Source organism: Oncorhynchus kisutch, linkage group LG17 (assembly GCF_002021735.2).
Source record: "Oncorhynchus kisutch isolate 150728-3 linkage group LG17, Okis_V2, whole genome shotgun sequence".
NCBI classification, from domain to species: Eukaryota; Metazoa; Chordata; class Actinopteri; order Salmoniformes; family Salmonidae; genus Oncorhynchus; species Oncorhynchus kisutch.
Window position 1 is genome coordinate 13,904,617 of NC_034190.2, and position 121,896 is coordinate 14,026,512.

The 121,896-nt window shown below is 43.6% G+C and overlaps 6 protein-coding genes and 1 long non-coding RNA gene across 18 annotated transcripts; 1 reads left to right on the forward strand and 6 right to left on the reverse strand.

Moving 5' to 3' along the window:
* Positions 1-4,057: 4,057 nt before the first annotated feature.
* Positions 4,058-5,648, reverse strand: LOC116354517 (uncharacterized). The gene is made up of 4 exons (XR_004203853.1): positions 5,259-5,648; positions 4,850-4,978; positions 4,521-4,624; positions 4,058-4,374 (listed from the first exon to the last, which is right to left on the reverse strand). It is a non-coding gene; the product is annotated as an uncharacterized LOC116354517 (long non-coding RNA).
* Positions 5,649-7,372: 1,724 nt separating this feature from the next.
* LOC109907199 (peroxisome biogenesis factor 1) lies at positions 7,373-12,012 on the reverse strand. The gene is given in 7 exon segments (XM_031794965.1): positions 7,373-7,504; positions 7,718-7,856; positions 11,078-11,170; positions 11,172-11,182; positions 11,272-11,355; positions 11,457-11,603; positions 11,802-12,012. Coding segments are annotated over 7 exon segments (696 nt in total). The 5' UTR covers positions 11,892-12,012.
* Positions 12,013-12,063: 51 nt separating this feature from the next.
* On the forward strand, positions 12,064-14,579 carry LOC109907198 (RNA-binding protein 48-like). Its single transcript, XM_020505023.2, has 5 exons — positions 12,064-12,255; positions 12,481-12,564; positions 12,888-13,027; positions 13,163-13,238; positions 14,099-14,579. The coding sequence occupies exons 1-5, from the start codon at positions 12,188-12,190 to the stop codon at positions 14,100-14,102; spliced, it is 372 nt and encodes a 123-aa protein (XP_020360612.1). The 5' UTR covers positions 12,064-12,187; the 3' UTR covers positions 14,103-14,579.
* Positions 14,457-16,484, reverse strand: LOC109907196 (EF-hand calcium-binding domain-containing protein 1). The gene is made up of 6 exons (XM_020505019.2): positions 16,299-16,484; positions 15,542-15,697; positions 15,302-15,406; positions 15,037-15,188; positions 14,733-14,837; positions 14,457-14,626 (listed from the first exon to the last, which is right to left on the reverse strand). The coding sequence occupies exons 1-6, from the start codon at positions 16,372-16,374 to the stop codon at positions 14,576-14,578; spliced, it is 645 nt and encodes a 214-aa protein (XP_020360608.1). The 5' UTR covers positions 16,375-16,484; the 3' UTR covers positions 14,457-14,575.
* An 83-nt stretch (positions 16,485-16,567) lies between these two features.
* Positions 16,568-18,989, reverse strand: LOC109907197 (progranulin). Of its 3 annotated transcripts, none has more exons than XM_020505022.2 (4): positions 18,526-18,989; positions 18,008-18,148; positions 17,340-17,483; positions 16,568-17,092 (listed from the first exon to the last, which is right to left on the reverse strand). In XM_020505022.2, the coding sequence occupies exons 2-4, from the start codon at positions 18,146-18,148 to the stop codon at positions 16,964-16,966; spliced, it is 414 nt and encodes a 137-aa protein (XP_020360611.1). In that variant the 5' UTR covers positions 18,526-18,989; the 3' UTR covers positions 16,568-16,963. The 3 variants fall into 3 exon arrangements, with proteins under 3 accessions (XP_020360611.1, XP_020360609.1, XP_020360610.1); XM_020505020.2 differs by having other exon boundaries at positions 17,340-17,486; positions 18,526-18,981; XM_020505021.2 differs by lacking the exon at positions 18,526-18,989 and adding an exon at positions 18,300-18,429 and having other exon boundaries at positions 17,340-17,486.
* A 4,639-nt stretch (positions 18,990-23,628) lies between these two features.
* Positions 23,629-32,796, reverse strand: LOC109908446 (protein FAM133-like). 9 transcript variants are annotated; one of them, XM_031795145.1, is made up of 9 exons: positions 31,368-32,406; positions 31,197-31,294; positions 28,677-28,755; positions 28,504-28,575; positions 28,319-28,408; positions 28,144-28,212; positions 27,811-27,894; positions 26,388-26,447; positions 24,381-24,426 (listed from the first exon to the last, which is right to left on the reverse strand). In XM_031795145.1, the coding sequence occupies exons 1-8, from the start codon at positions 31,410-31,412 to the stop codon at positions 26,394-26,396; spliced, it is 591 nt and encodes a 196-aa protein (XP_031651005.1). In that variant the 5' UTR covers positions 31,413-32,406; the 3' UTR covers positions 24,381-24,426; positions 26,388-26,393. The 9 variants fall into 9 exon arrangements, 5 of the variants coding, with proteins under 5 accessions (XP_031651006.1, XP_031651005.1, XP_031651004.1 ...); XR_004203850.1 differs by lacking the exon at positions 31,368-32,406 and adding an exon at positions 32,434-32,792 and having other exon boundaries at positions 23,629-24,426; positions 28,144-28,408; XM_031795146.1 differs by lacking the exon at positions 26,388-26,447 and having other exon boundaries at positions 24,376-24,426; positions 31,368-32,410.
* Positions 32,797-37,675: 4,879 nt separating this feature from the next.
* On the reverse strand, positions 37,676-121,135 carry LOC109907201 (cyclin-dependent kinase 6). 2 transcript variants are annotated; one of them, XM_031795149.1, is made up of 8 exons: positions 120,540-121,135; positions 119,364-119,702; positions 112,659-112,794; positions 103,437-103,604; positions 67,827-67,936; positions 40,476-40,526; positions 40,260-40,395; positions 37,676-39,934 (listed from the first exon to the last, which is right to left on the reverse strand). In XM_031795149.1, the coding sequence occupies exons 2-8, from the start codon at positions 119,585-119,587 to the stop codon at positions 39,785-39,787; spliced, it is 975 nt and encodes a 324-aa protein (XP_031651009.1). In that variant the 5' UTR covers positions 119,588-119,702; positions 120,540-121,135; the 3' UTR covers positions 37,676-39,784. The 2 variants fall into 2 exon arrangements, with proteins under 2 accessions (XP_031651009.1, XP_020360618.2); XM_020505029.2 differs by having other exon boundaries at positions 120,479-121,135.
* Positions 121,136-121,896: the final 761 nt, after the last annotated feature.

A 121,896-nucleotide genomic window follows, 5' to 3' on the forward strand; every position in this document is an offset into this window, starting at 1 on the left:
CATACTTTTCCCAACCTACACTGTGAATGATTAAATGATGTATTCAATATAGACAAGAAAAATACAATCATCTGTGTGTTATTAGTTTAAGCACACTATGTTTGTCTATTGCTGTGACTTAGATGAAGATCAGATCAAATTTGATGACCAATTTATGCATAAATCCAGGTAATTCCAAAGGGGTCACAGTTTTTCTTGCCACTGTAAATATTTAACGGAGCTCCAGCATAACTGCATTTTACTAGGGGAAAATCAACCATGCTTGAGTGTCCTCGTAACATCTTTCCTCTGATTGTGAGCAAACCAACAAATCGTCAACATACTGAACAAAAGTACTCGTAGCACGCGCTCCAGCAGGTGTATCTTACTGATCATCCCTAAAGCCAACACCTCATTTGGCCGCCTTTCTTTCCAGTTTTCTGCTGCCTGTGACTGGAACGAATTGCAAAAATCGTTGAAGTTGGAGACTTTTATCTCCCTCACCAACTTTAAACATCTGCTATCTGAGCAGCTAACCGATCGCTGCAGCTGTACATAGTCCATTGGTAAATAGCCCACCCAATTTACCTACCTCATCCCCATACTGTTTTTATTTATTTAATTTTCTGCTCTTTTGCACACCAGTATCTCTACCTGCACATGACCATCTGATAATTTATCACTCCAGTGTTAATCTGCTAAAATTGTAATTATTCGCCTACCTCCTCATGCCTTTTGCACACTATTTTTTTTCTACTGTGTTATTGACTTGATTATTTTTTACTCCATGTGTAACTCTGTGTTGCTGTCTGTTCACACTGCTATACTTTATATCTTGGCCAGGTCGCAGTTGTAAATGAGAACTTGTTCTCAACTAGCCTACCTGGTTAAATAAAGGTGAAATAAAATAAAAACTCCCTCGCGGGAGCAACAAAACACTCTAATTCGGACAGTGCCTCTTTCAACTAATGCACTATTAATGGGAATAATATCCTTTTCAGCTTCTTTGCTAACAGGGTACTGAGCTTGGTAAGATCTGTGGGGGCTTTTTGGAACGACCACAACTGGTGCTGCTCCTTTCATACGTCTAATGTCGGTCTTTGATTTAGCGCACAGTTCTTCAGGTATATCCTTCAGCCAATCGATGTGTGATTTATCTTGTAATACCAAAGGCGTGGTTTAAAACAGGAATTGGTTATTTTCTTGGTGTTGTCATCGCAGTAGCCCATTATAGGGAATAGAAAGTTGCTGTTGAAGCTGACCACTTTCCTTCTCCTTCCCAGGCCACCCAATCAGTTGCTTCCATCACTTCCTTCATCAAAATACCCACATATTTCCCTTGTGTTCCAGGATCTTTTGATAAGCTACAATGAGGAACAGGACTAGGGACTTCATACAAACTCATCTTACTATCCATCAACAACACTCCAGCTGCTACGAAGTCTTCTCCTCTGTATATCCCATTCATGGTTCTCAACATTCTCTTTTGACCATCTCTGTTGGTATTCAGGGTCCTCTTCACATGAGGGAACAGCAGCAGTACAATGTAGGAAATCAGACACTTCCCATTTACCATGCAATAGGGAAGAGAGGGATTGCTCTCTCAGCTGTCTCTCAACATGTTGATCATTCAGGTGCCAAGCATAGTAACAGTTCATCAGGCACGGGAAGATTCCATTTTCTCTCGATCCCAATGACAATCCTTCAATACAGGCATGAGATAAATTCATTTTAAAACATCAAATCTCTTCCTAATAAATGTACTAAATGTACTGGGCAGGTGGAGTAAAGGAATCGGTGTCTTCAATTACCCTCTCGCCACTCCATGTCCAGGGGAAAAGTCAAACATTCAGAGGGAATTCCAGACGCTCCAACTTTCTGCATTGTTTTCTTTGAGAGGTAGGCAAACAGAGCAAACATTTTTAACACTGAGACTCCGGCCCGTGTCCACCAAATATTTAATTTTATGTTTATTAACTAAAATATCAATAAGGGCGTTTTGGGTTGACAAGGTGGTCAAATTTAGCATTTGACAGGTTTCTGGTTCTTCATCACTTTCTTCTTTTTTCCGCCTCATCCTATGGTTTGTAGCCCTGATGGCGGCCTCCTCTTCCAAATGGGTTGTTCACCTGCACGCCCACAATTTGGGACTGCCACTCTCCTTGGCCTTCTCCTGCTCCAGGCCCTACCTTCCCCCAGTTGTAGCAGCTCCAGTCTCGCCCTCTGTAAGCTCCAGCAGGAGCCCCTCAGACTCTACCTCTGCCTCTTTGACTTCCACGGTTGCCACCATTTTCTCTGTCCTTTTCCTCCTCCAGAGTAATACATCAGCTGTGCCTTCGTCAGTGTCTTTCCGTCCTTTGTTTATTTTTCTTCAACGGTCTTTCCGCATTGGTGATATGGCTTTACGTCAGACAGTGGTTTTGTTTCCCATGAAATACAAGTTGTAGTTACAGCTGTTTTCAGATCTTGTCTCAGGCCTGTCACCACAGCATGGCACAATACGCTGCTGTATGAGTCTTGGTCTGGCATCAGACCTGAGTGTTGGAGGAAGACTGTCTCCATTATTTCCATGTAGTCATTACATTTTTCATCCATTGCCTGTTTGGTGGAATGGATTTTCCGCCAGTCTGTGCGTTTTGGGAAAGCAGCCTTTATAGCTGTAAAATCTGCATCCAGCTGGTCACCACGATCAGCAACTGGTACATTGTAGTCCCACGTGTTTATAGTCCTTCCATTTAAATCTCAAGCAGCGGCAGAGTATTTCTTCAATTTCTCTGGTGGTGGGGTTGTACATGGATATGATTGCTTTTACCTCTTCCTCAAACCTCACAGCATCCTTTGCTGGTTCAATGACATCGTCCACTATTGCATTTTATTTTGTAAACATCCCACGGTTTCTCCATTTCCAACATCCAGCCTCCATTGGGGTTGGGGTAGCGTATTATTGGAAACATTTTCTTTCTATCCTTCTGCTGGTCTTCTCTGCTTTGTCCTTCATTGCGGTCCTTGCAGCTTCATCTTGGCTACTTCATTCCTCCTGCTTGCACTCATTACTTTGCTTCTTGTTTTTCTACTTTTTTATTTTCTCTTACATTTCTCCAGTTCTTTTCTGAGCTCTTCTAGCTCCTCTTCTTCACTCTCCCTCTCCTCTGTCCCTCTCTGCTCATTCACTCTGGTCCTTGTTTTCACTGGTGGCTTTCTGCCTTCAGTTCCGCTCGGAGAAAGACCAGCCAGGCTTCTTCCTCTTTCTTCTCCGGTTCCACTTGCTTTACCATCAGTCCTTTTACAGCTTGATCCTTCGCATTTTCTGCTTCTCTCTCCCACTTCCTGAAAATCGTCCCACATCAATTTAACTTTATTTTGTTTTCTTTCAAGTTGGCCTCTCACAGACTCCAGTCTTTCTGTGCTCAGTTTCGCATCAACCGGGAAATGTCCATATGTCCATCTTGTCCAGTCTTCTGTTTTGTTCAGTAACCACCTACCAATTTTTTTGCCATTACGCTACACGGCCCTTTTGGTTCCAAGCACGGATCCTCCATCCTGCTCTTACCATTTCCATTTCCCATACGTAAACCCTATGTTGAACTCTTTCGGGGGAAAAACCTCCAGCTTAACAACAGACAAAACTGTGACGCCAATCAGGCCCTCAAGAACTGGAATTGCCCACCCCTGCTCTATCGTCTCCATAGTATCTATAGTCCCAATAGCATCCATAGTCCCAATAGCATCCATAGTCCCAATAGCATCCATAGTCCCTATAGTTATAGCATCTATGATCCCTAAAGCATCTACAGTCCCTCAGCATACATAGTATCAATAGTTTATATAGTCATAACTGCTATGGTCTCTATAGACTCTATTGTCTTGCCACTTCCCATACATATAGAATAGCTCCTTGTCCACCTTCTGCTATTCCTAGTGGTTCCCCGACCACTTCTCATAAATGCCTAAAATAACATAATATGCTATTATCAGTGGTTCTCAGACCACGTAGACACTTCTCATATAAAAATTCCTACAGACAATTGTCAATGATGCAAAGATTGTGGTGGAAATTCAACACCAGGGACACCTGAAGTCAAACTTAAATGAATCACAAGCTTTATTATCAGCAAGCTGGAGAGGTTACATCAGAAGCTCCGCTGGGGCAGTCCCAGCAGTTGTCTTATATACGGCTATACAGAGAAGTTATATTTGCATGATTTAGCATAATTAATTCATCATTACCGGTGGCTCGCACATGTGACTGACCAATACCTCACAAGGCCTTCTCTCTCCAAGTTGAGACCTTGAAACTGACATACCTTGGTTGTTCCCATAGCAACATTCTGGGCGTACTGCCAAGTTGCTTATCAGTAATAGTGAGGATTCCTCCATACACGATCAGTCAGTCACCTGCATGAACCCATCTAATTGGTTATTTGAAAAGTATCATTGATTTGACACACAAACATAACATTTGCCTCACACAGTTATCAACATTGAATGTGTTGATTTGAATATATTAAGTCTGATGAGATAGCAAAGCTTGTCACTAGTACCTGTATGTTTGTATCACTAAGAGCTAATAGAAACAACTGATCAGGCTCTTCACTCTCCGGCTCAGGTTCTGACTTCAACACAGTCAGAGCAAACTCCACCTTCCCTGAAGGGAGAAGATCATGACTGTATTACAAAGACTGTATTACATTTACACTGCACACCATACTCTTTAGGTGAGATTGAATGTCCTGCTGCCAACTGTCACAGAGTGACTTCATGTGTGTGTCCCAAATGTCACTCTATTCTCTTTATAGTGCACTACTTTTGAACAGACCCTATAGGACAATAAAGGGAACAACGTGCCATTTGGGACACACACTATGTGTACCTTCAATTGCAGGTACTGTAGGAGGATTGTGTTGGAGCGGCCCATCAGACAGGCTAGTGGTTCGTGGCTCTGGGTGTGCAGCCAACCCAGTAAGGCAGTCTGAATCTCCACCTCACTCTCTGCCGCAGGCTAGGAGGACACCAGGGCAGGGGTCAAACAGCAACATGGCATTCAATACAACCAGCTGCCAAAGAGCTATACATTTACACCACGTGTCAAATTCATTCCACGTAGGGCCAAGTGTCTGAGGGTTTTCACTCCTCCCTTGTACTTGGACCTCCATGGAGTTTGATACCCCTGAGTTACACCATTCTATTTACCTCATGAAATGGAAAGTACAAGGTTAGGATAAATCAGAACAATACATTCAATAGAATTACATATGATGTCAAATGTAAATGTTACTCACCTGTGGTTGTAAAGGCTGCAGGTAGATACTGGTGGCTACTCTAGGAGTTGATTTGATTGGCTTGATTCTCACTGATGAGTGTGGGTCGAAGGGATAGTGGGATCCGAGACATACAATTATGCTTGAATACATATAGCTTCAATATAAATCAGTTTACAATATGAATCAATTTACAAACCTGTAAACTATGTCCTAAGAGCTAATAGAAACTATGATTGGGTAGTATGATTTTGCTCAATAATGTTCTGTGCTGCTACCATGTTGTGCTACTGCCATGCATTGTCATGCATTGCTACCATGCTATGTTGTCATGTGTTGCTGCCATGCTGTTGTCTTAGGTCTCTCTTTATGTAGTGTTGTCTCTCTTTATGTAGTGTTATGTTGTCTCTCTTTATGTAGTGTTATGTTGTCTCTCTTTATGTAGTGTTGTCTCTCTCTTGTTGTGATGTGTGTTTTGTCCTATATTATATATTATTAATTCCCAGCCCCCGTCCCCGCTGGAGGCCTTCTGCCTTCTGCTAGGCCCGTCATTGTAAATAACAATTTGTTCTTAACTGACTTGCCTAGTTAAATAAAAGGTTAAATAACATTTAAAAAATGACAACATTGAGAATAGTTTATTTGATTAGACCTACATTGTGCCCAACTTTTAGACCATGGCTAATGTACATGTAATCACCCAGACCCTTGCACTGTGGAGCTCTTCCTCTCTTCCTCTTTCAGTTCCTCTGTATGGTGACACACCACCTTGACTACAGTCGTGGACAAAAGTTTTGAGAATGACACAAATATGAATATTCACAAAGTTTGCTGCTTCAGTGTCTTTAGATATTATTGTCAAGATGTTACTATTGAATACTGAAGTATAATTACAAGCATTTCATAAGTGTCAAAGGCTTTTATTGACAATTACATGAAGTTGATGCAAAGAGTCAATATTTGCAGTGTTGACCCTTCTTTTTCAAGACCTCTGCAATCCGCCCTGGCATGCTGTCGATTAACTTCTGGGCCACATCCTGACTGATGGCAGCCCATTCTTGCATAATCAATGCATGGAGTTCGTCAGAATTTGTGGGTTGTTGTTTGTCCACCCGCCTCTTGAAGATTTTTCTGGCCATGGACCCAAAATATTGATGTTTTGTTCCTCGAGCCACTTAGTTATCGCTTTTGCCTTATGGCAAGGTGCTCCATCATGCTGGAAAAGGCATTGTTCATCACCAAACTGTTCCTGGATGGTTGGGAGAAGTTGCTCTCGGAGGATGTGTTAGTACCATTCTTTATTCATGGCTGTGTTCTTAGGCAAAATTGTGATTGAACCCACTCCCTTAGCTGGGATGCAACCCCACACATGAATGGTCTCAGGATGCTTTACTGTTGGCATGACAGAGGACTGATGGTAGCGCTCACCTCGTCTTCTCCGGACAAGCTTTTTCCGGATGCCCCAAACAATCGGAAAGGGGATTCAGAGAAAACAACTTTACCCCCTTCCTCAGCAGTCCAATCCTTTTGTACCTTTTGCAGAATATCAGTCTGTCCCTGATGTTTTTCCTGGAGAGAAGTGGCTTCTTTGCTGCCCTTCTTGACACCAGGCCATCCTCCAAAAGTCTTCGCCTCACTGTGCGTGCAGATGCACTCACACCTGCCTGCTGCCATTCCTGAGCAAGCTCTGTACTGGTGGTGCCCCGATCCCGCAGCTGAATCAACTTTAGGAGACAGTCCTGGCGCTGGCTGGACTTTCTTGGGAGCCCTGAAGCCTTCTTCACAACAATTGAACCGCTCTCCTTGAAGTTTTTGATTATCTGATAAATGGTCAATTTAGGTGCAATCTTACTGGCAGCCATATCCTTGCTTGTGAAGCCCTTTTTGCGCAAAGCAATGATGACAGCACAAGTTGCCTTGCAGGTAACCATGGTTTACAGAGGCAGAACAATGATTCCAAGCACCACCCTCCTTTTGAAGCTTCCAGTCTGTTATTCAAACTCAATCAGCATGACAGTGATCTCCAGAATCACTCTTAAAATTCATCTGATCACTCTTCATAACATTCTGGAGTATATGCCAATTGCCATCATACAAACTGAGGCAGCAAACTTTGAAAATGAATGTGTCATTCTCTAAACTTTTGGCCACGACTGTACAGCGGCTTCCTCTTCCCTGTCCCCTGCATCATCACCAGGCTGGGGAGCACCACCAGCACCTCCACTTTTATTCTTCTCCATGGCCAACTTGGCCCGCTCTCTCACCTTCTTGGGAGAGAGCACCTTGGACAGTAGGCCATACGTCACAGCTGGCTGGCCACCATTGATATTACACTCCCATCTGCTGGCTGCAGGTCAGAATGAGGTCAACCCCAAGGCTGGCACTCAGAGAGCCAGAAGACACGGGTGGTGCTCGGCATACTCTGAAGACTGAGTCAGTGAGGAGGGAAGAGATGTTGGAGATGGGGGAGACTCTCTCACTGGGTCATAGTTCCATGTTAGCATGTACCTGACCATGTTCTTTAGGATTGCTATCCCGCCCTGGGGGCACTGGAGGCCAGCAGCGTTGGGACATTGTTGTACAGGAAGTCCAGTCTTCTGAATGCTCTCCAGAGAGGACCTGGAAGAGGGTGAGAGGTCAAAGTTCAGCTGCCTGTGGATTGGCTGGCTCTGATTGAGTAAGGATGTTCTAAAAGGAGCGCCGAAGCGGTCCACAGTTCCAGCACGGATTTTAGGAGAGACATGCAGCTCTGTGAACTAGAGGTCGACCGATTAATCGGAATGGCCGATTAATTAGGGACGATTTCAAGTTATCATAACAATCGGAAATCGGTATTTTTGGGCGCCGATAAAAAAATATATATATATATTTTTTTACAACTTTATTTAACTAGGCAAGTCAGTTAAGAACACTTATTTTTCTTATTTTCAATGACGGCCTAGGAACGGTGGGTTAACTGCCTCGTTCAGGGGCAGAAAGACAGATTTTCACCTTGTCAGCTCAGGGGATCCAATCTTGCAACCTTACAGTTAACTAGTCCAATGCAATAACGACCTGCCTCTCTCTCGTCGAAAGGTTCAAATCCCCGAGCTGACAAGGTACAAATCTGTCGTTCTGCCCCTGAACATGCAGTTAACCCACTGTTCCTTGCCAGTAATTGAAAATAAGAACTTGTTCTTAACTGACTTGCCTAGTTAAATAAAAGGTCAAACAAATTTCAAAACATGGTTGATGATATTACTAGATATTATCTGGTGTGTCCTGTGTTGCATATAATCTGACTGAGCCTAGAAGTACAGAGGTGCAAAAAAGTAGTTAGTCAGCCACCAATTTTGCAAGTTCTCCCACTTAAAAAGATGAGAGAGGCCTGTAATTTTCATCATAGGTACACTTCAACTATGACAGACAAAATTAGAAAAAAAATCCAGAAAATCACATTGTAGGATTTTTTATGAATTTATTTGGCAAATTATGGTGGAAAATAAGTATTTGGTCAATAACAAAAGTTTCTCAATACTTTGTTATATACCCTTTGTTGGCAATGATAGAGGTCAAACGTTTTCTGTAAGTCTTCACAAGGTTCACACACTGTTGCTGGTATTTTGGCCCATTCCTCCAATACAGATCTCCTCTAGAGCAGTGATGTTTTGGGGCTGTTGCTGGGCAACACGGACTTTCAACTCCCTCCAAAGATTTTCTATGGGGTTGAGATCTGGAAACTGGCTAGGCCACCCCAGGACCTTGAAATGCTTCTTACGAAGCCACTCCTTCGTTGCCCGTACGGTGTGTTTGGGATCATTGTCATGCTGAAAGACCCAGCCACGTTTCATCTTCAATGCCCTTGCTGATGGAAGGAGGTTTTCACTCAAAATCTCATGATACAATGGCCCCATTCATTCTTTCCTTTACACGGATCAGTCGTCCTGGTCACTTTGCATTAAAACAGCCCCAAAGCATGATGTTTCCACCCCCAAGCTTCACAGTAGGTATGGTGTTCTTTGGATGCAACTCAGCATTCTTTGTCCTCCAAACACAACGAGTTGAGTTTTTACCCAAAAGTTCTATTTTGGTTTCATCTGACCATATGACATTCTCCCAATCTTCTTCTTGATCATCCAAATGCTCTCTAACAAACTTCAGACGGGCCTGGACATGTACTGGCTTAAGCAGGATTTGAGTCCCTGGCGGCGTAGTGTGTTACTGATGGTAGGCTTTGTTACTTTGGGTCCCAGCTCTCTGCAGGTCATTCACTAGGTCCCCCCGTGTGGTTCTGGGATTTTTGCACACTGTCCTTGTGATCATTTTGACCCCACAGTGTGAGATCTTGTGTAGAGCCCCAGATCAAGGGAGATTATCAGTGGTCTTGTATGTCTTCCATTTCCTAATAATTGCTCCCACAGTTGATTTCTTCAAACCAAGCTGCTTACCTATTGCAGATTCAGTCTTCCCAGCCTGATGCAGGTCTACAATCTTGTTTCTGGTGTCTTTTGACAGCTCTTTGGTCTTGGCCATAGTGGAGTTTGGAGTGTGACTGTTTGAGGTTGTGGACAGGTGTCTTTTATACTGATAACAAGTTCAAACAGGTGCCATTAATACAGGTAACGAGTGGAGGACAGAGGAGCCTCTTAAAGAAGAAGTTACAGGTCTGTGAGAGCCAGAATTCTTGCTTGTTTGTAGGTGACCAAATACTTATTTTTCCACCATAATTTTCAAATAAATTCATAAAAAACTCCTACAATGTGATTTTCTGGATTTTTTTTCTCTCATTTTGTCTGTCATAGTGGGAGAACATGCACAATTGGTGGCTGACTAAATACTTTTTTGCCCCACTGTATCTAAGTATCGGACTGAGCGGTGGTAGGCAGAAGCAGGCGCGTAAACATTCATTCAAACAGCACTTTCATGCGGTTTGCCAGCAGCTCTTCGTTGTGCGTCAAGCATTGTGCTGTTTATGACATCAAACCTATCAACTCCCGAGATGAGGCTGGTGTAACCGAAGTGAAATGGCTGGCTAGTTAGCGCGCGCTAATAGCGTTTCAAACTTCACTCGCTCTGAGCCTTGGAGTGGTTGTTTCCCTTGCTCTGCATTGGTAACGCTGCTTCGATGTGGTGGCTGTTGTCGTTGTGTTGCTGGTTCGAGGCCAGGGAGGAGCGAGGAGAGGGACGGAAGCTATACTGTTACACTGGCAATACTAAAGTGCCTATAAGAACATCCAATACTCAAAGGTTAATGAAATACAAATGGTATAGAGGGAAATAGTCCTATAATAACTACAACCTAAAACTTCTTACCTGGGAAAGACTCATGTTCAAAATGAACCACTGTTCTCATGTTCTAAGCAAGGAACTGAAACGTTAGCTTTCTTACATAGCACATATTGCACTTTTACATTCTTCTCCAACACATTGTTTTTGCATTATTTAAACAGAATTGAACATGTTTCATTATCTACTTGAGGCTAAATTGATTTTATTGATGTTTTATATTAAGTTAAATAAGTGTTAATTCAGTATTGTTGTAATTGTCATTATTACAAATACATTTGAAAAAGTATTATTATTATTATTATTATGTATTTATCTATTTTTAAAATCGGCCGATTAATCGGTATCGGCTTTTTTGGTTCTCCAATAAATCGGCATCGGCGTTGAAAAATCATAATCGGTCGACCTCGACTGTGGACGGCTCTGATTGACCGTACGGTACAGTTGGGGAGACTGAAGCTGCAGAAGAAGAAGAGTATGGAGGATAGTATTACATCAACTCTTTCTTTGTATGAGCTGTTGCGTTCATAGCTGGTAGATGTTGAAAAAATTACAAAGCGAAAATCAGTGCTGACCTGATTCGGATGTAGATGAGTGTTTTCTGGTCCACCCACACAGGAAACACTGCATCAGGAAACACCACTCTATTCTGCTCCAGGAGCTGCTGCACTGTGGAGCTCCTGAGGACATGACAGGGTTGATTTAGTCTCTTCAACAATGTATCAACAATGTCAATGACACAAAGACCACTCTAAACACAGGTACTCACCAGGATCTCCAAGTCGTCAGAGGTGAGTGGGTCCACAAACACCTGCTGTACAGACAGGACCTGCTGGCATGGCCGCAAGAAGCCCTGAAACCATACAACACGAGTTAGTAAGTGGAAGAGGTTGTAAAGGTATGAGTTTGGGGAATGGGCAACAAGAGAATTAGTGAAGAGTGGGACATCATTACCTGCTCTCCATCTTTGAGTCCAAGCTTCTCTCCCAGTTGCCTGCTCAACTCTACTTTATGGTCCTCCTCGTTGGCAGTGCCTCTGCTTCTGGTCCAGCTGAGGAACACATGGGTATCATGACCCCAGGACAGCTCCAGAGCCAGGTTCTGTATAACACAGAAGATAATTACATGAACAAACTGGGAAACATGGCATTCCACAAAAAAACTATCAGACTAACTAGAAGACATGGCATGAAATGGTCACAAGTGCAAGTTAGCTACCGGTAGTATAATTATAACTTGAAACAAACAAAAAGAAAACAACACTAGCAAGCTACATACAGTAGCCAGCTTGTAGCTTACCTGGTGAAGCGAGAGCTGTGTTACCAAGAAAGCGGTTGAAGAAAGCAGCTTTCGTGTTGTTAAAAACCAATGTGACAGATTAGATGCCATTATTTCCCAACATAACTAAATATGTTGGCAATATGATCTAAACGCAAATGAAGTAGCTAGATAATTAGCTAGATTACTTGTACGTGATTTTACGGGTCGCATTCGGTTATGCATTCTGTGCAGGCAAAAGTAGCTGATCCGATTTTTTTTCTCACAGAGACGCTCACATCAATTACCTCAGATCCGATTATTTTTGTCTGGGAAACTACTTCAGGTTTGGGTTTTGTTGTCATCAGCAAACATGGCGGCGCCCATCAACAGCTGAAGTTGGAGCACTCCAGAGGTTTATAAACACCATGAGCAACACAATATGTGCCCCTCGCGAACAAATTATAGAAAATGAAGGAGACCTAAAGAAGTTAAGGTAAGAATATCGTTTCCTTCAGCGAAATTCTGTATCCATGCTCAATACTTGGCTAGCAAGTTAGTTCGGTCGCCACTTTGCAATTTCTTGTTTTGTATTTCTTTATCTTACCCTCATGCTATATTGCATCTACACCATCAACTTGGAGTCTCGTTACCTGACAGTGTAAGAAGCCCCAGCCATTGGGGTGATGACAGAACTAATCCAGCTCGCTGCGCTGTACAGGTTTGTGGAGAAGGGCTGGATGAATACCTTGCAGAGGAATTCAGAGGTCTACCTTATCAAGTTCCAGAAACTCACCAGTGCAAGGTCAGGACAGGTTCCATCCAGATGGAGTGATACATATGATGAGTGATACATAACTAGGGCTGAGAGTTTTCTCAGTGACCATGTAACCTGAATGTTGTGTTCAGTAACGTGGGATTCTAGCTCAGTTGAGTTTTGAATGCTGTTGCTTTAAGAATGTGCATTTGTAACACTGACCAGGAAAAAAAACTCTAGGCCCTAGTTTATAGTAACTAACTATTAGGCCCTTGGTATTACTAGGCTCTATTAGTTCTACAGTACTGTCATATCTGCAAACAGAGTGTCTGAGTTATACCAGTTATACTTTGATGTCATTCTGTTTCAAGGCAGCCAAAAGGCACATGGATGAGAAGAGTTTCTTTGGAGGTTTACTACATGTGCTATGCCCCAGAGTATGAGACAGTGGAGAACACCAGATTAAAGCTGCAAGACGGGAGATATGTGAATAGGACGGCTCAAAATAAAGGTACAGATGATGTGTTAGTAGACTATTATCAGAACTATATCTGTCATTCACAACATAAGCATTACTATTATGATGCAGTTAGTTGACACATACTGTATGATTCTCAATTTGTCTTGTTTGGTTGTGGAACAAAAGAACAGGACCAGGGGGATGAAGAGGAAAAAGCCCATGTGTTCCGATACATTTGCTACCACAGCCAGGACTTCTTACGGTGATGATCAGAGATCCAGTGATACCGGCAATCAGGAAGAGACTTTGATCCTTGAGCCAATTGTAAGCTGGGGATGATTAGGTGACCATGGTTGTACAAGAGCCAGATTGGGAATTTAGCCAGGACACCGGGGTTAACACCCCTACTCTTACGATAAGTGCCATGGGATCTTTTTTTTTGTGACCACAGAGTCAGGACACCCGTTCAACATCCCCCTACACAGAGCAATGTCCCCAATCATTGCCCTGGGGCATTGGGATATTTTTTTAGACAAGCGGAAAGGGTGCCTCCTACTAGCCCTCCAATACCACTTCCAGCAGCGTCTGGTCACTAGGACCAACCTTGCTTAGCTTCAGATGTGCCCCATTTTATGATCGGTCTTATAGTTATCAGGCAAACCAATGCAGGACTATTCCAACAGAGGACAAAATGGGGTCATTGCATAATTTCATAATAAACTGCAGCAGGCACCCAATATAAGTGGCACTCCCTCCTCTTCTGGGGGAAGCAGAGGGATGGTGAAAAGACTGAGTATGAATCCACCCCCTGCACTACCCTCCAGATTCATACCAAATACCACACATTTGGAGAACAGAAAATGGTAGAAATGAGTAAAGACTTTTTGCCATTGTGGACAAAAATGAAACCCTCATTGGACCAAACTACCAGAGTAGCCTAAGATGGATATGGTGGATGAGTCATTGAACACAACAGCCAACCTAGTCTGAAATACATTGAAAAAGGTATATTTGTGGTCATTTGCTTCCCAAAATTGGTCACTCACAGTCACAACTTCATACAGTATTACAATTCAAGTGTGAGTGATACTGCAGTAAATTCATTTCTTTCCTTGTTTTCAGGTAGCATCAGTTCCTGAAGTCAAGCCAACAGAGAAGAAGACAAAGCCAGGAAAGCCTCAGAAGATAATCTAACAGGGAAAAGGAAAGGGGGTTGTAGTCAGTTGTCCAACTGAATGTATTCAACTGAAATGTGTCTTCCTCATTTAACCCAACCCCTCTGAATCAGAGAGGTGTGGAGGGCTGCCTTAATCGACATCCACGTCTTCACCGCCTGGGGAACAGTGGGTTAACTGCCTTGCTCAGGGGCAGAACGACAGAACAGACTCCATGTTCTGAAACGGACAGCATCACACAGAAGATAATGCATACATTTGCATACAAGTTCCTAGACTTTACACCAATTAGACAGTACTTCATCTTTTCTCGACATGTTTTATTTGTATATTTCCCATCAGAGTATAAGAAGTGTTTTTATATGTATTTTATTTTTTTATATATATTTGCCGTTTCATGAAAATGAATAAAGTAGTGTTGTCCTTAATGCTCAAGTGTATCCTGGAATGCATGCTGCTCAAATGCCAATATGCTCTGTAACACAACATTTAAAAAAACATGTCAGACAAAGGGTAAATATTGTCCAATCAAGACAGACAAGTCATTACACTGTTTTTACAATCTTAACTTCAATGGTCACCTTGGCATCGGGAAGGCAGGTTCCAAAAGCTTCAAGCAATAGATTCTCATCTCTCACTGCCTTTTCAAAGTCTGCATAGGACAGTCTGCTGTCGTGGTCATGGTCCTGATGGAAACAACTCATTGGTCTTTTATGTTCATACACTATATTTAATCTGATGCATGAATTAGTCAATTGTGACTGAGTTAAACCGGTATTGTTAACACAGGGTACAATGAAGATAGCCTGGAAAATCAAACCATGGGTAGTGCAGCATTCAGTCTGGTTTAACCAGCAACAGTGAAGATACCATTTTTGTAATTACCATCTTCTTGAGTGTGATCTCCACCAGGTCTTTGATGCCCTCGTCTGGGTCCTCCTCTGTGGGCTGTCTGATCAGGCTGTTCTTCAGCATGTGGAACATCTCTTCCCGGGAAATGTACCCATCTCCATTCAAGTCATACACATCGAAGCAGTCTGAAAGGGTCAAAAGTGGGACTGTGTTAGTATGGATAGTTAATAAAGTAGATAATGGTCAAATAGCCTACATGGGGTGTAAGCCTTAATAATACAATTGAAATCTTTCTTACACTTAATTTTTTCATCCAATGTTCCACGGAGAAAGATTGATAGTCCCTCGATCCACTCTTTCACACTGACGTAGCTGTCGTTGTCTTTGTCGAACGCACGAAATACTAGAATATAAATGCAACACAAGAGTTGAGATTCTTAGCTATACCCCACCACAGTATGTCATCAGTATCATCATCTTTTTGGTTTATTCCGTTTTCATGTGACATGCAGAAATGTAACAAAAGAGACAAGCCTACCTCTATCCATAATCATATCATCAGTCATTCCAAAGGTGTTGTGTAGAATATTCCTGAATTTTCCTCTGTCCAGGCCATTCCCTACCCTCCTGTCACTCTGATCCCCCAGGAGACCATTGAACAGTCGGATCAGACACTCTGCTTCTGTTTTGTTAACTGCAGACAAAAATAGTGTTTGTACTCCTTCCATATGCACAATTCCATTTGCATAGATAGACTGGTGTAGGATTGGATTAACTTGCTAAACACACAGCAAAGAATAGAACACAGAACAAACTTTGACATGGCCAGTAACCGAAAGGAAACCCCAGCTGACAAGGTAAAAATCTGTTGTTCTGCCCCTGAACAAAGCAGTTAACCCACTGTTCCTAGGCCGTCATTGTAAATAAGAATGTGTTCTTAACTGACTTGCCTTATTAAATAAAGGTTATATAAATCAAATAAAAATGATCCCAACAAGACAAGGTTATAGCACCTCCCATTCTCCATTTAAAAAAGCAGTGTTGCCACGTTAAATGTATGGGGCAGCACAGTTTTGGTTGGAGGAGCTATAACTTGTTTTAGTTTTCAAGCTTTGTTAATCGTTAACGTTGGCTACTGTATCTAGATAACTGCAGAGTTAGGAACTAGTTAGTTAATAAGCATGTATTGTTAGAAGTTCAGCTAACGTTAGCTAGCCATGCTAACGTTAGCTAGCTAACTAGTCAGGACATAAACTTTGACTCTTTCTGCCACAACTATCCAAACAGACACTTACAGTGTTTGACTTGTTTAGAAAGAGTTTCCGCGAGATTCTGAATCAATTTTCTATTCATAGCAGACATTTCAGCCATTGTTGATAGGATGCAGGATTGCTGACGGGTTAGCTAGCAGTGGCCACATGAAAACACAACTACTTGATGTTGACACCCTGTTACCATAGTAACTCCATTCCACGTGCTCAGATAGCGAGGAACAGTAATTATACAATATATAGCCGGTAGAGATTAATACAATGAATGATACATAGATTACTGAACAAAGAAAAACAGTTTTTGTAATGTAATTTATTTGGAAGTGTATTGATCTGTCTTTAATGCAATGAATGAGTGGGTGGCATGATTCAACATTCTTTCAACATGTAATGTTATATACCATTGTTGAACACTCGTTTCTGATTGTCTTGAAGGGCATTCTAGAGCGTGCATTATTTCCCTATAAAGCATGGTATATCTGCAGGGTAGAATTCAATGGCTATAGTTCATTTTGACATGTTTTATGTTTGAGTTGCTTTTGAAAGCAAAATTAGAATTGAAAACATTGTTGAATTCGATGTTCATAATGGCAAGCTAGGACTGATGGTTTGGTTAGCTAAACTAGCAAATCTGTTTGTTCAATCCAATACCAGTACAGTGACAACATTATAATTAAAAACACATCTCGTCAGTCCTGCTTAGCATCATTCCTCAGACCTGAAGGAATCTGAGAGTAACCTTTCCTGCACTTGAATGAGGTTGGGTCACAGGTGTATCCATATTCACAGCAATGCTGGCCATCCGCACAGCATGTGCCCTAAAAAAAAGAAATAGGTCTCAGAACATGATAGTAACATAAAATCTGCATTATATTGCACATGATCTTAATGTCATTAAAACATGTCACACTGCACTGTATATGCATTACAGATTATATTTTCATTACGTTAATAAACATGCAACGTTGATACTACTACTTTATCAAATGATAGCTCAGTGGTATTTAAGAACAGTTTTATAAAATCCCCTTTAAACCCTGTCTCCATCAGTTTCAGTATATTTACCAGTGGGAATGGGCAGCAGTCCCATTTGCCAGTCAGTCCCTTGCAGCAGCTGGTTCCAGAAGGGCAGTAGAATTTTGTGTCACAGCGAATGACTCCAGCCTGTGGGGTGCTGTCTGAGGCCTGAACAAGTGCTGTCCACGGAACCTGCTAAAATAACAGAAAACCACACCATCAATGTCATACTCTTAGGTTAAAATGTAATAGCGTACCAGTGTTCAGGAAATATTTCTCTATTCATAATTTTTTATGGCCATAAGGTGGGCATCAAGAAGGCCTTTGACTTTTACAGAAACGTCTCCAAACTGGAAAACAAGGTCCACGATCAGGTACCAAAATATGCATCACAGGCAACCAATGCGTGTGCCCTTTGATGCATATTGTGGTAACCTCATATGCGCCGAATACCTGTTGTGGGATCTTTGCTCGCACGCAGCTCTCTAAACACAAGGTCTTTTAACTGAAACATTGGTTGTGTCATCCAACGGTGAAGGAAACAACAGTACAATTATGCTGGTTTCTTTTTCCTGTCTTTACAACCGTTGTGCTGCTGAGAATCCCATTTACTAGGGATGTCAAATTGCCTGGTTTCAACTGCTCCGGTTGTTGGCATGACAAACAGATCTGGGACCAGGCTACAAATTGCCCTCGTGTGAACCCTGGTTACTCACATGGGTAACTGGACAGCAGGCGTATCCTTCTTTAGTCAAACAGCAAGTTGATTGATCAGAGCAGACCTTCCCATCAGGGCAGGTGATGTAGCAAGAGGCAGTCCCTGCCACCACTAACACCAATGCAGCTATGTTCCACATCTAAAGGATTGAGAATAAACAAAGAATTTAGAGGCTTTTTGGAGTAGATTGAGTTCTAAATGTATTTTATGAAGATTTTTTTAATAGTACATAATCTAAGATGTTTACTTGATCATCACAAGCTAGGGGAATTTCCAACAATATATCTTACCGTATATGATTGAAAGGAAACTGAGACACAGTCACAGCACTAATATGAGTGTCTTAGTTCACTTTCAGTTTCACATGCATCTAAATTCAGAAGATTTCAACTTTGACTAAAATTTGAAAAATTTAATGAATTTGTTGTTTACTAATTCTCCTTAGTTTGTGACGGAGTGATTTCTAATTTCATTGTTTAATATTAAATTATTTCTCCTTTTTAAAATCTCACTTACCCTGTCGTTAGTCTCAGCTCAGGGATTTAAACACTTCCTGTCATGGGGTTTCACACAGCACAATGGGGTGACAGACTCCTTAACAGAAATGCTGCTCTGTACACATTAGGTTTGATACTCCCACTTTTAATAATGAGGAAGTAACTTTCCTTATGAACAGAAACTTATGTCAATGACGAATCCAGAAGTAGTTTGCCAATAGCACCAGCTGGCTTTATAGACCCTTTGTTAATCATTATGTGAGTCTGCATGTACATCAATGCAATGATCACAGTGCCTTACAGCTCAAACTTCATAAAGGACTTAAATATTCCTTCCCCTTTAGTCTTTGATACCAATCTTTCCCATGACACACTCTTCACTCCTCACTGACCCCTCCCCACAGTGATCGTACATACATTTCCCAACCAGAAGCCATGGATTACAGGCAACATCTGCACCGAGCTAAAGGCTAGAGCTGCCGCTTTCAAGGACCGGGACACTAATCCGGATGCTTATAAGATATTCCGCTATGCCATCAGATGAACCATCAAACAGGCAAAGTGTCAATACAGGACTAAAATGCAATCCTACTACACCGGCTCTGACGCTCGTCGGATGTGGCAGGGTTTGAAAAATATTAAGTACTACAAAGGGAAACCCAGTTTACATACACCTTAGCCAAATACATTTCACAATTCCTGACATTTAATCAGAGTAAAAATTCCCTGTCTTAGGTCAATTGGGATCACCACTTTATTTTAAGAATGTGAAATGTCAGAATAATAGTAGAGAGAATGATTTATTTCAGTGTTTATTTCTTTCATCACATTCCCAGTGGGTCAGAAGTTTACATACACTCAATTAGTATTTGGTAGCACTGCCTTTAAACTTGTTATGGCTACAATCCCGCTAACGGGATCGATATGACAACTACCAGTGAAAATAGAGGGCGCCAAATTCAAACCACAGAAATCTGTTTTATTTAATTTTAAAGGTAATCTTGTTAATCCCACCAAAGTGTCCGATTGCAAATATGCTTTTCAGCAAAAGCACTACAAACGATTGTGTTAGGTCTCCACCAAACCACAATAAGCACAGACATTTTCCAGCGAAATATAGCATTCACAAAAAGCAGAAATTGAGATAAAATGAATCACTAACCTTGAATTATCTTCATCAGATGACACTCATAGGACTTCATGTGACACAATACATGCATATTTATATTAAAAAAATCTGAGTTTACATTGGCCTATTAGATTCACTAGTTCCAAAAACATCAAGTGATTTTGCATAGCCACATAGTTTCAACAGAAATACTCATCATAAATGTAGATGATAATACAAGTTATACACATGGAATTATAGATATACCTCTCCTTAATGCAACCGCTGTGTCAGATTTCAAAAAAGGTTTACAGAAAAAGCAACCCATGCAATTATCTGAGACGGAGCTCAGAACATTAGCCAAATTACCCGCCATATTGGAGTCAACAGAAACCAGAAAATACATGATAAATGTTTCCTTACCTTTGATGAACTTCATCAGAATGCAGTCATAGGAATCCCAGGTCCACAATAAATGCTTGATTTGTTCGAAAATGTCCGTTATTTATGTCCAATTAGCTACTTTGGTTAGCGCGTTTGGTAAACAATTCCAAAGTCACAAAGCGCGTCCACTGTAACGTGACGAAATGTCCAAAAAGTTCCGTAACAGTCAGTAGAAACATGTCAAACGATGTACTGAATCAATCTTTAGAATGTTGTTTACATATATCTTGAATAACATTCCAACCGGAGAATTAGAATGACTTCAGATGACCGGTGGAACGCAGGTCCTTCCCCTGTGAACGCGCATAGTGGAAGCATGGTCAACTCGTGGCAGTGGTGACTATTTCCTGTCTCATTCGACCCCCCTTCACATTGGAGTCATCAGACAAACTTCTATTGACTGTTGACATCTAGTGGAAGGCGTAGGAAGTGAAAACACATCCATATCTCACTGTTATTTCAATGAGCGCTTGGTTGAAAATCTGCCACTCCCAGAAAAAATCCAAACAGGAAGTGGAATTTCTCAGATTTTTGCCTGCAATATGAGTTATGTTATACTCACAGACATAATTCAAACAGTTTTAGAAACTTCAGAGTGTTTTCCATCCAATACTAATAAAAATATTCATATATTAGCAACTGAGGCTGAGGAGCTGGCCGTTTACAATGGGCACCTTTTCATCCAAGCTACTCAATACTGCCCCTGCAGCCATAAAAAGTTAACTTGGGTCAAATGTTTTGACTAGCTTTCCACAAGCTTCCCACAATAAGTTGGGTGAATTTTGGCCCATTCCTCCTGACAGAGCTGGTGTAACTGAGTCAGGTTTGTAGGCCTCCTTGCTCACACACGCTTTTTCAGTTCTGCCTGCAAATTTTCTTCCGGATTTAGGTCAGGGCTTTGTGATGACCACTCCAATACATTGACTTTGTTGTCCTTAAGCCATTTTGCCACAACTTTGGAAGTATGCTTGGGGTCATTGTCCATTTGGAAGACCCATTTGCAACCAAGCTTTAACTTCCTGACTGATGTCTTGAGATGTTGCTTCAATATATCCACATACTTTTCCTCCCTCATGAAGCCATCTATTTTGTGAAGTGCACCAGTCCCTCCTGCAGCAAAGCACCCCCACAACATGATGCTGCCACCCCAGTGCTTCACGGTTGGGATGGTGATCTTCGGCTTGCAATCCTCCCCCTTTTTCATCCAAACATAACAATGGTCATTATGGCCAAACAGTTATATTTTCGTTTCATCAGACCAGAGGACATTTTGGAGCAGTGGCTTCTTCCTTGCTGAGCGGCCTTTCAGGTTATGTCGATATAGGACTCGTTTTACTGTGGATATAGATACTTTTGTACCTGTTTTCACCAGCATCTTCACAAGGGCCTTTGCTGTTGTTCTGGGATTGATTTGCACTTTTCGCTCTAAAGTACATTTATCTCTAGGAGACAGAGCGTGTCTCCTTCCTGAGCGATATGACAGCTGCGTGGTCCCATGGTGTTTACAGTGCTATGATAAAGTATTTGCCCCCTTCCTGATTTCTTATTGTTTTGCACATTTGTCACACTTAAATGGTTCAGATCAAACCATTTTGAATATTACACAAAGATAACCCAAGTAAACACAAAATGCAGTTAAGTGATCATTTTATTTATTAAGGGAAAAAAGCTATCCGAACCTTTATGGCCCTATGTGAAAAAGTAATTGCCCCCTACACCTAATAACTGGTTGTGCCACCCTCAGCAGCAACAACTGCTATGAAGCATTTGCGATAACTGGCTACTGGCACATCGCTATGGAGGAATTTTGGCCCACTTTTCTTTGCAGAATTGTTTTAATTCAGCCCCATTAGAGGGTGTAAGCTTGTTTGACTTATGTAAAAAAAAACACTGCATGGCCTCAAAGTGCTAATTTAATATCATGGATGGTCAGTCCTTGCATCCAAAGCGCCGTCTATGAATTTGAGAGTGGTGTCACGTGTTCGTCATAAGGAGTAGACCAAGATGCAGCGTGGTATGTTTCCATTCTTTCTTTTGGAAATGAAAACTTCAAAGGCCAAAACAACACCTGAAACGTGCCGCTAGACTAATGCTCACAGTCAACAATACATAGACAAGATCCCACAAAGCACAATGGGAAAATGGCTACCTAAATATGATCCCCAATCAGAGACAACAATAAACAGCTGCCTCTGATTGGGAACCATATCAGGCCAACATAGTTATACAATTCCCCTAGTTAACACACCCTAAATCACATCCCGACAAGTGGGTACATTTCTCCAGGCCCATCCCTCAGCCTTTCACCAAAATATAGGCAGGCGGACATTATTGTTTCAAATGCAGATTAGCCCTTCAATGCCCACCCCCCTGAGATTTAATTACCTCCATTCCGCAACTGTTACAGTGCCTTCAGAATTCAGAATGGCTTAAAATGTGGTTATTTCTCACCCATGTACACACACGATACCCCATAATGACAAAGCGAAAACATGTTTATAGATTTTTGGGGAAATTTATTGAAAATGAAATACAGAAATATCTCAATTACATAAGTATTCACACCCCTGAGTCAATACACGCCAGAATCACCTTTGGCAGCTGTGAGTCTTTAAGACACGTGTCAAACTCATTCCACAGAGGGCCGAGTTTCTGCAGGTTTTCGCTCCACCCATGTACTTGATTGAATTAAGGTCACTAATTAGTAAGGAACTCCCCCTCACCTGGTGGTCTAGGTCTGAATTGAATGGAAAAACAAAAAACCTGCAGACGCTAATCGGCTCTCTGTGGAATGTGTTTGACACCCCTGCTCTAAGAGCTTTGCACACCTGGATTGTACAATATTTGCACATTCTTTCTAAGTTTCAAGCTCTGTCACTATGTTGTTGATCATTGCTAGACAGCCATTTTCAAGTCTTGCCATAGATTTTCAAGCCGATTTAAGTCAAAACTGTAACTAGGCCACTCAGGAACATTCAATGTCATCTTGGTAAGCTTCTCCAATGTATATTTGGCCTTGTGTTTTAGGTTATTGTCCTGCTGAATGGTGAATTTGTCTCCCAGTGTCTGTTGCAAAGCAGACAACCAGGTTTTCCCCTAGGATTTTGCCTGTGCTTAGCTCTATTCCATTCATTTTTTATCAACAACAAAAAACCTCCCTGGTCCTTGCTGGTGACAAGCATACCCATAACATGATGCATGCTTGAAAATATGTGGTATTCAGTGTTGAATTTTCCCCAAACATAACACTTTGTATTTAGGACACAAAGTTCCTTTCTTTGCAGGTTTACTTTAGTGCCTTAATGCAAACAGGGATATTTGTATTCTGTACAGGCTTCCTTCTTTTCACTCTATCATTTAGGTTAGTATTGTGGAGTAACTACAATGTTGTTGATCTATCCTCCTATCACAGACAATAAACTCTGTAACTGTTTTAAAGTCACCATTTTCTTCCTCTCCAGCAACGGAGTTAGGAAGGACGCCTGTATCGTTGTAGTGACAGGGTGTATTGATACACCATCCAAAGTGTAATTAATAACTTCATGCTCAAAATGGGTATTCAATGTCTGCTTTTTTTTTATCCATCTACCAATAGGTGCCCTTCTTTGCGAGGCTTTGGAAACCCTCCCCGGTCGTTGTGGTTGAATCGGTGTTTGAAATTCACTGCCCGACTAAGGGACCTTACAGATAATTGTATGTGTGGGGTAGAGATGAGGTAGTCATTCAAAAATCATGTTAAACACTACTATTGCACAGAGTCCATGCAACTCTTGAACTTATTTAGGCTTGCCATTACAAAGGGGTTGAATACTTGACACTTTGACTTTATGGGGTAATAATGTAGGTCAGTGACACAAAATCTCAATGAAATCATTTTAAATTCAGGAATACCACAAAATACAGGAAAAGTCAAGGAGTGTGAATACTTTCTGAAGGAACTGTATATTTTATGACCCAAATGTTGCATTGGCATACTTTACCAGTCAAAAGTTTGGACACACCTACTCATTCCAGGGTTTTTCTTTATTTTTACTATTTTCCACATCAAAACTAAGAAATAACACATATGGAATCATGTAGTAACCAAAAACGTGTTAAACAAATCAAAATAGATTTTATATTCTTCAAAGTAGCCACCCTTTGCCTTGATGACCGCTTTGCCCACTCTTGGCATTCTTTGAGTTCCCACATATGCTGAGCACTTGTTGGCTGCTTTTGCTTCACTCTGCGGTCCATCTCATCCAAACCATCTCAATTGGGTTGAGGTTGGATGGTTGTGGAGGCCAGGTCATCTGATGCAGAACTCCATCACTCTCCTTCTTGGTCATATAGCCTTTACACAGCCTGGAGGTGTGTTGGGTCATTGTCCTGTTGAAAAACAAATGACAGTCCTACTAAGCGCCAACCAGATGGGATGGTGTAATGCTGCAGAATGCTGTGGTAGCCATGCTGGTTAAGTGTCCCTTGAATTCTAAATCAATCACAGTGTCACCAGTAAAGCACCCCCACACCTGCGATCCGTTCACCTACTCTGTCTCACAAATACACAGCTGTTGGAATAAAAAATAAAACATTTCGACAAACCAAAGGACAGATGTCCATTGCTCATGTTTCTTGGCCCAATCAAGCCTCTTATTATTGATGTCCTTTAGTGTTGGTTTCTTTGCAGCAATTCCACCATGAAGACCTGATTCACGCAGTCTCCTCTGAACAGTTGATGTTGGAGATGTGTCTGTTACTTGAACTCTGAAGCATTTATTTGGGCTGCAATTTCTGAGGCTATTGGCTGACCTTCATGTTTTAAAGTAATGATGGTCTGTCGTTCCTCTGATTTTTTTAGCTGTACTTGGCATAACATGGACTTGGTCTTTCACAGTGGCGTAAAGTACTTAAGTAAAAAATACTTTAAAGTACTACTTAAGTAGGTTTTGGTGCATCTGTACTTTACTACTTATATTTTGCTAACTTTTACTGTAAAACATTCCTAAAGAAGTGTTATTTTTACATTTTGACAGGGAAATGGTCCAATTCACACACTTATCAGAACATCCCTGGTCATCCCTACTGCCTCTGATCTGGCGGACTAACTAAACACAATACTTCATTTGTAAATTATATCTGAGTGTGCCACCACTACTTTGTCACAACACAATTGATTGGCTCAAACACATTAAAAGGAGGAAATAAATTCCAAATTAATTTAACAAGGCACATCTGTTAATTGAAATTCATTCCAGGTGACTACCTCGAAGCTGGTTGAGAGAATGCCAAGAGTGTGCAAAGCTGTCAAGACAAAGGGTGGCTACTTTGAAGAATCTCAAAAATATATATATTTTTGGTTACATGATTCCATATGTGGTACTTCCTAGTTTTGATGTCTTCACTATTATTCTACAATGTGGAAAAAAGACCCTGGAATGAGTAGGTGTGTCTAGACCTTTGACTGGTACTGTACATTAAGTCATACATTGAGACTTTTCCTTATTAAAATTGTACAGTTTTTCGTGATGCGTCCTGGATGATAAGTATAAATGTGAATCATTCATCCACTAAAAATAATATTATCATGGATAAAACATTAACACTTAAATAATGAAACCAGATTAATTTATAGATATCATTCATAGTTGTATAACATTTAACAGATTGTCCCTTGTGATTATGACCATTTGACTTGTATTTTTATAATCCCAATTTATATGAGGATGGCAAGAGAAGTGACCATCATATCAGATGACACACATCATGGCACCAGCATAAAAGTCCCAAAATTACCTCATTGTGTAGCTAGCGATGCAGTTTTAGAAAGATGTGATTGTCAAGTAAAAATTATACAGCAGGGTGTACAAAATGAAAGTACATTTTCATAGGCACATTTTTCAGTTCGGCCTCACTTGACAACTTGTGGTTTCCTTATTGCCGTTTATTTACATTGAATAAAAAACATTATGTTTTCACAGATGGTTTGATTCTAGTTCACCCGTCCTTATGTTGCTTTCAAGACAACTGTGAACTCGGAAAATAAACGAGGCCAAATCATGACGTCTGATTTTTAGGTCGGAAAGTCTGTTCTAGAAAGATGTCAGAGTTTCCGACTTGGAATTCCGAGTTGGATGACCGTTCAAACCAATTTTCCCCCAGTCAGAGCTTGTTTTATTCCCCCAGGTTCCCAGTTGTTTTGAAAGCGGTATTAGTTTAATACTCTCAAGCCAGCAGTTCCCATAGTGCACCAACTACCCCAGTCATGGGAGGCAGCCCAGGTGGGATTTGTTGGTAGTTGGAAGGCAGGAGCTCTCTACTAGTGGAAAGAGCCACATCTCTAGTCTAACCTCGCATCAGAAGAGGTTTTTTCTCTTCTGCTTCTTTTTCCTCCTCTTCTTTGATTTGTCCTGTTAAAATTTACAACAGTTAGACAGGGAAGTGTTAGGCTTCCATTCTGTTCTTATATACGATCTGTGCAGAAAAATATATTTATCAGGCAGTATTGCATTACATGTCAAAATGTAATACATTATTACAAATGTTTTACTTTTTATCCCATTTTTCATGATTAGGATCTTGCTTCATTGCTGCAACTCCCCAACCGGCTCAGGAGAGGCAAAGGTCAAGTCATGCATCCTCCAAAACATGACCCGCCAAACCGCTCGCTTAACCCGGAAGCCAGCTGCAACAAAGTGTTGGAGGAAACACTATTCGAATGACAACCGAAGTCCGCTTGCAGGTGCCTTGGCCCGCCACAAGGGGTCACCAGAGGACGATGAGACAAGTCCACTAGGAGGAGATGCACTGCAGTACTTAATGCAGCTGGTGGCCACACCAGATACTGACTGTTACTTTAGATTTTTACCCCCCCTTTGTTCAGGGACACATGATTCCATTTCTGTTAGTCACATGTCTATGGAACTTGTTTAGTTTATGTCTCAGTTGTTGAATCTTGTTATGTTCATACAAATATTTACATGTTAAGTATGCTGAAAATGGGCCTTCTGGGTGGCGCAGTGGTCTAGGGTAGCTGTGCCACCAGAGATTCTGGGTTCGAGTCCAGGCTCTGTCGCAGCCCGCCGCGACCGGGAGGCCCATGGGGCGGCGCACAATTGGCCCAGCGTTGGCCGGGTTAGGGAGGGTTTGGCCGGCAGGGATATCCTTGTCTCATCGCGCAATAGCGACTCCTGTTGCGGGGCGGGCGCAGTGCACGCTGACCAGGTCACCAGGCGTAGTGTTTCCTCCGGCTGGCTTCCGGGCATTGTGTCAAGAGGCAGTGCGGCTGGGTTGGGTTGTGTTTCAGAGGACACATGGCTCTCGACCGTCACCTCTCCCGAGTCCATAGGGGAGATGCAGCGATGAGATGAGACAAGACTAACTACCAATTGGATACCAGGAAATTGGGGAGAACAAAGGAGTATTTTTTGAGGAAAGTAGACCTTTCTTGCATAGAACAACATTTAGATTTAGTGAAGAACTCATGTAAAAAATAAAATAAAAAAAAGAGTTAAAGATTGCAAATGAATGAACTGAAATCAAACCATGGCTGAACAAACACAGAAACACAATGATGGTGAGGGCTAAGATAAAGATGGAACGTTGAGAAGTGAATGTTGAATAGTGCACACCAACCAAAACATAAGGTCTAGACCAGAAGTATCCAGATGGATTTGATTCAAATACATTTAAGAGTGCAGAAATGTCTGAAACTAAAATGACTTATTTCATTACGTAAGGAAGGAGGTGCAATATTCTCCATATCAAACTAACCTTGCCGTCAGGCTCCAATTCTACAGTAGAGTCATCCGATGCTTTCTTAGAGGACCGCTTTTTCCTTTTGGTGCTCTTTTCATTCTGACCACACAGACATCAGATAAAAACAATTAGTTACAGTAGGACAATACTGTTTCTCAATATTCATGTACCAACCAAATCAAAATAGTTCCAGGACATTTAACTCACAGTACTTCACACAGCTCTTTGTGCACGCCATAGAAATATCATTACGTCTAATTAATTATATTTCTATGGTGCCCATAGGGTGACATAGGGTAAACGGTAGGACAAGCTGACAGACTTGTCACCAACATCTATGGCACATACCTCGTCTTCAGAGTCTGAGGAAGAGCTGCTAGAGGAATCAGAACTTGATGAGGATGAAGGAGAGGAATGCTTGACCAAACACAATGAAAGCAGAGCTCATTAGATTTGAAGACAGTAGCTGACACAAAAATATATTAGTGGAAAGCTTCCATTTTCAAAGGGCAGATAAAACTACCGCAGTATGTCTACCACCAGTCTTCAACAAAACATTGAAGACAGCTTTCTTCACCCGGTTGGATTTCTTTCCTTTCTCGCTCTTCTTTTTCTAAACACAAAACAAAGATTTGGTGTGAGGGGTAGATACAGTAAAACAAAATGGTTGTATTCAAATGTTAAACATGGATGGAACTGGAAGCTTACCTCTTTCTCCTTGTATTTGTCAACGCCACCTAGTAACTTCTCTCTGTTCTTCGCCAGCTCCTTCTTCCAATTCTATAAGAAGCAAATAGCGATGTTTTATGTAAGCTAAATATAAAAACACTGAATTTGTACAGTATAATAAGTCAAATAAAGAAGACACATTTGAACAATACCGAGTTCATTTGGTCCTCAAAGTCCGCCAGGGCTCTGGAGCCTTTCTTCTTCCTGTCTATGATCTCCTTCACCTCTTCCCTGATGACAGAAGAAAAACCATCACTCAACAATGGATCACAACTGATGGCCTTCCGCTGAAGGCCCATTCTGCTAACTGCGGCCTGCTAGCTACCTAGAGCTACTTGGAACCCTACTAATCCACGACTGGTCTATCGACGTCGACGCACGAAAAGGGAAAAACAGACTTACCGCCATCGCTAGCTTGCCTGCCCCGGTCTGCTAACTGCTAGCTTGCTTGCCCCGGTCTGCTAACTGCTAGCTTGCTTGCCCCGGTCTGCTAACTGCTAGCTTGCTTGCCCCGGTCTGCTAACTGCTAGCTTGCTTGCCCCGGTCTGCTAACTGCTAGCTTGCTTGCCCCGGTCTGCTAACTGCTAGCTTGCCTGCCCCGGTCTGCTAACTGCTAGCTTGCTTGCCCCGGTCTGCTAACTGTCTGAATCGCCATATCCCCAGCCAGCCCAACCACTCAATTGACCCATATGTTCACTTGGCTACGTATGCCTCTCTAATATCAATATGCCTCATCCATTACGGTCTTATTTCACTGTAGAGCCTCTAGCCCTGCTCAATATGCCTTAACCAACCATGTTGTTCCACCTCCTACATATGCGATGACATCACCTTGTTTAAACGTCTCTAGAGACTATATCTCTCTCATCATTACTCAATGCCTAGGTTTACCTCCAATGTACTCACATCCTACCTTACCTTTGTCTGTACACTATGCCTTGAATCTATACTATCGTTCCCAGAAACCTGCTCCTTTTACTCTGTTCCGAACGTGCTAGACGGCGAGTTCGTATAGCCTTTAGCCGTACCCTTATCCTACTTCTCCTCTGGTGACGTAGAGGTTAATTCAGGTCCTGCAGTGCCTAGCTCCACTCCTACTCCCCAGGTGCTCTCATTTGTTGACTTCTGTAACCATAAAAGCCTTGGTTTCATGCACGTCAACATTAGAAGCCTAGTCCCGAAGTTTGTTTTACTCACTGCTTTAGCACACTCTGCCAACCCGGATTTCTTAGCCATGTCTGAATCCTGGCTTAGGAAGACCACACCAAAAACCCTGAAATCGCCATTCCTAACGATAACATTTTCCACCAAGATAAAACTGCCAAGGGAGGCGGTGTTGCAATCTACTGCAAAGATAGTCTGCAGAGTTCTGTCTTACTATTCAGGTCTGTACCCAAAGAATTCGAGCTTCTACTTTAAAAATTCACCTTTCCAGAAACAAGTCTCTCACTGTTGCCGACCACTATAGACCCCAAATCCGTAAACACGGGCACCCTCAGATATGATCCTAACTAACTCAACCCTCCAAATACACCTCTGCTGTTTTCAATCAAGATCTCAGCCTCATTGCCTGCATCCGTAATGGGTCTGCGACCAAACCGCATCACTGTCAAACGCTCCCTAAAACACTTCTGCGAGCAGGCCTTTCTAATAGACCTGGCCGGGGTATCCTGGAATGACATTGACCTCATCCGGTCAGTAGAGGATGCCTGGTTAATCATTAAAAGTGCCTTCCTCACCATCTTAAATAAGCATGCCCCATTCAACAAATGTAGAACTTGGAATAGATATAGTCCTTGGTTCGCTCCAGACCTGTCTGCCCTTGACCAGCACAAAAACATCCTGTGGCGTTCTGCATTAGCATCGAATAGCCCCCGTGATATGCAACTTTTCAAGTAAGTTAGGAACAAATATACACAGGCAGTTAGGAAAGCTACGGCTAGCTTTTTCAAACAGAAATTTGCATCCTGTAGTACAAACTCAAGAGTTCTGGGACACTAAAGTCCATGGAGAATAAGAGCACCTCCTCCCAGCTGCCCACTGCTCTGAGGCTAGGAAACATTGTTACCACTGATAAATCCACTATAATTGAGAATTTCAATGAACATTTCTCTATGGCTGGCCATGCTTTCCACTTGGCTACCCCTTCCCCGGTCAACTGCCCGGCACCCTCCATAGCAACCCGCCAAAGCCCCCACCATTTCTCCTTCACCCAAATCTAGATAGCTGATGTTCTGAAAGAGCTGTTTGTTTGTTTATTCCATGTGTAACTCTGTGTTGTTGTATGTGTCGAACTGCTATGCTGTATCTTGGCCAGGTCGCAGTTGCAAATGAGAACTTGTTCTCAACTAGCCTACCTGGTTAAATAGAGGTGAAATAAAATGTAAAAAATAAAAAAATGGTGACGTAGGCCTAGGCCCAAACATTCACAAGGGCATGGCCACAATTTCTTGTGATTTGCAGGGAGCATTTCACACCGTGTAGCCTAGTATTACAAGAAAGCATTGCTTTATCACCCCGATTTACACACATAGAAGGTAATAGGGATCCACCATATACCCGTGGACACTCTTCAGCAATATTAATGACGGATGTTCAACTCACCAGTTGTATAACCTGGAGAGCTTTTCAGGCACAACGCCCAAGTCCTTACGTGTCATCTTAATGCTTACCATGTTGGCCGTGGTCTGCTCAGGTAATCCTGGATAGAGGGTCCTGCATTGGGTGCGGGTCCATTGGCACGAGATGCAGCTATTGGGTTCACATAAGACTAAAAACACAGAGGGAGGCAGTCAGACCAGACATCTCAACATTGACATCTGGCTACCATCCCAAAAACACACCTTGCCAAACAAACAGCACATCGACATTCTGTGTGTTCCTGGCATAGACAATAACACTAGCTAGACAGGAATTGGTTCGTAAATTAACTGTGGAGTGCCAGAGTGCGTTCAGCGTGCACACTGGACGCTCTGGCGGAGGAGCAGTGTTGATCTGAGCTCAACCGCAGTCAAGCACCCAAGCGAACTGGCAAAAGTTGGCTAGCTACTTCCAGACAAATTAAATAACACCTTACTGAAAATGTTACTCGCCCTAGCAGAGCTGGTTAGTGCCTTTATGTTATCATGAGGGTTAGTGACAAATGTATGGCAACAATTTTGTTCAGTTTCTATTGCCGACGTTTACTTACACCGGTCATAACAAAGTTAATGGTGTTTGTAAATACTTCAATTATTCCGCGGCCTCTGGCACTCAAACTAAAAGTGCTGTGAAAGTCGAAGTAGATTTACGAACGTACCATCACTTGTATTATCTTGGTACGATCAGTAACTTTTATTAGGGTCAAACAAGTCCAAGGCGGTCAATGACAACTCTACGGCCTTCCCGTAAAAATATGTTTACAAATTCATACAGTAAATTAGTAGCAGATCGTGAATTGATGAACTCGAGCTGACTACTGTAAAATTAGTTTATTCGTCCGCGTTCTTTGGATTATGTTAACAGACAGGATGTGTTAGCTATCTACCTATATTATTATAAACATAAACTGATATTTCGACCTAAATAGATAGGTTTAATTATCTTCTGGCACGGATATCGGTCCTTCTTGTTAGTTACCTGCTAACTTGTTATTCTGTATCTGCCAGGTTAGTTTGCCTAGCTAGTTAGCTATATTCGTTCGATAAACATATTGTAGTTATTTTAACATACGCTTTGTGCATCTTTGATATGGTTTAATTGAAATTCAATTTGCCTGCACACTTAGCTACAATAACTAGCTTAGATGGCCTAGCTAACATTTTTCAGTGCCCGCTTTTAGCTATAGCCAACACGTTTGTTTTCATGCATACCATTAATCGTAAAAAGCTTAAGATCCACACAACTTGGATTATTTAACACATTGCTCACCACTCTTGTCCCTCTTCCCCATTTCGGTAGATTTAGCCTACGACCGCGCTAATATCAATCAATCCACTAAAAAAAGTTAGATGATTTTAAAGAGGTTACGTAGCTGGTTTCCACACTAGGTAACACAACCACAAAGTCAGATGCCACAGAGTCAAAATTGTCTACAACATTTTTGCTTTTTGGTCTTAATTTAAGGCTAGGGTAAGGTATATGGTTAGTATTGTGGTTGGGTTTTAAATCCGATTTTAACCAAATAAATAGCAGAAATGGGCGGAGTTGAGCCATAATTATGACTTTGTAGCTGTTTTAACTAGTGACGACCGGTCTCTGACGACGGACACAGACATGCAGTACAATCACAGATAGAACAACGAGACAGATATTTTAGCGGATGTACAGACGTGAAGCGTCTGCTTGGTGTTTCCATGGTAGTGAGAGGAAGCCGACTGGCAGGCAGTGGGAGAAAATGGAACGAGATTGAGTTTGGCCGACGTTCTGCAATTTTCTCATCGATGAAACATTTGATCTCAATACAGTTTTCTGTTCCCTAAACTAGAATATGTCATGAAAAGAGTGGACTAAGTTTAGTAGACTTTACTCTTTGCAAAAGTTTTTAAAAATCGCGATGTTTAGGAGTGCAAATGCGAATTGAGTTATTTACACACCCGCACTTCATTAATAAGTAAGCGGCCCCTAAATGGAAATATGCAGATGATGCTTCGACGCGCCAATAGGATCTTGCTAGTTCGTGCTTGGCTCTGCCCACCTCCTTGCTTGTTCTGCCCACTAGACTAATTTTGTTCCCATCGGGTCGGCTGTCGTCTATCTTGGTTTAGTAAAACATCCTTGATACAATCAAAGACCACAGTACATTATTTCGTACAGTTGCGCTAAAGAAATTACTGCCTCATAGCGGTAAATAAATAAATACAAACACCATCATAAAAAACACAGGTAGAAATGTACCTTTATAAAATAACAGGAATTGTGTTGTTAAGATTATACACAATAATGCCAGTGGAAACACATTTAACACACAAAACATTTATTTTACCAAAATAAAAATGTCAGGCAGTTGTGAATACAATAGCAGAAACTTTAAGTTGCTACATCCACTATGATAACTTACTGATGCGTCATAATATTTTTTAACGAAGTTTTGCGAGAATTACTACATAGCAGCAAAATCAGCTTAGGGAAAAGCTAAACTATATACTTTTTTTAATAGAAATATCCCCCATCCCTCCAAGAGAGAATAGTGCCAAACTATGTTACCTAAAATGTGGTTCTTGGCAACACTATCATAATCGCAAAAACGGGCAATGAGAAAATTAGGATTCATGCTTATGCATCAACAACCTGCTTCAGACCAGCTTTGAATCACAATATATGAAATGCATTTTATTTTAAAAGTGGTACTGTACAAATGTAAGGGCAGACTACACAATGGACATAGACTAGACATGATGTTATGTAGCAAGACCAATAATTCGCTAGAAAAGTAATAATATGGCGAATGCTGATTCCCCCAAAACCAGTAGCTGTTTCACCTGAAAAACACATATCATCGTTGTATTGTACACCAAATATAATTTCAACAGAGAACACCACTAATAATAGAGAAACACAAGATAAGTAACCTGCACAAACAGCACCTCATCAACAATTAGCTATAATTGAAAAAACACTAATGCCTAAATCCTTTAAATCAAGATAAGGGTTTCATTGGATTCATTGAGCATGTCCTTTTACAACAACCAATAAAACACCCGTAGCTGAAGTACAGAAGACACCACAATAAGAACTGGGTAGGCTTATCCTATGCTTACTGCAGATAGGGTGATCTGCATTTACTGGGGATATCAGCTTGCTATCAGTGCTTGGTCTCGCTGGATTCATCCCAAATGGTAACATATATATACAGTAGTGCCCTACTTTTGACCACAGCTCTATGGGCCCAAGTCAAAAGAAGAACACTAGGGAATAGTGAGCCATCTGGGTCTCAGACTCGGACTAAGGACCCTACTCAGGCAGCACGTAGAGGAACTACTCTGAAGTTAGGAACTCAGAATCACACCTGAACTGACAGGAAGCACACTTATAATAACACTTCTTAAACGTGATATATTGTGTCTATTTAAAAATAAGACCATCTGGTGGTAATTAAATAAGCAGTAGTGAGAGAAGTAAATTTAAATGTTTATGAATAATAAAATGTGTTACGTTATACTATATCATGCGTTGTTGTTTTGATATGCAGTATAGAAGAGATTAGTTTACAATGTTAAATGTATGACAGCAGTGATAGTGACACTGACAGCAGTGCGTCTTCATCCTCAGGAGGCTAAATAAATTTGGTTTGGCCCCTAAGTCCCTCACAAACTTCTACAGATGCACCATCGAGAGCATTCTGTCGGGCTGTATCTCTGCCTGGTACGGCAACTGAGAGTGGTGTGGTCAGCCCAATGCATCACCGGGGTCACATTGCCTGCCCTCCAGGACATCCACAGCACCTGGTGTCAAAGGAAGGCCAAGAATATAATCAAAAACCCCAGCCACCGAGCCACGGCCTGTTCACCCTTCTACCATCTAGAAGGCGTAGACAGTACAGGTGCATCAAAGCTAGGACAGAGAGACTGAAACACAGCTTCTATCTCCAGGCCATCAGACTGTTAAACAGTCACCACTAGCTGGCCTCCACCCCCCAGTACCCTGTCCTGAACCTTGGTCACGGTTTCTAGCCGGCTACCACCCACTACTTTACCCTGCACCTTAGAGACTGCTGCCCTATATACATACAGTCGGAAGTTTACATTCACTTAGGTTGGAGTCATTAAAACTCATTTTTCAACCACTCCACAAATTTCTTGTGAACAAACTATAGTTTTGACAAGTCGGTTAGGACATCTACTTTGTGCATGACACAAGTAATTTTTCCAACAATTGTTTACAGATTGTTTCACTTATAATTCACTGTATCACAATTTTAGTGGGTCAGAAGTTCACATACACTAAGTTGACCGTGCCTTTAAACAGCTTGAACAAATAAATTAAAATGATGTCTTTAGAAGCTTCTGATAGGGTAATTGACATAATTTGAGTCAATTGGAGTTGTACCTGTGGATTTATTTCAAGGTCTACCTTCAAACTCAGTGCCTCTTTGCTTGACATCATGGGAAAATCCAAATAAATCAGCAAGACCTCAGAATTTCTTTTTGCAGACCTTCACAAGTCTGGTTCATCCTTGGGAGCAATTTCCAAATGCCTGAACGTACCACGTTCTTCTGTACAAACAATAGTACGCAAGTATAAACACCATGGGAGGATGCAGCCGTCATACCGCTCAGGAAGGAGATGCGTCCTGTCTCCTACAGATGAATGTACTTTGATACGAAAAGTGCAAATCAATCCCAGAACAATAGCAAAGGACCGTGTGAAGATGCTGGAGGAAACAGGTACAAAAGTATCTATATCCACAGTAAAACAAGTCCTATGTTGACATAACATGAAAGGCCGCTCAGCAAGGAAGAAGCCACGGCTCCAAAACTGCCATAAAAAAGCCAGACTACAGTTTGCAACTGCACATGGGGACAAAGATCGTACTTTTTGGAGAAATGTCCTCTGGTCTGATGAAACAAAAATAGAACAGTTTGGCCATAATGACCATCGTTATGTTTAGAGGGAAAATGGGGAGGCCTGCAAGCTGAAGAAAACCATCCCAACCGTGAAGCACGGAGGTGGCAGCATCATGTTGTGGGGGTGCTTTGCTGCAGGCGGGACTGGTGCACTTCACAAAATAGATGGCATCATGAGGGAGGAAAAGTATGTGGATATATTGAAGCAACATCTCAAGACATCAGTTAAAGTTAAAGCTTGGTCGCAAATGGGTCTTCCAAATAGACAATGACCCCAAGCATACTTCCAAAGTTGTGGCAAAATGGCGTAAGGACAACAAAGTCAACGTATTGGAGTGGCCATCACAAAGCCCTGACCTCAATCCTATAGAAAATGTGAAGGCAGAACTGAAAAAGCGTGTGTGAGCAAGCAGGCCTACAAACCTGACTCAGTTACACCAGCTCTGTCAGGAGGAATGGGACAAAATTCACCCAACTTATTGTGGGAAGCTTGTGGAAGGCTACCTGAAATGTTTGACCCAATTTAAACTATTTAAAGGCCATGCTACCAAATTCAAATTGAGTGTATGTAAACTTCTGACCCACTGGGAATGTGATGAAAGTAATAAATGTGGAAATAAATCTTTCTCTCTACTATTATTCTGACATTTCACATTCTTAAACTAAAGTGGTGAACCTAACTGACCTAAGACAGGGAATTTTTACTAGGATTAAATGTCAGGAATTAGGCTAAAATCTGAGTTTAAATGTATTTGGCTAAGGTGTATGTTAAACTTCCGACTTCAACTGTAGACATGGAACACTGGTCACTTTAATATGTTTACATCCTGTTTTGCACACTTCATATGTATATACTGTATTCTAGTCAAGGCTCATCCTATATAACTACTGTACACACCTTTTCTATTCCTATACTGTCCATACTGTCTATACACACGAAAACATTCGGAACACTTTCAGAATATTGAGTTGCACCCCCCTTTGCCCTCGGGGCATGGACTCTGCAAGGTGTCGAAAGCGTTCCACAGGGATGCTGGTCCATGTTGACTCCAATGCTTCCCACAGTTGTGTCAAGTTGGCAGGATGTCCTTTGGGTGGTGGAACATTTTTGATACACGGCAGCGTAGCCTAGTGGTTAGAGTGCTGGACCAGTAACCGAAATGTAAAATAGAAACATACACATTCTTTACAGATTGTACATCAGAAATCACAGGAAAATGTGCTTTTTCAGCATTTTTCACAGCTTCACCTGTTAACATTTAAATACCACAACAAAATATCCATACATTCCACAGCTTAATTACAACCCAATTCAAAATTAATCACAATTTTATTTTGTTATTTGCATGAATCCCAAATAAGAACGCTCACATATACAAAGCATATTTTTTATTCAAATGGTGCAACATGAAGCAATCACCACTGGTGGCATTTATTCATGTAAACACAATGCCCATTACCTCCATATCATAATTTTAAATGAAGTTACCATGTCACATGTGGACATTTCAAATACATTTGTGGCCTTTACTTTCATCCTTGGAGCTTAGAAAATGTGCTAAAATACTATATGCAAGTAAAACCAGCATTCACGACTACTGACAGTATCAGTATTAAAAAAGTATACTTTTATTATTTTATATTACATAGACAAAAGTATTCCTGTCCCATGTTGACGTTGAACTGACCGATACCAAGAAAGCTTGACAATCCCTATTTCTAGAGAGTTGTAATATGAAGTCTGCAATGTATCCACCAATGGCATGAATCATCTGACAGGACAGAGATGAGGGCAAAACAACTCTACATCTACATGGAGAGGGGAGCTCAGTCCAAAATTCTTTCATGTGTTTTTTTATTTTGATCATGTATTAGATTAAACCATATGCGCCCCGACACTGAAAAACAAGTAAGATGTCAAACATACTGTATCATAGCAAACGTGTAGTTGGATTCACACAGTCAGGAATTATGTAATATGATTATAGAAGCACAATCATGTTGTAGCATTAACATCATCCAATGAGACAGTTGATCAATTAACATCATCCAATGAGACAGTTGATCAATTAACATCATCCAATGAAACAGTTGATCAATCAACATCATCCAATGAAACAGTTGAGCCATTAACATCATCCAATGAAACAGTTGACCCATTAACATCATCCAATGAAACAGTTGATCAATTAACATCATCCAATGAAACAGTTGATGCAGTCTAATCATGAACGTGCAAAGTGTGTCAGAATGATTTCTGATTTGATTTCTAATAAGATCCTGAGTGTATTTGTGTGCTAGCAGCACTAGATATACCAGAGGGAAAGTTATGGTCTAGATGTATTGCTGTGCAGTAAGAAGTTTTACAAACAAACTATTTTCCTTGACTAGTTCCAATCCCACAGAGGGAGCAACTCTGAAAGCACTCTAGCTAGTCATATTGAATCAGAGTGAGCATAATACATAGGGTATTAAAACAACCATTGTTAACACAGAACAGCTGTGTTTCAACATGAACCCCTATATGTTTCTATGTAATCCTTCCAGACTCAGTCTAAATGAAGCAGGTACAATGTTGAACCTCCTTTGAATCCGACGTATCAGCCTGCCTTTTCTCTCTAAAAAAATCTCCCAACGAAGAACATTTCACTGACCCACACCTGCACTGACCTTACTATATATCCTGCTACACATGTCAGTGTGCTGGATATGCAAGTAAAACCAGCATTCACGACTACTGACAGTATTAGTGCAGTATCTAGCTCTATACCATCCTACATGCCTCACATTGTCAAACCTTTCCTCCCTTGGATATTACCTTGTATTCTTTCTAGATCTTACCAGAGATTTACATTTAAATCCCCACATGTTGTTAAAGTCCAATAAAATTAAGACAAAATAGAAAATAAGACATCAACTGTCAATAACTTTAAAATTAAGTTAGGAAATACAGAATCATGCTTTTATGCCAAATGTAATTGCGCTGAATAGTGCGTACGTTGACCTTATTCTCATTCAACAGTCACTTTACTATGCCCTGTGCATCAGGTCATACATAGAGTCTCGAATGGAGTCAATCAGATTTCATTACAGTTTATGACACTGAAGTACGGATGCCATAAGAGGAACTCAAAGTGACATATTTTCAGTCTTTCCTGTTCGCACCAGTCAAAGTCTTATAAGATGAAGCCCATCAGAAATCCTGCTCTGGCCTGCAGTAACACAGGACAACCTGTAGGTGGCAGTGATATCAAAACACACATGTTTGTTTGGACCAGAAGTAGCACTAGGCAGTGTGTGAGGTCCTCCTGCATTGGATTAAAATGTGTGTGTGCGTGTGTCATCTCTCTCGGTTGTTGTGAAGGTGAGCTCCAGGTGAGGTCCATGCCGACCTACCCTTGGTGCTTGGTGTTCCCCCACCGAGGAGCCTCTTCTCAAGCTAAGGAAGGAGAGACAAGAGGCAGCAGCTCCTGGACATCCAGAGGTTCTCTCCTGGTGGCAGTACATCTCAGCTTCAGGGGTCCTTGCATTGTTTAAACTTTTTTTATAAAAGTATCCTAAAAAGCAGCATTCAAATTGGTAAATTGTGGAAGACAGCACGGTTGCCTTTTGGAATCAAATGTCTCTGTTTATTGCTCTCTTTCTTAGTCTTTGTGTCCATCCCTCTCTTTCTCTCCCTCTCGGTCAGGCCAGTCCAGTCCTGGGCCAGGGGGCTGTCAGGCAGCTCTCTCCTCCAGGGTGGGCTTGTTGCTGCCAATGGGCTGGGCGTACACACTCTTAGTGTCACTATCCACACTCTGGAAGTAGGGGTGGGTCAGAGCAGCAAATGCTGATATCCTTCTGGAGGGATTAAAAGCCAGGAATTGCTGCATGGAGAAAACAAATATATTTATTATAACATTTTCCTTAACAAAAAGAAAAAAGTGTGAGTTTCATTCCTTTCAGAGAAATCCATTTGAAACAGTATGTACTGTATTTGCGGCAGGGTAGCCTAGTGGTTAGAGTGTTGGACTAGTAACCGAAAGGTTGCAAGTTCAAATCCCCAAGCTGACAAGGTACAAATCTGTCGTTCTGCCCCTGAACAGGCAGTTAACCCACTGTTCCTAGACCGTCATTGAAAATAAGAATTTGTTCTTAACTGACTTGCCTGGTAAATAACAATTTTTTTGAGTGTGTGTGTCTGATACTCACGAGTAAAAGGGATTTCCCCAGCTCATCCATGTCAGGGACAAGTTCTCCGATTGGCTGAGGGGGTCGTGGGGAGAAGGCACTCTGTGGTAGGGCTACTTCCTGGGGCCAGTCCTCCACCGAGGGAACCCCGACCACACTGAAGGATCATCATCATCGTCGTCATCATCATAATAACAACGTTAAAACTGTAAATATGACGTACAACATGGTACTTACTCTAAAATCTTGCCCAGCTGATCAACATCTGAGTTTCCTTGAAACAAAGGTCTGGGAGAGGAAGAGCACATGTCAATATAACTGAAGATGAAGTAACAAACTGTGTTCAATGAATCAGATAAATTAGTTAAAAAAAAAAAAGATCCCCAGTTCAACTTCATCAATTCTAATTTGTCCTTCATAAATCCATGGGAGCTGTGGTGGTGTGACAAGCAGCCTTTGTGCTGTCTCCATCCCCTCAACACAAAATGACACATTCCTACTGAGCAGACATCATTGATAACGGACATAACCAGTCCAACCCTCAATTTGGTAGCATTGCCTTTAAACTGTTTAACTTGGGTCAAATGTTTATGGGTAGCCTTCCACAAGCTTCCCACAATAATTTGGGTGAATTTTGGCACATTCCTCCTGACAGAGCTGGTGTAACTGAGTCAGGTTTGTAGGCCTCCTTGCTCACACACGCTTTTTCAGTTCTGCCCACAAATTTTCGATGGGATTGAGGTCAGGGCTTTGTGATGGCCACTCCAATACGTTGACTTTGTTGTCCTTAAGCCATTTTGCCACAACTTTGGAAGTATGCTTGGGAGACCCATTTGGAAGACCCATTTGTGACCAAGCTTTAACTTCCTGACTGATGTCTTGAGATGTTGCTTCAATATATCCACCAAATTTTCCTTCCTCATGATGCCATCTATTTTGTGAAGTGCACCAGTACCTCCTGCAGCAAAGCACCCCCACAACATGATGCTGCCACCCCCGTGCTTCACGGTTGGGATGGTGTTCTTCGGCTTGCAAGTCTCCCCATTTTCCCTCTAAACCATCGTTATGATGGTCATTATGGCCAAACAGTTATATTTTTGTTTCATCAGACCAGAGGACATTTCTCCAAAAAGTATGATCTTTGTCCCCATGGGCAGTTGCAAACCGTAGTCTGGCTTTTTTATGGCGGGTTTTGGAGCAGTGGCTTCTTCCGGTTATGTCGATATAGGACTAATTTTACTGTGGATATAGATACTTTTGTACCGGTTTCCTCCAGCATCTTCACAAGGTCCTTTGCTGTTGTTCTGGGATTGATTTGCACTTTTCGCACCAAAGTACTCTAAAGTACTCATCTCTAGGAGACAGAACGCATCTCCTTCCTGAGCGGTATGACAGCTAAATGGTCCCATGGTGTTTATACTTGCGTACTATTGTTTTGTATAGATGAATGTGGTACCTTCAGGCATTTGGAAATGCTCCCAAGGATGAATCAGACTCGTGGAGGTCTACAATTGTTTTCTGAGGTCTTGGATTATTTATTTAGATTTTCCCATGATGTCAAGCCAAGGTAGGCCGTGAAATACATCCACAGGTACACCTCCAATTGACTCAAATGATGTCAATTAGCCTATCAGAAGCTTCTAAAGCCAAGACATAATTTTGGGGAATTTTCCAAATTTAAAGGCACAGTCAACTTAGTGTCTGACCCACTGGAATTGTGATATAGTGAATTATAAGTGAAATAATCTGTCTGTTAACAATTGTTGGAAAAATGACTTGTCATGCACAAAGTAGATGTCCTAACCGACTTGCCAAAATTTGTTTGTTAACAAGAAATGTGTGGAGTGGTTGAAAAACGAGTTTTAATGACTCCAACCTAAATGTATGTAAACTTCCGACTTCACCTGTAGCTATGGACATGTAGGAGGGGGATTCGGAGAAAGTGACTGGTAGCAGGAGAAATAATAATAATAATAGTAAACAGTATGGCAGCAGCATAAGTGGTGTGTGGGGTATGTGTGTGTGTGAGGGTGTTAGTGTGTCACCGTGTCAGTGCAGGCGTGATAGGCGGATGTACTGGTAGCAGGAATATATAAATACCGATGGTGATATACTAGTTGTAAATTATACATCTAAGCAGGAGTAATAGTGACCAGTAGCAGGATAAATAGATACTGGCGGAGCAGACAAGAGAGTAGGGAGGACTGTTTCAGCAGCACATGGGAGGAAGGCATGCTCAAGGCCCAGCAGCGTTAAGTCTGCACTGTAAAAAAATACGTATTATTGAGTAACTGGTTCCACAGGATTATTTTTTACTCGACACTACCAAAAAAACAATGTGTTGTCCCAAACTTAATTCTAATGTTTTCAACTTACATACAGTATTTTACACATAATTACATTGTGCATGTTCATTTATACCATCATTATTATTCAACATGTCCTCACCTGGGATTTGAACTCACAACCTCTTGGTTCAAAGCATTTAAATTTTCCTGCAATTCCACCATGTCTGTGACAAATATCAGTTCATCTGGCTATTCTCTCATCAATTATTTGATTGACTTTTTCTGTATAGTTGTCTAATGTTGGTGGGACATATTACTCTGTTTTAATGGTACTCCTTAATCACTATGAGAAATCAAATAGTTTTCTTGAGTGTATTTTTAACAGAGCTGATATTTACTTTGAAGTGCCAAGTGTAGCAATACAGGGGAAATCAATTGGACGATTGGAATACTACGAACCAGGAGGTTGAGAGTTCAAATCCTAGGTGAGGAAATGTTAATTACTGTATAAATGAAAATGCACAATGTAATCATGTATAGTGTGTCAAATATGTAAGTTGAAAAAGCAGTATGTGTGTAAGTCGTTCTGCAGCCATTTTTCTTTAGATAAGATGCCCTGATAGTTTCTAGTTGAATAAACATATGAGACAATGTGAGCAAACGCATCATTTTAAGTTGACTACATTTTTGCATATGTTTTCTCAGGTTGGAGCTATGTTTGGGCCTACATTTTTTTTTTTTACCGTGTGTGAGAAGAGGGAGGGAGGAGGTGGAGAGGCTGGGGATGAAGGGAAGGAGCAGGCCTGCTGGTGGTTCCTGTGGCTTTGGGCCGTCCTGGACGGCCGTGGGCGGGCATGCTTCCCCTGGCACCCACACAAATTCCAACAGTCTTCATTCCCACATACAGGCTCTCAGCTCAAACGACCGCTGCTCCCAACCAAGCAACGGGGAGAAAAAAGCCTATTTACCTCTCAGCTGTGTGTGTCTGCCTTAGCTCTCTGTGGGCCTTCTGGTGTGTGTGTGTGTGTGTGCCTGTGTGTGTGTGTGTGTGTGTGTGTGTGTGTGTGTGTGTGTGTGTGTGTGTGTGTGTGTGTGTGTGTGTGTGTGTGTGTGTGTGTGTGTGTGTGTGTGTGTGTGTGTGTATATGTGTGTCTGCCTTAGCTCTCTGTGGGCCTTCTGGTGTGTGTGTGTGTGTGTGTGTGTGTGTATGTGTGTGTGTGTGTATGTGTGTCTGTGTGTGTGTGCCTGTGCGGTGGTAGGTAGGGGGTGGGCGAGCTGTGCCGTATTGTGTGAAAGAACGGTTGAATCATTCTAACAGAGACTAGCTGGGAGAGCAATATAAACCTAAACCCTCCGCTCCAGCCTTCAAAGAGGCAAAGAATCTCTCTGTCGTGAGAGAATGTGCTCAAAGGCACTTCACTTCTCATGTGCTATCATGCAATGACTGACAAAATAACACACAGTACCACTGCAAACATAGTTCTTTAACAGTAATTACACATGGATAAGTCATGACTGCACTGCTCCTTGGGATTGAGAGAAGGAGAGAGAGAAGGAGAGAGGGAGAGAGAGAAGGAGAGAGAGAAGGAGAGAGAGAGAGAGAGAGAAGGAGAGAGAGAAGGAGAGAGAGAGAGAAGGAGAGAGAGAAGGAGAGAGGGAGAGAGAGGAGAGAGAGAAGGAGAGAGAGAAGGAGAGAAGGAGAGAGAGGAGAGAGAGAAGGAGAGAGGGAGAAAGAGAAGGAGAGAGAGTACTCTGTCAATGTAATGCAGCATGTTGTGAAATGAGGTAGTGACGGTGTAGTTATTTCTTTACTCTGTAGCTACAGTACTTCACTGAACAGAAAAACTGCTGTAACCTTTGCATAGTTGAACACCCACATTTCCCCTACATGCTAAGACATTGAATATTAGACACAGGCAGAACGATTTGATGGTAGTTTGCACATTTTACAGTGACAGCAATTATGTTGTCACATACTTTGACGGGTTAAGGGTGCTCCATAGCATTCTATACAAACCTAGCATCAAAAATGTTGGAACTGAACTATGCCCTATTTCACCAAGTAGATGCCATCCTGACCAATACACCCCCTCTAACCACACCTACCTCAATGGCTCACTACACGGGTATTCCTGTATGCTGTTACTGTAATGTGTCAAATACTTGGTGGGCATGTTGAGAGTCTGAGGGTTGAACCATAATGATCAGACCAAACCAGTTCTCTGCCTTTAGATGGAAAACATCACCTAAAACAATGTCATCATGCCAAAACAAGCATGACAGATATTTCCAAGAGGTCCATTTTTAAACCAGGAGTGGTTTGCTGGTTTGAATGGATGACTGGCTTCTCACAGGGCTGACACTGCAAACAAACACACAGGCACACACACACGCACATACACACACAAACTTATAAAATGAAGGACTGTATGAGGATGTTTTCTGAAGGACCGGCTGGTTTAGGATTTCTGCTGCCACCATGGAGTATCGGTCAGAATGCAATGAGGAAATGAAGATGATGGACACACACAGAGGAAGATGAACACACACACAGAGGAACATGAACACACACAGAGGAACATGAACACACACACAGAGGAACATGGACACACACACACAGAGGAACATGGACACACACACAGAGGAACATGGACACACACACAGAGGAAGATGAACACACACACAGAGGAACATGAACACACACACAGAGGAATATGGACACACACACAGAGGAACATGAACACACACATAGGAATATGGACACACACACAGAGGAACATGAACACACACACAGAGGAACATGAACACACACAGAGGAACATGAACACACACACAGAGGAACATGAACACACACACAGAGGAACATGAACACACACACAGAGGAACATGAACACACACAGAGGAACATGAACACACACACAGAGGAACATGAACACACACAGAGGAACATGAACACACACACACAGAGGAATATGGGGAAAGGGTTTGGCTGGAGGTGAATATGGAGGTAAGGCCTTGGAGAAAGGATTGGATATAGTGGTCTGGAAGGGAGATACACAATGGAAACATTAGGAACACATTACATAAAGGTGCAGACATGACAAGGTAGTGCCAGGTGACTGTGGGGAGAAAATGGGTTTAACATAATTACACAGTCAGGAGACTGCCAGGACTAGACAGGGAGGTGATATAGGGATAGGACTGGGCCAACCATTCTGTCCCACATTCCATACAACCTCTGGAATGTGTATCTGCCTGCCTGTGTGTGTGGGAGACTGAGATTCTGTATCTGTGGGAGAGTGAGATTATGTATGCATGGGAGAGTGAGATTATGTGTGTGTGGGAGAGTGAGATTATGTGTGTGTGGGAGAGTGAGACTGTGTGTGTGTGGGAGAGTGAGATTGTGTGTGTGTGGAAGAGTGAGATTATGTGTGTGTGGGAGAGTGAGACTATGTGTGCATGGGAGAGTGAGATTATGTGTGTGTGGAAGAGTGAGATTATGTGTGTGTGAGTTTGGGAGGGAGTGCATGTGTGTTCACGTGCACGTGTGTCTGTGAGTGAAATCCGTGTGCGTGTACGTATGAGGTTATGCCTTTGATTATGGTTTGTCAATGTGCCAGCGCACTATGAGAACGTAAACAAGGATATGAGTCCCCTCCTGCATTGACTACATTAGCATAACACGTCCAACCTTTAGATTAGTGGAATGTCAACACCTCTCTCTGTGTCATTCACTTTTCCATCTAAACCATGCAGACGCAGACTTGCATGATATTTGCTTCAAATTCCTGAAACAAATTGTACTTACAGGGCTGTCAGTGTGAGTCAGTCAGTGTGAAACTAGATTTTTCTTTCTTCAAAAAGCTATGAATAAAAAATTGAAGCATTTGGGGGAAAACCATTGATGAGTCAACAGTGAGAGACTGGGGACTAGGGACTTCTCTGTCTACTACAGTAGAGTAATGGTAGTGGAGGACAACAGTCAACAGTCAACAGTGAGAGACTGGGGACTAGGGACTTCTCTGTCTACTACAGTAGAGTAATGGTAGTGGAGGACAAGTCAACAGTGAGAGACTGGGGACTAGGGACTTCTCTGTCTACTACCGTAGAGTAATGGTAGTGGAGGACAAGTCAACAGTGAGAGACTGGGGACTAGGGACTTCTCTGTCTACTACAGTAGAGTAATGGTAGTGGAGGACAAACTGATGTACGCCACCGGCGTACTCATGCACGTATGCAGCCATGCACACAGCTGCTAAAGCAACGCTCCTAATGTTGACGATGCCATAGATAATATCTCTGCTGTGCTCTCTCTTAGATCCCATACAAGTCCTGCTGGAACTGCATGAGGATGCCCTATACCAGAGGTTGTTTCAATTTCCTCAATGTCTAGTATTGAGTTTCCACCCTGGGCCAATACCCTCTCTCTTGACATAGGGGTAGTGTGTTCTTATAGCACTGTGCCATGCCAGAGGATGGTCTGTGTGGAAATTAAGTTGCTTACGTTCCCCTCTATGTGGCAGCCAGCAAACATTGAAACAACCTCTGTCAACGTGTACAAGTCTGGGACAGTAATGGTGCAGGGCATCCTCATGCAGTTCCAGCAGGACTTGTATGGGATCTAAGAGAGAGCACAGCAGGAAACGCTCTCTCTCGGTGACGACTGCCCCATCCTGAGTGAGTCTGGTCACACCTCTTCAAACTGTCCTGGAGACGAGGATAGTCCTTGAGGAGCATTTTTTTGTACTTATTCCATGCAGTGTTATTTTTAATAGCCATGGGGTACTGTACTGTGATGACATCTGTACAGGGATACGGCATGGAGCAGGGGGCTTCAAATGTCTCTGCATTTGGGTGGGAGAGGCTGTGAAACTCTGCTGCCATTGTTAGGCTCAAGAGTTTTCACACCTCTCACTTCACACTTCAGTGCTAATTGAAGTTGCCGCCAGTCTGTTCTTTCCTAGCAGCTTGGTAGCTCAGTATACTTACTTACTTAGCTTTATATAACACAATTACCTAGAGATGATTGTCTTTTACTTTTTGTCTTCAGAAAGTAGGTTCAGACTGAACATTACTCACCCAGGTTTGTGTTTCCAGGTTGTTTCTTCTGCAGGTTTTGGTTTGTTAGAAGTTTTTTCTCGATAGTCCTTGGTAGTAGTAATAGTCCATTCAGGTAATTTTGTCCAAAAATCAAGGTTTTAGGTAGGAAATGTTGAATTGGTTTGAAGGTTTTGATGTAGATGGTAGTTTCCTGTATAAGTCCATGGCATTTATCCAACTATAATTACATTTTTTTGCAGAAGAACTCAGGAGCCCATGATCTCTCTCTCTCTCTCTCTCTCTCTGACTCAATCAGAGGCAGTTCCCAGGTGCCCTTTAATCTGTAACAGGTGGCCTTTAAAAAAAGCCACCTTAATAACCTGCAGGATAGACAGAGTGAAAGAGAGAGAGAGAGAGAGCTAGAGAGAGCTAGAGAGAGAGCTAGAGAGAGAGAGAGAGAGAGAGTGAAAGAGAGAGAGAGCTAGAGAGAGCTAGAGAGAGAGAGAGTGAAAGAGAGAGAGAGCTAGAGAGAGCTAGAGAGAGAGAGTGAAAGAGAGAGAGAGAGAGCGAGAGAGAGTGAAAGAGAGAGAGAGAGCGAGAGAGAGAGAGCTAGAGAGAGAGACAGAGTAAAAGAGAGAGAGAGAGAGACAGAGTAAAAGAGAGAGAGAGAGAGAGTGAAAGAGAGCGAGAGAGAGAGAGACAGAGTGAAAGAGAGAGCTAGAGAGAGAGAGAGAGTGAAAGAGAGAGAGCTAGAGAGAGCTAGAGAGAGAGAGAGAGTGAAAGAGAGAGAGAGAGCAAGAGAGAGAGAGAGAGAGAGTGAAAGAGAGAGAGTAAAAGAGAGAGAGAGAGACATAGTGAATGAGAGCGAGAGAGAGAGACAGAGTGAAAGAGAGAGAGAGAGAGAGAGAGAGAGAGAGAGAGAGAGAGTGAAAGAGAGCGAGAGAGAGAGACATATTAAAAGAGAGAGAGAGAGACAGAGTGAAAGAGAGAGAGACAGAGTGAAAGAGAGCGAGAGAGAGAGAGCTAGAGAGAATGAGGGGTGCTGTTCATAGACATCAAAGGGCCTATCGTCTACCACCAGGCAGAGTTGGCCAGGAGCCAGGTCCTGAACACACATGCTTTTACGGCTCATTGTGTCACAGGGAGAATCACAAGTGCCCCCACCTAGCCTCTACTGTCATCACTCACACACACGCACACACATGCATTCACGCACACACACGCATGCATGCACACACACACACACACATGCATGCACACACGCATACACACACGCATACACACACACACACTGTAGGTGTATTAGTGCATCAGTGTGAGTGTGATTACAGGTGAATAGTGTGAAGAGAGCCATAGGTGTGTTAGCATAGTTCGAGTAGCATTGTCAGAACACTCATTGATGTGTTAGTAAGGTACTGTGAGGAAAGTTCTGCGTCCCAAATGGCACCCTATTCCACCCAATAGGACTCTGGTTAAAAGTAATGTACTATATAGTGAATAGGGTGCCATTTGGGACACAGAGGGTTAAGCCATGGGTGGGTGTAGTTAAATCTACCAAGCTACTGTCAAACCACGATAGACCTTAATGCTTTTTGGTGCCAACATTTAAATGTCATAAAGTCATTTCCCAGGTGAAGGTTAAACCTACAACAACGCATCGAATATTTTTTTCCCCCTCAGGTCATTAAATGGATTATGTTTTTCTGCTCCCTTCATAACGCTCCTGACCACAACTTGGGGCTCTGAACCACACACACACGCACAAAACCGCACAAAACCACACACAAGCATATACGCACGCCACTGGCACCCCCCCACCCCCCAGGTAGCATATGAACAGGTCATAAGCCATGGCAGAATTGTTTTGAAATACAGAAAATTTGCTGTAAAACTGCTTCTCTCAGCCACATTGAAAAATTTGTAGAATAGCAGGAAATAAACTTTTAAAATACAAAATTCTCTCAGCATATGGCAAAATATTTTGAATTGTAGGAAGTCGCAGGGGCCCCATGAAACTGATGTACGCCACCGGCGTACTCATGCACGTATGCAGCCATGCACACAGCTGCTAAAGCAACGCTCCTAATGTTGACGATGCCATAGATAATATCTCTTTCCATTGAAACGTGTAAAAATTTGACTTAAACAAAAGAGAGATAAAGAGAGAGAGACAGAGAGGTAAAGAGAGCGAGACGGAGAGAGAGAGAGATGAGAGAACGACAGAGAGATAAAGAGAGAGAGACAGAGAGATGAGAGAGCGACAGAGAGATAAAGAGAGAGAGACAGAGAGATGAGAGAGCGACAGAGAGATAAAGAGAGAGAGACAAAGAGACTGAGATAAAGAGAGCGAGACAGAGAGGTAAAGAGAGCGAGACGGAGAGAGAGAGATGAGAGAGAGACAGAGATAAAGAGAGCGAGACAAAGAGATTGAGAAAAAAGAGAGCGAGACAGAGAGGTAAAGAGAGCGAGACGGAGAGAAAGACAGACTATGGGGACTATACATGGTCATGATCACATCCAATCTATGGTCCAATCTATGATCCATCTATGATCCATCTATGGGTCAATCTATGAATGTATCCATTGTCAGATACACTGTAAATAAGTTCTGTCTGACTGGAGTGAAGTTAGAGAGTAAAAGAGAATCGCTATGGAGCTGGTTACAACTACAGGTTTGGCGTGGACAACCAATATATTTTCCAGAGTTTCCTTCAATGACCATGATAATTCCTCTTCAATGACCATGATAATTCCCCCTTCAATGACCATGATAATTCCCCTTTCAATGACCATGATAATTCCCCTTCAATGACCATGATAATTACCCCGTTCAATGACCATGATAATTCCTCTTCAATGACCATGATAATTCCTCTTCAATGACCATGATAATTCCTCTTCAATGACCATGATAATTCCCCTTCAATGACCATGATAATTACCCCCTTCAATGACCATGATAATCCCCCTTCAATGACCATGATAATTACCCCCTTCAATGACCATGATAATTCCCCCTTCATGACCATGATAATTCCCCCTTCAATGACCATGATAATTCCCCCTTCAATAACCATGATAATTCCCCCTTCAATGACCATGATAATTCCCCCTTCAATGACCATGATAATTCCCCCTTCAATGACCATGATAATTCCCCCTTCAATGACCATGATAATTCCCAACTACATGAAACATTGGTCATGTCCTGAATGGCACCCTATGACTTATATAATAGTGTACTATTTCTGACCAGAGCCCTATTATGGGACATAGCCACAGGGTTTGCAATATCACTCAGGATGCTGTCGGAGAGAGACTGTCACGATCGTTGGAAGCATACTCGGACCAACGTGCAATTGGGAATCATACCAAACACCAACATAGAAAACAAAACTAGAACCCCACATAGAAAATATAAACTAGACTAACCCCCCAGTCACGCCCTGATCTACTCCACCATAGACAATAAGGACTCTCTATGGTCAGGACGTGACAATACCCTGCCCCCCCCCAAAGGTGCGGACTCCGGCCGCAAAACCTGAAACCAAAAGGGAGGGTTAGGGGGGGTGTTTAATGTCGGTGGTGGCTCTGGTGCAGGACGAAGAACCCGCTCATCCTGCGGATCCAGCCATGGACCCAGGCTGAACACTGTGTCTGGACTGGTCCTAGATGCCGAGGAAGACTCCTGCCATGGAGCGGGACTGGACACCGGCCCTGGGCTGGACATCGGTGCAGAAGAAGACTCCTGCCATGGAGCGGGACTGGACACCGGCCCTGGGCTGGACATCGGTGCAGAGGAAGACTCCTGCCATGGAGCGGGACTGGACACCGGCCCTGGGCTGGACATCGGTGCAGAGGAAGACTCCTGCCATGGAGCGGGACTGGACACTGGCCCTGGCCTGGACATCGGTGTTATACTCACAGACATCATTCAAACGGTTTTAGAAACTTCAGAGTGTTTTCTATCCAAATATACGAATTATATGCATATTCTAGCTTTTATGGCTGAGTAGCAGGCAGTTTACTCTGGGCACCTTATTCATCCAAGCTACTCAATACTGCCCCCCAGTAACCAAGAAGTTAACACACTCCGCACGGCAAGTGTGAGGAGCTGGCACAGATGGTGCCGGGCTGAGAAGGCGTACTGGAGACCTGGTGCGTAGAGCTGGCACAGATGGTGCCGGGCTGAGAAGGCGCCTGCGCTGCAGCATACTCCTTTCCACAACCTCTCTCCGGTATCTCTCATTACCTTCTTCTATCGAGTCCCACACAGGCTCTGGCTCACTCCCCGGTTCCGCCGACCACCCCATGCCCCCCCCCCCCCCCCCCCCCGGGCTGTCTTTTGGACTTTCTCTGTGGCCGCGAACCCCGGCGTCGTCGCTGTCCTCCCTTCTCTCCTTGCGTCTCTTTCCTCGGCAGGCTTTCGTGTCTTGCCAAGACTTCCTCCCAAGTCCAGGATATTCTCTCCTCGATCCCCTCCAAAGACCAGGCTGCCATCTCCTCCCGGGCATGCTTCTTGGTCCCATTATGGTGGGATATTCTGTCACAATCGTTGGAAGCATACTCGGACAACCGTGCAGCGTTATCTGGGTTCCACATCTTCTATTAGAAATAAGTGAACCACACAATAAAACAATAAAGACTCAACGAAACATGACGACAATGGAGTGCTGACATGCAACTACACATAAACAATATCCCACAAAACACAGGTGGAAAAATTAGACTTAAACATGATCCCCAATTAGAGACAACGATAGCCAGCTGCCTCTAATTGGGAATCATACCAAACACCAACATAGAAAACAAAACTAGAACCCCACATAGAAAATATAAACTAGACTAACCCCCCAGTCACGCCCTGATCTACTCCACCATAGAAAATAAGGATTCTCTATGGTCAGGACGTGACAGAGACAGGATATCGTCATCCCAAGACAGAGATCTGTCCTTTCCTCCCTCCCATCGGTCCATTTGTCCATCCTCAGTGTTCTGCCTGTGACATCAGTGTTATGGGAAAACACAGCCCACCACATCCTCTCCAGGACAATGGGGAATTATCAGCCATAATCAGTCATCGGGCTACAGCGGGAAAATCAAAACATACACACATACACATGTACAAAACACACATACTGTACAAATCACACACACATGTACACACACACACACACATACTGTACAAAACACACGTGCTGTACACACACACACTGTACAAAACACACACGTACTGTACAAAACACACACGTACTGTACACACACATTCTGTTCAAAATACACACACATACTGTACAAAACACACACACACACATACTGTACAAAACACACATGCACTGTACACACACACATACTGTACAAAACACACACACACGTACTGTAAAAAACACACACACACATGCCAAACACATGCACGCATCCACACAATAATGAACGGACACACACACACATATCCGTCGTTAGTGAGAGGGAGAGACGTGTGTCTCGTTGTAAGGACAGACGGTTGGGAAAGGAAACATAAATTACAGAGCTGTTGGCACTGCTCCCTAACCACAACAATGATTGTGTCCCAAATTGCATCCTATTTCCTATTTAGTGCACTACTATTGACCGCTTCTCTTTTACACCAGTGACTCTCTCGCATATGCATCACAAACACAAAACAGTAATATATAAGTAAACCCTACAGCAAAGAAATATACATTACAGAAAGAGGCTGCAACTTGACTCTATCATTGCATTTATTTTACTGATGTGAGGGAGGGTTGAACAGCTTGGGATTTCAGTAGAAGAAGTATGTTACACCACAAACTGACAAATACCTATATCAAGAAAGTGAATCCTCTGCTGCCTGCAACCACAGCCATCTGTGGCAGAATTTTATTGATAACCAAACTGACAAAAAATGTACCAGTAGAAATCATATTTCCAGTCAATATTAGTGAGGAAATCCCCAAGTCGAGTAATTCCATGAAAAACATACAGCAGTTGGGTTTTTCATATAACTCATAAATGCACTATCCCTTACTTTTCAAACTTTATAAACTCAGGAAAAAAATAAATGTCCCTTTTTCAGGACCCTGTTTAAACACTTTCCCATGCTTGTTCAATGAACCATAAACAATTAATGAACATGCACCTGTGGCATGGGCGTTAAGACACTAACAGGTTACAAACGGTAGGCAATTAAGGTCACAGTTCTGAAAACTTAGGACACTAAAGAGGCCTTTCTACTGACTCTGAAAAACACCAAAAGAAAGATGCCCAGGGTCCCTGCTCATCTGCGTGAACGTGCCTTAGGCATGCTGCAAGGAGGCATGAGGACTGCTGATGTGGCCAGGACAATAATTTGCAATGCCCGTACTGTGAGATGCCTAAAACAGCGCTACAGGGAGACAGGACGGACAGCTGTTCGTCGTCGCAGTGGCAGACCACATGTAACAACACCTGCACAGGATTGGTACATCCGAACATCACACCTGCGGGACAGGTACAGGATGGCAACAACAACTGCCCGAGTTACACCAGGAATGCACAATCCCTCCATCAGTGCTCAGACTGTCCGCAATAGGCTGAGAGAGGCTGGACTGAGGACTTGTAGGCCTGTTGTAAGGCAGGTCCTCGCCAGATATCACTGGCAACAATGTCGCCTATGGGCACAAATCCACCATCGCTGGACCAGACAGGACTGGCAAAAAGTGCTCTTCACTGACGAGTCGCAGTTTTGTCTCACCAGGGGTGATGGTCGGATTCGCGTTTATCGTCGAAGGAATGAGGGCTGCACTCTGGAGCGGGAGCGGTTTTGGAGGTGGAGGGTCCGTCATGTTCTGGGGCGGTGTGTCACAGCATCATCGGACTGAGCTCGTTGTCATTCCATACAATCTCAACGCTGTGCGTTACAGGGAAGATATCCTCCTCCCTCATGTGCTACCCTTCATGCAGGCTCATCCTGACATGACCCTCCAGCATGACAATGCCACCAGACACACTGCTCGATCTGTGCGTGATTTCCTGCAAGACAGGAATGTCAGTGTTCTGCAATGGCGAGCAAAGAGCCCGGATCTCAATCCCATTGAGCACGTCTGGGACCTGTGGGATCGGAGGGTGAGGGTTAGGGGCATCCCCCCATAAATGTCTGTGAGCCTGCATGTGCCTTGATGGAAGAGTCAGGGTAACATCTCACAGCAAGTACTGGCAAATCTGGTGCAGTCCATGAGGAGGAGATGCACTGCAGTACTTAAAGCAGCTGGTGGCCACACCAGACTGTTACTTTTGATTTTGACCCCCCCTTTGTCCAGGGACACATTATTCCATTTCTGTTAGTCACATGTCTCACTGAACTTGTTCAGTTTAGTTTATGTCTCAGTTGTTGAATCTTGTTATGTTCATACAAATATTTACACATGTTAAGTTTGCTAAAAATAAAAAAAATGAAGTTAACAGTCGTTTTTGAGTACATTTGACTTTTCTAGTTTTATTAAATCACTGCACTAGGTCTGGGGTAGAGGTCGACCGATTAATCGGAATGGCCGATTAATCTTTTGTACTTTTGGACACCGATTTGGCAGATTTTTTACCCCCACACCTTTATTTAACTAGGCAAGTCAATTAAGAAGACATTCTTATTTTCAATGACAGCCTAGTGGGTTAACTGCCTTGTTCAGGGGCAGAACGAGAGATTTTTACCTTTTCAGCTTGGGGAATCGTTTTTGCAACCTTCCGGTTACTAGTCCAACGCTCTAACCACCTTCCTTACATTGCACTCCACGAGAAGCTTGCGTGGCAGGATGACTACCTGTTACGCGAGGGCAGCAAGAAGCCAAGGTAAGTTGCTAGCTAGCATTAAACTTCTAAAAAACAATCAATCTTCACATAATCACTAGTTAACTACACATGGTTGATGATATTACCAGTTTATCTAGCGTGTCCTGCGTTGCATATAAATCGATGCAGTGCCTGTTAATTTCTCATCGAATCACAGCCTACTTCGCCAAACGGGTGATGATTTAGCATTGTCGTTGCACCAAACCTAACCATAAACATCAATGCCTTTCTTTAAAATCAATACACAAGTATATATCTTAAACCTGCATATTTTAAGTTAATATTGCCTGCTAACATCAATTTCTTATAATTAGAGAAATTGTGTCACTTCTCTTGCGTTCTGTGCAAGCAGTCAGGGTATATGCAGCAGTTTGGGCAGCCTGGCTCGTTGTGAACTGTGTGAAGTCCATTTATTCCTAACAAATACCATAATTAATTTGACAGAATTGCACATATTTATGACATAACTTTGAAGGTTGTACAATGTAACAGCAATATTTAGACTTAGGGAGGCCACCCGTTAGATAAAATACGGAACGGTTTTTTATTTCACTGAAAGAATAAACCTTTTGTTTTCGAAATGATAGTTTCCGGATTCGACCATATTAATGACCAAAGGCTCGTATTTCTGTGTGTTATTATGTTATAATGCGCTACCACCGTAGCATACTCCTGAGCTACAATACCCGGGCCCACGACCGGTCTATCGATGTCACCGCATGAAGAGGAATAAACAGACTCACCCCATCGCGACGTCCCCCAAAGGCTAACTCTCTAGCCCTCGCTATCTCCCTGCTTGCTAATTCGGCCTGCTAACTGCTAGCTTGTCCAGCTCCGGTCCGCTAACTGTTACCTTGTCTAGCCCGGGCCTACAAACTGTTAGCTTGTTAGCACAGGCCTGCTACCTGCCTGAATCGCCGCGTCCCAAACGCTCACCGGACCCATATTTACTTTCTATCTCTTTTGACTTTTAATTTGTTTATACCTTCCGGAAACCTGCCTCACCCAATGTGATACGGAATCGCTATTATTTTTTAAACATTTTTAGAACACACTCAAGAACCTCCAGAAGCTAACCAGCTAACTAGCTACAAGCTATTTAGTCATTGTTAGTTTTTTTTACCTGGATAACACTCGCCAGTCCAGCTTCCCTGCCCCATCCACCGCTGCCCCCTGGACACTGATCTCTTGGCTACATAGCTGATGCACGCTGGACTGTCCATTAATCACGGTACTCCATTCTGCTTGTTTGTTTTATCTGTTGGCCCCGTTGCCTAGTCTACGCCATTTTACCTGCTGTTGTTGTGCTAGCTGATTAGCTGTTGTCTCACCTACTGTTTTAGCTAGCTTTCCCAATTCAACACCTGTGATTACTGTATGCCTCGCTGTATGTCTCTCTCAAATGTCAATATGCCTTGTATACTGTTGTTCAGGTTAGTTATCATTGTTTTAGTTCACAATGGAGCCCCTAGTTCCACTCTTCATACCCCTGATAACTCCTTTGTCCCACCTCCCACACATGCGGTGACCTCACCCATTACTACCAGCATGTCCAGAGATACAACCTCTCTCATCATCACCCAGTGCCTGGGCTTATCTCCGCTGTACCCGCACCCCACCATACCCCTGTCTGCGCATTATGCCCTGAATATATTCTACCATGCCCAGAAACCTGCTCCTCTTATTCTCTGTCCCTAACGCTCTAGGCGACCAGTTTTGATAGCCTTTAGCCGCACCCTCATACTACTCCTTCTCTGTTCCGCGGGTGATGTGGAGGTAAACCCAGGCCCTGCATGTCCCCAGGCACCCTCATTTGTTGACTTCTGTGATCGAAAAAGCCTTGGTTTCATGCATGTCAACATCAGAAGCCTCCTCCCTAAGTTTGTCTTACTCACTGCTTTAGCACACTCTGCTAACCCTGATGTCCTTGCTGTGTCTGAATCCTGGCTCAGGAAGGCCACCAAAAATTCAGAGATTTCCATACCCAACTATAACATCTTCCGTCAAGATAGAACTGCCAAAGGGGGAGGAGTTAGCCTGCAAAGTAATGTCATACTTTCCAGGTCCATACCCAAACAGTTCGAACTACTAATTTTGAAAATTACTCTCTCCAGAAATAAGTCTCTCACGGTTGCCGCCTGCTACCGACCCCCCTCAGCTCCCAGCTGTGCCCTGGACACCATTTGTGAATTAATCGCCCCCCATCTAGCTTCAGAGTTTGTTCTGTTAGGTGACCTAAACTGGGATATGCTTAACACCTCGCCAGTCCTACAATCTAAGCTAGATGCCCTCAATCTCACACAAATCATCAAGGAACCCACCAGGTACAACCCTAACTCTGTAAACAAGGGCACCCTCATAGACGTCATCCTGACCAACTGGCCCTCCAAATACACCTCCGCTGTCTTCAACCAGGATCTCAGCGATCACTGCCTCATTGCCTGTATCCGCTACGGAGCCGCAGTCAAACGACCACCCCTCATCACTGTCAAACGCTCCCTAAAACACTTCTGTGAGCAGGCCTTTCTAATCGACCTGGCCCGGGTATCCTGGAAGGACATTGACCTCATCCCGTCAGTTGAGGATGCCTGGTCATTCTTTAAAAGTAACTTCCTCACCATTTTAGATAAGCATGCTCCGTTCAAAAAATGCAGAACTAAGAACAGATACAGCCCTTGGTTCACCCCAGACCTGACTGCCCTCGACCAGCACAAAAACATCCTGTGGCGGACTGCAATAGCATCGAATAGTCCCCGTGATATGCAACTGTTCAGGGAAGTCCGGAACCAATACACGCAGTCAGTCAGGAAAGCTAAGGCCAGCTTCTTCAGGCAGAAGTTTGCATCCTGTAGCTCCAACTCCAAAAAGTTCTGGGACACTGTGAAGTCCATGGAGAACAAGAGCACCTCCTCCCAGCTGCCAACTGCACTGAGGCTAGGTAACATGGTCACCACTGATAAATCCATGATTATCGAAAACTTCAATAAGCATTTCTCAACGGCTGGCCATGCCTTCCGCCTGGCTACCTCAACCTCGGCCAACAGCTCCGCCCCCCCCCCGCAGCTCCTCGCCCAAGCCTCTCCAGGTTCTCCTTCACCCAAATCCAGATAGCAGATGCTCTGAAAGAGCTGCAAAACCTGGACCCGTACAAATCAGCTGGGCTTGACAATCTGGACCCTCTATTTCTGAAACTATCTGCCACCATTGTCGCAACCCCTATTACCAGCCTGTTCAACCTCTCTTTCATCTCGTCTGAGATCCCCAAGGATTGGAAAGCTGCCGCAGTCATCCCCCTCTTCAAAGGGGGAGACACCCTGGACCCAAACTGTTACAGACCTATATCCATCCTGCCCTGCCTATCTAAGGTCTTCGAAAGCCAAGTCAACAAACAGGTCACTGACCATCTCGAATCCCACCGTACCTTCTCCGCTGTGCAATCTGGTTTCCGAGCCGGTCATGGGTGCACCTCAGCCACACTCAAGGTACTAAACGATATCATAACCGCCATCGATAAAAGACAGTACTGTGCAGCCGTCTTCATCGACCTTGCCAAGGCTTTCGACTCTGTCAATCACCATATTCTTATCGGCAGACTCAGTAGCCTCGGTTTTTCGGATGACTGCCTTGCCTGGTTCACCAATTACTTTGCAGACAGAGTTCAGTGTGTCAAATCGGAGGGCATGCTGTCCGGTCCTCTGGCAGTCTCTATGGGGGTGCAACAGGGTTCAATTCTCGGGCCGACTCTTTTCTCTGTGTATATCAATGATGTTGCTCTTGCTGCGGGCGATTCCCTGATCCACCTCTACGCAGACGACACCATTCTATATACTTTCGGCCCGTCTTTGGACACTGTGCTATCTAACCTCCAAACAAGCTTCAATGCCATACAACACTCCTTCCGTGGCCTCCAACTGCTCTTAAACGCTAGTAAAACCAAATGCATGCTTTTCAAACGGTCGCTGCCTGCACCTGCATGCCCGACTAGCATCACCACCCTGGATGGTTCCGACCTAGAATATGTGGACGTCTATAAGTACCTAGGTGTCTGGCTAGACTGCAAACTCTCCTTCCAGACTCATATCAAACATCTCCAATCGAAAATCAAATCAAGAGTCGGCTTTCTATTCCGCAACAAAGCCTCCTTCACTCACGCCGCCAAGCTTAACCTAGTAAAACTGACTATCCTACCGATCCTCGACTTCGGCGATGTCATCTACAAAATGGCTTCCAACACTCTACTCAGCAAACTGGATGCAGTCTATCACAGTGCCATCCGTTTTGTCACTAAAGCACCTTATACCACCCACCACTGCGACTTGTATGCTCTAGTCGGCTGGCCCTCGCTACATATTCGTCGCCAGACCCACTGGCTCCAGGTCATCTACAAGTCCATGCTAGGTAAAGCTCCGCCTTATCTCAGCTCACTGGTCACGATGGCAACACCCATCTGTAGCACGCGCTCCAGCAGGTGTATCTCACTGATCATCCCTAAAGCCAACACCTCATTTGGCCGCCTTTCAGCAAAAATCGCTGAAGTTGGAGACTTTTATCTCCCTCACCAACTTCAAACATCAGCTATCTGAGCAGCTAACCAGATCGCTGCAGCTGTACATAGTCTATTGGTAAATAGCCCACCCTTTTCACCTACCTCATCCCCATACTGTTTTTATTTATTTACTTTTCTGCTCTTCTGCACACCAATATCTCTACCTGTACATGACCATCTGATCATTTATCACTCCAGTGTTAATCTGCAAAATTGTAATTATTTGCCTACCTCCTCATGCCTTTTGCACACATTGTATATAGACCCCCCCCTTTGTTTTCTACTGTGTTATTGACTTGTTAATTGTTTACTCCATGTGTAACTCTTTGTTGTATGCTCACACTGCTATGCTTTATCTTGGCCAGGTCGCAGTTGCAAATGAGAACTTGTTCTCAACTAGCCTACCTGGTTAAATAAAGGTGAAATAAAAAAATAAAAAATATAATTAAGTCTATGATTTGATATTTGATAGAGCAGTCTGACTGAGCGATGGTAGGTAGCAGCAGGCTCGTAAGCATTCATTCAAACAGCACTTTAGCGTTTGCCAGCAGCTCTTCGCAATGCTTCAAGCATTGAGCTGTTTATAACTTCAAGCCTATCAACTCTCGAGATTAGGCTGGTGTAACCGATGTGAAATGGCTAGCTAGTTAGCGGGGTATGCGCTAATAGTGTTTCAATCGGCGACGTCACTCACTCAGACTTGGAGTAGTTGTTCCCCTTGCTCTGCAAGGGCCGCGGCTTTTGTGGAGTGATGGGTAACGATGCTTCAAGGGTGGCTGTTGTCGATGTGTTCCTGGTTCGAGCCCAGGTAGGGGCGAGGAGAAGGACGGAAGCTATACTGTTACACTGGCAATAGTAAAGTGCCTATAAGAACATGAAATACAAATGGTATAGAGAGAAATAGTTCCTATAATTCCTATAATAACCTCAACCGTAAACTTCTTAACTGGAAATATTGAAGACTCATGTTAAAAGGAACCACCAGCTTTCATATGTTCTCATGTTCTGAACAAGGAACTTAAATGTTAGCTTTTTTACATAGCACATATTGAACTTTTACTTTCTTCTCCAACACTTTGTTTTTGCATTATTTAAACCAAATTGAACATGTTTCATTATTTATTTGAGGCTAAATTGATTTTATTGATGTGTTATATTAAGTTAAAATAAGTGTTTATTCAGTATTGTTGTAATTGTCATTATTACAAATATATATATTTTAAAAAACTTTTTTACATTTTAAATAGGCCAATTAATCGGTATCGGCTTTTTTTTGGTCCTCCAATAATCGGTATTGGTATCAGCGTTGAAAAATCATAATCGGTCGACCTCTAGTCTGGAGATCAACATTACAAAAAGTGCCCATGGGTTTCTGTACCTGTGGTCAGAAATACACTAAATGGTCAAAAGTATGTGGAAAAAGTGTGCTCCTCGAACATCTCATTCCAAAATCATGGGCATTAATATGGAGTTGGGCCACCCTCTCCTGCCATGCGACAAACCCAGATTTGTCGGACTGCCAGATGGTGAAGTGTGATTTAGCACTCCAGACAACGCATTTCTACTGCTTCAGAGTCCAATGGCGGCAAGCTTTACACCACTCCAGTTAACGCGTGGAGTTGTGTATGGTGATCTTAGGCTTGTGTGCGGCTGCTCGGCCATGGAAACCCATATGAAGCTCCCGACGAACACTTCGTGGCTGAGACGGTTTCACTCCTAGACATGTCCACTTCACAATAAAAGCACTTACAGTTTACAAGGACAGCTCTACACTTACAGTTTACAAGGACAGCTCTACACTTACAGTTTACAAGGACAGCTCTACACTTACAGTTTACAAGGACAGCTCTACACTTACAGTTTACAAGGACAGCTCTACACTTACAGTTTACAAGGACAGCTCTACACTTACAGTTTACAAGGACAGCTCTACACTTACAGTTTACAAGGACAGCTCTACACTTACAGTTTACAAGGACAGCTCTACACTTACAGTTTACAAGGACAGCTCTACACTTACAGTTTACAAGGACAGCTCTACATTTACAGTTTACAAGGACAGCTCTAGCCGGGCAGAAATTTGACAAACTGATTCTTGGAAAGGTGGCATCCTATGACGGTGCCACGTTGAAAGTCACTGAGCCCTTCAGTGACACCATTCCACTGCCAATGTTTATCTATCGAGATTGCATGGCTGTGTGCTCAATTTTATACACCTGTCAGCAATGGGTGTGGCTGAAATAGCCGAGCCCACTAATTTGAAGGGGTGTTCACATACTTTTGCCCATGTAGTGTATGTGGCTTCCAAATGAGAGTACAAGTGTGTTGCAAATGGCACCCTATTCCCTACATAGTGCACTACTTTTGACCAGAGCCCTATTGGCCCTGGTTGAAGTAGTGCACTATAAAGGTAATAGGGTGTCATTTGGGACTCAGATTGCATGACAGGCAGGCCTGGTGAGAACAAGGCACTGGCAAAAAAATAACTAGGCAGGCACATTGGTCCTGATGACATCTGAGATATGTCTCTTCATTTAGCCTCATACACAATGCAATGAATGAACCGCCACCAATCCATGTTACACAGTAAATGTTGAATGACCTCAAACACCACTGTGTGTGTGTGTGTGTTATCTTCAGGTGTGTTCTCTTAGCTCCCAGTAATAATGTCGCCCCAGGCTTTAGCTCAGTGGTCTAACAAGGTCTTGAGGCAGAAAGATGGTAGTCTTGGAAACCAGACACTAGGCAACAGCAGTGACTAGGGTCTGGGAATCATGACGGACTGTCTTGGTAACTTTAAAAAGGCAACAACAACAAAAAATCTGGGGAAGGTCCTCTTCAGACAGACAACTATCCCAACCAATCACAAGACAGACATGCCTCGAAACCAAAGTTTGCAGGCAAAACCTTTGCAGTGGTTTTAGTGAAGGTAGTTGATGCAAACTAGCCACTTGAGAAATGCACCTATTAAAAACATCCTCCATGATCTTATTCTTGATAGCTACTTATTTAGTTTCAGGGGGATGTGGGGAGCATAGTTCCTCTATGCCAAACTGACGATCTGTTACATACAGACGTTGTTAAGCTGTAGCATTGGTACATTGCCGGAAGCAACCGGCCTGTCTTCAGCAGTGTTTCCCAAACTCGGTCCTCGGGACGCCAAGGGGTGGATGTTTTGGTTTTTGCCAAAGTGATTCAAAGTGATTCACAAGTGATTCAAATAATCAACTAATAATCTAGCTTTGATTTGAATCACCTGTGTAGTGTTAGGGCAAAAAACTAAACGTGCACCCTTTGGGGTCCTTTGGGGTCCTGCTGCAAAAATGCTCCAAAAGAGTTCTGTTGTGGAAATTCTTACACATTTCCAGTACAGTTCTTTGGATGAACCCTTTTTGGTTCCCAGTAGAACCCTTTTGGGTTCCATATAGAATCCTATGTAAAGAGAGTTCTACAGTGCATTCGGAAAGCATTCAGATCCCTTCCCCTTTTCCACATTTTGTTACGATAAAAGCCTTATTCTAAAATGTATTTAAGAAACGTTTTCCCTCATCAATCTACACACAATAACCACAATGTAAATGTATTAAAAATGAAAAACAGAAATACCTTATTTACATAAGTATTCAGACCCTTTGCTATGAAACTTGAAATTGCGCTCAGGTTCATCCTGTTTCCATTGATCATCCTAGAGATGTTTCTCCAACTTGATTGGAGTCCACCTGTGGTAAATTCAATTGATTGGACATGATTTGGAAAGGTACAAACCTGACTATATAAAGTCCAATAGTTGACAGTGCATGTCATAGCAAAAACCAAGCCATGATGTCGAAGGAATTGTCCGTAGAGCTCTGAGACAGGATTGTGTCGAGGCACAGATCTGGAGAAGGGTAGCAAAACATTTATGCAGCATTGAAAGTCCCCAAGAACACAGTGGCCTCCATCATTCTTAAATGGAAGAAGTTTGGAACCACCAAGACTCTTCCTAGAGGCGCTGGCCGCCGGGCCAAACTGAGCAATCAGGGGAGAAGGGCCTTGGTCAGGGAGGTGACAAAGAACCCAATGGTCACTCTGACAGAGCTCCAGAGTTCCTCTGTGGAGATGGGAGAACCTTCCAGAAGGACAACCATCTCTGCAGCACTCCACCAATCAGGACTTTATGGTAGAGTGGTCGTACAGAAGCCACTCCTCAGTAAAAGGCATGACAACCTGCTTCGACTTTGCCAAAAGGCACCTGAAGGACTCTCAGAAAATGAGAAACAAGATTCTCTGGGCTGATGAAACCAAGATTGAAATCTTGGGCCTGAATGCCAAGCGTCACGCCCAGAGAAAACCTGTCACCATCTCCATTGTGAAGCATGGTGGTGGCAGCATCATGCTATGGGGATGTTTATCAGTGGCAGGGACTGGGAGACTAGTCAGGATCGAGGGAAAGATGTACAGAGCAAAGTACAGAGCAAAGTACAGAGAGATCCTTGATGAAAACCTACTCCAGAGCGCTCAGGACCTCAGACTGGGGTGAAGGTTCACCTTCCAACAGGACAATGACCCTAAACCCACGACCAAGACAATGCAGGAGTGGCTTCGGGACAAGTCTCTGAATGTCCTTGAGTGGCGAAGCCAGAGCCCAGACTTGAACCCGTTCAAACATCTCTGGTGAGACCTGAAAATAGCTGTGCAGCGACATTCCCCATCCAACCTGACAGAGCTTGAGAGGATCTGCAGAGAAGAATGGGAGAAACTCCCCAAATACAGGTGTGCCAAGCTTGTATTTCCTATGGGGACAGCTGAAGAACCCTTTTAGGTAGGGATCGGTGAACATATCGGAATCGGACGATATTAGCTAAAAATGCCAACATGGACATCGGCCCGATGTCTAGTTTAACACCGATGTGCAAAACCGATGTCAAAGCTGACCTATATATATAACGTAGGTACATGACGTAATGACGCCACGGAAAATTTTGCACTACACGTGCAACACAGCATTCCTAACATAGCACACAATGTCTGCTGTGTGGATTGAGCAGTCAACAAGTTGAGCAGTCAACAAGTCGAGCAGTAAACAAGTCAAGCAGTCAGTCAACAAGTCGAGCAGTCAACAAGTCGAGCAGTCAACAAGTCGAGCAGTCATTGGAAAGAATACTTCGATGGAGACAAGAAACAGGGTTTACGTGAAATGTTAAATACACAGCTGGACAAGACGGAAATGGACACAGTGTCAGTGTGCAACGAGGAAGAGAGGCCACGGACAGACAGAGCTGGACAAGACGGAAATGGACACAGTGTCAGTGTGCAACGAGGAAGAGAGGCCACGGACAGACAGAGCTGGACAAGACGGAAATGGACACAGTGTCAGTGTGCAACGAGGAAGAGAGGCCACGGACAGACAGAGCTGGACAAGACGGAAATGGACACAGTGTCAGTGTGCAACGAGGAAGAGAGGCCACGGACAGACAGAGCTGGACAAGACGGAAATGGACACAGTGTCAGTGTGCAACGAGGAAGAGAGGCCACGGACAGACAGAGCTGGACAAGACGGAAATGGACACAGTGTCAGTGTGCAACGAGGAAGAGAGGCCACCGACAGACAGAGCTGGACAAGACGGAAATGGACACAGTGTCAGTGTGCAACGAGGAAGAGAGGCCACAGACAGACAGAGCTGGACAAGACGGAAATGGACACAGTGTCAGTGTGCAACGAGGAAGAGAGGCCACAGACAGACAGAGCTGGACAAGACGGAAATGGACACAGTGTCAGTGTGCAACGAGGAAGAGAGGCCACAGACAGACAGAGCTGGACAAGACGGAAATGGACACAGTGTCAGTGTGCAACGAGGAAGAGAGGCCACAGACAGACAGAGCTGGACAAGACGGAAATGGACACAGTGTCAGTGTGCAACGAGGAAGAGAGGCCACAGACAGACAGAGCTGGACAAGACGGAAATGGACACAGTGTCAGTGTGCAACGAGGAAGAGAGGCCACGGACAGACAGAGCTGGACAAGACGGAAATGGACACAGTGTCAGTGTGCAACGAGGAAGAGAGGCCACGGACAGACAGAGCTGGACAAGACGGAAATGGACACAGTGTCAGTGTGCAACGAGGAAGAGAGGCCACGGACAGACAGAGCTGGACAAGACGGAAATGGACACAGTGTCAGTGTGCAACGAGGAAGAGAGGCCACAGACAGACAGAGCTGGACAAGACGGAAATGGACACAGTGTCAGTGTGCAACGAGGAAGAGAGGCCACAGACAGACAGAGCTGGACAAGACGGAAATGGACACAGTGTCAGTGTGCAACGAGGAAGAGAGGCCACGGACAGACAGAGCTGGACAAGACGGAAATGGACACAGTGTCAGTGTGCAACGAGGAAGAGAGGCCACGGACAGACAGAGCTGGACAAGACGGAAATGGACACAGTGTCAGTGCGCACCGAGGAAGAGAGGCCACGGACAGACAGAGCTGGACAAGACGGAAATGGACACAGTGTCAGTGTGCACCGAGGAAGAGAGGCCACGGACAGACAGAGCTGGACAAGACGGAAATGGACACAGTGACGGTGCGTAACGAGGAAGAGAGGCCACGGACAGACAGAGCTGGACAAGACGGAAACAGACATAGTGACGGTGCGTAACGAGGAAGAGAGGCCATGGACAGACAGAGCTGGACAAGACGGAAATGGACACAGTGTCAGTGTGCAACGAGGAAGAGAGGCCACGGACAGACAGAGCTGGACAAGACGGAAATGGACACAGTGTCAGTGTGCAACGAGGAAGAGAGGCCACGGACAGACAGAGCTGGACAAGACGGAAATGGACACAGTGTCAGTGTGCAACGAGGAAGAGAGGCCACGGACAGACAGAGCTGAAACTTCACTGCTTGACATGTATGATGAAATCCTGGTTGAGAATAAAACGACTGAACAAATGAACAACGAAACAGCACAGAAAGTAAGTGAAAGAAATAGGTTTTGATTATGTCTTACTGGTAATGGGAACATAGGTAAATGCCAACAAAATAACTTTTTGGTCAGTGTGGTGTGTAACCTTTATTTAACTAGGCAAGTCAGTTAAGAACTGGGACGGCAGGTGGCCTAGTGGTTAGAGCGTTGGGCCAGTAACCGAAAGGTTGCTAGATTGAATCCCTGAGCTGACAAGGTAAAAACTTGTCATTCTGCTCCTGAACAAGACAGTTAACCCACTGTTCCTAGGCCCTCATTGTAAATAAGAATTTGTTGTTAACTGACTTGCCTTGTTAAATAAAGGTCAAATTAAAAAAACGAACAAATTCTTATTTACAATGACAGTCTACCCCGGCCGAACCCGGATGAGGCTGGGACAATTGTGCACCGCCCACATACCAATCACAGCTGGATGTGATGCAACCTGGATTCGAACCAGGGACTGTAGTGACGCCTCTTGTAATGAGATGCAGTGCCTTAGACCGCTGTGTGTGTATGAACTATTTAACTGTACTAGAATGCATAAAAGGCCGCTCAAATTGTAGTATTGGGGTATTGTTTTGGATATCGGTGTCGTCCAAACATGTCATATCGGTGCATCACTAGGTTCTAGATAGCATATTTTTTTCTAAGAGTGTAGTATGGGTGTCAAACTCATTCCATGGAGGGCCGAGGGTCTGCTGGTTTCTGGTTTCTCCTTTTAATTTGTGTCCAATTAAGACATAGACAACCAGGTGAGGGGAGTTCCTTACAAATCACTGACCTTAATTCATCAATCAAGTACAAGGGAGGAGTGAAAAGCCACAGACTCTCTGCCCTCCGTGGAATGAGTTTGACACGTCTAGAGGGCCTGAAAAGATGTCACAGATGACATAAGGTCAATGTGCAGTGTCTCCCAGTATGTATGTGTGTACCAGGACCACTCACCTTCTCCTGAACATCTCAGCGAAGATACAGCCCACACTCCACAGGTCAACTGGGGTGGCATAGCTGGACTGGAGCAACACCTCTGGGGCTCTGTACCACAACGTCACCACCTACACACACACAATCAACTCATTAATACACACATTAATACACACAATCAACACCTTAATACACACAATCAACACATTAATACACACAATCAACTCATTAATACACACATTAATACACACAATCAACACATTAATACACACAATCAACTCATTAATACACACAATCAACACCTTAATACACCCAATCAACACCTTAATACACACAATCAACACATTAATACACACAATCAACTCATTAATACACACAATCAACTCATTAATACACACAATCAACTCATTAATACACACAATCAACACATTAATACACACATTAATACACACAATCAACTCATTAATACACACAATCAACACATTAATACACACAATCAACTCATTAATACACACAATCAACACCTTACACACAATCAACACATTAATACACACATTAATACACACAATCAACACATTAATACACACAATCAACTCATTAATACACACAATCAACACCTTAATACACACAATCAACACATTAATACACACAATCAACTCATTAATACACACATTAATACACACAATCATCACATTAATACACACAATCAACTCATTAATACACACAATCAACACCTTAATACACCCAATCAACACCTTAATACACCCAATCAACACCTTAATACACACAATCAACTCATTAATACACACAATCATCACATTAATACACACAATCAACACCTTAATACACCCAATCAACACCTTAATACACACCTTAATACACACAATCAACTCATTAATACACACAATCATCACATTAATACACACAATCAACACCTTAATACACCCAATCAACACCTTAATACACACAATCAACACATTAATACACACATTAATACACACAATCAACTCATTAATACACACATTAATACACACAATCAACACATTAATACACACAATCAACTCATTAATACACACAATCAACTCATTAATACACACAATCAACTCATTAATACACACAATCAACACATTAATACACACATTAATACACACAATCAACTCATTAATACACAATCAACACCTTAATACACACAATCAACACATTAATGCACACAATCAACACCTTAATACACCCAATCAACACCTTAATACACACAATCAACTCATTAATACACACAATCAACACCTTAATACACCCAATCAACACCTTAATACACACAATCAACACATTAATACACACAATCAACACCTTAATACACACAATCAACACCTTAATACACCCAATCAACACCTTAATACACCCAATCAACACCTTAATACACCCAATCAACACCTTAATACACCCAATCAACACCTTAATACACACAATCAACACATTAATACACACAATCAACACATTAATACACACAATCAACACCTTAATACACCCAATCAACACCTTAATACACACAATCAACACATTAATACACACATTAATACACACAATCATCACATTAATACACACAATCAACACATTAATACACACAATCAACACCTTAATACACCCAATCAACACCTTAATACACACAATCAACACCTTAATACACCCAATCAACACCTTAATACACACAATCATCACATTAATACACACAATCATCACATTAATACACACAATCATCACATTAATACACACAATCATCACATTAATACACACAATCAACACATTAATACACACAATCAACACCTTAATACACCCAATCAACACCTTAATACACACAATCAACACATTAATACACACAATCAACACCTTAATACACACAATCAACATATTAATACACACAATCAACACATTAATACACACAATCAACACATTAATACACACAATCAACACATTAATACACACAATCAACATATTAATACACACATTAATACACACAATCATCACATTAATACACACAATCAACACATTAATACACACAATCAACACCTTAATACACCCAATCAACACCTTAATACACACAATCAACACCTTAATACACCCAATCAACACCTTAATACACACAATCATCACATTAATACACACAATCATCACATTAATACACACAATCATCACATTAATACACACAATCATCACATTAATACACACAATCAACACATTAATACACACAATCAACACCTTAATACACCCAATCAACACCTTAATACACACAATCAACACATTAATACACACAATCAACACCTTAATACACACAATCAACATATTAATACACACAATCAACACATTAATACACACAATCAACACATTAATACACACAATCAACACATTAATACACACAATCAACATATTAATACACACATTAATACACACAATCATCACATTAATACACACGTTAATACACACAATCAACTCATTAATACACACAATCAACACATTAATGCACATGAATACACACAATCAACACATTACTACACACAATCAACACATTAATACACACATTAATATACACAATCAACACATTAATACACACATTAATATACACAATCAACACATTAATGCACATGAATACACACAATCAACACATTACTATACACAATCAACACATTAATACACACATTAATACACACAATCAACACATTAATGCACATGAATACACACAATCAACACATTACTACACACAATCAACACATTAATACACACATAATACACATACTGTAACAAAGCACACACGCACACACACACCTTCTCTTACATGTTCTTCCAATACACAGACATAAAATGTGACCCTCTGGTATGCATTAGGTTACTTCCTCTACCACAGGCTTCACCCACACTATGAAAGGAGAAGAGAAGAAGAGGAGGAAAAGAGGAGAGGAGGAGAAGAGGAGAGGAGGAGGAGAGGAGGAGAAGAGGAGAAGATGAGGAGAGGAGGAGAGGGGGAGAAGATGAGGAAAGGAGGAGGAGAGGAGGAGGAGAATAAGAGGAGGAGAAGAGGAGAAGATGAGGAGAGGAGAAGAGGGGGAGAAGATGAGGAAAGGAGGAGGAGAGGAGGATAAGAGGAGGAGAGGAGGAGGATAAGAGGAGAGGGGGAGAAGATGAGGAAAGGAGAGATGGAGAGGAGGAGAGGAGAAGAGGAGACAAGAAGGATGAGAAGAGGAGGATAAGAGAAGAGGGGGAGAAGATGAGGAGAGGAGGAGAATAGGAGAGGAGGAGGAGAGGAGAAGAGGAGGAGGAGAGGAGAAGAGGAAGAGGTGGAGAGGAAGAAAGAAGGAGAAGAGGAGGAGAGGAGGAGAATGAGAAAAGGAGGAGGGAAGAAGAGGAGGATAGGAGGAGGGGAGGAGAGGAGAAGGATGAGAAGAGGAGGATAAGAGGAGTGGATGAGAGGAGGAGAAGATGAGGAAAGGAGGAGGAGAGGAGGATAAGAGGAGAGGAGGAGAAGATGAGGAAAGGAGAGGAGAAGCATGAGAAGAGAGGAGGATAGGAGAAGGAGGAGGAGAGGAGGATGAGAGGAGAAGGAGGAGAAGGAGGAGGAGTAGGAGGACAGGAAGAAAGAAGGAGAAGAGGATGAGAAGAGGAGGAGAGGAGAAGAGGAGGAGGAGAGGAGAAGGAGGAGTAGGAGGACAGGAAGAAAGAAGGAGAAGAGAATGAGAAGAGGAGGAGAGGAGAAGAGGAGGAGGAGAGGAGAAGGAGGAGTAGGAGGACAGGAAGAAAGAAGGAGAAGAGGATGAGAAGAGGAGGAGAGGAGAAGGATGAGAAGAGTAGGGAAAAAGAGGAGGAGAGGAGGATAAGAGGAGAGGAGGAGAGGAGGGAAGAAGAGGAGGAGAGGAGGAGAGAAGGATGAGAAGGATAAGAGGAGAGGAGGAGAAGATGAGGAGAGGAGAAGGATCAGAAGAGGATGATAAGAGGAGAGGAGGAGAGGGGGAGAAGATGAGAAGGAGGAGGAGAGGAGGAGAGGAGGAGAGGAGAAGAGGAGAGAGGGAGAGGAGAAGAGGAGGAGAGGAGGAGGGGGAGGAGGAGGAGAGAAGAAGATGAGAAGAGGAGGATAAGAGGAGAGGGGGAGAAGATGAGGAGAGGAGGAGAGGAGGAGAAGAGGAGGAGAGGAGGAGGGGAGGAGGAGAGAAGATGAGAAGAGGAGGATAAGAGGAGAGGGGGAGAAGATGAGGAGAGGAGGAGGATAGGAGAAGGAGAGGAGAAGAGGAGGAGGAGAGGAGAAGGAGGAGGAGGAGAGGAGGAGAGGAAGAAAGAAGGAGAAGAGGAGGAGAAGAGAGGCTGAGACCAGAGCACTCCTGATACCTGACACATTCCCTCTTTCCTCCCCCACAGTCCTCTCTCTAAGTGTTTTACCTGAGAATGCCAAATGACACGCACACACACACGTTTCTGTGCCCCTGTCTCAGGGTTACATAAGGTATGAAATCATATCTGGCAGGGCAGGTCTCTGGGAGCGCTCCTGTTTTGGTATGCCCAGATCACACAGTGTTTCCATAGTGAGCCATCAGGGAACTCAGCACTGGTCCCTGTGTGTGTGTGTGTGTGTGTGTGTGTGTGTGTGTGTGTCCATTACAACAAGATCCCCTGCTTTCACAGGACTCAGCTGTCATACTCAAACAAACCCCAGTACAACTTAGCTCTTAGAAAACTGCTACTACATTGTATTCAAATTGTGTTTCCCCCTCCTCGAGGAGGGAGTGTGGAACATCTCTTGCTCTACTAACATGTAGCAGTGCCCACTTGGGAAATTAGCAGGCAGGCAGCCATTTTGTGCCAGAGCCAGAGCTGCTCCCCACATGTCTCCCAGTTTCTAACCCTGTGCTTGTACTCTGCTGGGAGCTGTGTCGACTGACTGTTAGCCCACAGGAAAAGCAGCATTGTTAACAGCTACAGTAGGGAAAACCCACAGACAAAACTCAGTGACCCCTCGCGAGAACGTGGACTTCTTCCAGGTGCTTTCCCTCTCCAGTTTTTCCTACGGCGGTCGTTTGGCCCGAGGCCCCGGCAGCCGCTGCTGCTCTCTCTCTCTCCCTCGCTCTCTCTCTCTGCTTATCACCGTGTTAGCAAAGACCAATGTTTTCCAAATGCCTTGCATGTTTGTCCAACACAGTGAGAGAATTATGAACAAAACTAAGCCTGCACTGCGGTTTGGTAACAGACCAGTTACTACAAGTTTGCATGTTCACCTTTGGCCTTACTAATGTGGACTGTACCTTTGGGACAATGACATCCCATGACAGTGTGCAAGTGTATAATATTTATGCAGTAGCTGTGTTGAGGGTTGACTTTGAGTTAAATAATATGATCACTCAATTAGGTTTAGTAGATTATGTTTGGTTTATAGATTTATCTGACTCCTAGTCAGAAATGTTTTATTTTATCAGGTAAGTTGACAGAGAACACATTCCCATTTACAGCAGCAACCTGGGGAATAGTTACAGGGGAGATGAATGAGCCAATTGTAAACTGGGGATTATTAGGTGGCCATGATGGTATGAAGGCCAGATTGGGAATTTAGCCAGGACACCAAGGTTAACACCCCTACTCTTACAATAAGTGCCATGGGATCTTTAGTGACCACGGAGAGTCAGGACACCCATTTAAAATCCCATCCGAAACACAGCACTCTACACAGGACAATGTCCCCAATCACTGCCCTGGGGCATTGGGATGTTTTTTTTTAGACCAGAGGAAAGGGTGCCTCCTACTGGCCCTCCAACACCACTTCCAGCAGCATCTGGTCTCCCATCCAGGGACCAACCAGGACCAACCCTGCTTAGCTTCAGAAGCAAGTCAGTAGTGGGATGCAGGGTGGTACAATGCTGACAAATCATAAATAACTTTAAGGAATTCAGTTATCTAGCAGACTATCATTGGGTATCTGAAAGAGAGTTCACTGGTGTTGGGTGTGTGACGAGGTTGATTAAAGTACATTACAAAACCTCATGTTCTTCTTGCGAACTGATAGAATGGTCAGATGCTATTTTTACACCCACATGTGCTAAGATGACACTTTCTCAGTTCATTCTTCCTGGCTAAGTGGAAACATAAAGGAAGTTGAAGCTGTGAACAGTGTTGGTTGGCTCGTGTCACGTGACCCGAGATGAGATGCACATGACTCATTCTAAAAAAGAACTCAGGCAGGCCATTAAAGCTTTCAGAGCACTGAAACCTATTTTCATGTGTGGGGGTGTTGAGTTCATAAAGCAAGCATGAAGGGGTCGTTGTACTGCCTAATTGACAGGAACATTAAATGTCATCGCTGTCATCACAAGTCTCCAAGGTGGCATAGCAGTTCAGACGTCTTTTGTCCTCGTCTTGTCGTGTCCTGTATATATATATATTTACAACTTTTTCACATACATTTTATTTTTATTTTCCATCAACTCATCTTCAAAACACTCTCCTGCAACCCGCCTCACCAATGTATATTTATAAAAAAGTATTATTTACCTCAGATCTGTAATCCTCCAAGAAGCTAGCCAGAAACTCCAAGAAGCTAGCCTGAAACTAGCCAGAAGCTAATCCAGAAGCTAGTTCAGAAGCTAGTTAGCTCCTTTACTGGCAAATCGTTAATATTCAGCTAACCACGGTTTGTGGTCATCAGCTATCCTTTAGCTCGAAAATCTATCGCCAGTTCTGTACGGCGCAGCGCGGCTCGGAACGGAACATACCGGACCAATTTTTCTCTCATTGTCCCTGGACATTCATACCCGGATCTCACAGCTAGCTAGCTGCTATCCGTGTGACCATCGGAGCTAGCAAGCTCCGTCAATCACTCCTGAGTTCCATCAATCACACCTGGGCTGCAGTCACCTATCCGGACCCGTTTTACTGCCTTCGCGGAGCCCCACCGGGCCTTCACAACTGGACTGCCGACGTTATCTACCCGAAGGAGTTATTCGGCCGGCTCCTCCGTCGCGACGTTACCTGAACGCCCATCTGCGGCCTGCTAACCGTTAGCTGTCTTACCGGCTGCTATCTGAATAGACAATCGGACAATTTTTTTATTATTATTTTTTTTAAATTATTTTTTTAATTATTATTATTATATTTTCTTCTTGGGCCTCTATAACTATATCTATTGTTTTTATTTTGTTGTTGTTGTGTGATTTGGATTAATCCCCTCTACCACACGGAACCCCACTAATCTACTGACGGAACGTAAGGGGTGGCTAACAGACCTCCATCCTATGCTAGCTTGCTACCGATGCCCTGGCTAGCTGTCTAAATCACCAACCAACCTCTCCACTCACCGGACCCTTTTGATCACTCGACTAAGCATGCCTATCCTTAATGTCAATATGTCTTGTCCATTTCTGTTCTGGTTAGTGTTTATTGGCTTATTTCACTGTAGAGCCTCTAGTCCTGCTCACTATACCTTATCCAACCTATTAGTTCCACCACCCACACATGCAATGACATCTCCTGGTTTCAACGATGTTTCTAGAGACAATATCTCTCTCTTCATCACTCAATACCTAGGTTTACCTCCACTGTATTCACATCCTGCCATACATTTGTCTGTACATTATACCTTGATGCTATTTTATCGCCCCCAGAAACCTCCTTTTACTCTATGTTCCAGACGTTCTAGACGACCAATTCTCATAGCTTTTAGCCGTACCCTTATTCTACTCCTCCTATGTTCCTCTGGCGATGTAGAGGTGAATCCAGGCCCTGCAGTGCCTAGCTCCACTCCTATTCCCCAGGCGCTCTCTTTTGACGACTTCTGTAACCGTAATAGCCTTGGTTTCATGCATGTTAACATTAGAAGCCTCCTCCCTAAGTTTGTTCTATTCACTGCTTTAGCACACTCTGCCAACCCGGATGTTCTAGCTGTGTCTGAATCCTGGCTTAGGAAGACCACCAAAAATTCTGAAGTTTTAATTCCAAACTACAACATTTTCAGACAAGATAGAACTGCCAAAGGGGGCGGTGTTGCAATCTACTGCAAAGATAGCCTGCAGAGTTCTGTCCTACTATCCAGGTCTGTACCCAAACAATTTGAACTTCTACTTTTAAAAATCCACCTCTCTAAAAACAAGTCTCTCACCGTTGCCGCCTGCTATAGACCACCCTCTGCCCCCAGCTGTGCTCTGGACACCATATGTGAACTGATTGCCCCCCATCTATCTTCAGAGTTCGTGCTGCTAGGCGACCTAAACTGGAACATGCTTAACACCCCAGCCATCCTACAATCTAAACTTGATGCCCTCAATCTCACACAAATAATCAATGAACCTACCAGGTACCTCCCCAAAACCTTAAACACGGGCACCCTCATAGATATCATCCTAACCAACTTCCCCTCTAAATACACCTCTGCTGTCTTCAACCAAGATCTCAGCGATCACTGCCTCATTGCCTGCATCCGTAATGGGTCAGCGGTCAAACGACCTCCACTCATCACTGTAAAACGCTCCCTGAAACACTTCTGCGAGCAGGCCTTTCTAATCGACCTGGCCGGGGTATCCTGGAAGGATATTGATCTCATCCCGTCAGTAGAGGATGCCTGGATATTTTTTAAAAATGCCTTCCTAACCATCTTAAATAAACATGCCCCATTCAAGAAATTTAGAACCAGGAACAGATATAGCCCTTGGTTCTCCCCAGACCTGACTGCCCTTAACCAACACAAAAACATCCTATGGCGTTCTGCATTAGCATCGAACAGCCCCCGTGATATGCAGCTGTTCAGGGAAGCTAGAAATCATTATACACAGGCAGTTAGAAAAGCCAAGGCTAGCTTTTTCAAGCAGAAATTTGCTTCCTGCAACACTAACTCAAAAAAGTTCTGGGACACTGTAAAGTCCATGGAGAATAAGAACACCTCCTCCCAGCTGCCCACTGCACTGAAGATAGGAAACACTGTCACCACTGATAAATCCACCATAATTGAGAATTTCAATAAGCATTTTTCTACGGCTGGCCATGCTTTCCACCTGGCTACTCCTACCCCGGACAACAGCACTGCACCCCCAACAGCAACTCGCCCAAGCCTTCCCCATTTCTCCTTCTCCCAAATCCATTCAGCTGATGTTCTGAAAGAGCTGCAAAATCTGGACCCCTACAAATCAGCCGGGCTAGACAATCTGGACCCTTTCTTTCTAAAATTATCTGCCGAAATTGTTGCCACCCCTATTACTAGCCTGTTCAACCTCTCTTTCGTGTCGTCTGAGATTCCCAAAGATTGGAAAGCAGCTGCGGTCATCCCCCTCTTCAAAGGGGGGGACACTCTTGACCCAAACTGCTACAGACCTATATCTATCCTACCGTGCCTTTCTAAGGTCTTCGAAAGCCAAGTCAACAAACAGATTACCGACCATTTCGAATCTCACCATACCTTCTCTGCTATGCAATCTGGTTTCAGAGCTGGTCATGGGTGCACCTCAGCCACGCTCAAGGTCCTAAACGATATCTTAACCGCCATCGATAAGAAACATTACTGTGCAGCCGTATTCATTGATCTGGCCAAGGCTTTCGACTCTGTCAATCACCATATCCTCATCGGCAGACTCGACAGCCTTGGTTTCTCAAATGATTGCCTCGCCTGGTTCACCAACTACTTCTCTGATAGAGTTCAGTGTGTCAAGTCGGAGGGTCTGCTGTCCGGACCTCTGGCAGTCTCTATGGGGGTGCCACAGGGTTCAATTCTTGGACCGACTCTCTTCTCTGTATACATCAATGAGGTCGCTCTTGCTGCTGGTGAGTCCCTGATCCACCTCTACGCAGACGACACCATTCTGTATACTTCCGGCCCTTCTTTGGACACTGTGTTAACAACCCTCCAGGCAAGCTTCAATGCCATACAACTCTCCTTCCGTGGCCTCCAATTGCTCTTAAATACAAGTAAAACTAAATGCATGCTCTTCAACCGATCGCTACCTGCACCTACCCCGCCTGTCCAACATCACTACTCTGGACGGCTCTGACTTAGAATACGTGGACAACTACAAATACTTAGGTGTCTGGTTAGACTGTAAACTCTCCTTCCAGACCCATATCAAACATCTCCAATCCAAAGTTAAATCTAGAATTGGCTTCCTATTTCGCAACAAAGCATCCTTCACTCATGCTGCCAAACATACCCTTGTAAAACTGACCATCCTACCAATCCTCGACTTTGGCGATGTCATTTACAAAATAGCCTCCAATACCCTACTCAACAAATTGGATGCAGTCTATCACAGTGCAATCCGTTTTATCACCAAAGCCCCATATACTACCCACCATTGCGACCTGTACGCTCTCGTTGGCTGGCCCTCGCTTCATACTCGTCGCCAAACCCACTGGCTCCATGTCATCTACAAGACCCTGCTAGGTAAAGTCCCCCCTTATCTCAGCTCGCTGGTCACCATAGCATCTCCCACCTGTAGCACACGCTCCAGCAGGTATATCTCTCTAGTCACCCCCAAGACCAATTCTTTCTTTGGCCGCCTCTCCTTCCAGTTCTCTGCTGCCAATGACTGGAACGAACTACAAAAATCTCTGAAACTGGAAACACTTATCTCCCTCACTAGCTTTAAGCACCAACTGTCAGAGCAGCTCACAGATTACTGCACCTGTACATAGCCCACCTAAAATTTAGCCCAAACAACTACCTCTTTCCCAACTGTATTTAATTTTTATTTATTTATTTATTTTGCTCCTTTGCACCCCATTATTTTTTTATTTCTACTTTGCACATTCTTCCATTGCAAAACTACCATTCCAGTATTTTACTTGCTATATTGTATTTACTTTGCCATCATGGCCTTTTTTTGCCTTTACCTCCCTTCTCACCTCATTTGCTCACATTGTATATAGACTTGTTTATACTGCATTATTGACTGTATGTTTGTTTTTACTCCATGTGTAACTCTGTGTCGTTTTATCTGTCGAACTGCTTTGCTTTATCTTGGCCAGGTCGCAATTGTAAATGAGAACTTGTTCTCAACTTGCCTACCTGGTTAAATAAAGGTAAAAAAAAAATCTTGTGAAGTTTCATTGTATTTCTTTATTCCCACCTTTATTTAACCAGGGAGGCCAGTTGAGAACACCTTTATTTAACCAGGGAGGCCAGTTGAGAACACCTTTATTTAACCAGGGAGGCCAGTTGAGAACACCTTTATTTAACCAGGTAGGCCAGTTGAGAACAAGTTCACATTTACAACTGTGACCTGGCCAAGATAAAGCAAAGCAGTGCGACACAAACAACAACACAGAGTTACGTATAGAATAAACAAACATACAGTCAATAACACAATAGAAATGTCTATATACAGTGTGTGCAAATGAAGTAAGATTAGGGAGGTAAAGCAATAAACAGGCCATAGTGGTGAAGTAATTACAATATAGCAATTAAACACAGGAGTGATAGATGTGCAGAAGATGAATGTGCAAGTAGAGATACTGGGGTACAAAGGAGCAAAAATGTAATAAATAACTAACAATATGGGGATGAGGTATCTCATATATCTAACTCTCATATATCTAACTCTCTCTCTCTCTCTCTCTTGTCACAGCCTTACATCATAACTATGTTCTATACAAACCCTTGAACTGAATTGAGTGTTGATGTGAGCATCCATATTTCAGACCAAAAGGGTACCTGGAAATGAAATGACTGTGCACTCGGGGGAAAATACCACCACAGACCGAGAGACAAATATCACTATATAACACGTGGACAGATGCATGTGTGCAATATCAAACCCAATCAAACCCTTTCCTGTGGTAACGTCTCTTCGAGAGAGACAGACGCCTGTGTCTATTTTCCATTGCATCTTTCTCAAACACCACAACACAACTAGACTGCACTCCAGCAGACTTCTAGGAAGAACCACATAGTCAACACGAACTGATGTGAGGGCTTAAGTATATGCGTCGTTATTTGAAGGCCAGGCCACAGATAGACACAGCAGGAAGTGTTGTTACCATGCAGAATTAGTGTGGAGAAGACTTCCTGAAACACACAGTAATGATTTCGGTTAGAGAGCCAGAGCCGCGTCCCAGATGTTGATGTGTTTGGGATGGCATGCAGTGCATTCCATGGCAATTATAGTCAGAGGAGTTGGTTAAATGCGTTATCATGGTTAAAGGACCATCATTTGGTATTCATGAACAAATGACATATGCTGCAAGTACCAATCGAAGGTGATTTATAAGGTCTTTCCCTTTCCAAGCATCCTTGACCTATGACCCTATGCAGACCCAGAAAATGTGTTTTTTCTTCTGGCCACTATCAGTGCTGCTAAGCTAAGCACATACCTCTTCCTCTGTTTCTCCTCTCTCTCTCCTCCCTCTCTCCTCCCTCTTTCTATAAAATATCTGAACATCTCTCTATATAACCCTTATGAGTCTGTCCCTCTCTATTCCAGTATAGACCTCTGTCTGAGTCCCCCATAACACACATTCCTATGTCTCGCTCACTATAGCACATATACGTTTCACTCTCTCTCTCCATAAAACAAGCCTCTCTATATAAATCAGGCTTCACTCTGTGAAACAACAGAGCAGCTGGACCATGCCTCAGGACTACCTGGCCTGACAACGCATGTCTGTCCCTGTCCCCAGTCCAACCGGTTGGGATACCGGTCCAATTCTGGTGTCCTGCCTGCAGCTATGGAAGTCTGCCCTGTTTCACCGGACCTGCTAGGTCCAGTTCTGAAGTCCTGCCTACAGCGATGGAAGTCTGCCCTGTTTCATCACCGGCTCTGCTAGGTCCAGTTCTGATGTCCTGCCTGCAGCTATGGAAGTATGCCCTGTTTCACCGGACCTGCTAGGTCCAGTTCTGATGTCCTGCCTACAGCGATGGAAGTCTGCCCTGTTTCACCGGCTCTGCTAGGTCCAGTTCTGATGTCCTGCCTGCAGCTATGGAAGTCTGCCCTGTTTCACACCGGCTCTGCTAGGTCCAGTTCTGATGTCCTGCCTGCAGCTATGGAAGTCTGCCCTGTTTCACCGGCTCTGCTAGGTCCAGTTCTGATGTCCTGCCTGCAGCTATGGAAGTCTGCCCTGTTTCACCGGCTCTGCTGTTTCTCCCCTCCCTCCCTCCCTCCCTCCCTCCCTCCCTCCCTCCCTCCCTCCCTCCTCCCTCCCTCCCTCCCTCCCTCCCTCCCTCCCTCCCTCCCTCCCTCCCTCCCTCTCCTTCCTGTGGACCTGCTGTTTCTCCCCTCCCTCCCTCCCTCCCTCCCTCCCTCCCTCCCTCCCTCCCTCCCTCCCTCCCTCCCTCCCTCCCTCCCTCCCTCTCCTTCCTGTGGACCTGCTGTTTCTCCCCTCTCTCTTTCTCCCTCCCTCCCTCCCTCCCTCCCTCCCTCCCTCCCTCCCTCCCTCCCTCCCTCCCTCCCTCCCTCCCTCCCTCCCTCCCTGTGGACCTACTGTTCTCCCCCCTCCATCCCTCCCTCCCTCCCTCCCTCCCTCCCTCCCGTGGACCTACTGTTTCTCCCCCCTCCCTCCCTCCCTCCCTCCCTCCCTCCCTCCCTCCCTCCCTCCCTCCCTCCCTCCCTCCCTCCCTCCCTCTCCTTCCTGTGGACCTGTTGTTTCTCCCCTCTCTCTTTCTCCCTCACCTTCCTGTGGACCTGTTGTTTCTCCCCTCTCTTTCTCCCTCACCTTCCTGTGGACCTGTTGTTTCTCCCCTCTCTCTTTCTCCCTCACCTTCCTGTGGACCTGTTGTTTCTCCCCTCTCTCTTTCTCCCTCTCCTTCCTGTGGACCTGTTGTTTCTCCCCTCTCTCTTTCTCCCTCACCTTCCTGTGGACCTGTTGTTTCTCCCCTCTCTCTTTCTCCCTCACCTTCCTGTGGACCTGTTGTTTCTCCCCTCTCTCTTTCTCCCTCACCTTCCTGTGGACCTGTTGTTTCTCCCCTCTCTCTTTCTCCCTCACTCCCTCCCTCACCTTCCTGTGGACCTGTTGTTTCTCCCCTCTCTCTTTCTCCCTCACCTTCCTGTGGACCTGTTGTTTCTCCCCTCTCTCTTTCTCCCTCACCTTCCTGTGGACCTGTTGTTTCTCCCCTCTCTCTTTCTCCCTCACCTTCCTGTGGACCTGTTGTTTCTCCCCTCTCTCTTTCTCCCTCACCTTCCTGTGGACCTGTTGTTTCTCCCCTCTCTCTTTCTCCCTCTCCTTCCTGTGGACCTGTTGTTTCTCCCCTCTCTCTTTCTCCCTCACCTTCCTGTGGACCTGTTGTTTCTCCCCTCTCTCTTTCTCCCTCACCTTCCTGTGGACCTGTTGTTTCTCCCCTCTCTCTTTCTCCCTCACCTTCCTGTGGACCTGTTGTTTCTCCCCTCTCTCTTTCTCCCTCACTCCCTCCCTCACCTTCCTGTGGACCTGTTGTTTCTCCCCTCTCTCTTTCTCCCTCACCTTCCTGTGGACCTGTTGTTTCTCCCCTCTCTCTTTCTCCCTCACCTTCCTGTGGACCTGTTGTTTCTCCCCTCTCTCTTTCTCCCTCAACTTCCTGTGGACCTGTTGTTTCTCCCCTCTCTCTTTCTCCCTCAACTTCCTGTGGACCTGTTGTTTCTCCCCTCTCTCTTTCCCCCTCACCTTCCTGTGGACCTGTTGTTTCTCCCCTCTCTCTTTCTCCCTCACCTTCCTGTGGACCTGTTGTTTCTCCCCTCTCTCTTTCTCCCTCACTCCCTCCCTCACCTTCCTGTGGACCTGTTGTTTCTCCCCTCTCTCTTTCTCCCTCACCTTCCTGTGGACCTGTTGTTTCTCCCCTCTCTCTTTCTCCCTCACCTTCCTGTGGACCTGCTGTTTCTCCCCTCTCTCTTTCTCCCTCACTCCCTCCCTCACCTTCCTGTGGACCTGTTGTTTCTCCCCTCTCTCTTTCTCCCTCACCTTCCTGTGGACCTGTTGTTTCTCCCCTCTCTCTTTCTCCCTCACCTTCCTGTGGACCTGTTGTTTCTCCCCTCTCTCTTTCTCCCTCACCTTCCTGTGGACCTGCTGTTTCTCCCCTCTCTCTTTCTCCCTCACTCCCTCCCTCACCTTCCTGTGGACCTGTTGTTTCTCCCCTCTCTCTTTCTCCCTCACCTTCCTGTGGACCTGTTGTTTCTCCCCTCTCTCTTTCTCCCTCACCTTCCTGTGGACCTGTTGTTTCTCCCCTCTCTCTTTCTCCCTCACCTTCCTGTGGACCTGTTGTTTCTCCCCTCTCTCTTTCTCCCTCACCTTCCTGTGGACCTGTTGTTTCTCCCCTCTCTTTCTCCCTCACTCCCTCCCTCACCTTCCTGTGGACCTGTTGTTTCTCCCCTCTCTCTTTCTCCCTCACTCCCTCTCGCTCCCCTTCCTGTGGACCTGCTGTCTCGACCTTTGAATGCTCTGCTATGAAAAGCCCAACTGATATTTACTCCTGAGGTGCTGACCTGTTGCACCCTGTATAACCAATGTGGTTATAATTTGACCCTGCTGGTCATCTATGAACGTTTGAACGTCTTGAAGAATGATCTGGCCTAAATGGCCATGTACTATTATAATCTCCACCCGGCACAGCCAGAAGAGGACTGGCCTCGCCTCAGAGCCTGGTTCCTCTCAAGGTTTCTTCCTAGGTTCCTGCCTTTCTAGGTACTTTTTCCTAGCCACTGTGCTTCTGCCTCGGCAATGCTTGCTGTTTGGGGTTCTAGGCTGGGTATCGGTAAAGCACTTTGTGACAACTACTGATGTAAAAATGTCTTTATAAAATACATTTGATTGATTTATTTGTTTGTTGTTTGAATACCAGATTGCTCCTTTAAGAAAAAACATGAGTCAAGGCTATACTCAATTAACTTGGTCCATTTTTTTAAAATCAAACTCATAAAATATCCCCCATCTCACTTTCTCTCCTTTCCTCCCTCTCTAGAAACTATTTTTCTCCGTACTGTCCCTCCTTTCCTCCCTCTGTAGCCACAATTTTCTCCCCTCTGTCCCTCCTCTCCTCTCTCTCTCTCTCTCTCTTTGCTCGCTCGCTCCCTCTCTCCCTCCCTCCCTAGCCTGACTGACAGACAGGTAGACAGGCCTCTCCTTTAGCTCTGCTTGTGTGGAGCTGCTGCTCGCCTGCTAACAGAACAGAGGCGGTCAGATAAAGCAGCCTGGCTGGCTGACTCCAGATTAAAGGACAACATTCTGGGCATTCCTTTCAGCTGAAAGTATTCATCCCGTCCGGCCCAACTCTCTCTCTCTGCTGCACACTGGATAATAAATGGCAGGCACGCAGAACAGAGAGCAGGCAGGAAGGCAGAACAGGCAGAACAGAGAGCAGGCAGGAAGGCAGAACAGGAACAACAGAGAGCAGGCAGGAAGGCAGAACAGGCAGAACAGAGATCAGGCAGGAAGGCAGAACAGGCAGCACAGAGAGCAGGCAGCAAGGCAGAACAGGCAGCACAGAGAGCAGGCAGGAAAGCAGCACAGGGAGCAGGCAGAAAGGCAGAACAGACAGCACGGGGACCAGGCAGGCAGGAAGGCAGAACAGGCAGTACAGAGACCAGGCAGGCAGAAAGGCAGAACAGGCAGCACAGAGAGCAGGCAGGAAGGCAGAACAGTCAGCACAGAGAGCAGGCAGGCAGAAAGGCAGAACAGAGAGCAGGCAGGAAGGCAGAACAGGCAGCACAGAGAGCAGGCAGGAAGGCAGAACAGTGGATCCTCCAAGGCAAGCCTCAATGACCAAGCACATCCGCCTACCCCCCCTCTCTCTCTCCTTCTCTCTCCCTTGTTGCCCCCCTCTTTCCCCCCATCTCTCTCTCTCTCTTGTTGCCCCCCCTTTCCCCCCTCTCTCTCTCTCTTGTTGCCCCCCTCTTTCCCCCCCTCTCTCTCTCTCCTTCTCTCTCTCTTGTTGCCCCCCTCTTCCCCCCCCCTCTCTCTCCTTCTCTCTCTCTTGTTGCCCCCCTCTTTCCCCCCATCTCTCTCTCTCTCTTGTTGCCCCCCTCTTTCCCCCCCTCTCTCTCTCCTTCTCTCTCTCTTGTTGCCCCCCTCTTTCCCCCATCTCTCTCTCTCTCTTGTTGCCCCCCCTTTCCCCCATCTCTCTCTCTCTCTTGTTGCCCCCCTCTTTCCCCCCCCTCTCTCTCCTTCTCTCTCTCTTGTTGCCCCCCTCTTTCCCCCCCCTCTCTCTCTCCTTCTCTCTCTCTCGTTGCCCCCCTCTTCCCCCCCCCTCTCTCTCCTTCTCTCTCTTGTTGCCCCCCTCTCTCTCCTTCTCTCTCTCTTGTTGCCCCCCTCTCCCCCCCCCTCTCTCTCCTTCCCTCTCTGTTGCCCCCCTCTTTCCCCCCATCTCTCTCTCTCTCTTGTTGCCCCCCCTTTCCCCCATCTCTCTCTCTCTCTTGTTGCCCCCCTCTTTCCCCCCCTCTCTCTCTCCTTCTCTCTCTCTTGTTGCCCCCCTCTTTCACCCCCCTTCTCTCTCTCCTTCTCTCTCTCTCTTGTTGCCCCCCTCTTCCCCCCCCCTCTCTCTCCTTCTCTCTCTTGTTGCCCCCCTCTCTCTCCCCCCTCTCTCTCCTTCTCTCTCTCTTGTTGCCCCCCTCTTTCCCCCCCTCTCTCTCTCTCTTGTTGCCCCCTTCTCTCTCTCTTGTTGCCCCCCCCCTCTCCAGTGGTGTAAAGTACTTAAGTAAAAAACACTTTAAAGTACTACTTCCGTAACTTTGGGAGTATCTGTACTTTACTTGACTATTTATATTTTTGACAACTTCTACTTTTACTCCACTACATTCCTAAAGCAAATAACGTTCTTTTTACATTTTTCCTGACACCCAAAAGTACTCGTTACATTTTGAATGCTTAGCAGGACAGAAAATGGTCCAACTCACACACTTATCAAGAGAACATCCCTGGTCATCCCTACTGCCTCTGATCTGGTGGACTCACTATGTCTGAGTGTAAGTATATTTGAGCAATTACATTTACTTTTGATACTTAAGTATATTTTAAACTAAATACTTTTGGACTTTTACTCAAGTGGTATTTTACTGGGTGACTTTCACTTTTACTTGAGTCAGGTATCAATTGGGTACTTTTAAAAGCAGTGTGTTACATAGGGAATAGGGCCATTTGAAACACAGGCACAGAAACCCTGGTCCTGATGGCCACATTGTTTCCACCATGCAGTGCCCCTGGACAGACAGACATACTCCTTTAACACATTGTTTCTACCATGCAGGGCCCCCAGACAGACAGACTCCTTTAACACATTGTTTCTACCATGCAGGGCCCCCAGACAGACAGACAGACAGACTCCTTTAACACATTGTTTCTACCATGCAGGGCCCCCAGACAGACAGACAGACACACAGACTCCTTTAACACATTGTTTCTACCATGCAGGGCCCCTGGACAGACAGACTCCTTTAACACATTGTTTCTACCATGCAGGGCCCCCAGACAGACAGACTCCTTTAACACATTGTTTCTACCATGCGGGGCCCCCAGACAGACAGACTCCTTTAACACATTGTTTCTACCATGCAGGGCCCCCAGACAGACAGACAGACAGACTCCTTTAACACATTGTTTCTACCATGCAGGGCCCCCAGACAGACAGACAGACAGACTCCTTTAACACATTGTTTCTACCATGTAGGGCCCCCAGACAGACAAACTCCTTTAACACATTGTTTTTACCATGCAGGGCCCCCAGACAGACAGACTCCTTTAACACATTGTTTCTACCATGCAGGGCCCCCAGACAGACAGACTCCTTTAACACATTGTTTCTACCATGCAGGGCCCCCAGACAGACAGACTCCTTTAACACATTGTTTCTACCATGCAGGGCCCCCAGACAGACAGACTCCTTTAACACATTGTTTCTACCATGCAGGGCCCCCAGACAGACAGACTCCTTTAACACATTGTTTTTACCATGCAGGGCCCCCAGACAGACAGACTCCTTTAACACATTGTTTCTACCATGCAGGGCCCCCAGACAGACAGACTCCTTTAACACATTGTTTCTACCATGCAGGGCCCCCAGACAGACAGACAGACTCCTTTAACACATTGTTTCTACCATGTAGGGCCTCCAGACAGACAGACTCCTTTAACACATTGTTTCTACCATGCAGGGCCCCCAGACAGACAGACTCCTTTAACACATTGTTTCTACCATGTAGGGCCCCCAGACAGACAGACTCCTTTAACACATTGTTTCTACCATGTAGGGCCAGACACACAGACTCCTTTAAAGGGACCTGATCCACCAGATGTTTGGCTAAGGACAAAATGGAGACAGACAGATAGACAGCAGGTTTCTTCCAATGCTTTAGGGCCAAGAGATTTACCTGGTCAGGCATGTGTCCAGGGAAACCTCCTGACCCTAACTGTCATATGTAATAATGTGTAACTAGGCCCTGACCAGGAAAACCTCATGACCCTATATGTTTGCCCTTTCTATGTGACAGACCAGGCAGAATTCTTGGCCTGCCTATGCAATCATTGGACTGCAATAGTGGAAGCCTTGTAGAGAGACAGTAGTTACTGTACTGTACTTTATTGAACACTTCACCATGCAAAACATGGGCAGTGCAGATAGAAAGTAGTGACAGCACACGCATGCTGTTGGGCTTAACTATTGTTTACATTATGCAAGGCAAAAAGTCTGCATTGCATCACAAATCAAAGCCTAGCTGCAGACTACAGACCCTTGAGACCTGGTCATAAGAAGTACACTAAATAGGCAATAGGGTGCCATTTGGGATGTAGTCCAGGAGTTTTCAAGTCAACTCTCTTCCTTCTTCAATGGTTGTGTCTCCAGGCAGCCCATTCTTAGCTGAGCAGTCAGTTGGCCTGTAAATACCCTTATTTTAAGCAGGCTCCAGAGTCCCTTTGCCTTTTCCCGTTTGCTCTTTCAAAAGACGATTTACACGAAAGACATCAACAATACCCTGACAGCAGGTCAAGAAAGACAACAATACCCTGACAGCAGGCCTAGGAAGACAACAATACCCTGACAGCAGGCCAAGAAAGACAACAACACCCTGACAGCAGGCCAAGGAAGACATCAACAATACCCTGACAGCAGGCCAAGGAAGACATCAACAATACCCTGACAGCAGGCCAAGAAAGACAACAATACCCTGACAGCAGGCCAAGGAAGACAACAATACCCTGACAGCAGGCCAAGAAAGACAACAATACCCTGACAGCAGGCCAAGAAAGACAACAATACCCTGACAGCAGGCCAAGAAAGACAACAATACCCTGACAGCAGGCCAAGGAAGACATCAACAATACCCTGACAGCAGGCCAAGGAAGACATCAACAATACCCTGACAGCAGGCCAAGAAAGACAACAATACCCTGACAGCAGGCCAAGGAAGACAACAATACCCTGACAGCAGGCCAAGGAAGACAACAATACCCTGACAGCAGGCCAAGGAAGACAACAATACCCTGACAGCAGGCCAAGGAAGACAACAATACCCTGACAGCAGGCCAAGGAAGACAACAATACCCTGACAGCAGGCCAAGGAAGACAACAATACCCTGACAGCAGGCCAAGGAAGACAACAATACCCTGACAGCAGGCCAAGGAAGACAACAATACCCTGACAGCAGGCCAAGGAAGACAACAATACCCTGACAGCAGGCCAAGGAAGACAACAATACCCTGACAGCAGGCCAAGGAAGACAACAATACCCTGACAGCAGGCCAAGGAAGACAACAATACCCTGACAGCAGGCCAAGGAAGACAACAATACCCTGACAGCAGGCCAAGGAAGGGAAGAAGATTTAAAGTCAGAGTTGTAACTGTTTACAGCTTGTGACAAGCTTACAGTAGAGAGCAGCAGCATAAACTGTATACAGTTAAAAAACAGAGTGCAACAGTTGCCAAAGTATGCACAGCGTACAGGAATGCTGCATGGGGCCCTCTCTCAGCGAACAAAGACAGCACAGTCAGCCTCTTTCCCCCAGCCTAGCTACCACATCCGCACATCATTAGTCGGAAAATTCCTCATATATGCTGTCATTTTCTTTTATTCAATGCTGGTACAGGCACGGCTTTAATATCCCCCCTACCACTCCTGACTCCCTCACCCCCAATCAGTCCCCCTTTTCCCCACCTGGAACATGGCCAGGAGCCCGTCAACAATTAATAGAGACAGGGCCTGAAGTGCAGGACGTGCGCTACCTGGTAGTGGTTACACAGGAAATACCAAATAAGATGTTCACTGTGCATTGTGCTCTCAGCCGCTGTGTGTGTGTGCATGTGTTCATATCCGTCTGTGTGTGTGTGTACATGTATTCATATCCTTGTGTGTGTGTTTGGGGACAACCCCCTTCTCCCGCTGCAGTTGGGAGCATGGAGAGAGAGAGGGAAGTCACCCCCCCCCCCCTCGAACCGTTGAGGAGATATCTAAACATTCCCAGAAAGGGATGCACGTGCTCTCCTGCGTGCTGTGTGGGGTTTTCCCTTTCCAAACTGAGCAGAGTTGCTGCCCGAGTGTCTGTTCAGAGTGGAAGCACATTGTCTGGCAGTGAGAACACAAACGGCTGGATTCAGACAAAACCCTCCATGAGATTCATCCTTTGCTATGACTGAGAAATTCTTAAAGCTTTTCTTTATTCCTCGATCCTCACAAACCAAAATGAGCTGTTGAGGTATTGGGTCTCAAGAGAGAAACATGCATTGATTTATTTTCATTAATTGCACGGCCATGCAATTCAAGATGGAGAAATAGAAACCAATCATTTCATAAGCAAAAAGGGGCATCCGACTGGCTTCAAATCAAAGTCTGGATCGTAATAAGACAAAGTACCAGGGGTTGGAACCAATATTTTCCAATGGTTGCGTTCTGAACAGAATCATACATGTTTTCATTCCGTTCCACTTTTCCGACCAGCAAAATACAGTTCTGAACAGGTTGAAAGTAATTTAGTGTTGAGATAAATGTACAAAACATCTGATTACAGATGTTTGAAAAGGAACAACCTCTGAAATTGTTTTTTTTTTTACATTTAGCTCGACAAACTACTCCACCAATCATGCAGTACGCAAAGAGCAGCTTGCTATGGAGCTGGCTACGGAGTGAGTTGTTTACATGCATGACGGTAAGACACGTGTAGGGTGTGAGACGCAACTGACATTTTGCAGGTGAGGAGAGATCGAGAGAGGGTGCAGGAGGAGGCTTGGCTTGATGCTATGGGCATCTTGTGATGACATGCATTATCGGAATTAGGCCCACTGAATTATACTAAGGAGGAACAACTTCTATGGAGGAACTTTTAATAACTTTAAACTTCAGAGTTGGCTTAACGTTGGACCAGAGAATCTAGCTAGCTAACAAGCTTGTGTGTGCAGAGTGAGACAAGAATTAAAAACCTGTCTTACGTTTCTGTAGTTAATATATCCAATGTGAAATCTATAGTAATTCCTAACTACATAATATTGAAAAAGTTGATCCATTCTTCTCGAATAAAAAAATCTCTCCCTATCTTCTGAATCACACTTGTAACATCAGTAGGCTACAGCTAGGAGGGGCAGGTAGCCTACACGCACCGGTGAACATTTTCAGCAGGCAGGCAGACAGACACTGGAATAAGTTTCTAATCGACAGAGAGAGGGCTTTGCATAGGCGCTTTGTTGCGTTTTTTTGTGGGACTGAAAAAAATGCCCGGAACGTAAAAGAACAGTATTAACCGGTTGTCACACTCTGATTTGTTTCACCTGTCTTGTGCCTGTCTCCACCCCTCCAGGTGTCTCCCATTTTCCTCACTATCCTCTGTGCATTTATACCTGTGTTTTCTGTTTGTCTATTGCCAGTTTGTCTTGTCTCGTCAAGCCTACCAGCATTTTCCCGTACTCCTGTTTTCTATAATCCTTGCTTTCTATAGTCCCTGTTTTCTAGTTTCCCCGGTTTTGACTATTCTGCCTGCCCTGACCCTGCCTGCCGTTTTGTACCTTGTGATACTGCCCTGGATTACTGACCTCTGCCTGTCGTTCTGTACCTTTCGGACTCTGCTTTGGATTACTGACCTCTGCCTGCCCTTGACCTGTCGCTTGCCTGCCCCCTGTTGTTGTAATAAACTCTTGTTATTTTGAACTGTCTGCATCTGGGTCTTTTCCTGAGGTCTGATACCGGTTACCATGCTTTTAAAATGACGGTTCTGTTCCGGAACAGTATAAGTCACTTTCGTTCCCGGTTTTGATTCTATTCCTTGAAAAAAATGTAATGGTGTTCCCCACCAACAACATTCAACTCATACTTTAACTGAAAGACGTGCAATCATGCTCATTTAGGGATATTCAAATCACACTCAAACGGTCCCAAATCTAATTCTCTTCAAGTGTTGAATGAGTGCTGCCAATCGTACGGTACTAGTACATCGTTTAGGTACATTGTTTTCTTTGTTGTATTAGTAGTAGTATCAGTAGTTTTTATTTGTTGTATTAATAGTAGTAGCAGTAGTTTTATTAGTTGTATTAGTAGTAGTAGCAGTAGTTTTTATTAGTTGTATTAGTAGTAGTAGCAGTAGTTTTTATTACTTGTATTAGTAGTAGTAGCAGTAGTTTTTATTAGTTGTAGCAGTAGTTTTTATTAGTTGTATTAGTAGTAGCAGTAGTTTTATTAGCTGTAGTAGTAGCAGTAGTTTTTATTAGCTGTAGTAGTAGCAGTAGTTTTATTAGCTGTAGTAGTAGCAGTAGTTTTTATTAGCTGTAGTAGTAGCAGTAGTTTTTATTAGTTGTAGGCCTATTAGTAGTTGTACAACAACTTTTTTATGCTAGTTTTTATATTTATATTTATTATTATTATTTAATTGTTGTTATTACTAGACAGTAGTTGCCATATTATTCTTATTTTTTATTTATTTTTTATTTTACCTTTATTTAACTAGGCAAGATCAGTTAAGAACAAATTCTTATTTTCAATGACGGCCTAGGAACAGTGGGTTAACTGCCTGTTCAGGGGCAGAACGACAGATTTGTACCTTGTCAGCTCGGGGGTTTGAACTTGCAACCTTCCGGTTACTAGTCCAACACTCTAACCACTAGGCTACCCTGCCGCCCCCAGGTTATTGCTAAGAATTATATTGATTTTTTTGACTCTTGAAAACGAGATTGTACATCAAGAGGTTTCATCCTGCAAAATGTCAAATAAATAAATCACTGCTTGTATGACTCATCACCGAGTAACAGTAATCACATCTTCCTGCCACAGATATAATTTATCTGTAGACTGGTACCAGATCCTATTGTGCTGTATGACCAGAACAGATCTTTGACCAGGCTACTTCATCCTTAGGGAACATTCAAAGAACATTCAGAATGAGGCAGGCTAGCGAGCAAGCCAGCGGGTTGGAGCAGCAAGCAGCCAGCTGACCTGAGCGGTGGTCGGCTGGTCGGTCACTAGGTGTTACCAACTTGAGGAAGTAATTCATTACCAACATGAGGAATTCATTGGCCAGATGACTCCCACGGCAACGGCACTACTTGTTGTGGAGCCGTGCTACTCACAACAATCATGGCAGACAGAAAAAGTGTAGCCTGGTCCCAGATCTGTTTTCACTGTTTTACCAACTTTGTGACGATAGCAAAAGGAGTTGGCAAGACAGTCCAAAAAGATCTGGGACCAGGCTAGGAAAAATGAAAAGAGGAATTGGTAAAGATTACTTTGACTACACGTCCATAACACATTCATTACACATCTAGAAGCATTTGATGAACATGTTAGAACAGATCCCGAACAACTTTATTAAAGGTTAATGAAATACAGTATATCCATAGAATATCTGTAGCGTATTCATGTCACGCTATGCAAGAGCACATATTTAGGTATCTTAATAGATGCATCATTAGAATGACAACATTATTCCTATTCAGTCTGGTTTAAGGGGAAACTATGGGATGAGAGTTAAAGTCATAAAATGTGACCTGTAATTCAAAAGGGCATATTGACAGGATCCAATATTAGCATCTATGTTGAGAAACATAACCCACACTATCACCTGTCTCTATGTCTCTTCACCCTGGGTATTACCACAACCACAGTTAATCCTGGTAGCTGCAAATATGTAACAACAATCAGTCTGAATAAATTATCCCTGAAGCAACACAGCACACACAATGCATCTCTGAGAGCATGTGTGTGTGTGTGTGTGTGTGTGTCTGTGTGTGTGTGTGTGTACGCCTGAGAAAGAGACCTAGCTTAAGGGCTTTCATGGGACAATCCAATCAGTCTGATTCCCATTACAATGACTGGCCGTGGTATGAATGGACAGACAGTCAGGAAACCCCCACAGGCCAAATCAATTCTAATGATGAGGCGCTATATTGTTATAAATATGGTTTGAGGAAATAGACCATTAGGGGTTAGGTCTGGTGTGGGGGAACAAGATGTCAAAGCTTTTGATTTAGGAGCCAAAATATATATATTTTTTAAAAACATTTCCCCCGCAATGTGCTACTTATGCAGGTATCTTATGACAAAAGCAAAAGGTTGATAGTCCTCAGTTTGATGGGAGGAAAAAAGCACTTGGTTATCTCTTTTCCTCTTTCCTAAGCCGTCAGCTTAACTCTACAGCTTTACACATCAGCTTGTCACTCAGAGACAGACAATCAGGTGTCAGGAGGCTGAGGTCAATATAAAACAATCAGCCAAACATCGAACCCCCGGCTACTCCCCGGGTCAGCCTGATCTGCACCTCTGCGCCACCCGATGGGTGGTCCATGAGTCACCCTTTCACTCAGTGGGGGGATGGTGGAGGGGTAGAGGTGGGACTCAATGGCAGGAAATATCAGGGGGCCTCTGAGGGGAGCAGCACCACCACACACACACGCATACAACACATAAAAGAGAAGTTAAATGCTCATAAACCGTCAACTGCCAGTATCAGTTGATAAACGCATTTTTTACACCTTATGCAAGTTCAGCTCTCATATACTCCGTTAGAAAGCAGACTATGAATCATATCCTGACTGTGATGGAGACAGAATAGTCATATCTTCTTCTATTCAGAGACGGCATTTCTCAGGTTCCTGGTAGTTTGGAATGAGTTAAGGGGAGCCAGGTGTAGTAATGAGTTGTATGTACCTGGGTTGCTTGGCTGCCCCTTCTGCCTGTAACTGTGCATCTTCATGTCTAAACGAGTCTCTCCTAGTTTATTGGTCACTGGTGGGTACCATCCTTTACTTCAGAAAAAAAGGGAGAAATCCTGCTAGGAGTGTGTGTGTGTGCGTGTGTGTTTGTGTTTGAATGCCCCTGTGTGTGTGTGTCTGTGTTAGCATGCCTGTGTGTGTGTGTATATGTGACGTGTGTGTGTCTGTTTGTGCGCACACGTGTGTTTGAGTGTGTGTGTGTGTGTGTCTGTTTGTGTGTTGATGTGACGTGTGTGTGTCTGTTTGTGTGCACACGTGTGTTTGAGTGTGTGTGTGTCTGTTTGTGTGTGTGTGTATGTGACGTGTGTGTGTCTGTTTGTGTGTGTATGTGACGTGTGTGTGTCTGTTTGTGTGCACACGTGTGTTTGAGTGTGTGTGTGTCTGTTTGTGCGTGTATGTGGGTACGTCTAGCACTGTGAATGGGTTGTGTTTTTGCATAGTGAGAGTACAGTAACGGCAGTGCATTCTTTATCTGTGTCAGAGGAGACACAGCACTGGGGAGGGAGATAGGGGGATTCCAGACAGACACACACACACAGCAACAATAATCTGGAACAAAGGTCCCGTGCTCATGTTGCACTCCACCCCACACACGCACACAGTATTTCTGTCCCCGATGCCTAAGGTGGATTCCCAGGTGAATTTCCTGAACAGAAGCTCTAACTGACAAACCAACATGAAGTGACCATGTCTCATCTGTCATAAAGCAAGTCAAACACCAGTTTCTGACAAGGAAATAGAACCACAGAGGGAGACCACATGACTGACAGCATGCCTGAGTCTGGCCAGGCCAGGTAACACATTGGATCTTAACTTGACTGTCTGTTTACTTCTCTAGGTAGTGCTTAGCAAAGTTGATGCTAAAACATTTAGAAATAAAACAATGTCTACTCTAGACATTATTTTGTATTAGTAACATAATACTATATATATATATATATATAAAATATCTATTCACATCACAATTCCCACAGATAATGTCGAATGAATGTCCTCAGTTAGTCCTGAATGTCCTCAGTTAGTCCTGAATGTCCTCAGGTAGTCCTGAATGTCCTCAGGTAGTCCTGAATGTCCTCAGGTAGTCCTGAATGTCCTCAGGTAGTCCTGAATGTCCTCAGGTAGTCCTGAAATACCCTTAAGGTCTGCTAATCTAAAACGCCTCATCTCTCCCTGCTCCCATCGCTCCCTTTCAGACCGTTTAGAGCCTCTCTGTATGTTCTCCTCTGTCCTGCTACATCTGGACATCAGAGCCCAGTGCAAAACCAACAACATCTCACAGTTTTACCAATTTAACTTCAGATTCTGACATTTTTCCATGTTTCTTCAAACGTCAAATTTCGAAGTTGCTCCCAACTCAAATGTTGTAGATTTTGACATCCTGGTGTTCTCCTCCTGCTCCGCATCATTCCAAATGCTTAAGTCAGGGTTTCTCAAAGGGGGGAACATTTTGGTTTTTGCCCCAGGCCTACAAAGCTGATTCAAATAATCAACTAATCATTAAGGTTTGAGATAGGATTTTTTTTTTTTTTATTAAAACATGAGTGTCTATCGCTGGGAATATGGTTAGGTTCAATTTATTTGCACCAAAGAAAATAGGTGGTACACAACAATACAGATAAAAACTAATAACGAACATGCGACCTTCGGATCAGGAGTCATGGGATTCTGAATGGTTAAGATAAGGGTTAAGGTTTGGGATAGAGTTAAACATTAAGTGTAGGTGTTCATTCTGAATGGTTAAGATAAGGGTTAAGGTTTGGGATAGAGTTAAACATTAAGTGTAGGTGTTCATTCTGAATGGTTAAGATAAGGGTTAAGGTTTGGGATAGAGTTAAACATTAAGTGTAGGTGTTCATTCTGAATGGTTAAGATAAGGGTTAAGGTTTGGGATAGAGTTAAACATTAAGTGTAGGTGTTCATTCTGAATGGTTAAGATAAGGGTTAAGGTTTGGGATAGAGTTAAACATTAAGTGTAGGTGTTCATTCTGAATGGTTAAGATAAGGGTTAATGTTTGGGATAGAGTTAAACATTAAGTGTAGGTGTTCATTCTGAATGGTTAAGATAAGGGTTAAGGTTTGGGATAGAGTTAAACATTAAGTGTAGGTGTTCATTCTGAATGGTTAAGATAAGGGTTAAGGTTTGGGATAGAGTTAAACATTAAGTGTAGGTGTTCATTCTGAATGGTTAAGATAAGGGTTAAGGTTTGGGATAGAGTTAAACATTAAGTGTAGGTGTTCATTCTGAATGGTTAAGATAAGGGTTAAGGTTTGGGATAGAGTTAAACATTAAGTGTAGGTGTTCATTCTGAATGGTTAAGATAAGGGTTAAGGTTTGGGATAGAGTTAAACATTAAGTGTAGGTGTTCATTCTGAATGGTTAAGATAAGGGTTAAGGTTTGGGATAGAGTTAAACATTAAGTGTAGGTGTTCATTCTGAATGGTTAAGATAAGGGTTAAGGTTTGGGATAGAGTTAAACATTAAGTGTAGGTGTTCATTCTGAATGGTTAAGATAAGGGTTAAGGTTTGGGATAGAGTTAAACATTAAGTGTAGGTGTTCATTCTGAATGGTTAAGATAAGGGTTAAGGTTTGGGATAGAGTTAAACATTAAGTGTAGGTGTTCATTCTGAATGGTTAAGATAAGGGTTAAGGTTTGGGATAGAGTTAAACATTAAGTGTAGGTGTTCATTCTGAATGGTTAAGATAAGGGTTAAGGTTTGGGATAGAGTTAAACATTAAGTTTAGGCGTTCATTCTGAATGGTTAAGTGCTACCTTGTCCCGGACCTGCTGTTTTCGACTCTCTCTCTCTACCGCACCTGCTGTCTCAACTCTGAATGATCGGCTATGAAAAGCCAACTGACATTATCCTGTTGCACCCTCTACAACCACTGTGATTAATATTATTTGACCCTGCTGGTCATCTATAAATGTTTGAACATCTTGGCCATGTACTCTTATAATCTCCAACCGGTACAGCCAGAAGATGACTGGCCACCCCTCAGAGCCTGGTTCCTCTCCAGGTTTCTTCCTAGGTTCCTACCTTTCTAAGGAGTTTTTCCTAGCCACCGTGCTTCTACATCTGCATTGCTTGCTGTTTGGGGTTTTAGGCTGGGTTTCTGTACAGCACTTTGTGACATCGGCTGATGTAAAAAGGGCTTTATAAATCAAATTTGATTGATTGATTTGATTAAGTTAAGGGTTAAGGTTTGGGATAGAGTTAAACATTATGTTAAGGTGTTCATTCTGAATGGTTAAGTTAAGGGTTAAGGTTTGGGATAGGGTTAAAACAACAAGTGTCTACCACTGGGATTGAACATGTGACCTTCAGATCTGAAGTCACGGGCCAACACCCATCCACCACCCCTGTCCAGGTAATATTGCTCACTGTTGCCCCTAGTGGGTAATTTTGAAGGCCTTTCCCGACGTCCTCAAGACAATTTCTAAGTAAACTTGGAGCGATCTGGCTGTGCAAGACAGTCCCACTTCAAAGCCTTGACGGAAGAAAGGAAGGGATCTCTGACTCAATCTCTCTCTGTCCCCTGTAGCTCCCTCCCTCTTTATCCATTTCATCCTTGTCACGTCCACTTCAGGGATTCTCTTCGGCCGTTCCTTTCGTTCTCACTTTACACCATATCGTTTACTGTTCTTCTCTCTTGCCTGCCGACTGGTGCCCTTTCAGTGCCCGCTACATCACATTAGCCACTTTTCATCTGTGTCTCAGGAGAGCCTTCTCTCTCTCTCTCTCTCTCTCTCTCTCTCTCTCTGTCCTTCTGTGGCCTCATGTACCAATGTTTTATAGTCTCCCTTTCACCTCCCACTCAGGATACTTCTCTTCTCATTGGTCGACCAGCTCAGTAAAACATAGTCTGTATTCCAAATAACACCCTATTCACTATATGTCTATAGTGCAATATGGGCCTTATCAGCCCTGGTCAACGGTAGTGCACTATAAGGGAAATAGGGAGCCATTTGGGACACAACCACACATACAGTAAGTGGACGTTCACCCAATTGGTTAAAAAAAGAGTGCACTAAACGCCAGAAAAAGAGGATAAGAAAATGAGATAAAGATGGACAGAGAGAGGGAAGGAGAGAAGAAGGGAGGAGGTGAAAGAGAGAGAGATTAGGTTTTCAGAGTAAGGGCCTGAATTCAGTCGTTTGTACCAGGTGAACGTATTTTGTTTTGGAGTGGGCTGAGGTAGATAAGGAGTCTATAAAATGATGCTTTACATTGGTTCACACAGTCTCAATTCATAACCTCTGTTATTTAATCTCTTATCTAAATACCTGATATCAAAAGGAAGAATAGCCTCACTGGGAATGTACCGCACACAGTCCAACTCCCAATACAAAACTTGACTATTTGTCATCTACAGTAAATACCTGATAATAAAGAGCAGTCTGGCTTAATCAGACGTATCCTGATTGAGACTATGGAGTCTGGCTAGTGAAACTGTAGGAAGAGGAATCAGTCTGGCTAGTGAAACTGTAGGAAGAGGAATCAGTCTGGCTAGTGAAACTAGGAAGAGGAATCAGTCTGGCTAGTGAAACTGTAGGAAGAGGAATCAGTCTGGCTAGTGAAACTGTAGGAAGAGGAATCAGTCTGGCTAGTGAAACTGTAGGAAGAGGAATCAGTCTGGCTATACATTATGTAGCAGTATGTGAAATACAGTGCCTTGCGAAAGTATTCGGCCCCCTTGAACTTTGCGACCTTTTGCCACATTTCAGGCTTCAAACATAAAGATATAAAACTGTATTTTTTGTGAAGAATCAACAACAAGTGGGACACAATCATGAAGTGGAACGACATTTATTGGATATTTCAAACTTTTTTAACAAATCAAAAACTGAAAAATTGGGCGTGCAAAATTATTCAGCCCCTTTACTTTCAGTGCAGCAAACTCTCTCCAGAAGTTCAGTGAGGATCTCTGAATGATCCAATGTTGACCTAAATGACTAATGATGATAAATACAATCCACCTGTGTGTAATCAAGTCTCTGTATAAATGCACCTGCACTGTGATAGTCTCAGAGGTCCGTTAAAAGCGCAGAGAGCATCATGAAGAACAAGGAACACACCAGGCAGGTCCGAGATACTGTTGTGAAGAAGTTTAAAGCCGGATTTGAATACAAAAAGATTTCCCAAGCTTTAAACATCCCAAGGAGCACTGTGCAAGCGATAATATTGAAATGGAAGGAGTATCAGACCACTGCAAATCTACCAAGACCTGGCCGTCCCTCTAAACTTTCAGCTCATACAAGGAGAAGACTGATCAGAGATGCAGCCAAGAGGTCCATGATCACTCTGGATGAACTGCAGAGATCTACAGCTGAGGTGGAACACTCTGTCCATAGGACAACAATCAGTCGTATATTGCACAAATCTGGCCTTTATGGAAGAGTGGCAAGAAGAAAGCCATTTCTTAAAGATATCCATAAAAAGTGTCGTTTAAAGTTTGCCACAAGCCACCTGGGAGACACACCAAACATGTGGAAGAAGGTGCTCTGGTCAGATGAAACCAAAATTGAACTTTTTGGCAACAATGCAAAACGTTATGTTTGGTGTAAAAGCAACACAGCTCATCACCCTGAACACACCATCCCCACTGTCAAACATGGTGGTGGCAGCATCATGGTTTGGGCCTGCTTTATTTCAGCAGGGACAGGGAAGATGGTTAAAATTGATGGGAAGATGGATGGAGCCAAATACAGGACCATTCTGGAAGAAAACCTGATGGAGTCTGCAAAAGACCTGAGACTGGGACGGAGATTTGTCTTCCAACAAGACAATGATCCAAAACATAAAGCAAAATCTACAATGGAATGGTTCAAAAATAAACATATCCAGGTGTTAGAATGGCCAAGTCAAAGTCCAGACCTGAATCCAATCGAGAATCTGTGGAAAGAACTGAAAACTGCTGTTCACAAATGCTCTCCATCCAACCTCACTGAGCTCGAGCTGTTTTGCAAGGAGGAATGGGAAAAAATGTCAGTCTCTCGATGTGCAAAACTGATAGACATACCCCAAGCGACGTACAGCTGTAATCGCAGCAAAAGGTGGCGCTACAAAGTATTAACTTAAGGGGGCTGAATAATTTTGCACGCCCAATTTTTCAGTTTTTGATTTGTTAAAAAAGTTTGAAATATCCAATAAATGTCGTTCCACTTCATGATTGTGTCCCACTTGTTGTTGATTCTTCACAAAAAAATACAGTTTTATATCTTTATGTTTGAAGCCTGAAATGTGGCAAAAGGTCGCAAAGTTCAAGGGGGCCGAATACTTTCGCAAGGCACTGTACCTTCAGGTTTTGGTTTGCCCTGTAAAACTGGAATAGTCCCAAAAGTGCCAACTGAGGAAAAAAAACGTTTTTTAAGTATGTGAACTATGTATTTGACATGATATAGTCTATTCTATACCATAACGTTAAAGCAGGAACTTATTGGGGGTTGTCACAAAAACGGAGCACAGTGTGTGTACTGGTATAAAAGAGATAATCCACCCTGAAAATGAAATGTGACGTGATACGTCATCAAGACAAGGTTCTCGTCACTGGATATAGGGGATAACAAACTCTCACATTTCATAATGCTTTTAAAACAATTACCTGCAGTCCAGATTGCCAAATAAGCCAATAGATGGTATGAGCAAACTTCTCCAGAACAAATCCATCTGTCTATGTCATCACAACCGAGTATATGTTTTGTTTAAATGTCCCCAAAGTGCAGAGTGCGCCATCACATTAATATCCTTTCTTCCTTCAACTACCATGGCGCAAAACTGTATTCTCCTCTCCCTGCTTGCAGGCTCGCAGGGCCCTTGAGCGTTGCCATTGCAACCTGATTCACACAGCTTTTTGCTAGAAACGCAATCTATACTACCAGGTTGAACATGGTGATATTGTAACTCCTAAACTGATAGTGAAGTTTGTTTTAGGGATTTACAACTAGCTAACTACTTCACATGCTGATATTGACTTTGGTATTATTTGCGTGTAGTTATGTTTTCTTGATAGCTACCTAGCGAGCTAAACAGCTTTTCTAGAGAGAGCATTGCATTGTGGGTAGTCAAATTTTCACATATTGCTTACTAACTTATTATAACGACAAAATGCTATATTTTTTTCACAACATAGATTGTTCTCACATATTTGAATTATTTATGTAAATCATAGGAATTTGTGGTTTTAAGTGGATTATTCCTTTAAGATGCTCGCCACAGGAGGTTTGTTTTTTAAACAACTAACTGACCGACGTCGGTTCAATTATTTGAAATACATTTTTTTATGAGCTCAATACACACTTTCTCTAGAAAGAAATCAGATCACACCAAAACTGTGATATGTAGTAGGGAGTCGTAGTTTCCAATAGGCCAATATTCAACATAGTTTTGCGAAGAAAATGTGGTAATTAACTACAATGACCATAATCGGTGACAGCATCATGCTAGTCATCATGCTAGTCATGCTAGTCAGGATTGAGGCAAAGATGAACGGAGCAAAGTACAGAGAGATCCTTGATGAAAACCTGCTCCAGAGCACTCTGAACCTCAGACTGGGACGAAGGTTCACCTTCAAACAGGACAAAGACCCTAAGCATACAGCCAAGACCCTAAGCATACAGCCAAGCATGGAGAGACCTGAAAATAGCTGTGCAGCAACGCTCCCCATCCAACCTGACAGAGCTTGAAAGGATCGCAAAAAAGAATGGGGGAAACTCTCCAAATACAGGTGTGCCAAGCTTGTAGCGTCATATCCAAGAAGACTCAAGGCTGTAATCGCTGCCAAAAGGTGCTTCAACAAAGTACTGAGTAAAGGGTCTGAATACTTATGGAAATGTTATATTTTTAAAACATTTGCAAACATTTCTAAAATCCTGTTTTTGCTTTGTCAATATGGGGTAGAGTGTTGACTGATGCTCATATCTCCGCCCTAACAATGGGAGTCGTTGTCCCAAAGGCGGAAAGGCAGATCTAGGTCCAAAATAAGCCCATAGAAACACATTGGGTTTATATTGGACATATTTTTGGGGGAGTGAAACCTCTCGCTTTGCCGCCTCCTCTCTGGTGTGGGGCAGACATGGAGAGGGAGAGAAGAGAGGAACGCGCTATCGAGACAGATAAAGAGCATTTGCTTTGCGAGGTACAGTATCTCTACCTGAAAATACATGATCTAATCTTAGTGATTGATAGTAGGTATTCAGTAGTCATAAAAGTATGCCTTATTTACTTTGAAGAACTACTAAAACAGTGAATTTGTCAGACAACGTAGGCAGCAGCTCTATAGAGATGAGATGATGACTTGGAATGAAATAATAAAGTCATCATATAAAACAAATATATAATATACAAAACAACTGAAATATTTGATTAAAGTAATGTGAATAAACAATGGTTAATACGTGATAAGCAGTAATGTGCAGTCACTATTACATGTTTTATTCATAACGTTTTGCATTTCATGCTAAACTGAAAACTGTGATTATTTAAAAAAATGTTTTTAACTGAAACAGAATCAACCTCAAAAAGCTCTAATCGCTCAGCACTAATATCCTGGTCAGGCATAGTCTCTACTCAGTACATAATCTATATTGGCTGATATAAGAGTTTATGTTCTAGTTTATAACAGTAAGGTTCTCACCACAGAGGTCAGTTCCATCTGAAATGTGTATATTATCTGTGCTATAACAGTAAGGTTCTCACCACAGAGGTCAGTTCCATCTGAAATGTGTATATTATCTGTGCTATAACAGTAAGGTTCTCACCACAGAGGTCAGTTCCATCTGAAATGTGTATATTATCTGTGCTATAACAGTAAGGTTCTCACCACAGAGGTCAGTTCCATCTGAAATGTGTATATTATCTGTGCTATAACAGTAAGGTTCTCACCACAGAGGTCAGTTCCATCTGAAATGTGTATATTATCTGTGCTATAACAGTAAGGTTCTCACCACAGAGGTCAGTTCCATCTGTAATGTGTATATTATCTGTGCTATAACAGTAAGGTTCTCACCACAGAGGTCAGTTCCATCTGAAATGTGTATATTATCTGTGCTATAACAGTAAGGTTCTCACCACAGAGGTCAGTTCCATCTGAAATGTGTATATTATCTGTGCTATAACAGTAAGGTTCTCACCACAGAGGTCAGTTCCATCTGAAATGTGTATATTATCTGTGCTATAACAGTAAGGTTCTCACCACAGAGGTCAGTTCCATCTGAAATGTGTATATTATCTGTGCTATAACAGTAAGGTTCTCACCACAGAGGTCAGTTCCATCTGAAATGTGTATATTATCTGTGCTATAACAGTAAGGTTCTCACCACAGAGGTCAGTTCCATCTGAAATGTGTATATTATCTGTGCTATAACAGTAAGGTTCTCACCACAGAGGTCAGTTCCATCTGAAATGTGTATATCATCTGTGTTATAACAGTTTATAACAGGTTTATAACAGTAAGGTCTCACCACAGAGGTCAGTTCCATCTGAAATGTGTATATCATCTGTGTTATAACAGTTTATAACAGGTTTATAACAGTAAGGTCTCACCACAGAGGTCAGGGCCATCTGAAAGCTGTATATCCTGGCGAGGCCAAAATCGGCCAGTTTGATCTGTCCTCCACTGGTGACCAAAATGTTCTGGGGTTTCAGGTCCCGGTGAACCACACGGTGTGAGTGCAGGAAGTCCAGTCCCTGCAGCAGCTGGTACATCATATCCTGTTAGGACAACACACATGGGCACTCAGACACAGTCTTAACAGGTACAACATGACACATGGACATTCCAACACAGTATTAACAGGTACAACATGACACATGGACACTCAGACACAAGCTGTGTTCGAATGCTCACACTAACAGCACTAACCATACTATTTGTGGCATACATTTAGTATGTAGTATGCTTATTGGTCATAGTATGAATATATGTAGTATGCTAAAGGTTTACGGATGTCGTACTACATTCGTCAAAATACGAAGTACTCTAGCAGTGAACACCATTTCCGTGCATTTAGGGCCCATAATGCAACTCTTCAGGAAATGGGCGTGGCTTCACAACATTTTCAGATTTGAAGAAAATGGCGGAAAATATGCAGCCAAAGTCCGACGAGAGAGCATTCAAATTCATTGCTTTAACTAATTATGACAAATGTTAAGAAAATGTTGAGCAATGTAATTTGACAATTTGTTAGCTTCGCTAGCCTTACGAACTGCATAGCATTTCATTACAGTAGTTGCTTTAATGCACCAGATGTTAGCTAGCTGCCTAACGTTAGTTGGCTACTAATACTTCAAACTTGCCAGTATTTTAACTATATGCTATCTAACTAAACAACCCAACGTTTATTGACTTGATCTTTCACATAATTCTTAGCTTAGCTAAGTGGTATAGTCTTTGTGCGTTCTCAATGGACATTGTTAAAGAAGTCGTAAAACGTCTTGCTCGTCATTTGTTAGCTATGCTAACAAGCTAGCAAGAAGTTGAAAAGCAACAGTATCAAATTCCGGTAGACACATCGAAGCACTAGTACACTCAACTACAAGGATACCGTTAGTTTACAGTATACTAAAATGAACTAATAGCATATAGTATGTAGTATATACACTCATTAAGTATGTAGTATACAGTATTTTAGTATGGGTAATCGAAAACAGCTACAGTCTTAACAGGTACAACATTACGCATGGACACAGTCTTAACAGGTATAACATGACACATGGACACAGGCACAGTCTTAACACGTATAACATGACACATGGACACAGACACAGTCTTAACAGGTATAACGTGACACATGGACACAGACACAGTCTTAACAGGTATAACGTGACACATGGACACAGACACAGTCTTAACAGGTATAACATGACACATGGACACAGACACAGTCTTAACAGGTATAACGTGACACATGGACACAGACACAGTATTAACAGGTATAACGTGACACATGGACACAGACACAGTCTTAACAGGTATAACATGACACATGGACACAGACACAGTCTTAACAGGTATAACATGACACATGGACACAGACACAGTCTTAACAGGTTCAACAACACACATGGACACTGACAGTTTGTCATGATTTTACGGATACAAGACACATGGACACTGAAAAAAGACACATGATATCCTTGACATAGAGGGATCAAAAGTACTAAAACAAAAGGTCATTTTTTAAATCTGTGTTTTGGTTGATGCACATTGGTGTTGGATGGTTCCGTTATCTTCATCATCATGTGTGTACAGTATGCACATCACTGTAATCTGTAAGGTAACGATAGTAAGAAACATTGTTTATTTCTCTTCTAAATCAGCCAACGTGTCTCAGAACACTGAAAACCTAAATGAAAAGTCCCACAGAGTGAAGTGAAATCACTGAGGCCTTGCATGTGGTGCAGCAGCTTGTCGACGAGGAAGAAAAGAGAACGTATCCCTTTAAATCCCAAGTGTGGCAGATGTTGATAACTGACACAAATTGTGGAGGGAGAGCAGAGCAGGAAATACACGTTGCTGTGAGGGTGTAGTTCTGATCTTTGGGCCCTGGTCCAAAAGTAGTGCACTACATAGGGAATAGGGTGCCGTTTGCGTACACCCTTGATCTGTTGGTGGTGGGCCTGTCTCTGCCTCCCTCCCTCTCTTCCTGCATCTGGCTGGACTGGAGCTGAGGTGGATTGTTCATTGAAGATCCACCCTTTCTAGCTGCAGCCAGGAACAGTGGCCCTAATGCCCACAAGCACTCAGTCCAGGGAGAGAGAAATAAAGTTAAAACGAGAGAGATAGAAAGAGTCTGAGAGGAGGGCTAAACTGAAAGGAAGAGTCTGAGAGGAGGGCTAAACTGAAAGGAAGAGTCTGAGAGGAGGGCTAAACTGAAGGAAGAGTCAGAGAGGAGGGCTAAACTGAAGGAAGAGTCTGAGAGGAGGGCTAAACTGAAAGGAAGAGTCTGAGAGGAGGGCTAAACTGAAAGGAAGAGTCAGAGAGGAGGGCTAAACTGAAGGAAGAGTCAGAGAGGAGGGCTAAACTGAAGGAAGAGTCAGAGAGGAGGGCTAAACTGAAGGAAGAGTCTGAGAGGAGGGCTAAACTGAAGGAAGAGTCTGAGAGGAGGGCTAAACTGAAGGAAGAGTCTGAGAGGAGGGCTAAACTGAAGGAAGAGTCAGAGAGGAGGGCTAAACTGAAGGAAGAGTCTGAGAGGAGGGCTAAACTGAAGGAAGAGTCTGAGAGGAGGGCTAAACTGAAAGGAAGAGTCTGAGAGGAGGGCTAAACTGAAAGGAAGAGTCTGAGAGGAGGGCTAAACTGAAGGAAGAGTCAGAGAGGAGGGCTAAACTGAAGGAAGAGTCTGAGAGGAGGGCTAAACTGAAGGAAGAGTCTGAGAGGAGGGCTAAACTGAAGGAAGAGTCTGAGAGGAGGGCTAAACTGAAGGAAGAGTCTGAGAGGAGGGCTAAACTGAAGGAAGAGTCTGAGAGGAGGGCTAAACTGAAGGAAGAGTCTGAGAGGAGGGCTAAACTGAAGGAAGAGTCTGAGAGGAGGGCTAAACTGAAGGAAGAGTCTGAGAGGAGGGCTAAACTGAAGGAAGAGTCTGAGAGGAGGGCTAAACTGAAGGAAGAGTCAGAGAGGAGGGCTAAACTGAAGGAAGAGTCAGAGAGGGGGGCTAAACTGAAAGGAAGAGTCTGAGAGGAGGGCTAAACTGAAGGAAGAGTCTGAGAGGAGGGCTAAACTGAAAGGGCTCAACGACCCACTCTCTGGTGGAACTTGCACAACAACATAAGGACTGAACTGATGGTGATAGCGGAGGTGGGGCTGTTTGAGTGATAGAGACAGAGAGACGGGGGAAGATTAAAAAAGAAACACAGGGAAAGAAAAAGAGAGAGAAAGAGGGACTCTCTCTCCCAGTCTCGACATGAATCGGCCTACTGCTGGGGTTGCAGCAGGCAGCGGTGCCCCCCCCCGAAACCCGTCGCCAAGACCTCACAAGTGACATGGACCTGGGCCTGGGGAGGGGCTCCATTCTCTGACCCTAGCAGCTGGTGAGTGATTAAAAGAGGTGAAACAATGGTCTGCACACTCAAGCAGAAAACATTTTCAAACGGGCGGAGCTGACCAGGGCTAAGGGGAGGGGACATGAGCCTCTGCACGGAATAGAGAACAGACAGGGCAGAGGGAATGTGTGTGTGTGTGTGTGCGGTGTGTGTGTGCGTGTGTGTGTGGTGTGTGTGTGTGTGTGTGCATGTGCGGTGTGTGTGTGCGGTGTGTGTGTGCGGTGTGTGTGTGCGTGTGTGTGTGGTGTGTGTGTGTGGTGTGTGTGTGTGTGCATGTGCGGTGTGTGTGCGCATGCGGTGTGTGTGGTGTGTTTGTGTGCGGTGTGTGTGTGTGGTGTGTGTGTGCGGTGTGTATGTGCGGTGTGTGTGTGCATGCGTAAGCAGTGTGTCTGAGAGTCCCTTGCGCAGGTCAGCCAGAGAACGTAAACAGGTCTTCTTTTTTTGCATCTCCGTCCACCCGTAAACTAGGAGGCCAACAGACAGCGGCAGTTATTTAGGGAGTTGATACAATGGCATCACCCCCATGAGTTCCTCTCTGTTTGCTTTAAATGGCCATTTGCGACATGTTTCCTTTCAACAGCATTTCCTACAAAACCCCAATTATCTCAGAAGTGTGACTTGAGGACAAACATACAAACAACAAGGCCCCCATGGCGCTTCATCTCCTCTCCCTGCTTCTGTTCATTCCTATAACAGTCATTCAGTAGTAGATGATACAGGTGAAGATGAATGATGAATGACAAGCCGTTGCTTGTCAAGAGTTAATAGATTTTAGTTGTTAATAACAATTAATAGTTTGTAGGGCTGGGGATAATGTCAAACTATGAGACTGACATTAATATCTAGTCTCCAGTCTGCAGATGGTATGAGAAAACACCTGACCTGTTGCAAACCAATGTGACAGGAGGTGACACAGAGCAACGAGTTGCCCAACACCCTAACTGTCTATGACAGCACCTCGACCAGAGATAGCTAGCTAGGAAACACAAGCGATACCCAAGAATAAAAAGAAAAAAGTAGCCTAGAGAAAAAGCAGTGAAAACATGGCATCCCCTAGTGCAGTCCCTGTTGTCATGCTAATAAGCAAGACGCAGTCATATTGTTTTTTGTAACCGTGTCACAATACAGGACATCTGCCAGTTAGTGTAATGCTTCATTAACCAGGCTTTTATAGGGCCAGGCCTGGAGACGGGGAAGGACGGGGGATCTGGGGTTGGAGGAGGGGGTAGAGGGGCACGAAGCCCAGCGTTAGCCCAGCGTTAGCCCAGCGTTAGGTTGGGGGAGGCTGCGGGACAGAGACCGGCTGCTTCATGTCCTTCCAGCTCATTTGATTCCCGGAGCCTCTTTGATCAATTACCATACGGTGGGTCTGGGGGTGGGGGTCTGCAATCTGGTGTCCTCTGGTCTGGAGGAGTGTTACTGTGCAGTGTCCACTGTCATGGAAATAAAAGGGACGGTGCCACTGTCATCTTGTACTTGATCGTTTTTCATTGTCCCTCATCGCTCCAGCTGCTGTTTGGATGTTGAAAATAAATATCTAATCAAATGTTATTTGTCACATACAAATGGTGAGCAGATGTTAATGTGAGTGTAGCGAAATGCTTGTGCTTCTAGTTCCAACAGTGCAGTAATAAACAACGAGTAATCTAACCTAACAATTACAGCACTACTACCTTATACACACAAGTGTAAAGGGATAAAGAATATGTACATAAAGATATATGAATGAGTGATGGTACAGAACGGCACAGGCAAGATGCAGTAGATGGTATCGAGTACAGTACATACATACTGTATGAGATGAGTAATGTGGGGTATGTAAACATATAAAAGTGGCATAGTTTAAAGTGGCTAGTGATACATGTATTACATAAAGATGGCAAGATGCAGGAGATGGTATAGAGTACAATATACATATGAGATGAGTAATGTAGGGTATGTAAACATTATATTAAGTGGCATTGTTTAAAGTGGCTCGTGATACATTTTTTACATCAATTTCTCCATTATTAAAGTGGCTGGAGTTGAGTCAGTATGTTGGCAGCAGCCACTCAATGTTAGTGGTGGCTGTTAACAGTCTGATGGCCTTGAGATAGAAGCTGTTTTTCAGTCTCTTGGCCCCTGCTTTGATGCACCTGTACTGACCTCACCTTCTGGTGAACAGGCAGTGGCTCAGGCGGTTGTTGTCCTTGATGATCTTTATGGTCTTCCAGTGATATCGGGTGGTGTAGGTGTCCTGGAGGGCAGGTATTTTGCCCCCGGTGATGCGTTGTGCAGACCTCACTACCCTCTGGAGAGCCTTACAGTTGTGGGCGGAGCAGTTGCCATACCAGGCAGTGGGTGATACAGCCCGACAGGATGCTCTCGGTTGTGCATCTGTAAAAGTTTGTGAGTGCTTTTGGTGACAAGCCAAATTTCTTCAGCCTCCTGAGGTAAACGACTACCACCCCGTAGCACTCACTTCCGTCATCACGCTGTCTGTGTGGGTGGACCAATTCAGTTTGTCCGTGATGTGTACGCCGAGGAACTTAAAACTTACTACCCTCTCCACTACTGTCCCGTCGATGTGGATAGGGGGGTGCTCCCTCTGCTGTTTCCTGAAGTCCACGATCATCTCCTTTGTTTTGTTGACATTGAGTGTGAGGTTATTTTCCTGACACCACACTCCGAGGGCCTTCACCTCCTCCCTGTAGGCCGTCTCGTTGTTGTTGGTAATTAAGCCTACCACTGTTGTGTCGTCCGCAAACTTGATGATTGAGTTGGAGGCGTGCATGGCCACGTAGTCGTGGGTGAACAGGGAGTACAGGAGAGGGCACAGAACGCACCCTTGTGGGGCCCCAGTGTGAGGATCAGCGGGGTGGAGATGTTGTTACCTACCCTCACCACCTGGGGGTGGCCCTTCAGGAAGACCAGTACCCAGTTGCACAGGGCGGGGTCGAGACCCATGAGCTTGATGACGAGCTTGGAGGGTACTATGGTGTTAAATGCTGAGCTGTAGTCGATGAACAACACTCTCACATTAGGTATTCCTCTTGTCCAGATGGGTTAGGGCAGCGTGCAGTGTGGTTGCGATTGCATCGTCTGTGGACCTATTGGGGCGGTAAGCAAATTGGAGTGGGTTTAGGGTGTCAGGTAAGGTGGAGGGGATACGGTCCTTGACTAGTCGTTTAGCTCAGTTACCTTAGCTTTCTTGGGAACAGGAACAATGGTGGCCGTCTTGAAGCATGCGGGAACAGCAGACAGGGATAAGGATTGATTGAATATGTCCGTAAACACACCAGCCAGCTGGTCTGCGCATGCTCTGAAGACACGGCTGGGGATCCCGTCTGGGTCTGCAGCCTTGCGAGGGTTTACACGTTTAAATGTTTTACTCGTGTCGGCTGCAGTGAAGGAGAGTCCGCGGGTTTTGGTAGCGGGCCGTGTCAGTGGCACTGTATTGTCCTCAAGCGAGCAAAGAAGTTGTTTAGTTTGTCTGGGAGCAAGACATCCTGGTCTGCGACGGGGCTGATTTTCTTTTTGTAATCCGTGATTGACTGTAGACCCTGCCACATACCTCTTGTGTATGAGCTGTTGAATTGCGACTCTACTTTGTCTCTATACTGACGCTTAGCTTGTTTGAATAGCTACACTGTTTGTATTCGGTCATGTTTCCGGTCACCTTGTCCTGATTAAAAGCAGTGGTTCGCGCTTTCAGTTTCACACGAATGCTGCCATCAATCCACGGTTTCTGGTTTGGGAATGTTTTAATGGTGCTGTGGATACGACATCGCCGATGCACTTGCTAATAAACTCACTCACCGAATCAGCGTATTCTTCAATGTTGTTGTTTGACGCAACGCGGAACATATCCCAGTCCACGTGATCGAAGCAATCTTGTGTGGAAGTGTGGAATCAGATTGGTCGGACCAGCGTTGAACAGACCTGAGCGCGGGAGCTACCTGTTTTAGTCTCTGTCTATAGGCAGGGAGCAACAAAATGGAGTCGTGGTCAGCTTTTCCGAAAGGAAATGGAATCTCTCTCCCGCTCAAAAAGTGGTCTTCCATGCTTGCTTTCAAATCAAATCAAATTTGATTAGTCACATGCGCCGAATACAACAGGTAGATGCTTACTTATGAGCCCCTAACTGATAGTGCAGTTTCAAAAAATAGGGATAAGAATAAGAGATAAAAGTAACAAGTAATTAAAGAGCATCAGTAAAAAAATAACAATATATACAGGGGGGTGCCGGTACAGAGTCAATGTGCCGGTTAGTTGAGTTAAAAAAAAAATGTAATAAAACCAGTTAGTTGAGGTAGTATGAACAGTTGAAATCGGAAGTTTACATATGCTTAGGTTGGAATCATTAAAACTCGTTTTTCAACCACTCCACAAATTTCTTGTTAACAAACTACAGTTTTGGCAAGTCGGTTAGGACATCTACTTTGTGCATTACACAAGTAATTTTTCCAACAATTGTTTTCAGACAGATTATGGGTCTTCATGGACAATGACCCCAAGCATACTTCCAAAGTTGTGGGAAAATGGCTTAAGGACAACAAAGTCAAAGTATTGGAGTGGCCATCACAAAGCCCTGACCTCAATCCTATAGAAAATTTGTGGGCAGAACTGAAAAAGCATGTGCGAGCAAGGAGGCCTTACAAACCTGACTCAGTTACACCAGCTCTGTCAGGATGAATGGGCGAAAATTCACCCAATTTATTGTGGGAAGCTTTGTGGAAGGCTACCCGAAACGCTTGACCCAAGTTAAACAATTTAAAGGCAATGCTACCAAATACTAATTGAGTGTATGTAAACTTCTGACCCACTGGAAATATGAAATAAATAAAAGCTGAACTAAATCATTCTCTATTATTATTCTGACATTTCACATTCTTAAAATAAAGTGGTGATCCTAACTGACCTAAGACAGGGAATTTTTACTAGGATTAAAAGCCAGGAATTGTGAAAAACTGAGTTTAAATGTATTTGGCTAAGGTTAGGTTAATAAATAGAGAGAGACTAACTGTCGAGAGGGAAAGAGGTTAATAAATAGAGAGAGAGACTAACTGTCGAGAGGGAAAGAGGTTGCCAACACTTCCGCTTCCTACCGTTTGCAGATACTGGGTCTGTGTTTCAAATGGCACCCTATTCCCTACATAGTGCATAGGCCCTGGTCAAAAGTAGTGCACTATACAGTGTACATGGAATAGGATGACATTTCAGATGCACCCCAGCAAATAACTGGATTACTTCCGGATTAGTCTGATATTCAGGATGACTTATGGTTTGTTAGTGTGTTTGGCCCTGAAGGCAATTTTTTAGCCTACAGGAAAGGGAGGTTGGACACACGATGAGACACTGCACATAAAGAAATGCCTTCTGTCAGTGTCACCTAGTTCTGTCAATCTATATGATTACACACACTCACAGACACACACACACACAAATAAAACACACACACAGCGTCTCCTCCTTTAGATACAGAGTGAAGTGAGGGACCAGAATGAAAATAGAAAAGCAGAGGCCCTCTAATTAGGACCCAATATGCCACATGTGCTGCCCTTCAAAAAGCCTGAATGCTGTCTGATGTTTGGGAGTTCCATCCTCGGTTCCTGTCTGGGCCAGGAAGAAATATTCCCAGGATACTTTGCAAAAACAAGGTCCACATATTCATAGACCTTACGAATACAGTAGGGCATTTTCAATTTAGTGTGAAGTTACTAAGAAGTTGCCCCTAGACAGACTCACTTTGATAGTTTCAGGTGGCACCCCAGGATCAGGTGCTTTCTCCAGGTACGTGGTCAGGTCCTGGTCAACGTGCTCAAAGACCAGGGTCAGCTTGGTCTCGCGGTCGGTCCGAGACACAGTACACACATCGAACAGTCTGCAGAGAGAGAGAGGCAGAGTGAATACTGCTGCTTAGCATTGTTAATGTCAGTCAGATTTCATTGTAACACATATAAAATGATCTATAAAAGGGTTTGTAAAAGGATCACAAGTAGTCCATAAAGTAGTTCACAAGTAAATAGAGGTTATAAAGTCATCCGTCTTTAATTTAAGAGGAATAACAAAGTATTTTCATGTATAACCACCATCTATGACAAACCATATTTTCCCGTCTAAACTGGCTTCTGAAATATAGATAGACACTTGATAGGATCCCTAGCATAATTCAATACCTGAGAGAGATCTAATCTATTTAAACAATCTAGCTTCAGTTAGGGGGGGGGTGGGATTTGTTCATAGTGTCAGTTAACTGTCCAGGGTCCGGTTTCCCAAAATCATCCAAAGCATAGGATCCTATGGTTCTAATATGAAGTTAGCCTTACAATGCTTTTGGGAAACCAGGCCCAGACTAGTTTTCCTGACAGTTTTGAAAGAATGCAAGCAATGCTTTCACATACTGGGCCTTGTTAGCTAAACGAAAGGAACCGATCTGAAATTCCTTACTCGTGACTGATGGACATTTTGGCAACATGATCTCCTAGCCCTTATTCCAGTATGTGTGCAATAGCGGACTACACAGTACAGTAACCACAATAGGATCCGTTGAGAGTTGAACACCTTGACAGAGTGAGTGATTTGCCATTCTCCTTATTAAAAACATGCAACTGTAACCGGCCAGGCTGATATTGATTACTGCATTGTTGGGTTTAGAGTTTGCAAGAAAGGCATTTCACTGTACTTGTGCACGTGACATTAAAATGTGAAACTTGAATCCAGGTCTCCTTGATGCCACAAGACCCCTTAGTCCACTGAGCTAAAGCCTGGTCAATATATCTGGGAGCAAACGCAAACTATTCAGGTCTCAGACAAGGTTACACATCAAGCAGGCATACACTATATGTACAAACGTATGAGGACACCCCTTCAAATTAGTGGATTCTGCTATTTCAGCCAAACCTGTTGCAAACAGGTATATAAAAATAGAGCACACAGCCATGCAATCTCCATAGACAAACATTGACAGTAGAATGGCTTTACTGAAGTGCTCAGTGACTTTCAACGGGGCACCGTCATAGGATGCCACCTTTCCAAGTCAGTTTGTCAAATTTTTGCCCTGCTAGAGCTTCCCCGGTCAACTGTAAGTACTGCTATTGTGAAGTGGAAACGTTGAGGAACAACAACAACGGCTCAGTGGCAAAGTAGAAGTTCTGTCCTCGGTTGCAAAACTCACTACTGAGTTCCAAACTGCCTCTGGAACCAACATCAGCACAATAACTGTTTGTTGCGAGTTTCATGAAATGGGTTTCCATGGCCGAGCAGCCACACACAAGCCTATGATCACCATGCACAATGCCAAGCGTCGGCTAGTGTGGTGTAAAACTCGCGGCCATTGGACTCTGGAGCAGTGGAAAGCATTCTCTGGAGTGATGAATCACTCTTCACCATTTGGCAGTCCGATGGACTAATCTGGGTTTGGAGGATGCCAGGAGAATGCAACCTGCCCCAATATATTGCCAACAGTAAAGTTTGGTGGAGGAGGAATAATGGTCTCGGGCTGTTTTTCATGGTTCGGGCTAGGCCCCTTAGTTCCAGTGAAGTGAAATCTTAATGTTACAGCATACAATGACATTCCAGATGATTCTGTGTTTCCAACTTTGTGGCAACAGTTTGGGGGAAGGCCCTTTCCTGTTTCAGCATGACAATGCCCCCAGGCACAAAGCGAGATACATACAAAAATGGTTTGTCGATATCGGTGTGGAAGAGCTTGACTGGCCCACACAGAGCCCTGACCTCAAACCCATCGAACACCTTTAGGATGAATTGGAACACCGACTGCGAGCCAGGCCTAATCGCCCAAAATCAGTGCCCGACCTCACTATTGCTCTTGAGGCTGAATGGAAGCAAGTCCCCGCAGCAAATGTTCCAACATCTAGTGGAAAGCCTTCCAAGAAGAGTGGAGGCTGTTACAGCAGCAAAGAGGAGACCAATTCCATATTAATACACATGATTTGGAATGAGATGTTCTACGAGCACGTGTCCACATACTTTTGGTCATGTTGTGTAGTTCCGACCCATTTCCTTTAGGCATGTTTAGCCTCCTGCCCAGTAAACCTATCCCTTAGCCTCCTGCCCACTAACCCTGTCCTTTAGCCTCCTGCCCACTAACCCTATCCTTTAGCCTCCTGCCCACTAACCCTATCCTTTAGCCTCCTGCCCACTAACCCTATCCTTTAGCCTCCTGCCCAGTAAACCTATCCCTTAGCCTCCTGCCCACTAACCCTGTCCTTTAGCCTCCTGCCCACTAACCCTATCCTTTAGCCTCCTGCCCACTAACCCTATCCTTTAGCCTCCTGCCCAGTAATCCTATCCTTTAGCCTCCTGCCCAGTAATCCTATCATTTAGCCTCCTGCCCACTAACCCTATCTTTTAGCCTCCTGTCCACTAACCCTATCATTTAGCCTCCTGCTCACTAACTCTATCCTTTAGCCTCCTGTCCACTAACCCTATCATTTAGCCTCCTGCTCACTAACTCTATCCTTTAGCCTCCTGCCCACTAACCCTATCCTTTAGCCTCCTGCTCACTAACCCTATCCTTTAGCCTCCTGCTCACTAACCCTATCATTTAGCCTCCTGCTCACTAACCCTATCCTTTAGCCTCCTGCTCACTAACCCTATCCTTTAGCCTCCTGCTCACTAACCCTATCCTTTAGCCTCCTGCCCACTAACCCTATCCTTTAGCCTCCTGCTAACTAATCATATCCTTTAGCCTCCTGCTCACTAACCCTATTATTTAGCCTCCATCCTGACAACGGCAATAATAATGTTGTAGCTACATTATATCTATTTTAAGAGGGAAACCCTTGGCGACTCCTGAGCATCCAACACAATACATTAACATTGTGGGTGTATTTTTACTAGGTGACAAGCCGAGCCCAAACATACAGATTATTTGGGCAGTTGTGCCATGGGGAAGCGTTGGTGAAAGCCTAGAGAAGACGTCCAGTGTCAACCTCAAAGAGCCGAGGACGACGACAAAGATTCCTTCAGGAGCACCAGGGCAACGTGTGATGCGTCATGGCAACTGAAGCAGTCTGGACTGCCCATGACCGACCCCTAGATGTGGTTGAGCAGCATCTCTCACCATGGCAACCAATCCGTGTGTGTGACAAGAACGTGGATGGAATTTATCCACTCACTGACATCGCTCTATCATTGTTTCAATGACACTATGGGGCCAATAAGGTCCGTATCCCACATATCTTTTATGCAGTAATTCTTAGATTTAATTAAAAATGTGTCATATTTACAGTGGAATCCGTATTTCAATAGCTTCAAATATTTCGAAAGAGTCAATGGGTCTGTAGTAATAACAGTAAAATTGCAGTTGATGTCTGTGTAATCTCTGTGAATTGTCTTGAAGTGAAGCATGGGAAAGCTGCTCCACCTGGTAGTCCTTTTCTTTTCCCCTTGTAGCCTAAAGGGAATATGCACTGTGCCACACCCCCTCTTAACAAAGGCTTGTAAATCCTGCACTGAGGATTCAAGGTATTATTGCCATACGCCCATGATGTCACAGAACGAGCAAGCCACCCTGTTGGAAACTTGGGGTTAAACGCCCCTCAGAACCGTGATTGTTCCACTACAATGCAGCCTCTCGCCAGACACTGAACATATGGGATGACTAATGGGCGTCATTCTTAAACATCCAGTGGTTGGCTGGCCTGTAGTTACACAGTAGGTCCAGAATGCACCCTGCTCAGTGCTCACTCTCTCCCGCGCTGTTTAGCTTTACAGAGAGACCAGACCAGATGCCCTTTGGTGTGGATTTGAGCTTGGGCTAACGTATAGGAACCAGAATTTTACAGAATGGGAGAAATTAACATACCACAAAGTATAGGGAGTAAGGACACATTTTGTGTCATCATTTAAATCTGTCGAACCTTCGATGTGTGGAATCTCTATGAAGAATAGATTAATTTATTCAGCTGAAGAGATTAATAGAGGCTGTAGTGTGACAAACAGCGCTTAGAATAACATTTGTACAGTATTATTAAAAAGTTTCATACAAAAGTACTCAATCTCTCATTATAAGCTAAATGGCAAGGTTAGACCTTGAGCTGGGCCGGTAAATGACGTGGTTTCTCTGCCGAACTGAACTGACCTCCAAATTGGACCATGGGAGTATACAGCTGCAAAGCATAACAACCCCTGTATGTTGTCTTGTGGCCTGGAGGACTAAAAACAACACATCTTATATGTAGACTACTGGAATGGGGGCAACATCAGCCCAATACAGTATCTCTTAGTGTGACTCGATGCACAAAATGGTTCTCTCTTATCATTCCCAACCGCAGTTCATTGACTTCCCAACAGCAGTTCATTGACTTCCCGACAGCAGTTCATTGACTTTTCTGTGAAATTCCACTCTAACCAGCGATGGGGGTGACTTTACCCATGACTTATTTAGGTTGATTCATCTGGTGAACAGATATCACCCAAGAATGTCTATCACAGGTGCTGCACACAAAGAAACCTTCCAGACACACCAGGCTGTATTAAACATAACGAACAGTCTACTGTATGGCACTATAGTATCACCAGGATCAAAATGGGGTTTATAGTTGTACATCACAAAACAACAACTTTTCCAAAGGTCAATAAGGCAACTCCATAAACCGCTTGCAAGGCATTATGCAGTAATTTGTTGGTTGCAACGTGGTCTCAGAGCCTTTTTAAAATCTTTAAATCTGAAAGACTCCATTTAGTATAATATATTATGTTTCGTATGGTATGTAGTCATTTGTGGATGTCCATCACCTATTTCGTCTGATACTGTATGTTAGGAATTACAATTTGTATTATATGTTACGAATTTGCAAAATGTACAATATGTTACGAATTTGCTAAATGTACAATATGTTACGAATTTGCAAAATGTACAATATGTTACGAATTTGCTAAATGTACAATATGTTACAAACTCTAGCTAGGTGGCTAGTGAAAGGGGGATACCTAGTCAGTTGTACAACTGAATGCATTCAACTGAAATGTGTCTTCCGCATTTAACCCAACTTCAGAGGTGTGAGGGGCTGCCTTAATTGACATCCATGTCTTCGGGGCATGGGAAACAGTGGTTTAACTGTTCAGGTGCAGAATGACAGATTTTTACCTCAGCTCAGGGATTTGAGCCAGCAACCTTTAAATTACTGACCCAACACTGTAACCACTAGGCTACCTGCTGCCCTATGGCTAGATGGCTTACATTAGCTCGCTAACGTTAGCTAGGGTTAGGGTTAAGGTTAAGTTTAGGAGTTAGGTTAACCCCAAGAGTCGATTTCCGCACCCCGCATAAATCGAATTAGTATAATACAAAAATCTCCATACAAATCTGTCAGTTTAAGACAGAAATATCTGTTTTGCATTGTGATGCGTATCAATCTACCACATCCGCCATTGTCGCACTTCCTCATCTGCAGTGGAAGGTGACAGAGCTAGACCAGGAGGCATCCCGAAAATCGCTCTTCCGACAAAATTGTCTGTAGCGTCTGAACGGTTTGGCCTACAAAACTATTGTGACCCCTCTATGGAAAGATCACGAACACGATGGTGTTCTCTGTTTGCTCTACGACCCCCACAAGTGGGACTCATCTGAAGTCGGTACAGCCGATCTGCCAACTTCTGTCTGTAGGGTCCCAACAGTTTGGGATACACATTAATATGACCCCTCACGAACACGTACATGCCAGTTTTGCTCTAGGACAACCACGGGCCTCACAAGACTTGTCTAAAGCAAACGTTATTTATACATCTGTCAGCAATGGGTGTGGCTGAAATAGTCCACTAATAATCCACTAATTTGAAGGGGTGTCCACAAATGTTATATATATAATGTATATAATGTATTTACAGTGTATAGACTGTTTAGTGCCAAAAATATGGGGTTACAAAGATGTACAAATAAAAAAGACTCACTTTCCTGATCTTTCTTATATCGCTCAGCTATAGGACAGACGCTTCAGAAGAAACTTCCTACAGATGTTTTGGGGGGGGACTAGCTATCGTTCCATGTAGTGAATTTGTTATTCAATGCGTTTGTATGGGCTAATAGCAGTAAGGCCAAAAATGTTTTTTTCATCAAATATTTTTTGTTATACTTCAAGGGGTCTTAAAATTCTTGATCAAATAGTTAATGATCCTTGGTATGACCTTGTTAAAACTATTCCATATAGTTTAGTAGAACCCACCCACATCCCAACCCACCCCCGGCTTAAAACTATTCCATATAGTTTAGTAGACGTTGGCATTATATGGCCACCCATGTAACCATATCAAATGTAACATATCATACTAAATGGAGTGTCTCGGAATTACATACAGATCATACTAAATGCTCTGAGAGCAGGTTGTTTAAAGAGATACATATCAGGGGTTATAATAGCATATGGTTGAAAAGATAATGCAACATCTGGGAGATTGTTAGATGCACCCCCCTCCATCTCTTCTTACCTGACCACGTTGGGGTGTTCGAATGCCTCCAGTTGCCTCAGTACCGCCACCTCACGGATGGTTGAGAGGGGCATCCCTTCCTCCTCCGTCTGTACCCGAACTCGTTTTAGGGCTACAAAGCGTCCCTCGTTCTTCAAATCTCGTGCCTTGTACACCTTTCCATACGCACCTTCCCCAATCTCGGCGACGGGCTCGTACTGTTGTGCTACACTTTCTTTGTCCATTTTTGCGTCTTTTTTCTTTTTCTTGTTGATATTGCGGGGAATCCCAACGAACGTAACGAACCAGGGTTATTACAAAGCCATCCTCACAGAAAATAGTTGTTGGCGCGTGCAATGCCTAAATTAAAGGAAGACAGAGGTAGCAGAGACATCGTATATGTCTGTCTGTTTTTGGTTAAACGGAGGTCCACAACATTGTGTCATCAAGTTTAGTATTATTCCGACTATCAACACGAGAACCCCGATGCGTTCTACTTGATCCACTCCCACTTCATTACGCGTATGAATCTCTTGTCCTCCTAGTTACCTCACATCACACATCTGGCATCTCTAAAAAAAACTGTTTTTAAAAACAATTTTACATAAGTTCTCTGCAGAATGCAGTACATATTACAACAATAAGGTCATCTTTCTGTTCATGCGTAATCACAGATATGTAGACGAATGAGTCAGAAAAACAAGCAAACCAACTTGAAAGAATACAATATAAACTCTGCAAACTCAGTTATAATTATTATACAAATATTTTTTCCAGCCTCCGATATCTTTTCCCAAATGTTCCAGTCTATTATGGTTTATTATAGGCGACAAACTTTTGCGAGCACGTGGTTGTCTACTGATTGTATTGTCTGAACTTCCTATAGTCCATTTAACCACATCTCTCATTTTCCATGTCATTAATAGTGTTGTGGTTTAATAATGCAACTTGTTCGCTATGCGTTTTTTGCACGGCAACTTTAAAAATATATATATAAACATTTAAAATAGCCTACAACAATTAAAACATTGCAGCATCGTAATTGGCAACTCATGCTTTTAAAATATCACAATAAGTACATTCATGCAAAATACATTTTTCTACACAAAAAGTTAAATATGAATATTTCAGCCTACCTTATTGTATGTTATCAGTGAAATTCGCAATTGGTCGTGTCCATGAATTTATGAAACATACCCCCTTTGGATAAGTGTTCACACTAAGACAGAACACATCACAGATCCCTCACTGTCACGCCGGGCCACACAGGTAGTCGGATGGAGCAGCTTCTGTAACCCCCATCCCTCAGCAGTAGGTTCACCACCTCTGCAACTGCAGCTCAAGCAAAGCAACTATAATACGGGGGGAGGGGGGTATTATAATTTTTTTTTAACTGAAAAACACAGTGCAACTTGGGGGGGGGGGGGGGGTCATAGGACAAAAGCGTGATATATTCTCCAAGCCACGCTTTTCTCAGTTTTTCCCCTTTTTAACTCTCTTTTCCCCATTTATCCCGGGATATGCAACGCTTGCCTGTGAGCTCCGTCTCTTCTTCGCTTTCCCACGCTGGCTGAATGTGCCTTGACCCCCTTCAGATAAGTTTGACACAGAGCAGGAACATTTCCGCATTCCTCCCGACTACAAAGACTAACCGCCTCCTTTTTCGTTATGTTGCCCTCCTTGGTTCTTTATCATTCATAGTTCTCTCTCGGGTTTACCTCAGAGTCAAAACCAGCAGCACCACAGGGGGAAATCTGGGCGGGAAGAAACGTTTATTTTAATGGAACATTCGATCTATCCGGGCCATTGAAAACTATTCCATTGACAATACACCAGCGGGGAAGCAGGGTGACAAGCACGCCTTTGGCCCATAAGGTCAGGTTCGGTTCAAGGACTTGTGACTTGGGTTGTGTCAGGGAGTGATTCTCCTTCAATGACTGTATGGATTCTCGCAAGGCACTCACCCCTTCGAGGGTGGTCATTTTCAATGTTTTCAATGCTTCATCTTCATGTGAGATGCCCCCCATGATGAGTTTTTTTTGTGGCCCCCATCAAAGTTGCCCATCCCTGGCCTGGGTGATATTCATTTTGGGAAAAAATAAATACCGGTATGTAAATGATCCAATTAAAATATGTATATTATTATAATTTATGGCACATAAAATAATATCGATGAACATAAGTGTTATGTGTCTTTCAAAATTGGGATGAAAAGTGATTTATCCAAAACTGTTATGAGATTTCTGTTAGGCCTCTTTCAGGTGTGGTAATACAATATATAATTGAATAAAAAACTAAATCAACAATAACTTTTTTGTTTGTTATGCATGTCAATGGATATTCTGTTTTTTACATGTTCTTTAGAATGAATCCATGGGCTTTTGTGACAATCAGTGACAATAGATTTAGTATCTGGTAGCTTATATAACCACAATAATTTAGATTTTTTTTTCTTTTTTTCTAAATCTATTAAAGTGTCATAAAGTAGCCTATAGCTGTGGGTCATGGCTAGAAAGGATACAGCTTTTGTTAAATTTACTTCAAAAGATTTTTG

Bases quoted from the DNA above. Each gene is read 5' to 3' on its own strand.
- LOC109907198 (XM_020505023.2), top strand. From the start codon at position 12,188: ATGAGCAACACAATATGTGCCCCTCGCGAACAAATTATAGAAAATGAA. The intron at 12,256-12,480 runs GTAAGAATATCG...TGCGCTGTACAG, and splicing joins GGAGACCTAAAGAAGTTAAG to GTTTGTGGAGAAGGGCTGGA. The intron at 13,028-13,162 runs GTACAGATGATG...GTGGAACAAAAG, and splicing joins TAGGACGGCTCAAAATAAAG to AACAGGACCAGGGGGATGAA.
- LOC109907196 (XM_020505019.2), bottom strand. From the start codon at position 16,374: ATGGCTGAAATGTCTGCTATGAATAGAAAATTGATTCAGAATCTCGCG. The intron at 15,189-15,301 runs GTAAGAAAGATT...TGACCCTTTCAG, and splicing joins ATTGGATGAAAAAATTAAGT to ACTGCTTCGATGTGTATGAC. The intron at 14,838-15,036 runs GTAATTACAAAA...TGTTTCCATCAG, and splicing joins AGATCACACTCAAGAAGATG to GACCATGACCACGACAGCAG.
- LOC109907197 (XM_020505020.2), bottom strand. From the start codon at position 18,148: ATGTGGAACATAGCTGCATTGGTGTTAGTGGTGGCAGGGACTGCCTCT. The intron at 17,487-18,007 runs GTGAGTAACCAG...CTGTTATTTTAG, and splicing joins CCTGCTGTCCAGTTACCCAT to CAGGTTCCGTGGACAGCACT. The intron at 17,093-17,339 runs GTAAATATACTG...TCTTTTTTTTAG, and splicing joins ACTGCTGCCCATTCCCACTG to GGCACATGCTGTGCGGATGG.
- LOC109908446 (XM_031795145.1), bottom strand. From the start codon at position 31,412: ATGCCAGGAACACACAGAATGTCGATGTGCTGTTTGTTTGGCAAG. The intron at 27,895-28,143 runs GTATGTGCCATA...CTGTGTGGTCAG, and splicing joins CCTCAGACTCTGAAGACGAG to AATGAAAAGAGCACCAAAAG. The intron at 26,448-27,810 runs GTTAGTTTGATA...AAATTTTAACAG, and splicing joins AATTGGAGCCTGACGGCAAG to GACAAATCAAAGAAGAGGAG.
- LOC109907201 (XM_031795149.1), bottom strand. From the start codon at position 119,587: ATGGACAAAGAAAGTGTAGCACAACAGTACGAGCCCGTCGCCGAGATT. The intron at 40,396-40,475 runs GTAAGTACCATG...ATGATCCTTCAG, and splicing joins CAGCTGGGCAAGATTTTAGA to TGTGGTCGGGGTTCCCTCGG. The intron at 39,935-40,259 runs GTGAGTATCAGA...TTCTCCATGCAG, and splicing joins TGGGGAAATCCCTTTTACTC to CAATTCCTGGCTTTTAATCC.